Source organism: Coenobita brevimanus, chromosome 52, assembly GCF_032717465.1.
Source record: "Coenobita brevimanus isolate Jiangsu-jjx chromosome 52, ASM3271746v2, whole genome shotgun sequence".
In the NCBI taxonomy this organism is placed as follows: domain Eukaryota; kingdom Metazoa; phylum Arthropoda; class Malacostraca; order Decapoda; family Coenobitidae; genus Coenobita; species Coenobita brevimanus.
Window position 1 is genome coordinate 29009217 of NC_137005.1, and position 144179 is coordinate 29153395.

Genomic DNA, 144179 nt, shown 5'->3' on the forward strand with positions numbered 1-144179 from the left:
CTTGGGAAACACCAAAGACACACGAAGGGCTATATGAAGGCTGTTTTTATCTCATTCAGTACAAGAAGTTGATCTTAGATCGAAATTATCTGGTGATGGTAAAAGTAGTAGTAGCAGTAGTTTCAGTCCCAGGTTCATATAAACGCACGTAAACCCAGTGAGCTTCCGGTCAAAATTGCCCTTCAGATGCAGTCCATCATCTTGTTTAGGTATAAGGAAAGGACTACCGTAAGGGACATTAGCGTAACTGGGCAGTTCCGCTGTCCGGTCATATCGGTGGAACAACTTGAAGGCGTCCCTTTCAAATACTAGTGGAAGGAATAAAATCATGAAATGTCCGGCCACAACGCAGGTGCTGAAGTGTCCGAGCGAGCAAGGTTGTGTTTTGGACTTGTTCGGATTTATTTGGTTGTTTATTGAAAAAATACCTGATACCACTGGAATACACTTGTTTAATACCTTTAAAAATGTAAGATATGACATGGTTGGTCTAATAGCTGAGGGAAAAACTGAGTCCTTTGGCCTTAGCAGATGAGTTTTTTTTTTTTTTTTTTTCCTCTTTTCTGCTATTTTTGGACTGATTAGGAAAGACTCTGGTACCACTGGAACTAATACACTTTTCATGGCAGTTATAAACTGAGGTGGCATGCTACGATTTATTTAAAAATTTAGAATACACAACTTTGGTGATCCTCCAGAAGGGAAATTTTAGTCTCACCACATTTGCACTAGCTTGCTTCTCTCGCTCGAACAGTTCAAAACACACCCTTTACATACCTGAGGTGAAATTCTCAAAGATACTGACGACCAGATTCTGTCGTAACTTGGATTAATTTTTGCCAGAGGGACTAGAGACACGGGGATATTCTTAATTGCCTGTCCTTTCCCCTCCTGGAGAACAACGTAATCTCATGCTTCTTTCCTTGTCTTCCCCGAAAATCAGATTTGAGTTACGACATGTAATTGGTTGTAAGTACGTTTGGTAAAACAAACCGAATATAGGAACAAAGTCCAGTCATTTTAAGACACTCCAGTTATTATTACATTGATTGATTTCATTTTTTCAGTTCGATGACGTCGTGTATTTTGTTTTTTCCATTGGCAGACAATTTCATTAAAGTTGGGAAGGATCTGTATTAGTGAAAAAGATAAATAATTCTTTCAGTACGAGAACGGAATTTTCATTATACATTTCTTGTAAAGCTGTAAACGTGTTTCAAGAGCTGATGAGTTCCATGGGAAAAAACAACGCTGCTGAAAAACAGAATACTATATTGTTGTTGTTGTTGTTGTTGCTCTTGATGTTGTTATTATTATTATTATTATTATTATTATTAGGCATTTTCTCACCATTAAGGTACTTTCTGGACTCTAGAAGTTTGGTTAAGCCTTCTTTTAAGTCTCCAGAGAGCCAAATAACATCGTCAGTGTGTACAAAGAATTACATGTAAAAATATCACGGGATTCAGGGTGTTAAGGCCATAGCTAATCTCTCCGGTTCAAAAGGTCTCCTCCACAAGGATTTATAACATCTGTAGATTGTAAGACTACAAAATAGGCCATTAGTTTGAAAGTTTTAAGTCAAATCATATTTATTCAGAAGCAGTCAGAGCAGTCAAAGTCGTTTTTTGTCAGTTTTTATCAAGTTTGCTCACCTTTACTCCATACAATCCAAGTCAGGGACATTTAGGTTTAGTTATAGGATTTTTCCGACCAGTTAACCACTTCTAGTGGTGGCACCGATATTATCGAGCGCCTCAACACTCTGGTGATACGAATATCCTTCAATTACTTCCGTCTCCCGGGAAAAGAGGATAGTGGACTGAAGGAGGAGTGCACTTTAAGCCTGCATTCCACCGAAGTCACATTTCATATGTATCTGGTCATGATAACAAAAACACTCAGATTACTTTTTTTTTTTTAATTGTTGCTTCAACATGGTATTATTTCCATTAAGAAAGAAATTAAGTCAGCCCCTTCACATCCACTGCAGGTGTTGGGGAGGAGTGCCTTCACACACTGGGGCTGATATACCAGGACGGAGGACCTAGATGTTCAAACGTCCCTCAGCTTCCCCCAGTCTCCCAACTGGAGTGTGGTGGACTGCAACATTAGTTTCCTGTGGATCATTGGGCTAATGGCCAGATAAGACTGGGGTTTGTTACTACTGCTACTACTACAGCTACTACTACTGCTGCTGCTGCTACTTCTGATGCTACTACTGCAGCGACTTCTGCCGCTGCTGCTGTTGCCACATCTTCTACTGCTGCTGCTATTGCTGTCACTACCATCACCACCATTACTATTAGACTACTGTTTCTACTTCTGTTGCCACTGCTGCAGCTTGTGCTGCAACCACCACCACCACCACTACTACTACTACTACTACTACTACTACTACTACTACTACTATTACTATTATTACTATTACTATTACTACTACTACTATTTGTACTGTTGCTGCTGCTGTTGCCACAACTCTAATTAAAGATAATGAAGATATTTCTTTTAGACAATGATTTTTATTCTTCTTTTAATAGTATTTTTAGACAAATAAATCTGTTGACAAATTCACATTTTTATGTCTCTTTAAGTTAAACTGTTTACCAGATTATTGGCTCCCATCATGAAACCATAGTACTTCTTTTGGTTCAAAAATTTTAAAGGCTTTTGAAACTGCCTTTAGTAAAGCTCTTAAACGTATCAGCAATCTTCCAGTGTTTGCCGGCAGTCACATCACGGCAGCTCGGTGTGATCAGTTGCAGTTTAAGCACCACATTGCCTTGATACAAGCGAGATATTGTAAAAGATTGTTAAAGTTACAACACCTCATTAAAAACGATATTGCTTATATTATTTTTTTTTTATGCAGTACCTGATTGATCACTTTGGATATAAGTATAATGTTACTCCAATTCATGATGAGTTAGATAATTTGAGGTCAAGGGTTGAATGGATACAAAGGCATGAGGACAGGCACATTCCCTGTCTATTTTATGGCTATTAGATTTTATATTCTATGCTGGACCTTTTTTATTTTGTTATGGCTGCTACGAGTAGTTTTATAATTTATTTACACCTTTTTTATTTATTATTGATGTTAGCTTTTATGTCTAACCTAGGAATTTTTTAAATTACTTTTTTTTTTTTTAATGGCAGCTACTTTTTATTTCTTATGGTTGCGAGATTTATTTGTCATCCCCTAATGTTTTCAACTTAGGGACCATCACTGTATTTTAGAGTATAACGTGTATGTGCACTATGATGTCCTAAGGTCTTTATTGTTACATTTCTTATGATTTTTCATATAGTTGCCTATTATGTAATATATATATATATATATATATATATATATATATATATATATATATATATATATATATATATATATATATAGATATATAGATATATATATAGATAGATAGATAGATAGATAGATAGATTAGATATAGATATAGATATATATACTGCATTATGAAATAAAAGAATTTGGATTGAATTTGAATTGACTGCTATTACTACGGTACTACTAATATTACTACTACTACTACTGCTACAACTACTACTACTTATAATGCTGCTTGTTCTACTACTACTTTGTTGTTGCTGCTGCTGCTGCTCTTGCATTTACTACAGCTCAGTTAAATCAAGTCACGGTTATTTGAGGTGACTGAAGAACAGCTAGATTCATTAACCTTCTAGTCCGATGGTGATTTTTTTCACTTCATTTTTCTTATGTCCAAAAGATTTTATTTTTGTTTAAATTCATCCTCCCCCCCTCAAAAAAAAAAAAAAAATCCTGTTGTGCTTGATGGGTTAATGTAAGCCATGTCTAGAGTCTCCAGTATGGAAGTAAACCAGGTAAGAGCATCCAGGCCTGAGTGTACGTGATTAAAGTCTCAGTCACTTAGGAATTTCATTAGCTATCATGTCATTCTCCTTAGAGAAAGTCAAACACTCTTTTTCAATGTAAATTTCTTTGCTAGATATTTCACAAATGTTTTGACCATTTAACATTCATTTATCAGACCATGCAAAGAAGAAAAAAGAAGGAAGAGGAAGAGAGAAGAAAAGAGTAAGAGAAGAAACTGAAGAAAGACAAATGAAAAGAAAGAATATTAACAGAGTCTAAAACATCCCAACACAAACGGTTATAGAAAGAGCAGATAGAGAAATATATGACAGGGATTGTACCACGTCGAAACGGATGTACCAAAACTTAAATCTACTAGTAACGAGATGGGCATGGTCGGGGTGTCGCTGTGAGCCTTAAAAGTGATTGTGATTGGCTGGCGCAGATAGAGGGAGATTTTGATTGGTTGGACTAGATACAGGAGGCGGGTAAATGCCAGAGACGCCCAACAGGGGGCCTCGCTTCTCATAAAATATTAATAAAATTTTCTTCACTCCTTCCATCGGCATAGATGTAGATATTGATAGGCAGGTGTCCAAATAGATACATTAGACAGGTAGAGAGACAAACAGATAAACAGAAGTATGTCGCAGCGAGAGTTAAACCTGGTCGTCTCTCCCCACTCTACCAAGCAGAACGCTCGCTTCATTCAAGCCAGACTATGACGTCACTGAATAAGCAAAGCCCATTTGATGAAAAATATCGCGCACATTTTCTTTACTGTCTCAAACATACTTTGAGAGCTCAGCTGCCTGGAGATAAGAATTAAATTGCAAATGTACCACCAACATGAAAGCATATTTCGCGCGCAGTTTGGTGTTAATTATAGTAAAAAACAGTAGTGTCAGGTGCCGTGAGTTATATCAGTGTCATTTCAGGTATAATGAGGCCCATCACATCCATTTCAGTCGTTTGGCTATTTCAGATCCGTTTGGACATACTTAAATGCAGTCTGTCCAATCATGTTCAATTATTGCTGCAAAAGGACAACTTGATATGGAGGCAACAATTTAACTGGGAGTCTTTGTTTCCTATTTATACGAAAGTCCCTCAATTCATTCCCTATACCTCGAAAGGCAGGATGATGGACTGCAGGAGAATAGTGGCTTCAGCTTGAAGTCCATCAGATTAATATTTCATATGAGGCTGGGGCAACAACAAACATAGCAATAGGGGCAAATAGTCCCATGCAGAACTTTTCAATACATTTGAAGGCACTCCCATCCAGTCAGTCTCAGTGAGATATGTTTAGGTTCACAAAAGGTCATTTAGGTCCAAGTAGGTCCATTCCAGGCCTTCATATACTTCAAATCTCAGTGAGGTAATTTCATGTCTATTCAGAATTATTTATGTCTTGCTATGACTACTCAACTCGCAGCCCATCTCTCGTCGTGGCAAGACCTCCCGGTGGGACCAGCTCTCCACAGCAGCCGTACCAGCCGAGGGACTTTATGTCCTCGCCACCTGAGGGAGTGCCCTGGTCTCTCCACCAGGAGATCGAGGCTCCTCCGCCCTTGAATACCCGGCCGACGACCCTCTCTCCGCCACGATCTGGACTGAGGTTGTGCCCTTGTTGCCGACCAGGACTGGGCCTCCCCTCTGTGCTTCCACCTGCTGCTGCTGGAGAGTTAGGCGAGTATTTTTCGCCCTTTCCATCAGGGACATGGGGGTTGAGGGCAGCATCGGGGCGATTTCCACCTGAGCTCGTCGGCGCCTCCTCCATCGGCGCCGCGCTGTCTACCCGGCTCTCGTCCCGCCCTGCCCTCGTTTAGACCATCGTGCACGTGCAGCCGGCCTCACCATCTACCGTCACGCATCCCCCTGACTCGTCAATCATCGGGCAGCCGATCTCACCACCAACCATCTCACCTTCCCCTGCCTCTACTGCCTTTCCCTCGTTCGCCAGTTTGCCATCCCCGCTATGCTCTAATTCGAGAGCTTGATCCTGCATTTTTTTCCCTGATGGGCTCTTATGTTTGCCCGTGCCCCAACAAGTGTGGGGCGAATATTTCAACACAACACACATGACTACTCAGAACATTCCCATTCGATTCAAATAGTTCGATCAGACCAGGTACATTTACATTCGCTCAGTTCATCCTATATTCATTCTAAATATTCTACTTCATATAATTTATGTTCAGACCCAGTTGATGGATTCAAGACTGACTTAGATAATATAATTTAGTCTTCCCCATCCATCGTCTAAATACTCGTACATTGAAATATACTAGATCGATTCATGACAAAAAATATCTGCCATGCAGGTGGCTTGTTTCTTTAGATGATAGTTCGTATCCTTCAGGTCGGTCTAGATCCCTTTAGGTCGAGTTGATTGATTTAGATTTCTATAGATCGTTTCAAGTTTTGACTACGAAAATTTATGTCCCAGATTAGTCAAACTGTTGCAAAGACTTTTTAAAACTGTCGAATCACTTCTTTTTATCTATCTATCTATTGCCAGACGCCTCAATCCCGTTCGGGGTGGCCACAAACAAATCGCCTCCACGTCGCCCTGTCCCCAGCCATTTCACTGCCCTGCCCCCAACTTACACCGCCTCTCTCATATACCTCTCCACCCCATTCCTCCCTCTCATCCTTGGCCTCCCCCTCCCTCTCCCCCCTCCACCTCGCTCACATAAACTCTCTTCGTCAGTCTTTCACCCTCCATCCTCTCCACATGGAGAAACCACCTCAGTGTATTCCTCCTAACGCTTCCTATCACATCCACATCCATACCACAACACTCCTTTATATCCTCATTTGTCCGCCTGTTTCTCCATGTGACTCCACAGGCTCCTCTTAAATAACTCATTTCCACTGCTCTCACTCTTGACTTGTGCCCTTCCAACAACGTCCAAGCTTCACTTCCATACGTTAGAGTTGGTATCACAATACTGTCACGTAGTAACTTTTTCACTTCCATGCTCACTTCCCTGTTTCTTGTCACTGCTTTCAAGGAACCAGCAACCTTTCTTCCCTGCTGTACCCTTTCAAGCACTTCACCCTCCAAACCTCCATTCTTACCCAAGTACTTAAACGTACTCACATTTTCCAATTCCTCACCATCCAACCCCGCTGTACATTCACTGACTTCACCTCTCTCAAAGACTACCACTTTACTCTTCCCTACATTCACCTTTAGATTCCGTATCTTACACACTCTCCTAAACTCATCCACCAAGCCCCGCAGCTCACCTCCGTCTTCACTCAACAACACAGCATCATCTGCAAACAACAGTACAGTGAGTTTCCAAACACTACCCTCTCTCACCAGGGCCACCCCAACATCCACTACCCTACCTTGCACCTCTTTTATTACCCCATCCATGTACAGATTGAACAACCATGAAGACATGACACATCCCTGTTTCAACCCAACCTTCAAATAGAAAAATTCACTCAGTTCACCATCCACACGCACTGCAGCCTTAGCACTATCATACATACTCTTCACAGCATTCAACAACTTCCCATCTACTCCATATATTCTTAATACTTTCCACAATCTTTGTCCATCCACCCTGTCATATGCTTTCTCCAAATCCATGAAAGCCGCATACAATTTCTTTCCCTTCTCTAGAAACTTTTCCACTAAAGACCTAAGAATGAATATCTGATCTACACAACCTCTTCCCTTCCTAAAGCCTCCCTGTTCTTCTCCAATTAATTCCTCTGTTCTTTCTCTAACTCTATCAATACGTATCCTACCATACACTTTTCCTATTATACTAAGAAGACAAATGCCCCTAAGATTACCACACACTTCTTTTTCCCCTTTTCGTTTGTACAAGGGAATAATTATACCTGACTTCCAATCCTCGGGAACTCTTCCTTCCTCCCAGGCCGATCTGCATATCTTCCACATCCATTCTACTACTATCTCTCCCCCATGCTTACATTTCACCACACACTCCATTAATTCCTGGGGCTTTCCCCAATTTAACTTTCTTCATTGCTTCCACAACTTCTATCCTACTGATTTCTTCCTGTCTTCTCACCTCTCTCCTTCTCCCAGCCATTCCCCAGCCACTTATACTTGCATCACTTCCATCCTCTATGTTCAACAATTCCTTAAAGTGTTCTCTCCATCTGCTCACTTTTTCTCCCTTCTCCACTAGTAATCTACCATTTTTATCTTTCACTCCCCTGCTAACTTCACTTCCACCCTGTCTTACTCCCTTCACCTCTTTCCAGAACATTTTCTTCCGGTCCCTTCACTTTACACTCAAATTCCTTCCAAATTCCTCATCCACTCTCTTCTTACTAATCTTTTCACCTCTCTCTTCCTTTCTACATATAACTCTTCCGCCTCTCAACTTCATCCACGCCCCTATTATTAATCCATTCGTTGTAATCTTTCTTCTTCTGTGCCACAGCCTGTCTCACCTCTTTATTCCACCACACTGTTCCTTGCACCCCCCTCCGTCTTCTCTTCATCCCACACACCACATCACATGCTGCACATATTTCTTCTGTGAATATCCTGCACACACCTTCCACATCCCCCATCTGCTCCAATTCATATTTGCCCAATCATTCCTCCACTTCTGTCTTATATTCTGCCTTTTTCTCATCCTCTTGTAACCTTTCCACTCTCCTTGCAAATACTCCTTCTTCCCGTCCTTCCCTTCATCTATTACTCCATCTTATTTGTAACTTGATTCTGGCCACCACCAAGTAGTGGTCAGAAAGTCCACTCCCCCAGCCTCTGTAAACTCTTGCATCCATTACACATCTTTGCATCCTTTCATCCACACACATATAATCAATCATTGCCTTCCTTTCATTCAGTTCACCACCCACCCTTTTCATCACTCGCCATGTATACCTGTGGATCAGTTTGTGCCTGAAGATGGTATTGGCTATCATCAACCCCCTCCCAGCACAAATTTCCACTAATGCACTGCCATTATCATCTGTCTCAGCAGGCACACCCCACTCACCAACTATTCCATCCACCTTCACATTCCCTACTGTACCATTCATATCACCGATCAAAAACACTCTCTCATTCCTTCCAAACTTTTCCATGCACACTTCCACATTTGTCCAGAACTCTTCTCTCAATCTGCTTGCACGATCTTGTGTTGGCGCATACACGCACACACTCGCCCACATTTGTATTCCAACTTTCAATCTTACCCACACAATCTTTGACCCAACTGATCCATACTCTCTTATGTTCTTCTTCCATCTTTTACTCACAACTATACACACTCCTTCTTTTGCCCTCTCATTCTCACCTACTCCTGCACATATACCCCATCCATACTCCCATCCTCTCACACTCTCACCTCTCCATTTAGTTTCAGTTACTCCACATACATCAACTTTTGCATCCTCAAGCACCTGGACAATCTCTCTCTCTTTCACCTCATCATTCGCACCTCTTACATTCCACGTTCCGATTAACATGTCTTTTGTCCGGTCCTTGGTCGTCATCTTTTGGTCAGTCCTTGTCCGAGGCTCCTTGTTTGTCTTTTTAGTTAGTTGTTTTCTGGGGGAGGGGCACTCACTCTCCACTAACCCTTTTAGTCGCCTTGTACGAGAAGCAAGGTTACTTTATGGAATGAATTGGGTGGTCAAAGAACAGCAGGCTTGAGAGATTGGAATGATGGTACGGTCGATGATAATCCATTTTCTGATATTCGCCACTACATTAATCATCCATATCAGTACACGGGTTAAAGTACAAGTGCAGTTTTGACTCGTCTCTTGGGATTGCATGGGGGTATACTACAAGTAGGCAAGATGATCTGGATGGTAGTGGACAGCGGGTCATGGAATAGTAAGTACACTCTATGAATAAGAGCACTAAAGGTCAGCTGGTGGTGCAGGCGGCCGTGTTTACGATATGCACCATATCAGAGCACATATGAGTGGTGTAGGTGGTGAGGAGTAGTTCAAGATGAACTGGGTGGTAGTGGACGATAGGGCATACCAGGAAAAGTATAATGTAGTAAAGATTTGTATTGTACGTAGGCTGTTATGGTGTAAGTCAGAGGTGAGGGAAAGGGAAAAAATGGATGAGGTGGGATGGATGGGTTGCAATGGATGGAGGTGAAGGGACAGGGAGGGAAATAGTTAAAAAATCGAATTATTATTCTAGAAGGACAAGTTAACAAGTGCAACAGAGAAAGTAACAACAAAACGATGCATATTTATTTATTTTTTTTTTACAATGAGGATTGTCATAGTACTAAGAGTATTGCTGTCGTGAAAAGTGTGGGATCACTGGGGAGGGCCGTCAGTGTGAGTCGTCCTAGTCAGGGGCTGTCTTGACCTGGGCCAGGTTCACTAACAAGCATCAGATAAACACCCTCTGGTTAATTTGATTTTGATTTGCAGGAAGAATAGAAGGCATGAGAATGTCTGCACTCTACTTACCTTTTCATCTTATCAAAAATAGTAAATAACTTAGGATTAAATTCCTCTCAAAATGTAGGATTATTTTTGCTGCAAGAAGATGCAACATTGGAAAATTCTGCCTTTCCCTTATATTTTTTGCTAAAACACATCACAGGAATGTAAATCCGTGCTCTCATCTTATTACCAGCCATGAACTTTAAAGGGCAATGGGTTTTCCTTAGCCAACAAATTGGATTGCGTGAAGCCTGCCAACTGCGTGGGTTCTACTTGCCAATAGTATTTTATCGGATCGAAAAATGTCATAGAGTACGGTGTTGATTGGTGTATATAAGAGAACTGAAACTACAGTAATTACAGCTCATATTAACCCATTTGATCCGATGATGCATAGTTAATCTTTTTCATCTTCAGACGGTTGTACAACGTTCAAGAGAGGTTACTCGAATCTCAGGATGTAAGATATAGTTTTCATCAATCCTTTCTCGAAAAAAGACCCCAGTACAAAAAATACAGGGCTAACATAAAGTGTCTCCCTGATTTCAAATATTTATTATGCAAAAACTATGCTACACACACACACACACACACACACACACACACACATATATATATATATATATATATATATATATATATATATATATATATATATATATATATATATATATATATATATATATATGTAGGGTGTTCACAAAAACGCTCCCTGATTTCAGACAGGTATAACATGTAACTTTATTGTAATAATCTTTCACAGTTAGTAGCTTCAGATGCAGGATTTCATTCAGTTTCATATGGTATAGGGTAGCATTAAAGGCACTCAATGCCTGCTTGTCATCCACCACTACCTGCAACCCTGGAGGAGCTGAAAATTTCGATCACTGAAGCAGTCCGCATGATAACTCCAGATATGCTGCAGAGCGTCTGGACCGAACTGGACTATCGAATCGATGTTTGCCGAGCAACCAGAGGGGCGCACATTCAGTGCCTTTAATGCTACCCTATACCACATGAAACTGAATGAAATCCTGCATCTGAAGCTACTAACTGTGAAAGATTATTACAATAAAGTTACATGTTATACCTGTTTGAAATCAGGGAGTGTTTTTGTGGACACTGTGTATATATATATATATATATATATATATATATTACAAATTTTACCTTCATACAAAAAGTTTTCTTTTTTTACATTATTCGTGAATGAAGAAAGACAAAATGAATAAATCCCAAGCAAATAAGTGTGCTGTGAAATGCTGAAACATGGGGGAGAGATAGCAATACAGTGAATATGGAAGACGTGCAGATTGGCCTGGGAGGAAGGTAGAGTCCTGGAGAATTTGAAGTCGGGTATACTTATTCCCCAGTACAAAGGAAAAGCAGAAAAAAAGTGTGTGATAATCATAGGGGCATTTGTCTTCTTGGTGCAATAGGAAAAGTATATAGTAGGATACTTACTAACAGAGTTAGAGAAATACCAGAGGAATTAGATGAAGAACAGGGAAATTTCAGGAAGGAAAGAGGTCGTGTTGATCAAATATCCATCACAAGATCTTTAGTGAAAACGTTTCTGAAAAGAGAGAGAAATTGTATGCATTCATCGTGGATTTGGAGAAAGCATATAACAGAGTGGATAGACAAGTAATGTGGAAAATATTAAGAATATATGGAGTAGATGCGATGCTGTTGAAAGCTATGAAGAGTATGTATGAGGGTGCTAAGGCTGCAAAGCGTGTGGATGGTGAACTGAGTGAATTTTTCTGTCAGAATGTTGGATTGAAACAGGAATGTGTCATGTCTCCATGACTGTTCAGTCTGTATATGGATGGAGTAATAAATGAGATACAAGGTAAGGCAGTGGATGTTGGAGCGGCCCTAATGAGAGAGAGTAGCGTTTGGAATAGTCCTGTTCTTTTATTTGCAGATGATACTGTATTGTTAAGTGAGGACGAAGGGGAACTGCAAGGCTTGCTGAATGAGTCTGGAAGAGTGTGTACTATTCAGAATCTAAAAGTGAACTTAGGGAAGAGTAAAGTTATAGTCGTCGAGAGAAATGAATGCACTGAATGCACAGTGACGGATGATGAGGAAATGGAAAATGTGGATGCATTTAAGCACTTAGGTAGTGTAATGAGTAAGGAAGGAAGCTTTGAGGGTGAAGTGCTTGAAAGGGTACAACGGGGAAGAAAGGTTGCTGGTTCTTTGAAAGTAGCGATAAGAGATCTGGAAGTGAGCATGGAAGTAAAAATGCCGCTGCATGATATTATTGTGATACCAACTCTAACGTATGGAAGCGATGCATGGACCTTGTTGGAAGGACACAACTTCAGGAGCGAGAGAAGTGGAAATAAGTTATTTGAGAGGAGCACGTGGAGCTACATGAAGAGACGGAACGACAAATGAGGAAGTGAAGGAGCATTGTAGCGTGGATGTGAATGTGATAGAAAGTGTTAGGAGAAATACACTGAGGTGGTTTGGCCATGTGGTGAGAATGGAAAGCGAAAAACTAACGAGGAGAGTGTATGTGAGTGAGGTGGATGGGGAAGAGGGAGGGGGAGGCCGAGGATGAGATGGAGTGATGAAGTGGAGAGGTATATGAGAGAGGAGGGTAAGAGCTGGGAGGAGGGCAGCGAAATGGATGGAAGTGATTTGTTTGTGGCCACCCCTCACGGGATTAAGGCGTCTGACATTAGAGTGTACCAAATACGGAGAGGAAGTTTGAAAAGACTCTCCTTAGCCGTGGAAAATATTGTCCAAAGATGGCAATAAGGAAAAGTAGGTCCTCCTATTAAAGTGGTTAAGGAAGGCTGTGTGGTGGTCGATGTGGTGGAAAGCTTAAAAGAGGTACTTTGGAGTGGTCCGGCTATATGGGGTAAATGGAGAGTGAGGGCGTGAGAGAGTTAAAAGATCTGAGAGAGAGAGAGAGAGAGAGAGAGAGAGAGAGAGAGAGAGAGAGACAGAGAGAGACAGACAGACAGACAGACAGACAGACAGAGACAGACAGTCTCTATTGTAACAATGTGTTGATTCGTAGGGATTTACAAAGGTGTGAATGTTCTTTGTACTTGTTGTAGATGGCAGGAGAAAGATAAAGATGAGTCTGGGGTTTAATTGCAATTTATTTTCTTCAAAGGGAATATCTCAAAAGTGGTACTGAGGTGAGTTTCTAGGAAGTATCTCACAAGAGCAGTACTGAGATGAGAGCGGTTTTATACTAGCTAACCCCGCGCTCCCCTTCCTTCTCTCCTCGTCGTGCCTCAATTATTTTTTAAGCTCCTCTGCTCTTCTCTGTCATTTCCCCTGTATATGACTGGTTGTGTCACGTGTAAGGGCACGGGTGTGTGGAACCTTCCCGAGCCTGGGGAGTTTTCATCACTGTGCTGTGTGTGAAATTCCTAAGTGAGAATGTGCGTTGGTGTTTCCTCTAGCCCTCTCGCATAGGCACAACTTTCATCTAACCCCTAAATTACATATATACGTTACTAGCTATTATGTAGTGTGTTATGATATTTTACAGTTCCGAAAGAGAGAGAGAGAGAGAGAGAGAGAGAGAGAGAGAGAGAGAGAGAGAGAGAGAGAGAGAGAGAGTGGAGGTGCAAGGCAGAATATTAGAGAGAGGAAGTGGAAGGCAGAATATTCGAGAGAGGAGTGGTCTGAGGCAAGGAGGTAATTACTGGAAACCGTTTGTGCATCTAACTGCGGATGTTGCAACGCTGCCGTGTGATGAGAAATGGACGTTGCAGAGTCTGGTAGGGGAATTTAGTTAAGTATATGTGAGACGAAATGTAAAGGGAAAAAATAGTGTTGAAAGATAGGTGCAAAATTGAAAAAGAATATGGTAATGCATGTGTGAAAAGAGATGTAAAAATGCATGTAGAAAGTGAAGAATGCAAGCTCCCCAATCTGATACAGGGAATTTAGCAAAGTATATGACAGACGAAATGTAACAATTGATGCATGATGACGTAAAGGAAGAGTCATGGAATATGCAAAGACCAGTAGAGATATGTGCTGACGGCCGCGCGCGCATGCGTGCGTGTGTGTGTGTGTGCGCGTGTGTGTGTGTGTGTGTGTGTGTGTGTGTGTGTGTGTGTGTGTGTGTGTGTGTGTGTGTGTGTGTGTGTGTGTGTGTGTGTGTGTGTGTGTGTGTGTGTGTGTGTGTAATTTCACTTCGAAAGTTCGCTTCTATTTACAGGTATGCATTTCCCTGCTACGTGCCTGGTGACATGCAACACCCAGCTGATGATGTGTTGATCATCGGATTCTTGCACTGACTGGATGTATTCTGTTATTTGGACAACACGTTTGCTTATACTTGCTCTAATATATTAGAACATCATTTAGTTTAACCTAGTACAGAGCATGACTCATATAAAGATACTTTTTAGGTGTGACCAGTTGTTGCCAAGGGTGGCCAGCGTGGAGTGAGAAGGCAGACGTGTTGTCTCAAGCATTGACTCAGTGTGTGTGTGTGTGTGTGTGTGTGTGTGTGTGTGTGTGTGTGTGTGTGTGTGTGTGTGTGTGTGTGTGTGTGAAGCATAAAAGTTAATAAAGGAAAATGCAACGGAAGTTGCAAAGTCTGGTAGATCAATTTTGTAATGTAATGTGTTGGACGAAACACAAAGGGGAAAGTTGGCGAGTTAGGGAGGCTGGATGGCGAATTTAGTAGTGTAAATGTCAAATGAAATTTTTAAAAATAGGTGCAGAAGATGAGGAACGTAAGTTGCCACGTTTAATAACGGCGTATTAATCATGTTAAGTGTTTTTGCAAGATGAAATGTAAAATGCAGTAGCAATAGTTGCAACCTCAGGCCCATGTGTAAATGAATCCGATGGACAGCAAGCAAAAGTTACCTCTCTTCATCAGTCCACCATCCTCCTTTCGCGTGAAGGGAAGGAGGTAGGGGATGTTTACGTTAATGGGCAGCTCCATCACACAGTTACAACGGTACCACCAGCTGAAGGCGTCGCTCTACAACACGGTAATATCCTGCAGAATGTATAAACGAGGAATGGAAACTCGAAAATCTACTGGAGGAATCGTGTTACATATGTGAAAAACTACACCATGAAGAATGTAGGAGATGAAGGAAGGAAGCTTAAAAATTCTATCGTCACCTACGTCAAACTGTCCGAAGACAACAAGAAAACAAACAGGTCCTCGTATTCCAGGAATTAAGCAAAGTGGTGCGTTAGTCAATGTGGATGAAACCTTAAAAGAGAAATGCTATAGCGTGGTTCGTGCATATGGAGTAAATGGAGAGTGTGAGGGAATGTAAGAGTGAAAGTGCCAGTGTGTGTGTGTGTGTGTGTGTGTGTGTGTGTGTGTGTGTGTGTGTGTGTGTCCTTAGTGAGGTTGGAAGGAAAAGATGTAAACCAAGAACAACGTGGAAAGTGGGCGACTTTGTGGTGCATTGGCTTGCATATTCAACTCACACCTGTCAGATTCCAGGACTGATTCGCGAGCTGATTCGACTGGTGGACTTGGTTTGTTTTCTCCCAGGTTACTGCTCACCATGGAGTATATTTAATGATCTAGATGTAAATCGTCTGATGTGGATCGTATTCTAGAAGAAGACTGGTCTATCTGTCTATATATCTATTGCCAGACGTCTTTATCGTGTAAGAGGTGGCCACAAATAAATAACCTTCAAGTCGCTGTGTCCCCTGCCATTTCAATGCCCTGCTCTCAGCTCACACACCCCTCTCTCATTTACCTCTCCACTCCATCCATCCGTCTCTTTCTTGGCCTCCCCCTCGCTCTACCCCGCTCAACCTCACTCACACTCTCCTCGTTAGCCTCTCCCTCGCCATCCTTTCCACATGGCTCATTGTATTTTTACTATCGCTTTCTATCATCTTCCACATCCACACCACAACGTTCATTCATTTCCTCAATTTTCAGTCTGTATCTCCATTTAACTCCACATGCTCATCTCAGATAACTATTTCCATTGCTGTCACTCTTGGCTTGTGTCCTTCTAACAAGGTCCAAGCTTCACTTCCATACATTAGAGTTTGTATCACGATACTGTCATGCAGCGACTTCTTTACTTCCATGCTCACTTCCCGTTTTCTTATCATTGCTTTCAAAGAATCATCAACCTTCTTCCCTGTTGTATCCTTTCAAACACTTCATCCTTCAAACTCCCATCCTTGCTCATCACACTACGCAATTACTTAAATGCACTCACATTGCCCATTTCATCATCTAACTTCACTGAACATCCAGTGACTTCATCTCTCTCGAAGACCGTAACTTAACTTTTCCCTACATTCACCTCAAGATTATGCTTCTTACGCACTCTTCCAGACTCGTTCACCAAGCCTTGCAGTTCCAGTTCGTCATCACTTAACAACACCTTATCACCTGCAGACAACAGTACAGGGAATTTCCAAACGCTGCCCTCTCTCATTAGGGCAGCTTCAACATCCACTGCCCTACCTTGTATCTCTTTTATAACTCCACCCATTTACAGATTGAACAACCATGGAGATATGAAGCATCCCTGTTTCAATTCAACATTAAAACAATATTGCTTAGGAATATTGATTATCCGCCTTTATGTCCCGAAAGCAGTCCACAGGCATGCAAATAATACTCGTCATCATCGTTATAGTCATCATCATCATCATGGTCGTCATCATCAACATGTTCTCCTCCTCCTCCTCCTCCTCCTCCTTCTCCTTCTTGAAAGATAGAGTCAGGGACTTTACACTTTACGGAGTGGTCTTTTCAGGGACTTTTCTTTTTCTGTTTTTTAAATGTACCATTTCCATGAAAAGTTCTCAAGCATTTCCATTCTTGCTCTGGCGATGGAAGGTGTTACATGTAATATTCTTATGTCTATCTATCTATCTATTGCCAGACGCCTCAATCCCGTTTGGGGTAGCCACAAACAAATCGCTTCCAAGTCGCCCTGTCCCCCGCCATTTCACTGCCCTGCTCCCAACTCACACCCCTCTCTCTCATATACCTCTCCACCCCATCCCTCCATCTCATCCTCGGCCTCCCCCTCCCTCTTCCCCCCTCCACCTCACTCACATACACTCTCTTCGTCAGTCTTTCACCCTCCATCCTCTCCACATGGGCAAACCACCTCGGTGTGTTTCTCATAACGCTTCCTATCACATCCACATCCACACCACAACGCTCCTTTATATCTTCATTCGTCAGCCTGTCTCTCCACGTGACTCCACAGGCTCCTCTTAAATAACTCATTTCCACTGCCCTCACTCTTGACTTGTGTCCTTCCAGCAACGTCCAAGCTTCACTTCCGTACGTTAGAGTTGGTATCACAATACTGTCATGTAGTAACTTTTTCACTTCCATGCTCACTTCCCTGTTTCTTATCACTGTTTTCAAGGAACCAGCAACCTTTCTTCCCTGCTGTACCCTTTCAAGCACTTCACCCTCCAAACCTCCATCCTTACTCATCACACTACCCAAGTACTTAAACGTACTCACATTTTCCAATTCCTCACCATCCAACCTCGCTGTACATTCACTAACCTCACCTCTCTCAAAGACCATCACTTTACTCTTCCCTACATTCACCTTTAGATTCCGTTTCTTACACACTCTCCCAAACTCATCCACCAAGCCTTGCAGCTCCCCTTCGTCTTCACTCAACAACACAGTATCATCTGCAAACAACAGTACAGGGAGTTTCCAAACACTATCCTCTCTCACCAGGGCCACTCCAACATCCACTACCCTACCTTGTACCTCTTTTATTACCCCATCCATGTACAGATTGAACAACCATGGAGACATGACACATCCCTGTTTCAAACCAACTTTCAAAGAGAAAAATTCACTTAGTTCACCATCCACACGCACTGCAGCCTTCGCACCATCGTACATACTCTTCACAGCATTCAACAACTTCCCATCTACTCCATATATTCTTAACAATTTTACGGTGGCCAGATCCTTGTCTATTCCGACACAGAAATGGCCCCATCATTCTCCACAATAAGACGATAACTAAAATGTAAGTGACGATAATACAGTAGCTAGATGAGGGAGCTTCAGGGCCCTAATAAGGAACCTCGCTATAACTGCTAAAGTCTCTGGGATTGAACACATGTCCGAAGAACGTTACTGGGTGACAGATGGACAGACTCGTTCCTAAAGATGCTCCCCGATTTTTAAATCTAACCATCGTCCCCATCACAAAGAACCACAATGGTTATTCGTCTCTAAAAATAAACTGGGCTGTTCTTTCATTAATAACAATTTTTCACCATGTCTTCTCCTCCCACTTCATCCACCTGAAAAAATATCAGCTATAATAATAATAATAATAATAATAATAATAATAATAATAAGAAGAAGAAGAAGAAGAAGAAGAAGAAGACGAAGAAGAAACTTACTGAGAGGTCACATTGCCATAGAGTCTCAATTTTAACCTTGTCCGGTGACCTTGACTTTTGTTCGATCTGCACCATTATCTAATCAGTTCTTCCCATCTTCACACACAATATACATGCGACATGTTTGATTCAGCTCGGATTAGATATTAACGAAACACCGGTGTTTTGTTTATCACATCACTCCTGTGATGAATTTGCATGTTTTTTTCAGATGATTACTCCTAGCTGTACGAAAAGTATTCGTAAGCTTATATAAAGCGTCTGGTGAAGGCAGGAATATAATAGAATAATGCGTTATCGAACTGAGGGGGCTAAAATACATACAACCATGCATGTATGCATGGACTTAAACTAAGTCATAGTGCCTACACCCTCAGCGTCGCTTTAAAAGAAAATATTCAATGATTAAAAATCCAGTCTACCCTCCCACCTCATGAAAGGCAATGTATGGAACAACGAACACACACACCACACACACACACACACACACACACACACACACACACACACAGAATATTGTCAATGAACTCAGCAAAAACAGGCCACAAACCCTCTCATCCATCATTCAAGCCATGAAATGCGGCACATAAAACAAGCAAAAAGAAAATGACTGTTGCAGAGAAAAGAGATAATTTACAATTCTGGTACTCTTTGGTGGCATACAGCGTTCATTTATTGGTGGGTCTCCTACACGCAGTTCATTTAGACACCTCCAGATCATTGGAGGGTGTATTTGTCATTGTTTTTGTTGTCCCTTGGAAGAATGAGGTTTGCGGAATCTAGTCGCCGGAGTCTTTCTCTTCTGCTTAGATGCTGGATAGGGATGTCTTGACGTGAGAGCACGGAGATGACCGGCCAGTGGATCTGCAAGGTTACACAAACATCCCTCAATCCCCTTCCTGTCCTTCGAAAGAGATTGAGTAAGGAGAAAAAGTCTGAACTGCAGTCCACCGGGTTACCATTCAAATGAGCCTGAGACTGTAACTCTACTGCTGCTGCTGCTGCTGCTGCTGCTGCTGCCACTACTACTACTACTACTACTACTACTACTATTCTGTTTATTTCCATCACCACAATAACGTATTATTGTACTATAACTTATTCTCGTTTCTCGAAGAGGATATTAATTTTGGACTGATGTCTAGAAATGGAAATGTTAATGAAAGATATATCTAACCCTTCATTTCGAGAAGCATCCTTGAGATTAATGACATTTCTTGTCTGATCGCAGCAATAATATACTATAAAATACCGCACGTCATCTCACTGAATGTGAAAGAAAAATATGCAAACAAGACTCCGAGTCTCTGTCGCTGCTTCCTTGCGTCATTCCAAGCCTCCATTCAAGTATGTGCCCACTCTTTACACCACCATCCCACAGAAACTAGAGCCAAACTGTAATCGTACCACGCCAGCATCCTTTAGAAAACTGCCATATCCAACGCGGCTTTACACAGTTAGAGTAATCATCATCAGTTTGGCGAGAGATATTCCATAGTAAGATATAATTTTGCAGATGCGATGAAAGTAACTGTGTCAAAAAATTGTGTATATTTCATGATCCTAATCTTCTACACAGACTTTTCAGCTTAACTTTTCATAACCAAATTCAACATAAGGTAGCTTAACCTTCCGTAAAATAATCTAACCTAACCTACCAATACCAAACCCTATCAAACCGAATCTAAATAAAAATAGCCTGTCCTGCTCTAACCAAGCCAAATTTAACCAGTACCAACCATACCTAACCTGCCTAAGCTTGACGTAACTTAATCCCATTTAACCATAATCCCGTGAGAACTAATGGCACATACAAACTACCGTCTAACTGTTGTCGAGCTACGCCATTAACTGTGAGATAATTGCCACTTTAATTCGAATTTAGAGAATTACGACATACCAAATTAGTTTGATGAAAGATATTCAACAGACTGACAATGTAAAAAGTTTATGTAAATATTATCTCCATCGTTACCAACTTTCAAATTTACCTTACCTAACGAACTCTAAACTACTTAATCAACTCAACCTAACCCTATTCTAATACAGCTTACCTTCACCCAACCTCATCCGAAAAAGAAAAAAACAACTTAAGCTTACCCAACTCAACCTAACCTAACCTAACCTATCCCAACCCAACTGAACCCAGAGAGAGAGAGAGAGAGAGAGAGAGTAATCGAAATGTGTTAATGGAAACGCAGTAAAAAGTTTGAATTAACTTTATCATCATCATCATCATCATTATCATCATCATCAACCAAATCGTTTCCAGTCCTCTGCTGTCTGAACTCTTGTTTTTTATGCTGTTTCGACATTCACAGAGAAAGTGACGAACAAATCCCCATGATAACAGAGATCTGACTGGACTGCGCAAGAGGGACAAGGAAGGGAGACTGCACAATCCTCTCATGTCTCTTCTGCTTCTTATCATCATCATCATCATCACCGTCATCATCTACACCAATTTTCACTACCTAAGGATGGGGTAGTGCAATCCAGAGTGGAAGGAAAAACTTGACATAAGCACTAGCAACTGTGTGTCCAGATAATGGATCGCACTCTTATTCACTCACTATTCAAGCCCATGGAATGCTGACTCCACTTCACAAGCATAGTACTCGCAAATGGGCCACACTCGCATCCACCGACCATTCAAGCCCCTGGAACCCTGACTCCGTCCCACGGGTATAAGCATCCAAATCCATATTACCTCGACCAACATATTTCTACAAATTTCAGCTACGAGAGGCAATGGACTGCAACTATACGCTGCTCGCTTCAAATAATAATCAAACTGTAATCTCTCCGTTTTGGCTACTGAACTATAATTAGGCGGAAACTGCTATCTCTCAATCATGAATGTTATGCTATAAAAATATTATTAATAGTACAATTGTGCTAGGCACGAAGAAGTGCTGTATAAAATATGTTGTGCCACTGTATTTTACTTTTTTGTCACTGAGCCACAGGAAATACGCTGTAAAGCGACGAAAAATATCCGCCTACTTAAAATAAATGAAACGCAATTCTTTTCGACGCATGGACAAGAAATGACAACTGCCAAATTCTCTATTTTCATTGTCTCTTGTTCTTCCTTCAATAACAAATGATAGTTGGGAGAGAAAAGTTTAGTCTAAGTAATTTCGTGACATCTCAGCAGGAGCCAGTAAGCACCATACTGGTACCTAGGTAATACAGGCTACTGAAAACGAAAAGACGGCTCTAGCGTCTTCGATTCTCAGCAAAGTTGTATTAGGTCTCTGGTATTAGGTGAAATCAAGCGTTCAGTGTTTGTGATCTCTCTCTCTCTCTCTCTCTCTCTAACTGTCTTGGGGATGCAATAATAAAATACAAAATGCAAATGCAAAGCCGGTTCTGGGTAGACTACAAGTGATACAAGCGACCGCTTGGGGCCTCTTATCTCTGTAGGCGGCTTCCAATGAAAAATATATGAATAAATAAGTACGTTTTAATATATCAGAAATTATGTGTACATTAAAGATTTGTGGAATAGCTAAAATGAATGTGTCTGATACAGGCCTACCCCGGAACCAAGGTCACTGGAAAACAACGATGAACATTTGATTTGAATTATAAAGTGAAATAAGTTATAAATGGCGCCTGATTCCATAGTTTTAAACAATTTTGAAAACATACACTTTAAAATGTTTGTATCCAGTCAAATGTGTTTTGGGGTCAAAGTTATCGGATTCCCAAAAGGCTAGAACCGTCACTGTGCATATGTGAATGCTCGATATTATTTTAAACCTCCGCACCCTGATGACATAGTTTGTGTAATGTTCTACCTATCTCCAGGAGATTATAATAAACTTGAGAGAAACTTGTCGGACTGTAGATGTTACATGCAGGCCTCATTAATTCCCTCATTAACCGTGGCTCCTTGTCTGAATAAATCGTCTGGTAGTGCAAAGATTAATATGGAAAACATGGCATAGCTGTGAAAAGGTTAAAAAATAATACAGTTTAACTCTTTCAGCAGGGGAACGTTCCTCGTGGTGTTAGTTACAAGCGAAAGAGCAATGTTTACTCTCGGTTAACCTCGGAAATGAGAGGCCCGACCCGACCGTCACACTAAACAGAAACTAATAACTTTACTTCAGTGTGAAGTAGGGTTGAAATCCTTTCTGCATGTGACACATTCATTCAATAAATTTATTTTTTATCATCAAAAAACTTGCTCATAAAGGAATTAGGAACGCCTTGGAATCTCAAGTTTTCCAAGGGTGTATTCGGCTCTAATTGGTGAACGCCTCGATTACTAAATCAGATTTTAAGATTTCCTGTCATAACACTGTTTTGGGGGAGTGATTTGCTCTAGATATTAAATATCGGATATTCCGCCTATGATTTTATCTTGGAGGGAAATTGTGATTACATGGCGCTCACCGGCTCGTCACGCGTTCACAAAGCGCACTGAGCCGTTATGTTTGCTTCTGCCAGACAATTTCATTAAGCTTTGAAAAGAACCCTGCTTTTCAGGGGGGATAATGACGGCTATATCTTATTTATCTGGCTCAAAACTTTTATAATGAAAAGAAAAATAAATTACATGGAGATATCATTGTACTTAAATGGTTAAACTGAATAAAATCTGCGGTCAGTAGGAAGAGTAAAACACGAATTTCGTCATTATAGTGAAAGGACCTACCCCTGGGGGTAGGGGGGGGTTCAAGAATACTCCCCCAGTATCCCTGCTTGTCGTAAAAGGCGACTAAAAGGGTTGGCGGAGGGTTAGTGCCCCTCCCCGGAAAACAACTAACTAAAAAGACAAACAATAAGCCTCGGACAAGGACTGACCAAAAGATGACGACCAAGGACCGTACAAAGGACATGGTAATTGGAACATGGAATGTAAGGGGAGCGAATGATGAGGTGAAAGAGAGAGAGATTGTCCAAGTGCTTGAGGGTGCGAAAGTTGATGTATGCGGAATAACTGAAACTAAATGGAGAGGTGAGAGTGTGAGAGAATGGGAGTATGGTTGGGGTATATGTGCTGGAGTAGGTGAGAATGAGAGGGCAAAAGAAGGAGTATGTATAGTTGTGAGTAAAAGATGGAAGAAGAGCATAAGAGAGTATGGATCAGTTGAGTCAAGGATTGTGTGGGTAAGATTGAAAGTTGGAATACAAATGTGGGCGATTGTGTATGTGTATGTGCCAACGCAAGATCGTGCAAGCAGAGTGGTAGAAGAGTTCTGGACAAATGTGGAAGTGTGCATGGAAAAGTTTGGAAGGAATGAGAGAGTTTTTGATCGGTGATATGAATGGTAAAGTAGGGAATGTGAAGGTGGATGGAATAGTTGGTGAGTGGGGTGTGCCCGCTGAGATAGACGAGAATGGCAGTGCGTTAGTGGACATTTGTTCTGGGAGAGGGTTGGTGAGAGCCAATACCCTCTTCAGGCACAAAATGATCCACAGGTATACATGGCGAGTGATGAGAAGGGTGGGTGGTGAACTGAATGAAAGGAAGGCAATGATTGATTATGTGTGTGTGGATGAAAGAATGCAAAAATGTGTAATGGATGCAAGAGCTTATAGAGGTTGGGGGAGTGGACTTTCTGACCACTATTTGGTGGTGGCCAGAATCAAGATCCATTTAAGATGGAGAAATAGAAGAAGAGAAGGACTGGAGGAAGGAGTATTTGTAAGGAGAGTGGAAAGGTTACAAGAGGATGAGAAAAAGGCAGAGCATAAGAGAGAAGTGGAGGAATGATTGGGCAAATATGAATTGGAGCAGATAGGGGCGTGGAAGGTGTGTGCAGGATATTCACAGAAGAAATATGTGCAGCATGTGATGTGGTGTGTGGGATGAAGAGAAGACGGAGGGGTGTGCAAGAACAGCGTGGTGGAATGAAGAGGTGAGACAGGCTGTGGCACAAAAGAAGAAAGCATACAATGAATGGATGAGAAATAGGGGCATGGAAGAAGTTGAGAGGCGGAAGAGAGAGTTATATGTAGAAAGAAAGAGAGAGGTGAAAAGATTAGTAAGAGAGAGTAAGAAGAGAGTGCATGAGGAATTTGGAAGGAACTTGAGTGTAAAGTGGAGGGACTGTAAGAAAATGTTCTGGAAAGAGGTGAAAAGAGTAAGACAGGGTGGAAGTGAAGTTAGCAGGGGAGTGAAAGATAAAAATGGTAGATTACTAGTGGAGAAGGGAGAAAAAGTGAGAAAATGGGGAGAACACTTTAAGGAATTGTTGAACGTGGAGGATGGAAGTAATGCGAGTATAAGTGGCTGGGAAATGGCTGGGAGAAGGAGGAAGGTGAGAAGACAGGAAGAAATCAGTAGGATAGAAGTTGTGGAAGCAATGAAGAAAGATAAATTGGGGAAAGCCCCAGGAATTGATGGAGTGTGTGCTGAAATGCTGAAGCTTGGGGGAGAGATCGTAGTAGAATGAATGTGGAAAATGTGCAGATTGGCCTGGGAGGAAGGTAGAGTCCCGGAGGATTGGAAGTCAGGTATAATTATTCCCTTGTACAAAGGAAAAGGGGAAAAATAAGTGTGTGGTAAACACAGGGGCATTTGTCTTCTTAGTATATTAGGAAATGTGTATTGTAGGATACTTATTGACAGAGTTAGAGAAAGAACAGAGGAATAAGTTGGAGAAAGAACAGGGAGGCTTTAGGAAGGGAAGAGGTTGTGTAGATCAGATATTCATTCTTAGATCTTTAGTGGAAAAGTTTCTAGAGAAGGGAAAGAAGTTGCATGCGGCTTTCATGGATTTGGAGGAAGCATATGACAGGGTGGATAGACATGGATTGTGGAAAGTATTAAGAATATATGGAGTAGATGGGAAGTTGTTGAATGCTGTGAAGAGTATGTATGATGGTGCTAAGGCTGCAGTGCGTGTGGATGGTGAACTGAGTGAATTTTTCTCTTTGAAGGTTAGGTTGAAACAGCGATGTGTCATGTCTCCATGGTTGTTCAACCTGTACATGGATGGGGTAATAAAAGAGGTACAAGGTAGCGTAGTGGATGTTGGAGTGGCCCTGGTGAGAGAGGGTAGTGTTTGGAAACACCTTGTACTGTTGTTTGCAGATGATACTGTGTTGTTGAGTGAAGACGAAGGAGTGCTGCAAGGCTTGGTGGATGCGTGTGGGAGAGTGTGTAAGAAACGGAATCTAAAGGTGAATGTAGGGAAGAGTAAAGTGATGGTCTTTGAGAGAGGTGAAGTCAGTGAATGTAGAGCTAGGTTGGATGGTGAGGAATTGGAAAATATGAGTACGTTTAAGTACTTGGATAGTGTAATGAGTAAGAATGGAGGTTTGGAGGGTGAAGTGCTTGAAAGGGTACAGCGGGGAAGAAAGGTTGCTGGTTCCTTGAAAGCAGTGATAAGAAGCAGGGAAGTGGGCATGGAAGTGAAAAAGTTACTACATGACAGTATTGTGATACCAACTCTAACGTATGGAAGTGAAGCTTGGACGTTTCTGGAAGGACACAAGTCAAGAGTGAGAGCAGTGGATATTAGTTATTTAAGAGGAGCCTGTGGAGTCACATGGAGAGACAGACTGACAAATGAGGATATAAAGGAGCGTTGTGGTGTGGATGTGGATGTGATAGGAAGCGTTATGAGGAATACACTGAGGTGGTTTGGCCATGTGGAGAGGATGGTGGGTGAATGACTGACGAAGAGAGTGTATGAGAGTGGGGTGGAGGGGGGAAGAGGGAGGGGGAGGCCGAGGATGAGATGGAGGGATGGGGTAGAGAGGTATATGAGCGAGGGGGGTGTGAGTTGTGAGTGGGACAGTGAAATGGCGGGGGACAGGGCGACGTGGAGGAGATTTGTTTGTGGCCACCCCTTACGGGATTGAGGAGTCTGGCAATAGATAGATAGATAAACCATGAACTAACAGGCCGAAAAGAAATCGCTGAACTGGAGACATTACAGTACTTACGAAACCTCAGAACCTATTCAATCAAAGAAGATACAGGACATATTTTCATATGATCTTGTTACCACCAGACAATTTTGCTCATTCCTAAAAAGTCCTCTCGCACTGAAGAGTTAAAGCAGGCAATATGTAATGCTATACGCTCGGAAAATTTCATATAAGCTGAATAGTGTTATCTGCAGACAGCAAGGTAGAATAAAACGACAGTCACATTGAAAGGGTTATTTTGAATATGGTCGTCACTTAGAAGAACGAAATAAATAAATGTCGTCATCGCAGTGAAGAGCTTAATCAGTAACAAGCAAAACTAGAAAGCGCCCAGAGAACCCATACCTCTGCCAGTGTCATTGTCATTACAAGGATGGAGATCCGGATCCGTGAAAATAGGATCCGGATGTGGATCCAGATCAGCCCGCAAATTTAAGTAACTGTTTCTTGGTCCATGGTCCCTCTTTCCACAAAATTTCATTGATATTCATTGAGAACTTCAGGAGATACTGTGCAGGATACTCCAAAATGTAATCATTTCTTCCATGGCCCATGTCCTACCATTCCATAAAATTTCATCAAAATCCGTTCATAACTTTTTAATTAATCCTGCTAGAAGACAGACAGCCAAACAGACTGACTGACAGACAGACAGACAAACAAACAAACAATTAAATGCAGGATAATACATAACCTCCTTGGCCGAGGTAATAAATAGATGAAGAGATGCAATAAAGTTAACTAAGCCAATCATATAGCCTGTTGTTGTGGTGTCATGCTGACCACCTCCGCCAAGGAGGATATGTTGTACCCCGCGTTGGTTTGTTTGTCCTTTTGTCTGTCTATTAGCAGGATAACCCGAAAAGTTACGAACGGATTTTGATGATATTTTGTGGAAGGTTGGGCCATGGGCCAATGAACAAATGAATTAATTTTGGGACGGATTTGGATCCGGATCCGGATCCGGAGTATCCTTCACAATACCTCCAAAAGTTCTCAGTGAATTTCAATTAAATTTTGTGGAAAGGTGCACCATGGACCAGGATGGAATTGATTAAATTTGGGGGTGGATCCACTTCCAGATCCAGATCCTATATCCACGGATCCGGATCCGGGATTGTTCAAAAAGTACTGAACGGATTTTGATGAAATTTCTGGAAGTGTTGGCCATGGACCAGGGAAGAAATGATTAAATTTGGGGGCGGATGCGGATTCGGATCCTATGTCCACGGTTCCGGATCCGGATCCATTTTAATGGTAATGGCACTGGCGGAGGTTTGCGTTGTATGAGCGCTTTCTAGTTTGAAACCTTAACCTTTTGGCATGCAGGCTTAAGCTGCCCTTCAATAGTTCAGCATCCTCCTTTCATGGTAAAATAGTTAAGCCGTTGACAGACTTTGTATAACAAGACAGTTGAACCACCCGGGTATGTCAGTGCCACCACATGAAGGCGTCCCTTTCCAACAACACTAGAGGTGCCAACACGGTGTAAATGGAGAGATTTATGTAAGTAAATAATAGAAATTTTCGTCCGCGCCACTTGCAAGCTATTTATGGCAATTATTACCGTCTATCTTCCTATTTCTCCCATCTCTCTTGTCACTTATTGCTTTTCTTTCCTTTACAGGTGGCTTTACATTGAGTGACAAGCCAAATGGTTTCCTGTAAGCCAAGAAACCATTTACAACGCTGGGTGGTAACCATATAACCAAATCATACGTGCTCCCTACGTGTCAGCAAGTGGGTTGGTGGAGGGTTAGTGCCCCTCCCCGTAACACAAATAACTCAAAGTCAAATGGCCACCCCTTACGGGATTATGGCATCTGGCAATAGATAGATAGATAGATTACCGTCTCCTCGCCTTATTTAGGTTCTTTTCTTAACTCCCCAATATATACTTCATGTTATAGCCATGATAGGTGTTGAAGGGATCACCTTCACGATGCCTTCACGTGACGGTACCAATATAACACGGCCGTTTAGCTGTCCATTTATACAAACTTCTCCCATTCCCCTACCTATTCCCCAGTGGGAAGATTGTGGGTCATAAAGAGATAAATTCAACCTGCAGTCCACTGGGTTCACAACCAGACGAACCTTGGGATACTACTACTACTACTACATAGCTCTAGTTAGGATTGAGACCAAGAAACCAGGACGTAGAATTAAGGAGAAACACACACACACACACACACACACACACACACACACACACACACAATGAATAAATAAACTGCAGGTACATTAAACACAAAGACAGACATATAGACAGAGAGAGAGATAGACACATAGGGAGAGAGTGAGGAAGAGACGGGGGGGTAGGAAGGTTAATCACGAAGGAGAGAGTCGCTTAAGTCAGAAAAAGTAAAACACGCTCACCCACTTATCAGAGAACACTAAGGAGAGAGGGGCTGAGTCGATCAAAGCAATGGCAGGATAAAGGAGTCTCTCTCTCTCTCTCTCTCTCTCTCTCTCTTTCTCCACGCAACTCGGTGTTTTTTCTGCAACAGCAAAAACACCGCCATCATTACCACATTAGCAGCCGCCCACACCAAAACACGAGGGAAAAAAAAGGGGGTGGTATCTGGGTCATGCCATGATGAAGCGTGAGGGCAACAGGGCAGGCAATAGTTTGTTTACATCATGCGGTCGACTCTTCTAGGTGAGACAGGAGTATACTTTGCAACCTTTTCTCTATCGATGTATTTTGTTTATCTTGCTTTAACATTCTCAGGTATAACATTTGCATCACTTTATAATTAATAGTTAACATTAAACCATACAAGAGGTCGATGATATATATGTGGAAAATACATCATTAAAGAATAAATGTTGCCCAATACTTTCCCTTTAGCCTATAGCATTTCGTTTTGCCTATAACGCCGTAACATTCTTTTGTAAATCTGTATGCTCTGAATATCGACAAAGTTTCATCAACAACATACAAAGGATAATGAGATGTGCTGTGCAGATTAAAACACTAAGTCTCCAAGGCCATTTAGAATACAGCCCCCAAGCTCGACATATCAAACACGATTTAAAATCTTTATCTCTACCCTCCTACCCTCTTTAATACGAGTATAATACTTTTAAACCAGCCCTTAAGTAATTTCTAATGAAACAAGCGGTGCCAGGCACAACAAACTTCGCCCGACAGTAGTTATATTATTGCTGTTACATACTGACTCATTTTTGCATTTAGTTAAGTGTACATTTAGTCTATGGTAATGGCACAAATGTTTTCAATTACGCCCTCTGAAAATCCATGATCTTTCGTTTGACCTTTCAAGGTCACTCAATGCCAAAGGTCATGCTGCCAAATGAAAGTCCATATGAGACTTCCTATGCGATATCTTGGTAATAGTAAATATAGATCTCCAACGAGTTTTGAGTTATAGCCCCTTGAATATCTGTGACCTTGAGTTTGACCTTTCAAGGTCACTTAAGGTCAAAGGTCACGGTACCAATTAAAAACCTTTATAGGACTTCCTATATGTTGTTAAGAGTAAATATCTATCTTCAACCAGCTTCGAGTTACAGCCCCCTGAATATCCATGACCATGCGTTTGGCCTTTCACTCTCACTCAAGGTCAAAGGTCTTGGTGCCAAATAAAAGCCCATATTACGAGTTTCTGTATGTCCTTTATCGTAGATATCTCTATCTTCAACCTGTTTCAAGTTATAGCCTTCTGAATGTTCTTGACCTTGATATTGACCTTTCATGGTCACTCGATTATCTCCAAAATTTATTCACTTCCTTTTGGAATCAGAGCCCACATATCCGATAAGTTTCACGTAATTTCATTCAGCCGTTTTTTCGTGATGTTCCTAACAAACACACAAACAAACAAACTGGACCAAAAACAATACCTCGCGGACTCCGTCCAGGTGAGGAAATTAAATCTTTTGCCGAGACTGGCAAGTCAGCCCTAAGTATCACCACCTGGCCAAGATTAGACATTTTTTCGCGCGCCCAACCTGCCTGACACCCCAAAGAAAAACAGGACGTGCCTGTGGAAACAAATGGACCGCTATAAGAGACGGGATGGTTCATATATATATATATATATATATATATATATATATATATATATATATATATATATATAGGCTCAGTAATGCACCACTTCCCATACATTAACCATTTTCCCAATGTGTTCAACCTGTCTGAAGACTCCTACGAAAATCAGGAGATTATATGAAAGAGCATAACTAAATTCTACAACAGAGCGAAAAAAATTGCCAACTCGAATGTTCACCCTTACCAAGGAGATCAACTCTGGAAGTCAGTGCTAGTCACAAAGGAGTTCGGTGCACAACGACGAAAATCTTCTAGGTAATATAAACGAACTATAGTCTCCACTGTTTTGCTTGTCACATTTCTCACATTTATCTTCAGTTTAACTATAAATCGTTGGTAACTGTGCAAGTGAAAGCAAAGACATGTACCAGCCATTTTATACATATATTAAAAAAAAAAAAAGTCCTTTCATCTTAATTTGTCCCGTACTTTCGTCCTGGTGCACCGTATTTAACGTAGTTCCTTGTACACCTTATTTCACATCACTGAGCGGAAAAGACAACAGTACGGATCTGCACCCCTTCCATACCACCTCCTCGTGACTATTGCTGTTCTTGTATTAACCCCTACACCGCGGGCTTGTTTACCAATTACTTGCGTGTGCCGCGGGGTTATTTGGGCTCCGACAGACTCTCAAAAAATATTTGCCAAAAATCAGTTATTAGTCCTAGAATAATAAAATTACATATGCTTATGGCACATACCTTCAGCTTTCTCCTGGAATGATTGTTGAGCCTTCGTCGTTACCGTAGGACTTGTGGAGACCTCTGAAGTAGGGTAACAAAGTCTCCACTTTACACTTCCCAACAACCCGTAATATGATTACCACAGCCAGATACAAACACTATAAACACTATTCTACAATTTTCAAGTAGTTTGGGATCCATACTAAAAAAAAAAAAAAAACACTGTGAAAGCAATGGAAATTACGAGCGCGTCTGATCGTCGCACTGGCACTAGTTCGCTCATGGTAGTCTGTCATTTATTATTCATAAAACCCCTCACACTTTATATTTCTATTACTATATAACACTTATATATATCTACAGTCTTTATCCATAAGTTTCCTTCTGTAGTATTAGTTTATTGTCACTGTAGGGATTCAATTTCTTTCAGTAAAATACGTAGCATTCACTTTCTCGTCCTGTATACTGGCATTGAGAGTGAATGTCACTTTCATCTTCACTCTCATAACTCATAGCATTCAGACATGCTAGAGTGAAACTTTCACTTTCTTTACTCCTAGGGTATATACTCGTATTCTTATAATACTACTCATTTACATTTCTATTTACGTTCTCTATTTTATTTACGTTATTTACATTTCTATTTTATTTACAGTGTTATGCACTGTCACTTGAAATAACTTATAAAACTATTTTCCATTGTTCACGTATATTTACATTCATTACTTTCACTTGCTGTTTACACATTATTTACACATTATTTACAATTCCACTTGCACTGTTTTACTCAATAGAAAGATCGTAGTCACTCTTTTATCAATTGTCAGCCCTTTACCTCTTTCCACACGAGGTTTAGTAGGGGGTAAAGGTCACAGAGCCATTTGCATGAAAAAAGGCCTTGAAGTCAGCAAGATGAAACATACGTCCTCTCACTTCGGAAGATGAGACTACACTGATAACGCAGTTGCCAGGCCAGCTAGCCTAGAGGCCTGCTTTAGGGGTTATTCAGAGTTACCAATATTACTTCTTGAAACAGCTAAGTCTAGCACTGATATGATTGGCAGGAAATCTAGACAATACATTATAAATTTGGTAGTTCCAGGTGAATGTAAATATCATTTAGGGTTCTCCCTTCCCTCCTTACAGGTATATTTATTACGAAAATAGATTAGAGGCCTACTTAGGAGATATATAATCAGAGCTACCAATGTTATATCTTGAAACAGCTTTGTCTAGCACTGATATTATTGGCAGGAAATCTAGACAATACATTATAAATTAGGTAGTTCCAGGTGAATGTAAATATCACTTAGGGTTCTCCCTTCCCTCCTTACATGTATATTTATTACGAAAATAAATTATAGGGCATATTTCAAGGGGAAAAAAACAGCGAAAATTAGCGAACGAGTGCACGTGAGGTGTTGTCAGGTGATAATTAGCCAATTCCAGGTGTATGGCACTCTCACTTACCTTATTTCTTTCTTGTATATATTATTTGGTATAAGAATAGGACATAGGGCTTATTTCAATGGATGAAATCAGTGAAAAATTCCAGGGAAGATTTACTTAGCGTAGCACGGCCGGGCAGGCGAGAGGATAGGGTAATGGAGGGGGGGTAGGGAGGGGAGTCAAGAACGGAGAGAAATGGCTAAATTGTCAACAATGGATGGGAGTACAGATGAGATTAGGAGTGCTGACTAGTGTTGGACATTGGCAGTACCGATAGATGATACAAGCCCCCACTTGGAAGCCCGGGTGAATTCAAAATAACACAGAATCACAAAAGCGACGCCCCGCGGTATGATCCCTTGCTCCCAAGCGTCACGAAAGTGACGCCCCGCGGTCAAGGGGTTAATCTCTTATTGTAAAGACTGAAATGTTTCATTTCTATGCCAAGTTAGTAGAATTGGTAGGAAAGAAGTTTATAAATACACCCGGAAAACAAGTGATCCTGCCCGGAAAATAAACACGGTAGCGAGATGGCGCAGATTCTGTCTGTCTGGACTACTGAGGAAAATGTATTACTTTTTTATTTCAAGTATGCATGCTTGTGGTATGGAAAGTAGATTTAGTTTAAGGCATTTCTTGTTTCTTTAGTTACCCCTGCTGTTTGATAGTGCTTCAGTTTCTATTATTGTTGAATCAGTTATGGCTGTGTGTATTATCACCGTACAGTGATATTACTGATCCCATTATAGTCACCGCACAGTGAAAAGAACAATGGCTTTATTATCACCGGTCGGTGATCATATGTTTTTCGGTATTTTAACCGAGAATCTGAAATAATTTATGGTTACTTATCAATTGCCATCATAGGATGTTAAAAGGTATTTAATAAAAATACAGTTATTCTATATTAAAATCAAAAGGTATTTAATAAAAATACATTTATTACATATTAAAACCAAAAAGTATTTTATGAAAATACATTTATTCCATATTCCATACTGAATATTAGGCCACAGTAAGATTTAAACAGTACTAGTTTTAAAAAGTCTTAGTGGCAGTGGTATACAGAACATTACGTATCATTTGAATCACTACTAATTATCGCTTTCTTGCTTCCTTTTGTGGACTGCTTACTTGTTTTCCGTTTGACTCCAGCTTTAGCAACTTTAGAATGATTAAATCGTCCTAATACCTTTGACTCTTTAGGACGACACCTCATTTTTACCGTAGGAAGATGAGCATTCATTAACTGTAGTCGTTGTGAATCTGCTGTTGTGATTGGTGAAGCTGGTGTGTGTGACGTCGATGAAGCTGGTGTGTGTGACGTCGGTGAAGCTGGTGTGTGTGACAACGATGAAGCTGGTGTCTGTGACGTCGATGAAGCTGGTGTGTGTGACGTCGGTGAAGCTGGTGTGTGTGACGTCGATGAAGCTGGTGTGTGTGACGTCGGTGAAGCTGGTGTGTGTGACGTCGATGAAGCTGGTGTGTGTGACGTCGGTGAAGCTGGTGTGTGTGACAACGATGAAGCTGGTGTCTGTGACGTCGATGAAGCTGGTGTGTGTGACGTCGGTGAAGCTGGTGTGTGTGACGTCGGTGAAGCTGGTGTGTGTGACAACGATGAAGCTGGTGTGTGTGACGTCGATGAAGCTGGTGTATGTGACGTCGGTGAAGCTGGTGTGTGACAACGATGAAGCTGGTGTGCGTGACGTCGGTGAAGCTGATGTGTGTAACGTCGGTGAAGCTGATGTGCTTGACATCTGTGGACTAGCAGCATACTGCAAGTCATGTACTTACTATTATCAAACGTCCGGTACGGCCTGTGGACCCTCCAGGGAAACGTCGTCTGTGGCATTTTGGAGCTGCGGACTGGGAGGCCCTCAGGCAGTACTTCTTTGATTTTCCCTGGAATGATTATTGCTTCCGTGGCCGTGAGCCATCTGAGTGTGCCTTGCGCATTACGGAGGTTATTCTCTCGGGCATGGAAGCATACATTCCTTTCTCATATCCTTTGACTAACGCAAGAAAGCCTTGGTTTAATCACGCTTGTTCTAATGCTGTCCGCAACAAGGAGAAGGCCTACAAAAGGTACCGGAGCCAACCCACCCCTGAATCACATCATCTTTACGTTTCTGCCCGGAATCGTGCTAAGTCTGTTCTTCGCTCTATTAAAAATAATTTCATCCATACTAAATGCTCTCAACTCTCCAACTCGATTTCTTCCCGCTCCTTCTGGCACCTTGCCAAAAATCTTTCTAACAACTTTACCTCATCATCCTTCCCTCCTCTTTTCTACTCTGATGGTTCTGTAGCTATTTCTTCTACTGATAAAGCAGATCTCTTCGCACAGACTTTCTCCTCCAATTCCACCTTAGACGATTCTGGTGCTGTTCCTCCATCACTTCCCCCCTCTGACTTCCTCATGGTTGACATTAAAATTTCTTCAGTTGATGTATTTCCTTTTATCACTGGCCTCAGTACTAACAGGCATATGGGCCTGATGGAGTCCCTCCTGTTGTTCTCAAGAACTGTGCTTCTGTGCTTACACCCTGCCTAGGCAAACTATTTCGCCTTTGTCTGTCAACTTGTACCTTTCCTTCTTGCTGGAAGTTTGCTCTCATTCAGCCAGTCCCAAAGAAGGGTGACCACTCCCAACCCTCCAACTATCGTCCAATTGCTTTAACGTCCTGTATTTCAAAAGTTTTCGAGTCAATTCTTAGTAGAAAAATTTTAAGGCATCTTTCCTATCACAACCTTCTTTCCGATCGTCAGTATGGGTTCCGTCAGGGACGCTCCACTGGCGATCTTCTCACCTACCTTTCAGACTCCTGGTCATCCTCCTTTCGGGACTTTGGCGAAAGCTTTGCCATTGCACTTGACATCTCAAAGGCTTTCGATCGAGTCTGGCATAAATCTTTAATTTCCAAACTGCCCTCCTACGGTTTCTATCCTTCTATCTGTGCCTTCATCGCTAGCTTCCTTTCTGGTCGTTCTATAGCCGCTGTTGTAGACGGCCATCGTTCTTCTCCTAGATCTATCAACTGTGGTGTTCCTCAGGGCTCTGTCCTATCACCAACTCTCTTCCTTTTATTCATCAATGATCTTCTAAGCTGTACATCTAACCCTATCCACTCATACGCTGATGACTCCACCCTTCACCTTTCCATTCGGTTCCCGCAACGCCCATCTCAACAGTTACTTCAAGAAACAAGGGATGAGGCTATGGCACACCTAATGTCTGACTTGGCTCATATCTCTGACTGGGGTAAAAATAATATGGTTGTCTTTAATGCATCTAAGACTCAGTTCTTACACCTATCAACCCGGCAAAATCTTCCACAGGTATACCCACTAATGTTTAATAATATTCAGCTTAATCCTGCATCATCCTTGAACATGCTTGGGGTTTCATTTACTCGGGACTTATCTTGGAAAGATCATATTACATCTCTTGTAAAATCTGCTTCCAAGAGATTGGGTGTGCTAAGCCGACTCCGCTCTTTCTTTACCCCTGCACAATTGTTGACTCTATACAGGGGTTTTATCCGCCCCTGTGTGGAGTACAACTCTCATGTGTGGGGAGGCTCCCCACATACAGCTCTTCTCAATAGGGTGGAGGCAAAGGCTTTTCGTCTCATTAACTCTCCTCCTCTTACTGACTCCCTTCAACCTCTGTCTCTTCGCCGCACTGTTGCATCTTTATCTCTTTTCTATCGCTACTTTAATGGTCACTGCTCCTCTGAACTGTCTGCTTGCATTCCTCCACCTCTACGACGGGCGCGTAGCACCCGTCTGGCAGCAAACTCTCATCCCTTTTCTTTCCAACTCTCTAGTGCAAGAGTTAACCGTTACTCCCAGTCTTTCATTTATGCAACAGGTCAGCTCTGGAACTGTCTCCCTCTATCTGTATTTCCTGCTGCCTATGATCTCCAGTCTTTCAAACGTAGTGTGTCCAGGCATCTCAAAATGATCGGATCTTGAATTTGGCTCTCTGTTGTATTTTGTTTTTCTCTTGGAGGGAACTGTTACTGCGGGCTCATGGCCTTTGGTTCCTTCTTCCTCGCATAAAAAAAAAAAAAAAAAAAATCATTACCCTGTTCCCAGCAAGTAAGAATACGTTTCAGCATATCAAGTCGTGCTTTGTACACTTCAGTTCCACTATTAGTTAGCACTGCTGTGAGGCGCTGCATTGTCTCTTGACTCTCTCGGAATTTTTGGGCAGGGGTCATTGGACACTGGGGTCGTGTAATGTGCATGATGGAGGTCTTGGGTTCTAAAGCCACTGCAGGAATCAGTGTATTCCCCTTCCGCCATCGGGACTGCATGCTGATAGTTGAAACATCAATATTCTCTTGTCTTACAACGACAATAATGTGATTACATGGCAAGAAATGTTGACTATAAAAAGTGCATGAGCAGCTGAGTTCAGCACCAGATTCACCCTTTCTCATTACTTTTTGGTCAGTAGACCCTATTTTCACAACAAAGAGGCCAGGCGAATCTAATGTGATCGATAAAGAATCTGAGGGCTTGGATAACTTATGGTGTTTCATCATGAGTTTAACTGCATGTTCCGTGAACTGACTGTATAATTTGTTCAATAGAACATCATGAACTCCATATTCAACGGATGTACATGTCTGCAAAAACTGCTTGTAGGCTAGCTCATCATTTAAGATGGAATTATGAAGCATAATTTTACGTATGCACTCAGACATCGATGTAGTTGATGTTAGGAAGTGCTTTAGTTTACCGTTTTCTGCTTCAATGTGGTTGTTAGTGTCATTTCCAAATGTTAACTTAGCAGACCGTAGGTATGTGGCCCACATATCTTTACAGTTTATCCAGTTTGTACATATATATTGAAACATACTGGAATCTTGCTGTTGTAACACAGACAAGGTAGACCGAAGGGAATTTTCATTATGGGCAAAGACAAGTTGTTTCAGAGTACCAAAAATTTCGTTCTTTTTAGTGACAGGAAGCACAAGTTCAGAAACCTTTTTCTTGAAATATTTCAGGACATGAAATTTGCAAAGTAACAAGTCTGCTTTCGGAAGTAAGGCACGGACTGCTTGAATTTCGTTCTGGTCCTTGTCAGTCATAACTGTCTTGGTCTGGTTTACATTTTCCATCATCCTACAAAATGATGACATTACCTCCCGCATTATGTCTGCTGTTTCACTCCTTACAAATGCGTAAAAGACAGCCCTGCCACGACCTAGGTTGTCTTGGACAAGAATCATGTAGAGCGGATAATTATATCTGTTAATTTTGTAAGTTCCATCCATGAAAATTATTTCTGGATATTTACAGTACATGCTTATCATCTCATTAGTAGCAAATGCAATCATTTGGATGGCCCTACTTTCATCCACTGATATATCTGCCTTTCCTTTTCCTACATCCACAATTTCATCCACTATTTCCGTCAACTTACCGATGTCTGACATTCCATCCTCAATTTGCACTTTCCGCTTCAAATTTCGTACATCTTGCATGGTTACTGCCGTAGTGTACACATACGAATGAAACAGAGCCGTACTTCAGTTCGACAGGGATTTGCTGCTGACGACGCTTATTTTCACTGATAACGGAGCTAGAAGACTTCACTCGAAACACGGACCCTGTGTGATTCTGATATTTCTTGAAAAAGTAGTCAAATTCTACAAAAGAGTTAAACGTGTCAGTGGAGAAAATATCCCTGAAGACAGATGTTGTGTCTGTACCGGTACATGTGTCTGCCTGTATGTCGTCTTGCCCGTAGTCAGCAGATGAACTAGCTGGATATTCCTGTGGTTCTGCTGACGTGTGTAACTCCATGTCGTTTGGCTCATGGTTGGTAGGAGAAGGATAATCTGGAACTTCTGCGTAAGTGTCTTCCTCCATGTTGTCTTGCCTGGTAGGAGAAGGATAATCTGGATCTTCTGGGTAATTGTCTTTCTCCATGTTACCTTGGCTGAGGTCAGCAGGTCACTGATACTATCGAGTCGAACGCCAGACTATACTGCGGTGGCGGGAGTGGAGGCGACTGTTTACAAAACACGTCCCCGCACCTCCCTTCCTAATCCCCCTTCACTACCCTAATGTTGTAATAACTTGTCTGAGTGATAAACAAAGCTCCTGAAATCCCTTCCTCAATACTTCCCCTCCTTACCCTCTCACCACCTCCCTCCCTACTCCCCCTTCACTGGCCTCTAACTACTACCAGTGATAAACAAAGCTCCTGATATCCCTCCCTCCCAATCCCCCTTCACTACCCTCAGAACACTTAGCCAATGTCCGTACACCGTGATAAAACGTTACCAGCAATATCACCGCGCTGTGATAATAACGTCACCTGTATTATCACCGCGCTGTGATAATAACGTTACCTTTAATATCACTGTGCGGTGATAATAGTCACTCCCATCAGTTATCCTACAATATTTAAGTAGTGTTATTCTCTCTCTCTCTCTCTCTCTCTCTCTCTCTCTCTCTCTCTCTCTCATTGCTTTTATAAAGGTTATTTGCTTAAGCCTACCGCATACAAATACTGAATGCATATTTGGTCTCTCTCTCTCTCTCTCTCTCTCTCTCTCTCTCTGTGGAGGATTGTTTCCTAGGTGGACGCTGCGTTCACGTCTCTCAACTCAGTTAAGAAGGGTACCATAGTAGGCTGGACGTCACCCCATTATCTGATTAAATGTTTGCCATCCAGAGTTGTAAATGGTTTACTTGACTACAGAAAGCTATTAGGCTTGTAACTCGTGTAAAGCCACCTCCGAGTAAAGAGGAGAAATTTGAGGTGATAGGAAGGAAAGGGAGAAGTTAGAATAAAGGAGAACTGACGCATAAATTGAACGATAAAAGTGAAGGAAGAAATTGGCAGCAACCTGTCAAGTGAGTGGGTGATAATCTCCATCGCCTACCACCCTGGTAGAGGCCAGTATCAATATATCGAAACTGAAGATAAAATCATGTGGCATTACGTTCTATACTCTTGAGGAATGTGTTCGAAGTGCGGAGAAGGAACAGGACAAATAACAATGCGATTCCTAAGTGATGGTCCATATAAGATTTTGTTGATAACTGGGTAGAAGAGAGGGTACACAAATCAAAAGGAGGGAATGGATGTAAATAGACTTGTCGAAAGAGTACAAATGAGTTAGTCTGATAGTGAGAGGAGGCAGGATGGGCCTGAAAGAAGGTGGTTGGATATGGTAAATGGATGTCTGAGGATGAGTCATGGAAGCTGATGATGAGACAAGGGAATCGAAAGGGATCGGGTCGGATGGATAATGTATATTCGAAGGAAATGACAAGGGTTTGGCACTCCTTCAGTTATTAATCAAATGGTACATTATGCATATCTGTTAGAAAAAAAAAAGGTGTAAGGTTGGTTTGTGAGTGGGAGTCAAGATTGGAAGGACTTGAATGGTATAGCCTATGTTCTGATAATGTGGCCTATTTCATTGGCCATGTTTTTGATGCCTCTCCCACTTCGCACTTTCTCTTCCTCGTATTCTAGATCCTTCTTAATCCAACCATGAAGTGGGAAATAGGTCATATACTGAAAAGTGAAGACGTTGCTGACAGGGTCATAATTCTAAAAGGAAGATAAGAGGGGGGATACTGGAGAGGTTGTATCCTGATAAGTTTGCACTCGGATTCACTTTCTCTACCTTCTTTAAAAACACTCACTTGATTCACTGAATGTCTATTTGTTTGACCGTCTGTCACTGTGCCTCAAAACAGACAAAGTAAGTCTAAGACGGCAATACTCCAGAAACCGTAAATTGTAACTTCATTTTCTATCGAGCTTCGCCAATCTCTCTGTCTGTCTGTCTGTCTGTCTGTCTCTCTCTGTCTCTGTCTCTGTCTCTCTCTCTCTCTCTCTCTCTCTCTCTCTCTCTCTCTCTCTCTCTCTCTCTCTCTCTCTCTCTCTCTCTCTCTCTCATTTCAGTTGTCTACCCGTATTTTTATTAATTCATCAATCTATATAACCATCAAACCACCAGCCTTTGTATGTATCTGTCTAATTATCGTTGTTTCCGGTAAATGGCAAAAGACTGAATTATTATTCTGTGCGGCAACTGTCAAGAAACAATCTCTATGTCTGGATCTCTCTATCAACAATATGTATCCATCTAGCTCTCAATCCGCGCGGCACTTGGCACAACACACATAAGGCAGGCATACTCTCCAAAAGATGTTGCAGGTTTAGAAGTGTTGACCAGGGCCCCACTCCGCTTGATTACTCCACTGTAGCAACATTGTTTAACTTGCACCGCTAAATATCCAACACCACCATTATACGTAGCTGACATTGGTAGGCCAGTAGGAGTGTTTTGAATGCCCTTATATTACCCTTGCGTTATTAACTCTATTTTTGTAACTAAGAGGGATCATTGACACACTGAGTTAAGATGCACAGTCATTAGAGAAAGTCCGCCGACACTTCCTTTCGGGCTAAGGCAACGGAGGGGGTTCCATGGATTACTTGTAGGTGATAACATTGTGCATCGCAGAACAAAAGACTATGTGAAGGAAGAATACTCTGTCGTTCAGGTAGGGATGAGAAATACGAGGTGCTGCCCAAAAGTTCCCCAAATTTGACTAATGCATTTGGCAAACTTTTCCTAATGGCAGAACTTTGACTGGCTGAAAATTACCTTTATGTTGCTTATTTTTATGGTCAACTGTGATATCATAACATACATTGTGAGATCATACATTGTGAAACCAGATGAACTTTGGCTTGAAATTACAACTGTATTTCTTTGTCTTCTCTTTATGGACAACTGTGATACGCAAAAACAGGTAGAGAGAGTATGAACCGTGATTAAGCTGTCCTAACATTACCTTTGTGCCCATTTATGTCATCTTCCTGGCCAACTGCAGTACTGTAACATAGCTGTTGAGTTTAGGGGGTCAGGTTAATGGAACGCTTTTGCACCTCTATATCCATACTTTTATAGCCGACTGTCATATCGTAAAGGACCTCGTGCGACAGGGAGAAGTGCTTCGAATCCCTCGTTTGTGTATTCTCATCATGACCAACTCTAATATTGTAATTTACCTTGTAAAATCAAGACGATAATCTAAGTTTAACGTTTCTGCTTTCCCTGTTTCCTCATTTTTATCTCCAACTCTCATATCTTACTGATTCAGAAGAGCGTCTTTTGCTGACCTATATATACCATTGTGCTCCTTTCTCTCTTGTTTTATGCCCAACTCTCTTAATTTAAGTTTGTAACATACTCTTAACTTGTGAGATCAGACGATGGACCCTGAATCTCTAAGCACAGGGAATCTGTTCTCTGTATTTTTCTCTAAATGGCCAAATGTGCTACTGTAAGACAGGTTGTGAGATAGGATGATGGGATTTCACTAGTTTGAAAATACCCTTGCGTTCCTCTGTATTATGGTCTTGATAGTCATCTCTGATTTATTGCAGTAACATAGCATGTGGTATTAGAAAATGTGACCGATAAATTGTTTCTAGTCGTCAGTACCCTTCTTTAATTAGGCAACTCCCATATCATAAAGTAGCTTGTGAGATTAGGTTGTGCTTTAAATTAACGTCACCTTAAAATTACCTCTGTTCTAAGTCCCCTCCACTTTATGGGCAATTTGTGTCGTTATCTCACCATAACTTGTAGTATCAGACAGTGTGCAAAAATCAACATTGTGCTTCTTTATGTCATTTTTACATTGTAATACAGATGTGAGATTACAGGAGTACATTAGTATTCCTTTGTTATCTTTTGATTGCCAACCGTTTTAAGAATAACAGATAGACTTGAGTAGCCTATGACGTTGCTACTCCTTTGTCCTCTGACCTTCATGGCCAAGTCTCTTGTGCTGAAGGTTGCCACACCAGATGCTGAGTTTAACTGTTTTGATTCTATCTTCAGTTTCTAAGAATAGCAATCATATTTCACTACAACTTTGTGAGATCAGAGAATGTGTCCTACATATAATTACCCAGTGCTTCGTTATCATCACCCCTTGATTTTTATGACCAGCTCATATACCGTGCCGTAGCTTTGAGTCAGATGTTTAATTTAAGTTTAATGTTTCTGCTCCTGATTTCTTATTTTTTTCCATCAACTGATACCATACCATGGTGTCAATAGACGTAACCGTAGACGTAGATAGGCGCAGAGAGCTAGGGAGGTTGGTAGTATTAGCAAATAGTCGTGAGGCGTCATATGACGCAAACTTGTCACCAATGTCACAGGCCACTAGATGCCAGCATTATGTGGCCTTCATCTATTTTGTTATGGAGAGAGAAGATGCATTACCTTATATGGTTGACTGAAGAGATCCAGGAGGAAAGAGAATAAATGGCGTTGTAGGGAAACTTGAGGGAAGGCTGCCCCTGTCACACCTTCCACACTTGTATCGTAAGTGAAGTGATGAAATAGGCAGACTAGGGTCATTGGAGGTTTATTGTGAAACAATTGCTTGACTTAAAGTTAAGAGCTTGACGTGACCCATGTATGGTTAGTAGCAGTTTGTGCTTTGTAATACCATCCCACTCTCTCTCTCTAGCTCCTAGTCTCCTATCACCCTCCGGGGATCTCTCTCTCTGGTCCTCTCTCCTTCTCTCAGGCTCTCTGTTAATCTCTAACTCTCCTACCTGTGATTTCGGCCTTATATCCCCCTCTGACTCCTGGATAATGTGTGTGGGTGTACGTATGTGCGTGCGTGTATATCAGTCACGATTCTAGCACCTGATCAGAGGTTGTTTGGCATTACTGATTAGTCTAGGCTAGGGGATGTGTAGTTGTCTCTTCCTGGAGAACTTCAGACATAACTAAGTGTTTTACATATTGTTACCTATAGCTATATAGTTACAGTGTTACATATGACATAGTATATTAATCCGTATGCATCACTTGCTCACTCCAAGCTGTTGTGCCTACGATGTCTCAATATTTCAGTTATACAAAGTATATAGTAACATGGTACATTGATATGAACCTTTTCGCACATGGTAGATTTTGGTAAGTTTTCTGGCTCATGATTTTATTCCACTTCCCCCCTTCTCCGCCAGTCCCTTTGCGCACCTATGAAAATATATATTCTCACCTTATCTTTACCACCCAAACATTATATATATATATATATATATATATATATATATATATATATATATATATATATATATATATATATATATATATATATATTATATATACTGTATATATATATATTGTTACGGAACAGAGAAAGATAATGTACACTTTAAGTGAGACTACTAAAAATCACTACTGTCCCGTAAAGTTCCAGGTTCAAAACAAAAGAGTTAGGTAAAATTACAAGTTAAAGTTTAATGCTCAAACTAACAACAAAACATTCAGGACTCATAAGGATAATGTAATGGCAAAAAACAGGTTAAATATATGGTTAACTGCAATAGCCTCTATTAACACGAAATTAGCAAGAGTAAATTTATCTAAGTCAGCCCTAATAAAATGAAAATACACTGGGTAATGCTCAGTTAATTCAAGATAAATAATTACAGATACAAACTATTATTACCACTGGCTGACAAAATGAATTACAAAAAGTTTACTAGGCCTACAAATCAACACCTTATGCTATACAGTACAAGAACAAAATGCAATAACACTTATACTCAAATCACACAGCTGCTAGATGGTTGGAGACTTCCTGAGAAACTCACAATAATAATAACTGTATAGGGGAGGACAGAGATGTGAACAAAATGAGGAGCAGATCTAAGTGGCAATGATGCAGAGACTGAGCTCATTATATAGGGGCCAGCAGAGCTTGATACAACTTGTAAGAAGGACGCGCAAATGAAGCCATGGGGACAAAGAGCTGAAAATCCCGCACTGAACAACAGAAAGAACGACTTACTCTACTATAACGGTAGAAGGGGGGGACTGAGGCAGAACACGCTCGTGATCAAACAGGCAGCACACTGTACGTTAGAATTACACAAAGGATGATGAAATCATAGGCTATGTAACACCTCCCCACAAAGAAAAAAGAAATTTACAAAGGAAAATTCTTATTACTCTAAAACAATCTGTCTAAAGTCTAAATAAGCAATCTGCAATAACATTTTCTTTCCCCTTGACATGTTGTATGTCTAATGAATACTCCTGAAGAAGTAGACTCCATCTTGTCAACCTCTGATTTTTATCTTTAAACTTACTAAGGAATTTCAGTGGGTTATGATCGGTATAAATGACTATGGGGTCAAAACCAGAACACAAATAAAATGAAAAATGCTGTAAACCCAATATCAAGGCTAAAAGCTCTTTCTCAATAGTGGAGTAGTTCTTTTGAGGTGGAGTGAACTTCTTAAGGTAGTAAGATACAGGGTGTTCAGTCATAGGTACTTGCCAGTATCCCTTTAACAAATCAAACTTACTTATGTACCTAGCCTTTCCGATCTTGTCTATACAATCTTCCACGCGAGGGAGAGGGTAAGTGTCTGTTTTGGTTATCTGATTAACACGTCTGTAGTCGATGCAAAGCCGCTGTGACCCACCTGGCTTAGGGACCAGAGTGACAGGAGAACTCCACTCGCTCTGACAGGGCTCAATCATCTTGTGGTCCAACAGGTAGCCAAGCCCCTTCTCGATGAGAGGAACTTTCACTGGGTTCACACGGTAAGGAGGCAGTTTAATTGGCTTTGCGTCTCCAACATCGACATCATGCATCAACACAGTGGTTCTTCCTGGAGTGGCACGGAACACTTGCGGGTACTCCTGCAGTAATGCCGAAAACTCCTGCCTTTCCTCGGGAGGTAGATGAGAAAGCTTAGTCTGGAGATCATTCATGATATCAGGATTCTTCCCCAAACTATCACTCAGGCTCATACTGCATGGGAGAACTTCACTTGCAGACTCGGGTGGAACAGCTACAGTGCAGACTGGATTATTTTCGTCCCGCCTGTGATATAACTTTAGCATGTTGATGTGACAAAGTTGCTTGTTCTTTCTACGATCTGGTGTGGCGATGATATAGTTGACATCACTGAGTTTCTTCTCCACGAAATAAGGACCACTAAACTTGGCTTGAAGAGGTTGCCCATGCACCGGTAGCAGAATCAAAACCTGATCTCCTGGCTGAAAGTGGCGTAACCTGGACTTCTTATCATACCAAGTCTTCGTCTTCTCCTGAGCAGCTCCTAAATTCTCTCTCGCCAGCTGTAAAGCAGTGGACAGCCGTTCTTTGAACTTCATCACATACTCCAGCAGGTTGACGTCATCTTCCTCCGACAGCCAGCATTCCTTCAGTAGCTTAAGGGGTCCTCTTACTTCATGGCCAAACAGTAGTTCAAAAGGTGAGAAGCCCAGTGATTCATTTGGAGATTCTCTTGCAGCAAACACAACGAATGGAAGACCTTTATCCCAGTCTTTCTGATGTTCCAAACAGTATTTCTTGAGCATTGATTTGAGTGTTTGATGATATCTCTCCAACGCTCCTTGGGTCTGGGGATGGTAAGCTGAAGACGTGATCTGGGTGATGCCCAACTGTTTCAGAGACTGCTTGAAAACATTTGACATGAAATTACTTCCCCGGTCTGACTGTACCTCCTTGGGCAGACCAAACTTTGTGAAGAACCCCAGCATTTCCTTAACCACGTTCTTTGCTGAGATATTTCTAAGTGGAATGGCTTCAGGATAACGAGTAGCCATATCAATCAGGGTCAACACATAAGAAAATCCTGAAGAAGTCTTAGGAAGAGGGCCCACAATATCCACCAACACACGGGTGAATGGCGCCTCAAAAGGAGGAATGGGAACTAGAGGTGCAACCTTTTCGGTCTGATTACACTTCCCCACAACTTGACAGGTGTGACAAGACTTACAATACCAGGAAACATCCCTGAAGATACCTGGCCAGTAGAAGTGTTTCAAAACGCGTGCCACAGTCTTCCTCACTCCAAGGTGTCCTGCCAAACTGGAATCATGAGCCACTCTAATGATATCCTGCCTACAAACACGAGGGATGACGACTTGATGTACAACCTCCCATTCACAGTCGGCTGATGCTGTTGGGGGTCTCTACTTCTTCATAAGTACTCCTGACTTTATATAATAACAAGTAGAAGCACCGGCTGACTCTTCCTCACTGCAAGCAGAGTTAGCTAGACCTTTCAACTCAGGGTCAGCAACCTGCAACTCAACCAACTCTTGACAAGACAAATTATCAACACTGCGGGGTACTGCCTCATCTGGTGAGTGGTCCAAATTAGCAAGAAAAGTGTCAGCTAGGATAACATCATCATCATCATTATCCTCTAAATCACCAGTAACTTTAGACTTAGCCCTAGTGACAGCACATGCAGGGAACACATCAGGGACATCACAATCATGGGTCGCAGCCACTGGCTCACCAGACAACTGAGGAGCTGGACACACTTGACTTCCACCAATATCATTTCCAAGTAAGAAAGTTACACCTGACATTGGGAGTGTCTCAACCAACCCAACCATAACGGAACCATTAACAAAACCAGACTAAATTCACTCTGCACAGAGGGACAGAAAAGTAATTATTCCCTACACCTTGTAAGATTACAGTTTCATCAGAGGAATTAACATTAGAGCCTAGAACACTGGTCAGCATAAGGGATTGGCAAGCACCTGTATCACGATATATTTTAACTGATTTCCTGTCATTACTGTCCAGAGGACTGACAAAACCATCAGACAGGAAATTAGCACATGAACTCTTGAGACTGTCACCCACGTTACTGCTCAAAAGAGGAGCTTCATCATGAGAATTTAATTTACCCCTCAAAGCAGGTTCAGTTAACTCAGTTAAAGAATTCTGGGAACTCTCAAGAGTGGACACTAGACCAATTGACTGAATATTTAAAGACTCCTTTTTGTTCACATCACGTTGTCTCCTGAAACATTTCTCCGTAGTATGACTAAGCTTACTACAATAAGTACATTTACTTTTCTGAAATCTAGAGGTGAAGCTGGTATTTACTTCCTGAGAAACATCATCTTTATTCTCTTTCCTGTTACCTGTACTCTGAGTAGAGGCAACGTACTTACTCTCAGCTTTCCCTTTTTCTTTAGAATATCTCTTGTGAGTGAGGACATATTCATCAGCTAAAACTGCAGCATCAGACAAATTATCTATTCTTCTCTCATCAAGATATAGGCTTACATCTTTATAAATACACCTTTTCAAGTCCTCCAGCAAAATCATCTGCTTAAATTTACCAAAATCAGAATCCACATTCTTAGAATTTAACCACTGCTCTAACAGATCTTCTTTGATTTTTGCATACCCAACATGGGATTGCTTATCTTGCTTGTAAGTTGTCCTAAATTTTACTCTATAGGCTTCAGGAACGAGCTCATAGGCCTTAAGAATCAAGCTCTTAACTACATCATAATTATCAGATTGATCCTGAGGCAAAGATGCATAAGTTACTTGAGCTTTACCGGTGAGAACAGTTTGAAGGAGTACTGGCCAATACTCCTTGGGCCAATTAAAACCTGTAGCTACCCTCTCAAACAACTGGAAATACTTAGTTAAATCAGATTCATTAAAAGGAGGGACAGGTTTAACATTTTTAGCCACATCAAAATCATCAGAGCTAGATCATCCAGTTCCACATTGTTTCATGCGATACTCATGGTCTGCCTGAATTCTAGCAAGTTCAACTTGTGCCTCAACCTCATTAGAATGGGCCTGAAATTCAGCCTCCTTAACACAAGCCTCCTTAGCCTGAGACTCAGCCTCCTTAGCACGTGCTTGAAATTCAGCTTCCTTCACACGAGCCTCCTGCAGGGCTAGCTGTAACTTAGCTAATTCAATCTGCGTTTGCTCATTTGGAGGAGTTACATTAAACAAGCTTTCATTAATCATGTCAACAATTTGATCTTTAGAATGATGAGAGCGAACAGCAATTCCCAGTTGTTGAGCAACAAGCTTAAGTTCATTCTTTGTTCTGTTTTCTACATCACACACTGTTTGCACATTTGACAAAAAATCTTTGGCTTCATCAAGTGTAGTAATAGTAGACATCATGAATAAGTAACAGTCACAAAATATCAAGCAATATCCTTATGATAATATCCTGAATATCCTGATGAGAGGTCGCCAAATTTATGTTACGGAACAGAGAAAGATAATGTACACTTTAAGTGAGACTACTAAAAATCACTACTGTCCCGTAAAGTTCCAGGTTCAAAACAAAAGAGTTAGGTAAAATTACAAATTAAAGTTTAATGCTCAAACTAACAACAAAACATTCAGGACTCATAAGGATAATGTAATGGCAAAAAACAGGTTAAATATATGGTTAACTGCAATAGCCTCTATTAACACGAAATTAGCAAGAGTAAATTTATCTAAGTCAGCCCTAATAAAATGAAAATACACTGGGTAATGCTCAGTTAATTCAAGATAAATAATTACAGATACAAACTATTATTACCACTGGCTGACAAAATGAATTACAAAAAGTTTACTAGGCCTACAAATCAACACCTTATGCTATACAGTACAAGAACAAAATGCAATAACACTTATACTCAAATCACACAGCTGCTAGATGGTTGGAGACTTCCTGAGAAACTCACAATAATAATAACTGTATAGGGGAGGACAGAGATGTGAACAAAATGAGGAGCAGATCTAAGTGGCAATGATGCAGAGACTGAGCTCATTATATAGGGGCCAGCAGAGCTTGATACAACTTGTAAGAAGGACGCGCAAATGAAGCCATGGGGACAAAGAGCTGAAAATCCCGCACTGAACAACAGAAAGAACGACTTACTCTACTATAACGGTAGAAGGGGGGGACTGAGGCAGAACACGCTCGTGATCAAACAGGCAGCACACTGTACATTAGAATTACACAAAGGATGATGAAATCATAGGCTATGTAACTATATATATATATATATATATATATATATATATATATATATATATATATATATATATATATATAGATATATATATATATATATATATATATATATATATATATTGCCATAAAAACTACATCATTTATTCACTGATGTTTGTTCTAGCCGATAAGAAAAAAAAAGAATACAGAAAAGTACGAGTAGAAGAATATTAGGCCGGTGTGAATAATCATTCCGGAACGTCAATCTTACTTCCCATCATCATAGCTCGAATATTTTCCATCATACGTCTGATTGTTATTTACATGTTTGAAAAAAGACTTTCATCTGTTTTGTAAAAAATTTTGCGGTTTTTTTATACGATTTTTAGTTTTCGAGAAAATAACTAAAAACTAAAAGCAATTACCTACAGGGAACTGATTTTTTGTTCACGGCACTCTAGTGAAGAAGTTTTCTTGCAGTTGTTATGTTTTTATTCTGTCAGATTATGTAGAATTTTATGAGCCTTCTGATGGTATCTTCAGATTTTTCATGCGCGTCATTGTTTCGTGTAAATTGCACAAAACTACTGGGTACCCATGCACGTGCTGCGCTTCCATCGTGCTCCCACAGTAATTGTTATATTCTCGCATAAGTAACAACGATTTTTGCTCAAAGGTTTCATATTTATTTTTCATATACATGCGTAGAATTTCATGCACATTATCATGGTTCTTTCAGGAAATCGATACATCCAATACTTTCCGAGTAAATGGACGACAAAGGTAGAATACTCCTCCTAGTGTGCTGCATGTTTTGCCCTCAAACGAGATAAAACACTCTCTTCCCCCGCCTGTACCTAAAAATTATGCTCCCAGACGCTGTTTTTTTTTTTTTTTTTTATGTCATGTACAGGTTTAGAAATTTATATGCTTTCTCATGATGTTTTCCAAACGTCAATGCGACTAATACATTCTGAGTACCTGGATGATAAAGAACAGTATACCTCCTAGTGCGCTGTCAAGGAAAACACTATTAATGAGAGTATCAGCAGTTCTGAACTTGATAATGATGACAGTGCGCATAATGTTCACTATTTACAATAGTAGTGCAGGAAAACATGGACATAGGCTAAGTATAGTGTGGACTTGTGTATTAACAATACTCCAGTAACTATGAAAGTAGACACTGCAGCTGACTTTTCTATAATGAGTAGAGATACATATGAGAGGTTATTTGCACATGTTCCTTTGGAGGACTCAGAGGTTAGGTTGAAGACCTATATTGGTGGGATTTTGGACACAGAAGGGAAGCTGGAGTGTGGGGTCAAGTCAAAAAATCAGAACTTAAAGTTGCCATTAATTGTAGCTATTATGTGGATAGACCAGTTTTGTTAGGCAAGAACTGGTTGTGTGAGCCTAAGATGGATTGGAAGGAGATATTTAGTATTAAGACATGTAACACTGTTCCTGACCTTGAGTAACTGCTTGAACAATATACGTGGTTATTTGATGAGGGACAGGGAGCTATAAAGGGGCTTTGAGGTTCATGTCACTGTTGACAAAGGTGTTACACCCATATATGTTAAGGCTAGACCCGTTCCTTATGCTTTGAAAGGTGAGGTGGAGAATGAATTAGACAGACTTGTGAGTGAGGGAGTTCTTGAGAAAACTGCCAAAAGCAGTTGGGCTGCTCCTATAGTATTTGTACCTAAAGCTGATAAATCGGTTAGAATATGTGTTGATTATAAAGTTACCATCAAACTGTTGAGGATGAGAAATATCCCTTACCCATCTCTCAAGATTTGTTTGCTGCACTGGCACGTGGAATCATTTTCACAAAGTTAGACTTGTCCCAGGCATATGCTCAAGTCAGTGTTGAGGCTGAAAGTCAACAGTACCTCACCATCAACACTCATAAAGGACTGTATAAATTCAAAAGGTTACTTTATGGGATGAAAAGTGCACCGAAGGTGTTTCTGTGCATCACGGACAAAATTCTTGTGGGTCTTCCAAATGTACTATATTTTCAGGATGATGTCATTGTTGACAGTGACTCCCAAAATCATGTTATAACCCTAGCTACAGTATTTGAATGACTGGTGGCTCACAATGCTCATTTTTAGCTAAAGAAGTAACCTACCTTGGATACAAGGTGAATGCAGAAGGGCTGAAACCAGTTGAAGATAAAGTAAGAGACAGTAAATTTACCTGCACCAAAAAATGTCAGTGAATTGAAAGCCTTCTTGGGAATTATTCCTTAAGGGACTTTCATCAGTTTTGGCCCCTTTGCACGAACTGTTAAAGAAAGGTATCCCTTGGAAATGGAACAGTGTAATCCAGAACTCATTTGAGGATTGTAATGCTGCTTTGTCTAGTACCGATGTTTTGGTCCATTATGATACTTGTAGAACACTAAATCTTGCTTGTGATGTCTCAGGCTATGGGTTAGGTGCTGTCATGAATCATGTCATAGATAACGGTGAAGAAAGACCCATTGCATATGCCTCCAGAACACTTACAGAAAGTGAGAAAAACTATGCTCAGATAGAGAAAGAGGCTTTGTCTATTATACTTGGAGTAAAGAAATTTCACCAGTATTTATATGGTAGGAAATTTGTCTTAGTAACTGATCACAAACCTCTTTTGGCAATATTGGGTCCTAAATCACCTGTCCCTACACTTGCTGCAGCAAGAATGCAGAGATGGCCTGTGATATTGTCTGCATATGACTATGAAATACAGTACAAACGTTCTGAGGATCATGCTAATGCTGATGCTTTGTCCAAATTGCCTTGCATGGATCAAATGATGGAATAGAGCCTAAGGTTTATGCTGTAACCATGGTAACAGAAGATTTTCCAGTCACTTCCAGAATGATTGCTCATGAGACCAAGAAAGATGTTGTGTTGGGAAGAGTCCTTGAGCATACACTAAATGGATGGCCAGAGATCTGTCCATCCTCAGACATTCAAACATTTCGTTTAAGATGTGAATTATCTGTAGAAATTGGGGGTGTGCTGTGCGGTATGAGAGTGTTAATTCCACCATGTTTTAGAGGGCACCTTTTGAATGAACTGCATTTTGAATACCCAGGTATATGTGCTATGATACCTTTGGCCAGAAGTTTTGTGTGGTGGCCTAAACTGGATGATAAAATAGAAAGAATGGTACGGGAGTGCTCTGTATGTCAGAATGCTAGCCCCTTCGTACACGATGACGCGTTTGTTGTCATTAGGGTGTGGCAGCGCCCATACACATTGATGCTTTTGTCGTCATTAAAGTATAAAAGCTTTCGTCAGAGGAAAAGTTTTTTGGCCGATCGGCGTCATTTTTGGAAGCATCATAGCTTCCCTTCTTCTCGTCAAAAGTAATGAGTTGGCAGCTGTGGGTCCCGATACCAGCAAGAGAACGGACAGGTTATTCAGTACCAAATGAGCTGTGAGTAAGGAAGGTACTGTGGGGTTCTGTCCCTTTAAATATCCACTCTTACCTCTGTTCCGGCCGTGCAACATACTTCACTATACCAGTTGTGCTTGTGTCTAGTGTTTGGGCACAGTTGTGATTAGATTTGGTGTTTGCAATAGGAAATTTGGTGTTTATGAAGCATTCCTGGTCGTTCTCAGCCGATGGCCTGACGAAGATTGTGCTACTGTTTCTAATCAACTACACTGCCTCGACCCTGCACCAAATGTAAGTATTCAGCTATAAAACATAGTGACAGTAAATCATGTGAATATAGTGTGGATATCCAGTGTACAAAGAATTGGTGAGACGTGCAGTAGCTTAGAGGAAGACAGGAAACCGCCCTACAGTCACAACACTGCTTTGGTACACTGTAATTTTTTTCATTTTTCTCGAATACTGTGAGGCCTAGGATCACCGTTTGGTCTCAAATGAAAGCCAATGAAATTCTGCATAGGATGATAAAATAAAAACATAGCAGTGATGAGAAACGTTTTTCACTAGAGCTCTCCGAATAAAAAAATCTGTTGTCTGTTGGAAAACGGGTTTTACTTTTTCACTTATTACTCGAACACCATAGCTTGTATCACAGTGAGACCTCCGGCATTCGAAAGCTAATAAAGTTCTCTTTCCAAAGATGTATAACATGTAGAGATTGATTAGTAAATATTCGACTTATGATGTTGGGAAGTGAGATGTATGCTCCTGAATGTTTATTTACACGGCCGTAATGTACGTATAGTGTTTTTTTTTTGTGTGTGTTTTTTTTTGCTTATCATGTAGAACAAACATCGACAAATAGGTATATGTGGGCTTGGTGGCAAAATAATATGTTTGGGTGGTGAAAATTAGCCAAGAATACACATTCTTGGAGCAGGCGTGGGAGGGAGGGGAGAAAAGCCAGCGCGTCATGTCCCATTATTAACTTATCCGCACGCGAAAGGGCTAGGAATATACCACCCAGTACACCTTTGAGAGCTTGGAAATGGCCTACCTGCCCCTTTCAAAGAGTACACATTGGCTTCTGTGATAAGGGAACAGACAAGTTTTGGTATTGACTGACAGTCATTCAGAGTGGATTGATGTTAAACACATGTACAGTACCAATGCTTGTAGCACCACTGATAAATTAAAGTTAATATTTGCTGAACATGGATTACCTGAGGAGGTAGTGTCAGACAATGGACCTCCGTTTCATTCATCAGAGTTTAAAAACTTCATGAGGCTCAATGATATAAAACATGTACTGACCCCACCCTATCATCCTGCCTCTAATGGTGCTACCGAGAGGTCAGTTAGAATTGTAAAGGAAGTGCTGTATAAGCAAGTAATTCAAGGAACAGTCTGAAAATCAATGAAACACATACTAGCAAATTTCTTACTCAGATACAGAACTACCCCACATAGTGTGACAGGATGTACTCCCTCAGAATTAATGATGAATAGACAATTGAGAACAAGATTAAGTTTAGTCAAGCCAAGTCTGCTTGCAGTTGTAGAAAGGAAACAAGACAAACAAAAGATGCATCATGACAAAAGTTCCCATGAAAGAGTGTTCAAGGTAAATGATAGGGTGAAGATTAGGAACATGACTAAAGGTTTTGGTATTGCACATGACAAATGGATAACTGGTGTTATTTGAGGAAGTATGTGGAGATAGGACATATTTGGTAATGTGTGGTAATTCAGTAAGATATGTTCATGTTGATCACATCTTTCATGCACATGATGAGATGAATGTGGCAGCAGAACCTGATGATCTTGATACAGCTGTGGATGATTGTCAAGGTCTATCTATCTATCTATTGCCAGACGCCTCAATCCCGTTCGGGGTGGCCACAAACAAATCGCCTCCAAGTCGCCCTGTCCCCCGCCATTTTACTGCCCTGCTCCCAACTCACACTCCCCTCTCTCATATACCTCTCCACCCCATCCCTCCATCTCATCCTCGGCCTCCCCCTCCCTCTCCCCCCCTCCACCTCACTCACATACACTCTCTTCGTCATTCTTTCACCCCCCATCCTCTCCACATGGCCAAACCACCTCAGTGTATTCCTCCTAACGCTTCCTAACACATCCACACCCACACCACAACGCTTCTTTATATCCTCATTTGTCAGCCTGTCTCTCCATGTGACTTCACAGGCTCCTCTTAAATAACTCATTTCCACTGCTCTCACTCTTGGCTTGTGCCCTTCCAGCAACGTTCAAGCTTCACTTTCATACGTTAGAGTTGGGATCACAATACTGTCATGTAATAACTTTTTCACTTCCATGCTCGCTTCGCTGTTTTTTATCACTGTTTTCAAGGAACCAGCAACCTTTCTTCCCTGCTGTACCCTTTCAAGCACTTCACCCTCCAAACCTCCATCCTTACTCATCACACTAACCAAGTACTTAAATATACTCGCATTTTCCAATTCCTCACCATCCAACCTCGCTGTACATTCACTGACTTCACCTCTCTCAAAGACCATCAGTTTACTTTTCCCTACATTCACCTTTAGATTCCGTTTCTTACACACTCTCCCAAACTCATCCACCAAGCCTTGCAGCTCCCCTTCGTCTTCACTCAACAACACAGTATCATCTGCAAACAACAGTACAGGGAGTTTTCAAACACTACCCTCTCTCACCAGGGCCACACAACATCCACTACCCTACCTTGTACCTCTTTTATTACCCCATCCATGTACAGATTGAACAACCATGGAGACATGGCACATCCCTGTTTCAACCCAACCTTCAAAGAGAAAATTTCACTTAGTTCACCATCCACACGCACTGCAGCCTTAGCACCATCATACATACACTTCACAGCATTCAACATCTTCCCATCTACTCCATATATTCTTAATACTTTCCACAATCCTTGTCTATCCACCCTGTCATATGCTTTCTCCAAGTCCATGAAGCTGCATACAACTTCTTTCCCTTCTCTAGAAACTTTTCCATTAAAGATCTAAGAATGAATATCTGATCTACACAACCTCTTCCCTTCCTAAAGCCTCCATGTTCTTCTCCAACTAATTCCTCTGTTGTTTCCCCAACTCTGTCAATAGTTATCCTACCATACACTTTTCCTATTATACTAAGAAGACAAATGCCGCTATGATTACCACACACTTCTTTTTCCCCTTTTCCTTTGTACAAGGGAATAATTATACCAGACTTCCAATCCTCCGGGACTCTACCTTCCTCCCAGGCCAATCTGCACATTTTTCACATCCATTCTACTACTATCTCTCCCCCATGCTTCAACATTTCACCACACACTTCATCAATTCCTGGGGCTTTCCGCAATTTAACTTTCTTCATTGCTTCCACAACTTCTATCCTACTGATTTCTTTCTGTCTTTTCACCTCCCTCCTTCTCCCAGCCATTCCCCAACCATTTATACTCGCATCACTTCCATCCTCTACGTTCAACAATTCCTTAAAGTGTTCTTTCCATCTGCTCACTTTTTCTCCCTTCTCCACAAGTAATCTACCATTTTTATCTTTCATCCCCCTGCTAACTTCACTTCCATCCTGTCTTACTCTCTCTCTTCACCTCATTCCAGAACATTTTCTTACAGTCCCTCCACTTTACACTCAAATTCCTTCCAAATTCCTCATCCACTTTCTTCTTACTCTCTCTTACTAATCTTTTTACCTCTCTTTCTTTCTACATATAACTCTCTCTTCCGCCACTGAACTTCTTCCACACCCCTATTTCTCATCCATTCATTGTATGCTTTCTTCTTTTGTGCCATAGCCGGTCTCACCTCTTCATTCCGCCACGCTGTTCCTTGCACCCCCCTCTGTCTTCTCTTCATCCCACACACCACATCACATGCTGCACATGTTTCTTCTTTGAATATCCTGCACACACCTTCCACGTCCCCCATCTGCTCCAATTCATATTTGCCCAATCGTTCCTCCACTTCTCTCTTATATTCTGCCTTTTTCTCATCCTCTTGTAACCTCTCCACTCTCCTTGCAAATACTCCTTCTTCCCGTCCTTCCCTTCTTCTATTACTCCATCTTATTTGCATCTTGATTTTGGCCACCACCAAATAGTGGTCAGAAAGTCCACTCCCCCAACCTCTATAAGGTCTTGCATCCATTACACATCTTCGCATCCTTTCAACCACACACACATAATCAATCATTGCCTTCCTTTCATTCATTTCACCACCCACCCATCTCATCACTCGCCATGTATACCTGTGGATCATTTTGTGCCTGAAGAGGGTATTGGCTATCACCAACCTCCTCGCAGCACAAATGTCCAATAACGCACTGCCATTCTCATGAAGGTCATGAGGTCAAAGATGATGTTCTTCTGTATCCACTCACTGCGTCAGCTGACTGCCGTGGAGATGTGGCTGTCACAGATCAGTCACAGAGAAGAAGTAAAACACCTACAAAACTTGATGGAGGGAATGTTCTTAGAAGATCAGAGTTAGGAAGCCTGTAATAAAATTAGACCTTTGATTATCTGAGTCGAGAACTGGCCTTTCAAATTTATTGGTTAGGAAGTTATGTTCTTGTGTTCTGTTCTCTCTCGTGTCAAATGTAGAGCTGTAAATTTTGTTCTTTAATTGGTAGCAACCAATATATATATATATATATATATATATATATATATATATATATATATATATATATATATATATATATATATATATATATATATATATATATATATATATATATATATATATATATATATATATATATATATATATATATATATAAATATATATATATTAAAGCTGATTGTCTCTACTTTATCCTAAAACTTTTTAGTAAAGGTACTATTGTTTTTCCCCCCCCCAAAAAAAAATCGACATATTAGCATACAATGCTGCTACGTTTATGCATAAACTAGTACTGCTGGCCAATAGCTAGTGAGTTCCTTTATGTTGTAAGATGAAGGTGAATGTCTGTAGAGTGGTTGATTATGAATTTGCCTGGTTATTATCATAAAAAGTAAGTTTTATAAATTTTTCAAAAAAATTATCAATACACAGCATTTTTTTTTTTCACCTGGTCCTCGTTGTTCTGTGTTTTATGTGAACAATAAACATTTTACATCTATTAAATGCTATGACAAACAAAATAACACCAATAATACTAGGAATAATGATGTTTTACATTAATAATCTTATTAATGAATACAGTGGTTGTGCTTGATCAAGGGTGGCGATGTAAACCCAATGTTATTTCTGTGAGTTTTCGCCCTTATGTCTTGGGTTATACATCACATCCACCAAGTCCACATGAAAGTACGTACTCTGAGGGATGGTGGGATAGAATTATCTCAATTTTCGACAAGGTGGTGCATGAGTATACTCTTAATGAATACAGTGGTTGCGCTTGATCAAGGGTGGCGATATAAACCCAATGTTATTTCTATGGGTTTTCGCCCTTATGTCTTGGGTCATACATCACATCCACCAAGTCCACATGAAAGTACGTACTCTGAGGGATGGTGGGATAGCATTATCTCAATTTTCGACAAGGTGGTGCATGAGTATACTCTTGCACGCGGGGCCTCATATATATATATATATATATATATATATATATATATATATATATATATATATATATATATATATATATATATATATATCACCAGCACCAGCAGCAGCCGTTTCAGTATCCACTGCAGGACCGGCCTATCCCAACTGAAGTCGGGACAATACAGCCAATGTATCTCTACCAAGTGGCTTAGGCTGTCTGGTAGAGATTGTATGTAGGGTGAGAAGTGCTTTTAAGTGTAATTGTAGTGTTTGACTGGCTTTGGATGTGTATGTAGTCGTGAACCAAGTGTAATCGGCCCGTGCAAGCCGACTGGGTGCAAGCATACTTTTACAGTAAGTGACACTGGTTCAACCACAGCACCCCTTGTGTCCGCCAATGCAGTACGTGGCCGGGTGAACACTCCCAAAGTTTATTACCCTGGTGGGGTGCGAACCCTGGCCTACCCGTGTACGAAATGCACACTCTACCACTATACCACAGAGGCTCCTTTTATATATATATATATATATATATATATATATATATATATATATATATATATATATATATATATATATATATATATATAAAGTTTATACTTTAGTGCCTTGATTAATTATGTTTATTGATTATGCTGTTTTTACCAAGGATATGTTTAGGCTTGTTAAGTCAATAATGTTGTTCGTGGTAAGCAAAACGAACAGAGAGAGAATAGAGCCTCCTGAGAGCAAGTGTGTTTGTGGCTTCCCTCCCTGCATCAAATGCCTAAGGATCTCACAGGAATGTGCCTGGATCTGTCCTTAATCCCATCGGCATCCTTTTAGACTGATAATTACACTGTGTAAAAAACTTAAACCAATTTTTTGTTTATGTTGGTTTTTACTCTATTTCTGATCAATGTTAATGTGTAGATTCCGATTATGTTATTTGTTTTTGTGTAAATGTAGTTACGGGATTTATGAACAACATACTGTACAGTATGTATTGTACAAGGACAGGAACTGCAACTTGGTACCATTTCGAGAGTGTTGAGAATGTCAAAGAATTTATCTATTTCTGGGTGTATATTATGAAAATGTGCAAACAGTAACATCACAAGGAATGCAGGGCACACAGTATCTAGAAATGCACTTTCTTGACTTTCTTTTGTAGCTCTGATGACAATCACGCAACAATCCCCAAAGGTAATTGCCCATAACCTCGTTCCACTGCTCTGATATCAGGTTTTCACCGGCAGACTGTACTGGTGGAAGCGTTCACCATGCTCCTCGCTGACTGCATTGAAGTTGCTTTTGAAGAAATCAAGGTGGGAATGCAGATAGTGCAATTTAACCCTTTCGCACGTGGATAAGTTAATAAGTTTTCTGTGCCATGATACATCGGCTTTTCTCCCCTTCCCCCCAACTGCTGTGTGCTCGAAAAAGTGTATTCTCGGCTTATTTTCACCACCCAAACTTATTTATTTTGCCACAAAACCCACTTAATCCTATTCGTCGATGTTTGTTCTACATGATAAGCAAAAACAAATGAAACACTATTCGTACATTAGGGCTGTGTGAATAAAAACATTCAGGAGCATACATCTCACTTCCTAACATCAGAAGTCGAATGTTTACCAATCAATCTCTACATTTTATACATCATTGGAAAGAGAATTTTATTAGCTTTCGAATGCCGGAGGTCCCAGTTTGATAAGAGGTATGGTGTTCGAGTAATAAATGAAAAAGTAAAACCCATTTCCGACAGACAACAGATTTTTTATTCGAGGAGCTCTAGCGGAAAACTTTTCTCGCCACTGTTATCTATTTATTTTATCATCCTATGCAGAATTTCATTGGCTTTCATTTGAGACCACAACGGTGATCCTAGGCCTCATATTTTTCGATAAAAATGCAAAAAACTACGGTGTACCCATGCCATGTTGTGACTGTGGGGCAGTATCCTGCCTTCCTCTAAGCCACTACATGTCTTTCATCAATTCTTTGTACACTAGATATGCACACTATATTCACATGATTCACTGTCACTATTTTTTATAGTTGAATACTCACATTTGGTGCAGGGTAGAGGCAGTGTAGTTGATTAGAAACAGTAGCACAATCTTTGTTTGGCCAATGGCTGATAATGACCAGGAATGCTTCACAAACACCAAATTTCCTATTACAAACACCAAATCTAATCACAACCTGCCCAGACACTATACACAAGCACTACTGGTATAGTGAAATATGTTGCACGGCAGGAAGGGGGTAAGAGTGGAAATTTAAAGGGACAACCCGCACGGTACCTCCTCCACTCACAGCTCATTTGGTACTGAATAACCTGTCTGCTCTGTAGCTGGTATCGGGACACACAGTTGCCAACTCATTACTTTTGACGAGGAGCAGGGAAGCTATGACGCCTCTAAAAATGACGCCAATCGGCCAAAAACTTTTTCTCTGACGAAAGTTTTTATGCTTTAATGACGACAAAAGCATCAATGTGTATGGGCGCGCCACACCCTAATGATGACAAACACGTCATCGTGTATGAAGTTGTTAAATGACATTCTGAATCCAAGCCGGTGGAATGTGCTGATCAGGTCATTGATGAGATGTGCAGAATCTGGTCTCCTCTGGTTGCTAAGAAAACCTTCCACAACCTCTCTTAAAGCATTCCAAGCACGCTCTCCATTACCAGTCATTTTACCCTGGAGTTCATGACTTGCAACCATTCTTTGAACTTGCTTCTCGGTGAAAATGCCAACCGTCCCCTTTCCCATGCTTAACTTGGGAAACACTGATCGAGTATGCAGAAATGCATCACATCCTTGTCGATGGCTTTGACGAATTGTTTCACAAAACCAAGTTTTATGTGTGGCAGCAGCAGCAGTACCTTCTCTCTGGAGATCAGTGGAGCTCTCAGAACGTTGCATGAACCTGGTGTGAGACTCTCTCTGAGAGGCCAGACTTTACTCACGAAATGTTCTGCATTGCCACCTCCCTCCCACAGTCATAAAAAAAGCATGAGTACTTCTTATAACCACCTTGCATTCCAAGTAGGAACGAAATAATTTTGAAATCCCCACAAGCCTCCCAATTGTGATCTGAGTACTTGATCTTTGTTAGACAACTCTTCACATTCTCATAGCCTTCTTTCATTCCACAGAATGTACAACTGGAATTGATGGGAGTTCATTGTCATTATGCAGAAGTACAGATTTTAGGCTCTTCATGGAACTGTCTATGAAGAGTCGCCATTCTGAGGCCTTGTAATCCACTCCCATGGCTTGGAACAAACCCCTAACACCAAAACAATAACACAACTAGGTTTCTTCATAAAATTTGAAGAAGGATGCAAACCTGCTGTGGTCATTCCTGTAACTCAACATGCAACTGGGATCCAATAAGTTCCATTCAGTTAGATGTGATGCCAGCAGCTCAGCATTGGACTTGGTGAGTCCTACATCTCGGACTTAGTCATCCAGTTCTTGCTGACTGGGAAAGCGTGGAGTGTCTCTGGAACATTCTCCAACATACGATTCATCATCACTTTCCCTTTCATCATCAATGATGTCCTCATGGTCAGAGACAACTTCCATGTCTGCAGGAGGGACAAGAATTGCCAGCTCATCACTGTGATGCACCGGAGAGATCGAAGAAGGCAAATTTGGATATACGAGGTTCTTTCTGCCCTTAACGCTCTTCACACCATTTACATCAACCATGCAAAAATATCAATCGTCGTGGTGATTTGGAGGCTCTCACCACACTCTCGGAACTGCGAATGGCATCTTCTTTCTTGCTTCTTGTAGTCAAGCTTCAAGCACAGAGTGACAGCTACCACAAGTGTAGTGTAGAGCCCAATCCTTATCTTGATCACCCATCGCCACGCCAAAGTATGCATTGTATGCATGAGCAAATTTGGTATCAAGGTGGATTTTGCATTTGATCATCTTTTGGTCCACTATATTCTCCACATACATAACAAAATATTTTGGCTGACAACTTGCAAGAACGTCTACTGGTTATTCTCATCAATAGAAACACCTTTAGGAACAGCTCAAAAACACATCAACCAGCCAAACTGGCAACGTGAGACTAGCTCATCGAATGAACTGACTCGATCCGTGTTGCATGACGCAATAATGGTCATATCAGCGACATCTGCAAGGGCACTGTGGTGTGTGTGTGTGTGTGTGTGTGTGTGTGTGTGTGTGTGTGTGTGTGTGTGTGTGTGTGTGGTAAGCGATACATGAGCAATCACACTGGTGCGTGGTAACAAGACTGGAAATAAACAATTGCCAATTGTTGACAAAAACCTAGAGATAGACAAACAAAACATACATCAATGGAATCAGTGTGGAAAGCTGAGTCTAACAAAACCCAAAAAAACTGAGTAAACAAATTCTTTGTTACACAGTGTAATGCCCACTATTTGTCGACAAAGCAGTGTATTTGCATAATTCGTCATCTTTCTGAATTTGGTAATATCCACTAAGCAGATCTATTGTGGAAAATACATTATTTTCTGGCCCACTATTTTGCAAGCCTTCGTTAAAAAATGGCATAGGAAACCGGTCTGGGATTGTGTGTTGGTTTAATTTGCGGTAATCAACGACTGCCCTCATTTCACCGTTATGCATGGGCACAAAAAACAGTGGTGCGTTCCATGGTGACTGATGATTCAGTATACTCATTTTTAACATATCATCAATAAGTTGATTTGCTAGGGTACGTTGTGAGTGTGTTACCCTATATGTTAGTACATATATTGGTTGTGTGTCCTGGAGTACATTAATCTTGTGTTTAATCAGGTTAGTACAACCCAATTTCTTATCAGGTAATGTGACTGTCTGTCGGTGTCTTTGTAATAAAAAATCTAGTACCGGTAGATCATTTTCCACATCAAAATTTCTTGGGTGTTTCAAATTCTCCTTTACACACTCTCTGCCAGTCGATTTTATCTTGATATTCCATTTACTGTTACGTCACATATAGGAGCTGGACAAGTCTCTAAATTGCATATACAAGTCCCTTTCTTGATCTGCACTTCTCCATTCATCTGATTAATTAACAACACATGAGTTTGCCCATTGTTATTTATTCGACATAGGGCATTTTCCACAGGACTCCTTTCACTTTACAAAATTCTTATAAGACAATAACAGTACACTTCTTCTGTTTACTCTTGATCGAGACTTTCGTGTATAATTTACGTGGAATAACTACTGATTTTCGCATATGATTTAGGTGGAATAACTACTCCCACATTGTAATACAGATAGTGAGATTAGTCGAGTACATTGGTACTCCTCTATTATCTCTTGATTGCCAACCATTTTAAGATTAACAGTTGGACTTGAGTAGCCTATAACACTGCCACATCTTTGTCGTCAGACCTTCATGGCCAAGTCTCTTGTCACACCAGAAGATGAGTTTAACTAACTGTCCTGATTCTGCCTTCAGTTTTTAAGAACAGCTACCATATCCCAGCAGAAGTTTGTGAGAGAACCGAGGATGTATCCCATACTTACCCAGTGCTTTGTTATCCCCACCCTTTTATTTTTATGACCAGCTTATATACCGTGCCGTAGCTTTGAGTCACAAGAGAAGAATAATTTTTCTGCTTCTGTTGTCTTGTTTTTTCCATCAACTGATACCGTATCAGAGCTTATGAGTTCGTTATATGGACACTGATTTATTTAGTATAACTTTTCTGCTCCACTGTCTCCCAAGGTTTGAGGGAAACATTCATATGTATCACAGATTGATGGTTCACTAGTTGTCCTGTAGTGTAAAAAATACCCTAGTTCTCCTTATACTACTTACGTTTATGGCCAGCTCTCATAGGACAACATAGTTTTAGAGATGAAAACATGGATTCTGGTTTTTATTGGTACATTTGTTGTGATCCTTTGTCCTCATATTTCACTGGCAACTCCGACATCAAAACAGAGCTTGTCATATCAGAAGATGTGCACAGAGATACCTATAATGACCCTATTCGGTCCTCGGCATCATTATCTTTATGGCTATCTGTGACACCACACGCACATTGGCCTGATTCTTTACTAGCTTAACAGCCTCCTCTTATACTCACTTCACATTATGGTATTGGGAAATCTTGTGTAAGATGGCACAGAGGTACAACACTGCAATATGAGTATGTATGACATATATGTAATTAATTCGACTATATATTCGGACTTAATCTTTTCATTATCTTCATAATGTATACACGCCGACACCATTCGCATGTATGGGGCAGACACTTGAGGAAAAAGGAAGATAAGGAACGCTTATCCACATGTAGGTCAGACACACGTAACTGAGCCAAACACTTCGACTGGAGCTGTGCAGTGTGGGCTGATCGGCCAGTTATCGTTTTATGTTAATTATGAGAGTTAGAGAGGGTACAGAGGGAGTGATTAGTGATGAGCAGTGTGGCTTTAGGAGAGGGAGGGGATGCGTTGATCAGGTGTTTGCTGTGAGACAAGTGTGTGAAAAGTATTTAGCGAAAGGCAAGGATGTGTTTTGGGCATTTATGGATTTAGAGAAAGCGTATGATAGAATTGATAGGGAGGCTTTGTGGACTGTTTTAAGATTGTATGGACTTGATGGTAGGTTACTAAAAGGGGTGAAAAGTTTTTATGTAAATAGTAGAGCATGTGTAAGAGTGGGAAATGCTGTGAGTGATTGGTTTCCCGTGAGAGTGGGGCTGCGACAGGGATGTGTGATGTCACCTTGGTTGTTTAATATTTACATGGATGGTGTTGTAAGGGAGGTGAATGCAAGAGTTTTAGGTGGTCTGAGTCTGGTAAATGTTGATGGTGGAGATTGGAATCTGAAGCAGCTGCTGTTTGCAGATGATACTGCACTGGTGACTGATTCAGAGGAGAGATTGAGACAGTTGGTAGAGGAGTTTGGAAGGGTGTGTGAAAGGAGGAATTTGAAAGTAAATGAGAATAAGAGTAAAGTGATGAAGTGTACGAGGTTGATAGATGGTAGGGGGATGAATATAGTTTTGAATGGTGAGTTGCTTGAGGAGGTAGATTGTTTTAAATATCTAGGGTCACATGTTGCTGTGGATGGAAGAATAGATGCAGAAGTGAAGTTTAGAATAAATGAAGTAGGAAAGGTGCTGGGAGGAATGAAAAAAGTGTTTAAATGTCGTTCGCTTAGAATGGATGTAAAGAGAAGGCTGTATGAGGGTGTTGTGGTACCGACTGCATTATATGGGGCTGAAACATGGAATATGGGTGTAGCAGAGAGGAAAAGTTTGAATGTAATGGAGATGAGGTGTCTGAGGAGTATGTGTGGAGTGACGCATATGGATCGGGTGCGAAATGATGAAGTGCGAAGGAGAACTGGAGTTGTTCAGGAGATGGCTGGTAGAGTTGAGCAGAGGGTGTTGCGATGGTTTGGGCATATGGAGAGAATGGATAATGAGCGATTGGTGAAAAAGATAACTAGATCTGATGTGAGAGGTGTAAGGCTGAGAGGAAGACCACGAATAGGATGGATGGATAGTGTGAAGAGAGCGCTGGATGTGAGAGGGATGTCTGTCGAGCAAGGAAGAGTGGCTGTGCGTGACAGAAATAAATGGAGAGAAATTGTGAATAAATAAGTGATGACGCAGCCCTGAGGGGATATTCTTCCGCATTTGGTCTGATCAGCTAGTCAGCTCAGGTGCGGGTAAGGGGATGGGTATGTTATGATGTGGCAGGGGTAAACCAGCTCTGCTGTCGGGCCCTGCTGCGGATGTCACTGATTGCATTGTGCAGTTGACCCTTGTGCGGTGTGGTGCGGTGAGGATCTGTCCGTTCTCCCCTTTGGGGCTAAGATGTGAATGAATGTGTTTAAATGGATGAGTAAATGGAGAGTGTGTCGTCCTGTCTCGGCTACCTCCCTTTCCTTGGGGGAAGCAGCCTAGGTATATAGATAGATAGATGTCATCGATGACTAAGTATAGCCAGAGAGGTTCAGTAGTGTGAATTGGGCTGGACTATACAAATAACCTAACTTTATGATGAGCTCCAAGGACACTCGTACCAGCCTCATTCTTTGCCACCCGGAAAACTTGTTACTCCTTCACTCCCCTCATGTTATGGGAAGATGATGTGCCACCATTCTCCCCCACCTCACCCCTCATCCTCTCTATATCCCCTAGTACACCTCGAAATAATAGTGCATATCATGTCTGTCTTATTAGATCAAGTTGCAAAACTCATGGCATGGGGTGACCTAGTTCTCATGGACTTAATCTGGTGGAAGGCATGATGAGGAGCTGATGACATTATTTCTATCTGTCTCTTTATCTGTCTATCTATCTGTCTATCTATTTATCAATAGATAGATAGATAGATATAATCATGGAATGGCACAGGTTCAAAATGGCGTCCTGTCTTATGGGGTATAGGACCTTTTGCCAGAAATGGTCGCAAAACCCAGTTCTAAGCTTATGAACTAAAAGACCTTTGCTATTCGAGTGCAAAAATTCTCGCTGCGTCTTGCAAACCTTCGTGGGAGTCGCAAAATCGAACCGCAAAAATATCGATTTTGTTCTTTTTCTTTTTCTCTTTCTTCTTCATCAGTCATGTCTTCAAAACAAAAAGGCGTACGCGAGCGTATGAAACATCCAAACGCTGCTTGTCAAGTGTAGATGTTTCTTTTCATGTTTGGAAAAGTATTCAGGCTATAGTTCGCGAGTTACGGCCTGAAAACCGCATCGCGGTCACCGGTAAATATGCCATTTTACGCAATATTGGACAGCGACAGCTCACCTACAATTAAAGAACGTACCAAAACACTTCTTTTCATGGGAAGGCACCCTCGTTTTAGTATTTCCGTATGTTGTGTATGTAACAATCCAAATTTAGCTCTTGCTTTATGCATAATTATCTCTGTCTATCTATATACCTAGGCTGCTTCCCCCAAGGAAAGGGAGGTAGCCGAGACAGGACGACACACTCCCCATTTACTCATCCATTCAAACACATTCATTCGCATCTTAGCCCAAAAGGGGAGAAGGGACAGATCCTCACCGCACCACACCGCACAAGGGTCAACTGTGCAGTGCAATCAGTGACATCCGCAGCAGGGCCCGACAGCAGAGCTGGTTTACCCCTGCCACATCATAATAGACCCATCCCCTTACTCGCACCTGACCTTACTAGCTGATCAGACAAAATACGGGAGAATATCCCCTCAGGGCTGCGTCATCATTTATTCATTCACAATTTCTCTCCATTTATTTCTGTCACACACAGCCACTCTTCCTTGCTCAACAGACGTCTCTCTCACATCCAGCGCTCTCTTCACATTGTCCATCCAGCCTTTTCGTGGTCTCCCTCTCAGCCTTACACCTCTCACATCAGATCTAGTTATCTTTTTCACCAATCGCTCATTATCCATTCTCTCCATATGCCCAAACCATCGCAACACCCTCTGCTCAACTCTATCAGCCATCTCCCGAACAACTCCAGTTCTCCTTCGCACTTCATCATTTCGCACTCGATCCATACGCGTCACTCCCCACATACTCCTCAGACACCTCATCTCCATTACATTCAAACTTTTCCTCTCTGCTACACCCATATTCCATGTTTCAGCCCCATATAACGCAGTCGGTACCACAACACCCTCATACAGCCTTTTCTTTCCATCCATTCTATGCGAACGACATCTAAACACCTTTTTCATTCCTCCCAGCACCTTTCCTACTTCATTCATTCTAAACTTCACTTCTGCATCTATTCTTCCATCCACAGCAACATGTGACCCTAAATATTTAAAACACTCTACCTCCTCAAGCAACTCACCATTCAAAACTATAATCATCCCCATACCATCTACCAACCTCGTACACTTCATCACTTTACTCTTATTCTCATTTATTTTCAATTTCCTCCTTTTACACACCCTTCCAAACTCCTCTACCAACTCTCTCAATCTCTCCTCTGAATCAGCCACCAGTGCAGTATCATTTGCAAACAGCAGCTGCGTCAGATTCCATAATTATACTCCAACAAAAAGGTCATCAACAAGAAACCAAAAATTTTCCTCTAAAGTGATTGTTAAGGGGTAGGAATGGCAAAAGTGCACGTATATGAGATAAAAAACACAGAAACGAAAGCATTCCATCAGCTACAAACACTGGGGATAAGGTGTGGAATATAGTAATGGGAATAGGTCTCCAAATCTGCAAAGGGAAAAATCTCTGAGATAAGAGATGAAAAAAACACAGCAACAAGGCAGGATTCAGGATGGGTGGAGATTTGGAGACCTATACCCATTACTACATTCCACCAGCCACCAGCTACAAGATTGTGGTTAAAGTGTGGAATGTAGTAAAGGGTATAGGTCTCCAAATCTCCTCCCATCCTGAATGCTATCTTGATTCCGTGCATTTTTCACCACTTATCTCAGCACTTTTGCCCCTTGGAGGTTTGGAGATCTATACCCATTACTACATTCCACACCTTAGCCACAAACATGTATTTGTAGCCTGTGGAATGCTATTCTTTCTGTGTTTTTTTCATCTCTTATATGTGCACTTTTGCCATTCCTACTTCTTAACAATTATTTTAGAAGAAAATTTTTGTTTTCTTGTATCTATCTATCTATCTATCTATCTATCTATCTATCTATCTATCTATCTATATATATATATATATATATATATATATATATATATATATATATATATATATATATATATATATATATATATATATATATATATGGTTTTCGCCACGAAATATCCACCATTGATATACTCAATCTCCTGACTCACACCATTCATCAGTCAATTGAGTATCCCTTCATATTTCTAAAGCTTTTGACAGAGTGCTGCACTGTTCCCTGCTTTCCAAACTCCTTTGCTATGGACTAAAGTCTCTCTTCTTATTATTTCCTCATATCACAGCAACAGAAGGATAAGAGTAAAAGCAGATGATGTGTATCCCAATTTCAGTTCGGTTAATATCGGCTTGCCACTAGGATCAATTTTGGCTCCAAACCTATTCTTAATTCATATTAAGTATCTCTTATCTGTCACGCATAACCCCACTCATTTTATTCAGATGACTCAACACTTCACAGTTCATTCACACTTGAACACCTATTCACAAAGTTTTAAATCTCCAACTCAGAATTCAGTACAGCAATCTCCACAAATCAAGACTTATATAGGACCACTGAATTTGGACAAAATAACCTTGTCTCATTCAATGCTAGTAAAGCCCAATACGTACAGCTTACTAACAGACAGATATTGCTAGATTCCTATATTACATTCAGTGCTACTAATATTCTTATCTGCAAAAGTATTGAAATTCTCGATGTTTCACTTAACAATGCCCTCAGCTGGACCTCTCATGTCAGATCATTTGCTAAAACCTCCTCAAAGAAACTTGGACATTTGTATGTAGTTTGTAGCTTCTTCACTGACGAACACATAGCTATAGTATATAAGAGTCATGTGCACTCGCAGCTGGAATATGCTCTCCTTTGTGGAATGCATGTGGCGACGTTGCACTAAAGCAACTAGACAAAACTCAGAACAAAACTGTTACAATTATTGATAACCCTGCTATTACAAAAAAACTACCTTACCTACAGGTAAGAGGAACGTTGCCTCCCTTGCATTATATTACAGATACTTTTATGGCAAATGCTCAGACGAAATTCCATCCATTGTGCCACCTTTCCATATATATATATATATATATATATATATATATATATATATATATATATATATATATATATATATATATATATATATATATATATATCTATATATATATATATATTCACTCTCATCTTAAATGTCGGGACCAACTGCCTAGCCCCGGGCTCCTACGCTCCTCATTGGGCCATGTAGGATTGGATGATGGATGGATGGATGGAGAGAGAGAGAGAGAGAGAGAGAGAGAGAGAGAGAGAGAGAGAGAGAGAGAGATCATTTACGAATAAACAGAATAAATACACGGTTAAGTAGGTAGGCAAATAGGTAAAGCGGTATACAGATATTCAGATAAATAGACAGAGAGACAGAGAAATTAACTGATAGACATATATAATCGAACACAGATAAACAAATAGATAGATAGATACTGTGTGTGTGTGTGTGTGTGTGTGTGTGTGTGTGTGTGTGTGTGTGTGTGTGTGTGTGTGTGCACGCGCTCTCCTGTTATTAACTTTATATTTTGCTCCTCACCAATCACAGTTTCTTTTTCCCAAACTCTTTCCTTTATTCACTGTCTCATCTTTGCCTTACTTTCTTTTTTTCTCTTATCTGGTCCTAACGTCTCTGCTTTCTTGTCTACCCTCTGGTTTTCTTCTTCCTTATTCAACCTCTTTTTCTCTAAATAATAATGTTTCTCACTTGCTTAAGGCGTCTGTCCCTAATCTTTTTAATCTCCTTCCACTATTTTTGAGCCTTATATTTTACTTTGTTCTTATCCTACTTCCCCTTCTTTTTCCTTTCCTTTGTTCCACATATATCTTCTTTTTCTTGTTATTCTGCTTTTGTCTCTCCTTACAATTATCGCATTTCTCATTCGTTTACCTTTACTTTATTTTGTTATGAATCTACTCTTCCCTTCCTAGTCTTCTTCCTCTACTTTTTTTTTCCATTTTATCCCAATTCCCTTACTTCTCTCTTGTCTTTTCTTCTATGCTTAATCTGTTCTTCTCTTCCTATCCGTCTTCGTTTTCTTTTACTTCTTCCAAATATACTGTATTATCATGTGTCCTTTCGTTTTGTCTGCTTCTATCCTATATCCCTTTAATCTGCTTTTTTTTTTCTTTTGCCATTTTACAATATATTTTTCCCATTCTTCCTTCGTATTTCCTTCTATGTTCATCCTATTATTCCTTCTGTTCATGAGCCTTATTTTTTGCACTATTGTTACACAACTCTATATCCCTTACGTCTTAATATTTTCTACTTCCCATCCATTTGTCTTTTTTTTACTGCTATGAGTTTACACTATTATTCTTTTTCTAGTTCGTCCTTTTACCCACAATTTCTTCTTCATTTTTCTATTGCTCTATTTTTGCTATATTCTTGCTTTCCCTTCTGCCATTTATTTCGCCCTATTATTACCGCATTCTGCTGTTTCCTTCCCTTCTCCCTGTATTACTCTATGTTATTTATTGTAATTATATACTATTATTTTTCCTCTCTTCTTTTGCTTCTTATCCAATTTTTCTCTAGTCCCTTCTCCTTTTATAACTGTCCAGTTAAAAGAACCAAACTCCCGTTAACTCATTATTCAAGCTAACGAAATAATGAATAAATCAGATAGGTAAAAACAATTCCGTACTTAACTCCACACTCAACTGTCTGAAAGTGTCAATCCGACGACTGTCAGGTTATAATGGAGTGCCAAGTCCCTGGCATACACTCCTCGGCGCAAATTTATCCAGCCAGCTACATCGTTTCTCATTTCCATTACCTGGTTCGCTTCTATTCCCCTCGATCTCACACACTGTCTATCTATCTATCTATCTATTGCCAGACACCTCAATCACGTAAGGGGTGGCCACAGACAAATCGCCTTCATGCCGCCCTGTCCCGCGCCATTTCACTGCCCTCCCCCCAGCTCACACCCCCCTCTCTCATAATACCTCTCCACCCCATCCATCCATCTCATCTCGGCCTACCCCTCCCTCTTTCCCCTTGCATCTCACTCATACACTCTTCTCTCGCTCTCCATCCATTCCACATGGCCAAACCACCTCAGTGTAATTCTCCTGACGCTTTCTATTACATCCACATCCACACCACAACATTCCTTCGCTTCCTTATTTGTCAGTCTGTCTCTCCATGTAACTCCAAATGCTCCTTTCAAATAATCCATTTCCTCTGCTCTCACTCTTGGCTTGTGTCCTACTAACAAGGTCCAAGCTTCACTTCCATACGTTAGAGTTGGTATCACAATACTATGATGCCGCAACTTTTTGTCTTCCATCCCCTTATTCTCTATTTCTTATCACTCCATTCCAAGAACCAGCCTTCTTCCTTGTTGCACCCATTCGAGCACTTCATCCTCCAAACTCCCATCCGTACTTATCACAGCACCCAAGTACTTAAACGCACTCACATGTTCAAAATCCTCATCATCCAACCTCACTCTACATTCAGTGGCTTCATTTTTCTCGAAGATCATAACTTTACTGTTTCCTACATTCACCTTTAGATTCCGCTTCTTACACACTCTCTCAAACTCATTCACTAAGCCTTGCAGTTCCCCTTCGTCTTCACTTAACAACACCGTATCATCTCACAAACTCATTTCCCATATTTATCCACCTTCTTCGACGCCTATCACGTCTCCTCCCACCTTCAGATTCTCTCAGATATGCATTTTTCACCACTAAATTCACATCCATTCTTTCCACATCCTCATACCATCTAAGCACACCCTCGTCAGCTCTGATATCCACAGACTTACTTACTCCCCTTCTTTCAAGAATGTTATTTATTCCTTATACTGTCCAATTTTGGCACTCCACACAAATTCCACAGCAGTCCCATTTCCACTGCTCTGACTCTTGACTTCTCATTTTCATGCCACACTATAGTCACACACCCGCGCATTAAAGAAGGCTCTAAAACTCATTCATGCAAGTCTGTTGCAGTTGTTTATCAGGACCTTCATAGCACCAGTCACTTAACTTCCCAGTTTCACTCTATTTTCCACTTCTTTTTCACATTTACCCCTGTTTTCTGTTACTACAGCCAGGTACTTTAACTCTCTCACCGAGTCCAGTATCTCTCCAGTCACTGTAACATCGCATTGGGAATCACTTTCTTTCTCAACATCCACCACTTTACTCTCTTCTATATTTTCCTTCAAGGCACAAAGCTCACAGTCGTCTACAAATCTCTGTACCAGTCTACCAAGCTCTTATCCGAATTTGCAACCAAAACTACATCATCTGTATACAAACAGATTTGAAATACTCCATCATTCACTGTTCATTACAAGTGCCACCGTTCTTTCCATTACTCGTGTTTTTACCTTTCTCATAACACCACCCACATGAATACTGAACAACCATTGGGATATAACACAACGTTGTCTCACGCCAACACTTTAGATGTCCACGTACCCTTTCGAAAGCTTCACTAGTTCGTAAAATCTCTGAAGGCGCTAAACAGCTTGTCATCTACAACAAACATTCGCCAGCCTTCCACGATCTTTCTCTGTTTACACTGTCGTACTCTTTCTTCAAGACTTATGAATGCTACAAATACTTTTAATTTTCTCTCAAGCCTTCTCTACAATCTATTTCGTGTGAAATATTTGATCCACACATCCTCTACCATTCCTAAAACTATATTTTTCGTCACTCACCACGCATTCTGATATTTCCCTTAAATTATAGTAATTCTTCCATATACTTTTCCTACAACACTGCAGTGGCTTATGCCGCTATAATATTTGCATTCACTACCTCACCTTTTTCTTTCTCTTGTACATGGGTACAGTCACTGCTCTTTTCTACTTTGCTAGTACAATTTCACTCATCGACGTCTTCTTACATATCTCAAACACTTCATTCCACTCTCCAGTACATTTGCTCATCTCAGCATTCGCCTCATCAACCCTTGTTGCATTTCCATTCTTCAGCCGCTTCACAACATTCTTCTCTTCTGCAATTGTTACTTTTCTAGGCCCTACATTCCTTCTCTTCATATCGTTAAAACATACCATGTCTACAGCAGCACAGTTCTTTTCATTCGAATTCATCAGCCTTTCGAGATTCTCTTTCCATTTACTTTTTACTTCACTTCCTCTGGTTAGAATTCTTTCAGGTTCATCCCGCACGTTTTCCCACTTTTTCCCACTTTCTCTTCTACCGAAAAATGCGACCAAACATAAATACCCCTGACAACCATTAAAATACATGGAAATTTACGTACTGAAAAACCTGAAAAGAATATTTATCAATATATCCCACTCTTCCTATTTTTTTTTCACTCAGCCCCCATCCTATTTTCCCCATTCCTTTCTTTTCCCTCCTCCCTGGCTCTGTCTAAACCATTCAGCTCGAACACTTCATTAGGTGCTTAATCATGTTGTTACGAGACGCTTTTATTCAGACTCATCTTTTCTCTACATCCATCCAATTATTTTGCAGTTTCCCTCTTCACTTCCATTCCCTTTTTCTTTCCTTATCCTCATCAGCCTGACTTCATAAGTTATACAATATTCGCTGCTCTTAAAGGACGATGCCATTCACTTTAGGAGAGTACCGTAGCCTGGTCGTGATGAAGTTAATGCAAGCTTCAACTAACACCAGTCAAAAATGTCTTGCTTGAGCTAATTACAAGTCTGTAATACGTCGCTGTAGTGAAGTGGTTAATCGGTTATATTTTCCCTTTCTTCTCCTATTGTCTTTTGTCTTTATGATTTCCTATCTAGTACAAGGTAACATCTAGTACATAACCCTCATAACAAGGAGAGAGAGAGAGAGAGAGAGAGAGAGAGAGGGAATGTGTGTTCTTACCTAATGGTTCTTACCTAATTGTATCTTTACAGGAATGAGTCAAGCTCGTACTGTCCCGTGTCTTAAACCATATTCATCGTACATATCCTTAAATTTGTGAATTATTTTGGTACACACTATTTCATTTGGTAGTGTATTCCATTGATCAATTGCTCTGTTTGGGAAACTGAATTTCCTTACGTCTTTATCACCTCTCTTCTTATGCAGTTTTTTGCAGTGTCCTCTTGCTGATGCTTCTCCATATGTTAAGTAATCATTTATGTCTATTTTCTCCTTCCCTGATATGCACTTATATAGCATTATCATGTCACCTCTTTTCCTTCTCTCCTGTAGTGTTGGTAGATTCAGTTTATTTAGTCTTTCTTCGTAGCTTAGGTCCCTTAAGCTTGGTATCCATCTTGTAGCGGCCCTTTGAACTTTTTCAATCTTGTCTATGTGCTTTTTGAGATGAGGACTCCGGACTACTGATGCATATTCCAGGGTTGGTCTAATGAATGATGTTATTATCCTTTTTAGCATGTCTTCATTTATGTATGTGAATGCTATTCTCATATTTGCAAGCAGTGTATACATGTTCCGTACCTTCTCGCTGATGTGGTCAGCCGGAGATACGAAGTAGTCTGTTATTGATAATCACACCTAGGTCTTTCTCTCTTTCTGATGTGTATAGGGTTTTATTTCCTAACTTATAATCCCAATCAGGTCTTTTTCCACTTTTACCAAACTTGATTACATGACACTTGTCCACATTGAATTCCATTTGCCATGTACTACTCCATTCATGAAGTTTATTTAATTCTTCTTGTAGCTCTTTACAAGAGTCTGTGTTAGTAATTCTCCTTTGTATTTTTGCATCATCTGCAAACATATTCAGATAGCTCTCATTTCCAGTGTTACTGTGTGTGTGTGTGTGTGTGTGTGTGTGTGTGTGTGTGTGTGTGTGTGTGTGTGTGTGTGTGTGTGTGTGTGTGTGTGTGTGTGTGTGTGTTAGGAGGTAGGTAGACTGCATGAATGGAGGATGGAGAGGATGGAGGTTGGGTGAATGAAATGGGACTAAGGGGAGGGATGTTGAACAGGGTGTGAGTAGGAGGAGGTGGAGGAATGAGAGTCTTGGGAACTGAGACGGAGGCGAAAGCGGGATAACTGACATGAGAACATTCTGGAGAGAGAGAGAGAGAGAGAGAGAGAGAGAGAGAGAGAGAGAGACGGTAATAAGTACAGGGAGAAGAAAGGAAGAGAAAGGGGAAGATCAGTAAGCATGAAGGCAGGGCAGGGAGAGAGGGAATGGAAAAGAAATGAAGGAGAGTACAAGGAAGAAAGAATGAGAGGTGAACTGGGAGAAGGCAACGTGAAGGAAGGTCCCTGAACTAAGGGCAGGGGTTTGTAGATCCTTGCCAAAGAGACAAAAAACCTCCCGTGGTGAAAGCACGTAGGAAATTTGTTATTTCTCGAACATTAGAACAGCGTAGAGCATGAGTTATCCTGCTCCACTTTGAGTTAGCCCTTCAAAGAATTCGACTTACAAGGGGGCTGAAATTCGCTGCTGTAGAAGAGGAAATCCCTCAAGATTGACGTAGAAGACAAAGGGAACAAGAAGCTCGAGGTTGGATGAACTTCGTTGATTCATGGATAGACGATTCTGAATGAGATTGGAAGACTTCTTGCACAATTTGTTGGTATCCATTTCGAGGACTGGCAAACATTCATGCAGTCTGAGCCACGCATAGCCCAGCCCCAGCCCACCACAAAAAGAGACCATATAACAGCCACAAGAGCCACTGAATCGGCCATAAGCAACGAATGTTGAATCATCCATCAGACTCTAATCCCTCAGTGAGACTTGTCACAGTTTCATACTGTGTTTTCAGCATGATATCGGCGTGCAGCAGTAGACAAAATGTCTCCAGATCACAGTTGTCCCTATCCCACTTTACCCTAGTATTTAACTTGGAGGTGGAAGTGTTGAGTATGACATCTTTCCACGTGGCTTCCTTGTGGCATATCTACCAATCCCGGGGCGCTGGTATCCAACACAGTGGTTGTTCCAGGTGTTGATATGTGTGATGGAGCTGGTACAAATACTGGTCGGAAGTTGACAGGTTAGTTGGCATACTACAGTTTATGATGAACCATGACCCGCACTTGGCACAGCCAACAGGAGAGTGGGAGAGTGCAGTGTGGGCCGGGCAAGTGACATGTCCTACAAGGCAAAATCAGGAGTCAGGGCCGTTTCTAGGCATATTTGGACTAGGTGGTCGCCTAGTACCCCTACTGCTAATAGGGGGCCCCCTAGTCATATGCAAGGTCTAGTTATTTTCCATCTTAGACTTGGCCCGAGGGGTAAAATAGAGTTTCTTCCTCCTTCAGCAAGATAGTCACGTTTTTCCTTTCTATTTTCTCGATCGCAAACATTATAAATAAATAAATAATAAATAAAAATTGTAAACCCTGAAAAGATATAAGGAAAAATCTTTGATGAAAAGGGGTCCTGATGCACGGGACGTTATCTCCGAGCTTGCATCGAACATAACCACAGTGACCCTAACAGTGAACTTGGCGAATTATTAACGAAACTTGGTATTCATTTGTTGGTCTGGCAACTCGTAACTGGCGCTCCACTTTCACCTACATGTTGTGGAGGAAATACCAAAGTACATTTTTGTCGTTTAAGAGCCTAGATCTGGCTTCTTGCATGTTAAAGTAACAGAGAGAAAATCAAAATGAAGAGACATAATCAAACAGGAGTTTGAAAAATGAAAAGGATGAAAATAGAGAAGGAAGTGATTTCCAGTACCACAAGTGAGATCTAGCTGTATATTCCTGTGCAGAGTGCCAAACATGGGGTCTTTAGTTTATGGCATATATATATATATATATATATATATATATATATATATATATATATATATATATATATATATATATATATATATATATATATATATATTAATAGAATGGCATTTGAAAAATATATTAACATTTACTTTATCATTAGTTTCCTAATTTTACATTTTTTTTTTAATGCTAGGAAGTAGGAACCAAAGGCCACGAGCTTGCAATAATCATTCCCTCCAAGAGAAAAACAAAATACAAGAGAGAGCCAAATTCAAGTTCCTATCATTTCGAGATGCCTGGACACACTGCGTTTAAAAGACTGGAGACCATAGCTAACAGGAAATACAGAGGGAGACAGTTCCAGAGTTCACCCATTGTATAAATGAAGGACTGGGAGTAACTGTTAACGCCTGCATTAGAGAATTGGACAGAAGAGGGATGAGAGTTTGCTGCTAGACGGGTGCAACGCGCCCGTCGTAGAGGTGGAGGAATCCAAGCAGACAGTTCAGAGGAACAGTGACCATTGAAGTAGCGATAGAAAAGAGATAAAGATTCAACAGTGTGGCGAAGAGACAGAGGTTGAAGGGAGGCAGTAAGAAGAGGAGAGTTAATGAGACGAAAAAGCCTTTGACTCCATTCTGTTGAGAAGACCTGTATGTGGGGAGCCTCCCCACACATGAGATGTTGTGCTCCACACAGGGGCGGATAAAACCCGTGTATAAAGTCAACAGTTGTGCAGGGGTAAAGAAGGAACGGTGACGGCTTAGCACACCCAATCTCATAGAAGCAGATTTTACAAGAGATGTAATATGATCTTTTCAAGACAAGTCCCGAGTGAATGAAACCCCAAACATATTCAAGGATGATGCAGGATTAAGCTGAATATTATTAAACATTAGTGGGTACTCCTGTGGAAGATTCTGTCGGGTTGATAGGTATAAGAACTGAGTCTTTGATGCATTAAAAACAAGATTATTTTTACCCCAGTCAGAGATACGAGCCAAATCAGACATTAGGTGTGTCATAGTCTCATCCCTTGTTTGTTGAAGTAACTGCTGAGATGGACGTTGCAGGAACAGAATGGAAAGGTGAAGGGTGGAGTCATCAGCATATGAGTGGATAGAGTTAGATGTACAGCTTAGAAGGTCATTGATGAATAAAAGGAAGAGAGTGGGTGATAGGACAGAGTCCTGAGGAACATGAAATTGACAGTCTAATTTGACCAGAGCCTGTATGGACTAGAAGACAAGAGAAAGATTTTCACGAACGGTGTGGGTCGGCTTGTCGTTAGGCACCCTGTCTGTGCGCCGTTCAAGCATGTACAGTAGGTAGGCACGAGATCTTGTATGTAACATAAAAATTTGAAAAAAGAAATTATTGATATATTAAAACCTTGTGTGATCTTATTTGTCAGGAACATTACTGAAATATTTGAAAAAGCCATCAGCATCCTTGGAAAAGCATGATGAGCATCATAAAACGAAAGTGGGACCATCTATTTTGCATCCTCAGACACCAGAGGCAGAAGAAGTAGAGCCTGAGGAACCAACATGTGACATATCTGTTCAGCTTCAAACACCACACACAAGCATTTCTAATGTGCAACAAGGACCAAGATCTGCTCCACTGCTTGATCCGTATGACTGGCCAATTTCCCTGTCAGATGCCTTAAAGACAGACCTGGTATCCCGTGAGCCATTTCAGATCAGTCCAGATTTCACATTCCCTACAACAGAGGATGGCAGTAGCTTTCATCACCATTACATGTGCAGAACATTAATTACTGAGGAGGAAATAAAGAGCAGTTGGCTACTGTACTCTTCATTGATTCTACTGCAAGTTGTATTCAAGAAAGACATACAAACTAATTTCAGGTGTACGTTCAGACTGGAAAAACATTGGCTTTCTTCTCAACGGCCATGAAAATAGTTCAGAACGTATAGATACTTTGGTAAAATGGAAGGATTTGGAACTTTTTTTATTTTTATTTTTTTATGCGGGGAAGAAGGAACCAAAGGCCATGAGCCCGCAGTAACAGTTCCCTCCAAGAGAAAAACAAAATACAATAGAGAGCCAAATTCAAGATCCGATCATTTTGAGATGCCTGGACACACTGCATTTGAAAGACTGGAGATCATAGGCAGCAGGAAATACAGACAGAGGGAGACAGTTCCAGAGCTGACCTGTTGCATAAATGAAAGACTGGGAGTAACGGTTAACTCTTGCATTAGAGAGTTGGACAGAAAAGGGATGAGAGTTTGCTGCTAGACTGGTGTTACGCGCCCGTCATAGAGGTGGAGGAATGCAAGCAGACAGTTCAGAGGAGCAGTGACCATTAAAGTAGCGAGAGAAAAGAGATAAAGATGCAACAGTGCGAAGAAGAGACATAGGTTGAAGGGAGTAAGTAAGAGGAGGAGAGTTAATGAGACGAAAAGTCTTTGACTCCACCCTATTGAGAAGAGCTGTATGTGGGGAGCCTCCCCACACATGAGAGTTGTACTCCACACAGGGGCGGATAAAACCCCTGTACAGAGTCAACAATTGTGCAGGGGCAAAGAAAGAGCAGAGTCGGCCTAGCACACCCAATCACTTGGAAGCAGATTTTACAAGAGATGTAATATGATCTTTCCAAGATATAAGTCCCGAGTAAATGAAACCCCAAGCAAGTTCAAGGATGATGCAGGATTAAGCTGAATATTATTAAACATTAGTGGGTATACCTGTGGAAGATTTTGTCGGGTTGATAGGTGTAAGAACTGAGTCTTAGATGCATTAAAAACAACCATATTATTTTTACCCCAGTCAGAGATACGAGCCAAGTCAGACATTAGGTGTGCCATAGCCTCATCCCTCATTTGTTGAAGTAACTGTTGAGATGGGCGTTGCGGGAACCCAATGGAAAGGTGAAGGGTGGAGTCATCAGTGTATGAGTGGATAGGGTTAGATGTACAGCTTAGAAGATCATTGATGAATAAAAGGAAGAGAGTTGGTGATAGGACAGAGCCCTGAGGAACACCACTGTTGATAGATCTAGGAGAAGAACGATGGCCGTCTACAACAGCAGCTATAGAACGACCAGAAAGGAAGCTAGCGATGAAGGCACAGTTAGAAGGATAGAAACTGTAGGAGGGCAGTTTGGAAATTAAAGATTTATGCCAGACTCGATCGAAAGCCTTTGAGATGTCAAGTGCAATGGCAAAGCTTTCGCCAAAGTCCCGAAAGGAGGATGACCAGGAGTCTGAAAGGTAGGTGAGAAGATCGCCAGTGGAGCGTCCCTGACAGAACCCATACTGACGATCAGAAAGAAGGTTGGGATAGGAAAGATGCCTTAAAATTTTTCTATTGAGAATTGACTCGAAAACTTTTGAAATACAGGACGTTAAAGCAATTGGACGATAGTTGGAGGGTTGGGAGTGGTCACCCTTCTTTGGGACTGGCTGAATGAGAGCAAACTTCCAGCAAGAAGGAAAGGTACAAGTTGACAGACAAAGGCGAAAGAGTTTGCCTAGGCAGGGTGTAAGCACAGAAGCACAGTTCTTGAGAACAACAGGAGGGACCCCATCAGGCCCATATGCCTTGTTAGTACTGAGGCCAGTGATGGCAGAAAATACATCAACTGAAGAAATTTTAATGTCAGCCATGAGGAAGTCAGAGGGGGGAAGTGATGGAGGAACAGCACCAGAATCATCTAGGGTGGAATTGGAGGAGAAAGTCTGTGCGAAGAGATCTGCTTTACCAGTAGAAGAAATAGCTACAGAACCATCAGAGTAGAAAAGAGGAGGGAAGGATGATGAGGTAAAGTTGTTAGAAAGATTTTTGGCAAGGTGCCAGAAGGAGCGGGAAGAATTCGAGTTGGAGAGTTGAGAGCATTTAGTATGGATTAAATTATTTTTAGTAGAGCGAAGAACAGACTTAGCACGATTCATGGCAGAAACGTAAAGATGATGTGATTCAGGGGTGGGTTGGCTCCGGTACCTTTTGTAGGCCCTCTCCTTGTTGCGGACAGCATTAGAACAAGTGTGATTAAACCAAGGCTTTCTTGCGTTAGTCAAAGGATATGAGAAAGGAATGTATGCTTCCATGCCCGAGAGAATAACCTCCGTGATGCGCATTCACACTCAGATGGCTCCCGGCCATGGAAGCAATAATCATTCCAGGGAAAATCAAAGAAGTACTGCCTGAGGGCCTCCCAGTCCGCGGCTCCAAAATGCCACAGACGACGTTTCCCTGGAGGGTCCACAGGCCGTACTGGAGTGATAGGACAGGTTAAGGTAATAAGGTTGTGATCGGAGGAGCCCAACGGAGAGAAAAGATTAACAGAGTAAACAGAAGGATTAGTTGTGAGGAAGAGGTCAAGTATGTTGGAGCTCTCTCCAAGGCGGTCAGGGATACGGGTAGGGTGCTGTACAAGCTGCTCTAGGTCATTAAGGATAGAAAAGATGTAGGCTTGTTCACCAGGTGGATCCGTGAAAGGAGAGGAGAGCCAAAGGTGGTGGTGAACATTGAAATCTCCTAGAATGGAGATTTCAGAGAAAGGAGAAATGGATAGAATGTGTTCCATTGTAGAAGTAAGATAGTCGAAGAATTTTTGATAGTCAGTAGAATTAGGGGATAAGTAAACAGCACAGATATATTTAGTCGAGAATGACAGGAAAGCCGAAGCCAGAGTGAAGAGAATTCAGAAGAATCGAGTTCAGGAACACGAGAGCAAGATAAGTCGTTTCGTATATATAAACAACAGCCACCTTTGGCTTTGAAATGAGTATAGAGAAAGTAGGAGGATACAGAAAAGGGTTTGCTATCAGTTGCCTCAGACAGCTGAGTCTCCGTTAGAAAAAGAAGGTGAGGTTTAGAGGAGGAGAGGTGGTGCTCAACAGAGCGAAAGTTAGAGGAAAGGCCGCGAATGTTGCAGAAATGAAGAAGAGAGTCAGACAGTGGTTCCAGGCACCTCGAGTCGTCATCGGGAGAGGGGCGGATGGTGGGGGCATTTATGGCCCCCCCCCCCCCTGGGGACTCCGAGGTTGATAAAGAGACGCCATTTTTGTTGAATTTTGAATAGGAAGTGTAGTGTGTACTGTGCATGTAGTTTGGTGTAGATAGTTAGAGAAATTTGTACTGGAGAGCATGCTGGCCTACTCTCTGTGTAACTGAGACACTGAAAAAGTTCAGCAAAGGGGGATGGTCAGGAACTAGTCCTGAGGGCTGATGAAACGGGAGCTCCAGCACTCCCTGTCATCAGCTTTCCATCCACCTCGGGAGTACTGCCCTGCTCGACTAGTGCTACAGGCTATGGTTAAGGACTGGGAAAACCACTGACCAAACTTAAATGTCATTAGTTGGAGTAGAGCGATGGCGCTGGCGAGATGTAATTAAATGTCTTGTAAGTATTACCAACTCACTGGCATAACGGAACCTTGTTTTCAGAGGGTTTTCATCTGCATAATTATAATCAAGGCCATGATTGCTTTTTCAATGAGCCTGAACTGCTTTAATAAATCTGATCCTGTGATGGAACAACATCTCAACAGATTAGAAAGTGGCAATATAGTCATTCAAGTTACCTAAGAAACAGCATTCAAAATGAGTTCATTGGGTCCATTAGCGGGATGGTCTTGGATACAGTTGTGGCATACATAAAACAAGTTAAATATTATTCACTCATTTTATATTGCATTCCAGACATAAGCCAACAAGAACAGATGTCAGTTATCATCAGGACTGTTAAAATGGGTGAAGTACTAGAAATAAAATACTACTTCTTGGGAATCTTGAGGCTTCAGAGAGTACAGGGTTGAGTTTATCAGGTCTTATTCTACAGAGACTTGCAGAAGTGAATCAGAAATAAAAATACTTTTTTGGCTTTCTTGAGGCTTCAGAGAGTATAATGTGGGGCTTATTAGGTCTGATTCTGGAGAGACTTGCAGAAATGAATACTTTAATGACTGCAGAAGTCGGTCAGATGACAATCGGGCAAACATGAAGGGCAAAAACAAAGGTGTTCAGGTAAGGTTACTTGAGAAGAACTGTCGAATACTCTGTGTTCCATGTGGTTCTTACACTCTGAATCTTGTAGTGGCTGATGCATTTCAAGCTTCAACAGATGCCATCAGTTTCTTTGGATTCGTTCAAATATTTTACAACTTTTTTTCCAGCATCTACACAGAGATAGCAGATTCTACAGATGCATGTGATCATAAAACTGAATCCTTGGAGGGATACCAGGTGGAAGAGCAGGATTAAGAGCATCGAGACTGTGCGATCGCAATGTCACAACATTAGAGAGGGTCTTTGAGATGTGAGAAACAATGCCGCAGATGCCACAGTCAGGACTGAAGAACAAGCACTCGCAGAGGAGGTAGGGTGTTATTGCCTTCAAATTTGCATGGTAGTATGGTATGACATTCTTCATGTCATTAACTATGGGAGCAACTTTTGCAGCCTCCCACAATGCGGTTTGTTTTGGCAGTAAACTTCCTCACATAAGAAAACGACTCTCTAGCCACGTAGAGAAATACAGATTCTGTTGCAGCACAAGTTGTAGCTAAGGACACATGTGAGGATATGAATGTGGTAGCTGTGCTGAAGGAGAAGAGGCTGAGATACACACACACACACACACACACACACACACACACACACACACACACACACACACACACACACAAATAACAATTTGCTTATGAAGCTCCAGATGATGCATTTACAAATGCAATGAAGAGGCCGGAATTAAGAGTTTTCAGTGTGTTGGTGGATTCTGCCATGGGATCAATAAATGAGAAATTCAGATTTTTAGATGATGTGAGGGACAAATTTGTGGTTCTTCTAAACATCACCACACGAAGCAAGGAAGTCTTATTCAACAAGTGTGAATAGCTCTACAAGGTCTTGAGCTTTGGAGTTAACTCTGACACTGACAGAGGAGAAATAGCCTTTGAAATTCAGAACTTGCCGGCTTTGCCTACACAAAACATGACTTCATTAGAGCTTCTCTCTTATTCATCATAAGAAAGTGGAGGAATTATATCCTAATCTCTGGAGTGCGGTTAGAAATTCCTGCACTCTACCTGTGACAGTAGCCTCAAATGAGAGATGCTTTCCAGGTTTAACTTGATTAAGAACTACGTCAGATCATCAGTGGTGCAGAATCACTTGAGTGGTCTTGGCATCCTATGCATCAATCAGGATGTTGGCAGGGAGATTTCCTATGACAATGTTATCGATAAATTTGCCCTGATGAAATCTAGGAAGCAGAAATTTTGAGTACATGTCCATATACTAGAATATATTTATTGTGCTTTGATTTGTGTTTTTGTATTTTGTGTTGTGTTCCATTGTGTTTGTTTGGAAGTTTAACCTTACATTACTATTATTTTATTCTCGGTCATATATTCTGTGTAATGGATACACTGATTCACAGGAGTTTTATGATGTTATTTTTTTTTCCAGATAATACATATTTATTTGATTTGGATATCAGTTGATATATTTCATTTGTTACATACTTCTTATTACAGTATGTAGTAACACAACATTTTCTTTGCGAGTGCAGTGGACTGGGTTTCGGTATTCCAAGGCAAGAGTGCCTAGGGCCCCCTTAAAGGCTATAAAAAGCCCTGCCTGGAGTCGTGCTTAAGGAAGGAGTATAGGGTGTTTGTCAATGGCCTCAATGGAGAACATTTTCTCTACAGAGATGAGAGGACAGAAGGAACACGATACAAAGAAACCACTTTAATATCTGCTGCCCTTATAGAGGGATGGCCCATCTGTCAAGTGGATTCTTTAGGTCTGTTATGGCCCGATGGGAACTTGGAGGTGGGCGTCTTTGCCTTGGAAGAGTGGAGCACATGACTGAAATTCATCACCTTATGTGAAGTGGGATGCTGAAACTAGTAGCCATGTGTCCACCGTGGAAGGAAATTCACTTTGACAGTATGTGAAATTTGCTGTGGTAAAAGTAAAAGCTTGGTCAAGCCGGTGTTGAAAACACCTGAAAAATAGAGGGCAAAGCTACAAGAATTTTCCCACTTGCATAGGACAATAGAAAAACACAAGTGAGGGTGACGATCACCTATGAAATTTGCTAGCTTAAAGGTAGGAGAGACGAGACGCGCTGAGGCCTGGGTTGATGACAGCACAGCCTTACCTTAATAAAATAAGAAACGGTAAATTATTTAGGTACGGCAGCAGTGAAGCTGTCCTTTGCCCAGCGGAAATTCCTGGGAAACACCAAGACCCAGGGAAGCAACTGACCACTGACTCAGCAACAGCCAAGAGACCTAGCAGCCTCCTCAAGTCTTGTCTTCTACTCGCTCAATCCACTCCGTACTCTACCCCTAACGAGTTCCTGTCCAGTCTCTTCTGCTGTAGGTACAACAGAAGGGACGAGAGAAGATGAAATGATGATGGTGAGGAAAGGAGAAAAATGAGGGGAAATGAGGCTAGGCAGTTTTTTTTTTTTTTATGCGAATAAGAAGGAACCAAAGGCCAGGAGACCGCAAACAATTCCTTCCAAGAAAAAAACAAAAAAACAAAATTGAGCCAACTTTAAGATCTGTTCATTTCGAGATGCCTGGACACAATGCGTTTGAAAGACTGGAGATCATAGGAAGTAGGAAATATAGACAGAGGGAGACAGTTCCAGAGATGACCCGTTGCATAAATGAAGGACTGGGAGTAACGGTTAACTCTTGCAGTACAGAGTTGGACAGAAAAGGGATGAGAGTTTGTTGCTAGACTGGTGCTAAGCGCCCGTCTTAGAGCTGGAGGAATGCAAGCAGACAGTTCAGAGGGCAGTGACCAAGGAAGTAGCGGTAGAAAAGAGATAAAGATGCAACAGTGCAGTGAAGAGACAAATGTTGAAGGGAGCCAGTAAGAGAAGGAGAGTTAATGAGACGAAAAGCCTTTGACTCCACCCTACTGAGAAGAGCTGTATGTGGGGAGCCTCCCCACACATGAGAGTTGTACTCTACACAGGGGCGAATAAAACCCACGTATAAAGTCAACAACTGTGCAGGGGAAAAGAAGGTACGGAGTCGGCTTAGCACTCCTAATCTCTTGGAAGTAGATTTTACAAGAAATGTAATATGATCTTTCCAAGATAAATCCCGAGTGAATGAAAAACAAGCATGTTCAAGGATGATGCAGGCTTGAGCTGGATATTATTAAACATTAGTGGGTACTCCTGTGGCATATGAGAGGAGATAACGTAACAACCAAGAATAAAACAGGTAACAGGAAAATGTTCTCATAAACTTATATACCGGTAGTCTCGGCAGAGAGAAGAATGAGAAAACAGGAATACAAAAAAACCACTTCGGCCAGCCATTTGCACACATGAACAACAACCCCCTCCTCCCCTCTGCTCCACCACCACCCCTGCTGTCTGCAGTGTGCAGGCAGAGTGGGACGCAAGGGGAGAAATATGGAGTGGGTGGCACCCGTGTCTCTGCAGCCAGACAGGGAGAGAACAGGGCCTACAAATGTGTGCATTGAGAAGTAGAGCAATTTATAGGAGAAGCCCAAAGGAGAAACGGAAAGGAGTGAGAAAGCTACTGTTGGGAACACCATAAAGGTATCACTGGCACAAGATGTCCACATTAACGAAGCACACAAAAGTGTTCCTTGATAAACTACACCCTCCTCCTCCCTCCCCCCAAAAGCAAACAGTAGTACTGAATCCTGTGTCCCGGCAGTGTCTCAGGATCTCAGGCATTCACTGGATGGTACGAATGACAAGTTACCCCCGTGGAGAGACCTCACCACAAGTACTGTATATTCTCTGCCCCTATCTAGTGTTGACTAGGGCTTTATACTCATCAGTTTAGGAGGCTTTATACTGTAGCATCCCTTCCTTAATCAGATATCATGCTTATTACACCTATATATTCTCTCGTATGTTATGATCTTATACGGACGCATAATGAATAATTTCCATGAAAATATTAGCGTAAAATTACGGGGAAAAAAAATATCGATCTATGCTCTATGATGAATAGCGCGGCACTGAACGATGAATCTCGCTATCATGCAATGCTATCTCAAGAGTCCAACACATTTTCTGAATGTGTAAATTATTTCACACTTTTTGACAAAAGTGTTGATTAGTTTTGCCGTTCACAATTGTATCATATGTAGAAATAAATAAGAAATAATTGCTAGTGAATATTCTCGACCTATAAGAAAACGGACTCTAAAAATTTTCCTGCCTTGCAGTTGTGAAAAATTTCCTTTCCTATACGGTAATTGCTAGTACTAGGGAAAACTGAAACTTTTGCTGTGTAGCCGTACGCTATTTTTGTGGCACCAATAATGGCCTTTACATACTTCAAAGCCCTGATTTTTCCAGGAATAAAGTACACTTAGTTGGAAGGGAGAGGGAAGAGGAGCAAGACAAGAGATTAAAGAAAAAAAGATGCAGAAGAAGGAGGGGGAGAAGGAAGTATGAAAGAAAGGACGGAAAAAGAGAGGCCGGTCTAACAGAGGGAAAGCAGACGAAAGGAGAGTACCAGAGGGTACAGAGAAAAGAAAAGGGAAAGGAGTGAAGAGTGAAGTTAGGCAGAAAGAGGGAGGGGCTGAAGTGAGAAAAGGGAGAGGGAGAAAAAGTAGCCAAGACGAGGGAATGAAGGGAAATAAAAGATAAATTGAGAGAGAGAGAGAGAGAGAGAGAGATTAAGGGAGTGCAGTGAAGAAAGAGGGAGAAAGAAATGAAGGGAGTGAGGAAGAATGAATTGGGGAGAGATAGAAAAAGAAAGGAATTGACAAGAGAAAGGAACAAGAGTGATAAACAAGAGGAAGGAGTAAGTAAGGAAGAGAAAGTAAAGGAGAGAGAGAGAGAGGGGGGGGAGGAGGGCTTGATGAAGAGGGGGTGAAGGCAAGGGCATGAAGGAAAGGCAGAGAATGAGAGAGAAGGAAGGATAGAGAAGGAGTGAGGGAGAAGGAACGAAAGGGAAGAACTGGGACGGAAGGTGGGGAAGACAGAAGAAGGAAAAAAAGTTTCTTTCTCTCTCTCTCTCTCTCTCTCTCTCTGCAGTACAACGAAATCAATATATTTAACTCGACTGTGAGCCTTAAGAAATTATTTTATCAAGGCCAGAATCAAAACATTTAATTTACTGATTGGCTTATTGACTTTCTTATATATGGCTGATCATGAGTAGTGGAGATTCAGATTTTTTTTTCTTTGCTCCCTAACATTCAACCTGCCTAGTATGGTTGCACTTGACCAGTGTAGATTCACCGATCACTCGGAAACGCATGTTCGTTTGTTTTTTAAGTTACGGCAATTTGGTGGTTCGTCAAAGTGAACACTTAAATGGAAGTAGCTACTAATTCGACAATATTATTAACTCCGTCATCAATATCATCGTCATCATCATCATCATCATCATCATCATCATCAATAACAACAACAGTAGCAGCAGCATCTATCATTATCATCTTCATCATATTCATACACCAATATCAGCAACTGTAGCAGCAGCATCTATCATTATCATCATCATATTGATTCTGTATATCATTAGCATCTCTAATTATCCTCATTATCATCGTCAAGCTAATCCTATTTCCAACTTTCAGCAATGGGGTGGGAATGAACCAGAGAAAGAAAGGACAAGAACACAAAATTAGAACTAACACCAGAGTTCCCAGAGAAAATGGGCCATACACCTCCACTCAGTACTGAAAACATGGACATTCTCGGCTCCACCCTACAGGCGAAATCATATACATTAGCGTTTAAGGATGTAGTTTTGTGACAAGCACTCCAGTTTATGTGTGGTTAAGGCGTCGCTTCTAATTACAGGACCATTTGTTACAGCGTGTCTCACAGTCCGAACAGATGCTCTTGTTGCTGTGTACCAGTGGTCCTTGAGTGGGACTGAATGTTAGAATCCTCATTCAACACCGAACGCTTTAACCCATTAGACACCTAGGGCTATCCAAGCTAACGTACAGTCAGGGTCAATAATTCTTTTATGTTATACGGATTCCGAGAAGTATCCCCATGGAACAGTACTAGAAAGACGTCCTGTACCGAAGGAGATTAAATATAGTCTTTGTAATACTTCACCACCACACGTATATATCTCTTCATCTGTATAACATCGTCCTGGGATACCAAGAAAAACGTTGTACAAAAATACTTTCTAGTGAACTGTGTGTAGAGGATAGTGTTTGTAAGAATGAAATCGCTTAGAGTTGCTGTTACAATGCATAAGAGACATGCGCACTTTAGCAATGAAGACAATTTAAAATTGTCATTAAAGTCTCAGAGTACACAGTCCGTAATTTTTATTCTATTCTCTCTACTTTCAGCCAATGATACTCAACTTAGGAAAGATCTCTACCAGCGAAGGAGTTAATGAAGATTATACTTCCTTCAGTTCGAAAAATCTCCCCAAAACAGAGCAAAATCGTCTCGAGGAAGCAAAATCTCTTCACTACGATGATGTACTTTTCTTGTTGATGCTTGTCTATGAGCGACAGTGTTCAACTTATAAATGGATTCAGGTACTAAAAGAATTATGAAGGCTGTGCTGTATCTACTTCACTTCGTAAACCTCTCCTATGTTGAATAGAAGATGACCTTCCTGGTAGAAATGTGTCTCCTGAGATGAATAGATCGTCTATAAATAGCAAAAATATAGTATAAAGGACGCCTTGAAATTTACGTGGCTAAAGCGCCCGTGTCTTTAAGTTTGAGGAATTATAACGAAAGAGTAAGTCCTTCGAAACAGCCCAAGGAGCCGTATCGAACCGGCCCATGTCTTTTCAAAAGACTAGACAGTAACACACGAAGCAAAAGAAATTGCCTCCGGAAGGCGAGCGCCCTCTCTCTCTCTCTCTCTCTCTCATGTGACTATTTGTTCCTCCTCTCACGTCCCCCCTCCCCCCACTCTTTCTCCGCACGTCTTTCATTTTCTTTTTTTCGTTCTCTCTGTCTGTCTGTCTGTCTATCTGTCTGTCTGTCTGTCTGACTGTCTGTCTGTCTGTCTGTCTCTGTCTCTCTCTCTGTATCTGTCTCTGTCTCTCTCTCTCTCTCTCTCTCTCTCTCTCATTACATATATGTTTTTTTTTTTTTTTGCCTGATTCCCAAGCATCATTATCTTTCCCTCTTTTTTTTAGGACAGGAAGGCAAGTCAGTGTGGTGCTGGGGGATGAGTGAACGGGGAACTGGGCGAGGTGGGTCGATGGAGTAGGTGGGGGAAGTGAGTCGATGGAGTGGGTGGATTAGGTGGGTCAGTGGAGTGGGCTGGGGGGGGGGCCATCGGTGGAGTGAATGGATGGATGAGTGAGGTGGTGGGTGGGGTAAGTAAAGAGGATGAGTTGGTTGGGTGGGAGAAGTGGGTGTGTGGGCTGGATTGCAGTGGGCCAGTGAGTGCGGTTGGTGGGTGGGCGGATCGGTGGTTTGGACGGGTGGGGTAGGTGAGCAGGCAGGCTGGGCGGGTGGGTGGGTAGCAGGAAAATTGGTCATAGTAGGAACAGGCTTATATAAGAAAATAGGTCAATGGGAAACGTGTACCTGGGGAAATGAGCTCAAATGGGAAAATGGGTTTAATCCGTGAAAAAGATTCGTAGGGAAGTCGGTCCATTGGGATAAGCAGAGCCATGTTCGGACCTGGTGTTTCCCCTTAGAGGGAATGTAGATCCATGAGTGAAAATATATCCATTGGGAAATTGCGTCCAGCGGGGAAAATAGGTCCCCAAACAAGGTAAGTCCAAGATGGTGAGAAAGTCCATGGGTGTACATGAAAAAAATTATGTCTATAGGGAAAATATGTAAATGTGGGAATATTAGCTCAGGAGGGAACATAGATCCATTAGGGAGTATCAGCTTAGAGGGGAATATACGTCCATGGGGGAAAGTAGGTACTTTTATTTTTATGCAAGAAAGAAGAACCAAAGGCCAGGAGCCCGCAAACCGTTCCTTCCAAGAAAAAAACAAAAACAACACAAAAGAGAGCCAAATTCAAGATCCGTTCACTTCGAGATGCCAGGACACACTGCGTTTGAAAGACTGGAGATCATAGGAAGTAAGAAATACAGACAGAGGGAGACAGTTGCAGAGTTGACCTGTTACATACATGAAGGACTGTGAGTAACGGTGAATTCTCGCATTAGACAGTTGGATTGAAAAGGGATGAGAATTTGTTGCTAGACTGGTGCTACGCGCCTGTCGCAGAGGTGGAGGGATGCAAGCAAATAGTTCAGAGGAGCAGTGACCAATGAAGTAGTGTTAGAATGAGATAAAGATGCAACAGTGTGGCAACAAGACAGAGGTTGAAGGAAGCCAGTAAGAGGAGGAGAGTTAACGAGATGAAAAGCCCTTGACTCCACCCTATTGAGAAGAGCTGTATGTGGGGAGCCTCCCTACACATGGGAGTTGTACTCTACACAGGGGCGAATAAAACCCGTGTATAAAGTCAACAACCGTGCAGGGATAAAGAAAGTATGGAGTTGGCTTAGCACACTTAATCTCTTGGAAGCAGATTTTACAAGAGATGTAATGCGATCTTTCCAAGATAAGTCCTGAGTAAATGAAACCCTAAGCATATTCAAGGATAATGCAGGATTGAGCTGGATATTCCTGTGGAAGATTTTGTCGAGTTGATAGGTGTAAAAACTGAGTCTTTGATGCATTAATAATAACAAGATACGAGCCAAGTCAGACATTAAGTGTGCCATAGCCTCATCCTTTGTTTGTTGAAGTAATTGCTGAGATGGACAATGCAGGAGGCGAATGGAAAGGTGAACGGTCGAATAATCAGCGTACAAGTGCATAGGGTGAGATGTACAGCTTAGAAGATCATTGATGAATAAAAGGAAGACAGTTGGTGATAGGACAGAGCCCTGAGGAACACCACTGTTGACAGATCTAGAAGAAAAACGATGGCCATCTACAACAGCGGCTATAGAACGACCAGAAAGGAAGCTATTGATGAAGGCACAGATAGAAGGATAGAAACCGTAAGAGGGCAGTTTGGAAATTAAAGATTCTGCCAGACTTGATCGAAAGCCTTTGAGATGTCAAGTGCAATGGCGAAGCTTGCGCCAAAGTCCGAAAGGAGGATGACCTCGAGTCTGAAAGGTAGGTGAGAAGATCGCCAGTGCAGTGTCCCTGACAGAACCCTTACTGACGTTCAGAAAGGAGGTTGTGATAGGAAAGATATGTTAAAATTTTTCTGTTAAGAATAGACTCGAAAACTTTTGAGATACATGATATTAAGGCAATTGGACGATAGTTAGAAGGTTGAGAATGGTCACCCTTCTTTGAGACTGGCTGAATGAGAGCAAACCTCCAGCAAGAAGGAATGGTACAAGTTGACAGGTAAAAGTGAATGAGTTTACCTAGGCAAGGTGTAAGCACAGAAGCACAGTTCTTGAGGACAACAGGAGGGACTCCATCAGGCCCATATGCCTTGTTAGTATTGAGGCCAGTAATGGCAGAAAATATATCAGCTGAAAAAATTTTAATGTCAGCCATGAGCAAGTCAGAGGGGGGAAGTGATGGAGGAAAAGCACCGGAACCATCTAAGGTGGAACTGGAGGAGAAAGTCTGAGTGAAGAGATCTGCTTTGTCAGCAGAAGAAATAGCTACAGAGCCATCAGAGTAGAAAAGAGGGGGGAAGGTTGATGAGGTAAAGTTGTTAGAAAGGTTTTAGGCAAGGTGCCAGAAGGAGCAGGAAGAATTCGGGTTGGAGAATTGAGAGCATTTAGTACGGATGAAATTATTTTTAGCAGAGCAAAGAACGGACTTAGCACGATTCCAGAGAGGAAAAAAAAAGTGTGATTCAGGGGTGGGTTGGCTCCAGTACCTTTTATAGGCCCTCTCCTTGTTGCGGACAGCATTAGAACAAGAGTGATTAAACTAAGGCTTTCTTGCATTAGTCAGAGGAGATGAGAAAGGAATGTATGCTTCCATGCCCAAGAGAATTACCTCCATAATACGCAAGGCACAATCAGATGGCTCCCTGCCATGGAAACATTAATCATTCCAGGGAAAATCAGAAGTATTGCCTGAGGGTCTCCATCTCCCAATCCTCAGCTCCCAAGTTCCACAGTCAACATTTCTTTGGAGGGTCCACAGGCCGTACCGGAGCAATTTGACAGATTAAGGTAATAAGATTGTGATCAGAGGAGCCCAGAGAAAAGGAAAGATTAACTGTGTAAGCAGGATTAGTTGTATGGAAGAGGTCAAGTATGTTGGAGCTCTCTCCAAGACGGTCAGGGATACGGGTAGGGTTCTGTACAAGCTGCTCTAGGTCGTTAAGGATAGAAAAGATGTAGGCTTGTTCACCAGGTGAATCAGTGAAAGGAGTGGAGAGCCAAAGGTGGTGGTGAACATTGAAATCTCCTAGAATGGAGATTTCAGAGAAATGAGAAATGGATAGAATGTGTTCCATCGTAGAATTAAGGTAGTCGAAGAATTATTCATAGTCAGCAGAATTAGGGGATAAGTAAACAGTGCAGATATATTTAGTTAGAGAATGTCATGGGATGGATACGTCAATGGGGTTAAATAGGTTGATGTGGAAAATATCTCCACGTGAAAAAACAGATCTACTCATGAAAATGGTTTCAATGGAAAAACAAAATCCATTGGAAAACAAGGTCAGTGGGAATGATAGGTCCATGGAGAAAAATAAACCCACTTGGAAAATATCTCTGAGCGAAAATACGTCAACTAGTCAGAAAAAAAAAAATGTTCAAGAAGGAAAGCAGGTACATAGGGGGAGGCGGTGGCTGAATCGGTAGAGAGGCGGCCTGCAGTCCTGATGGACCCAGGTTCAAATCCCGGCTGGGGCAGGGAACAGTTTAAGGATTTGAATTTCATAGAAGCAGACTTTCCTGATCTACCAGATGACCCGCCGACATGTCATAAAAGTACCCCCGCTAATACCAATACACCAGTCCTGTATGAGACAGCCCTAGCATGTATTGAATATGGACGGTGGGTGTTAGCGCCGAAGTGGTGACATGTGGAGGTGTAGGAGGACTACTGGGCCTTGGGATAGGCTACTGCCCCCGAGATATAGGCCCTGAAGCCTTTGCCCAGAGTTGGACACATAAAAAAAAAAAAAAAATAGATTCAAGGAAGGAAACAGATCCATGGCGGAAAATTTGTCAGTGCAGTAATAGGCCCCTGAGGCAAATAGGTGATTGGGGGTTGACACCTGAGGGTGTAACCAGATATGGGTCTACAGTATGCGCTAGGTTCTACTTAAAAGCAGCTATGCCCCCCCCCCTCTGTGTGTGTGTGTGTGTGTGTGTGTGTGTGTGTGTGTGTGTGTGTGTGTTAACTTGCAATTCATTCTGGTATGGAGCTTGTAGGAGGGTGGAAGGCTTGATGAATAAGTAGGTGGGTGGAGCTGGTAGTGTGGAATGAATGGGTAGGTGGGGTTGGCATTGTGGGTGAATGGGTGGGTGAGGATAGTGAAGTTGTTGAGTGGGTGCGTGTGTGATTGAATGGTACTGGCAGGGTGGGTGGTTGGGTGGATGATTGATTACATGGGGTTGGCATGATGGGTAAGTGGGGTGGGCTGGTGGGCAAAGTGAGTAATGTGGGCAGGGTGGATGAGAGAGCAAGTTGGATGAGCTGGGCGGTAAGAGGGAGAGGGGAATGTTTGCTTCCAAGAGACAAGACAGGAGGTGGACTTATATTCACCTCCTGATGCCACAGACGTTGAAACTATGGGACGATTTATTAATATATGCCCCTTGATAAAACCCCTTTACTCTATTTCCTATTCTTTTTCGTTATTTAGGAAAATACTTTCATATTTTATTGTTTCTATTTTTTTCATAATTTTTGCCGGGGATTTCGAGTGACCGTTTTATTTCTTTTTTCTTTAACTTGGATCTTTTCAGCATGATTTTCTTTTCATTCTTTTCAGTCCCACATTAATGACTTAATACTAGCTGGTATGAATTTATTCATACCAAGTCAACAGTTCACTACAAGATCGAACTCTCCAAATCTGTTTGATAGCAATTGTGCCAGAGCAACGGCCCAAAAGCCATTAGCGTATAATTCTTACTTAAGATCAAAAACATGTGAATTACTCTGTCAATTCGAAATTGCTAGATACCATGCAAAGGCAGTAATAAATCTCGCCGAATTAAACTTTCTTCAAACCCGAGCATCAAAACAACTTAACAGTCTTAATGACAATAGAATATTCTGGTCAACGCTCAGTTCTTCCAATTATAACTTTAACAAGTCATCACCCATTCTTCCATTAAAATTTTCAGATGGTAACATTGCAAATGACACGCGTGGTAACGCGAATATCCTTGCCAATTCCCTTGCCAGAAATTCTACCTTAGAGGATATCAGTCAAAACATTCCTGTACTAGAACTTGACTCTCCCGAAACTGTTCCACTTAAAATACAGACTAGATTGGTAAAATCCATCCTAGACAATTAACCAACCAACGAAGCTCCAGGCCCCGGTGGAATTCCTTCAATTGTTTTGAAAAAACACTTCCCAGAACTTGCCTCTGTTCTCGCTAAATTATCAAACTATGCATACCTATTTTCTTCATTTCCTAATTCATGGAAAGTAACCAATATCCACCCAGTTCCAGAGCAGGGGAGTTCCTTTGACCCCTCTGATTACAAACCAACAGCCATCACGTCTTCTCTTGGTAAAGTATTTGAACCGGTAATTAACAAGCACATAGTTAAACACATTGAATCCAACAATTTAATTAGTAATAAACAACATGGTTTTTGCCACGAAAGATCCACCACTGATATACTCAGTCCCCTGACTCACCTCATCCATCAGTCAATTGACCAACATGGAGAAACTCATGCAGTAGCCCTTCATATTTCTAAAGGTTTCGACAGAGTGTGACACCGTTCCCTGCTATCCAAACTCCCTTGCTATAGACTAATGTCCTTTGTTCCTCTGATTTCCTCATATCTCAGCAACAGAAAAATAAGAGTAAAAGTAGATTATGTATATTCCAATCTCCACTCAATAAATGCTGGCGTGCCACAAGGATCAGTTTTGGTGTCAACCCTATTCCTAGTTCATATTAATGATCTCTTATCTGTCACCCACAATCCCATCCATTCATATGCAGATGACTCAACACTTCACAGTTCATTCCCACTCAAACACACATTCATAAAGTTTAATATTTTTTTAAATCTCAACTCAGTGCTGCTATCCTTATAAATCAAGACTTATCTAAGATCACTAAATGGGGACAAAATAGCCTTGTCTCATTTAATGCTAATAAAATCAAATATATATATATCATTTTTCTGATTGGCAGATATTGCCAGATTCGTATATTGCCTTCAATGCTACAGATATTACCACCTCCAAAAGTATTGAAATTCTCAGTGTTTCACTTATCAGTGCCCTCAGGTGGACTTCTCATGTCAGATCTCTTGCTATAACCGTCTCAGAGAAACTTGGATTACAGTACTGAGTCCGTACATCTTCACTGACGAGCGGTGGCTGAATCAGTAGAGAGGTGGCCTGCAGTCACCCAGATTCGAATCCCAGCTGGGGCTGGGAACGGTTTATGGACTTGAATTTCATAAAAAGCAGATGTTACTGATGTACCAGAAGACCCGCCAAAATGTCGCGAAAATATCCCCGCTAATGCCAATACACCAGTCCTGTATGCCACAGCCCTAGCATGTATTCAATAGGGACTGTGAGTGTTAGCTCCGAAGTGGTGACATGTAGAGGTGTATGGTTTGTAGGAGGACTACTGGGCCTTGGGAGCGGCTGTGAAGCCTTTGACCAGAGTTGGACTCATTAAAAATATATATATACATATGAGTCATGTGCGCTCTCAGCTAGATTTTTGCTCACTCGTGTGGAATGGATGTGGAGAGGTTGCACTGGAACAACTAGACAAAATTCAGAACAAAGCTGTTGGAACTATTAATAACCCTGCTATTTCAAATAAACTACATCCCCCACAAGCAAGAAGGAATGTTGTCTCCTTTGCATTATTTTACAGATACCCTTATGGCAAATACTCAGACGAAGTTTTGTCCATTGTGCCACCTCCCCATGCCGGCCCTCGTGCTCCGTGGGCATCTGGTAGCACTCATTACTGGAATGTCACACAGCCATATTGAAGAACTTCCACCTATCAGAATTCCTTCATTCCCCGAACTGCACCTTTTTGGAACTCTCTTCCTCTGAGTTGTTTTCCCCCAGACTTAAGCCTACAGCTGTTCAAGTCCAACTGTTACAGATTTTTAAAAAATGAATGATGTACCAGCTGGTGTAGACTCCACTGAAAATCCACAACTGGACACTAAGTTCCCACGGCTGAGTCTCTGCTGCCACAGTTGCCACCGAGAATGGTGGTGATAAGCCTGTGAGTCAGGAGTAAGGTAGCGTGCAGGTGAATCAGAAGAAAACTGGAGCAGATGTGTTTCTCTCTCTTTATTATGCCACAGAATAAAGATACAGCTGCGACAAATAACAGAGCAACGGAGTAGAGCGTCCCCCTCTAGCGAATGCTAAGAGTGATCTGATCTGCCTCTCTACCACCCTGGGAACCAAGCATAGGTCAGCATATTTAGAGATGCCATATCTCTCAGACACAGACAGATATGTACATGAATAGGCGTGAATTACAGCTCTACCATGCAAATCATACATCTCAATAAGGAAGTATTAATTGCATAAGGTGTATTAACACACACACACACACACACACACACACACACACACACATATATATATATATATATATATATATATATATATATAATCCCCAAGATTTAAACATATGCATACTTTACATCCTTCTATCACCCTCTTTCATCCTCTCTATTTACGTCCGAAAATGCTAGCCTTTGCACGTCTGGGCTGTCATCTTGTTCCCACCCCACACTCCCAGTGAAATTGTATTTGGATATTCATCTCATTACTATATTACATACTCTTCAGTCACGACTAAACATCCCTGTATGTAATATGTAAAAATAGTGTGAGACTTAACTCAACGTGGAAATGATGTCAGCACCAAAACAATGAAGGACTCAAGTAATCTGGTGTATGGAAGGATTTTTCCTATTTTTTCCCACCTCTGTTCTGTTATTATTTAAAAAAATCTCCATGCTGTTTTGGGATTATTGTGTCCTTTATTTTGTTTATTTTTATCATAATATATTTTTTCATGTGTTTGCCTCTTCATTTTTTGTTTATGTTCTGGTTTTTACTGTTCACTTTGTCTTCTAATATACTATAGCAATAGCCGTGTGTGTGTGTGTGTGTGTGTGTGTGTGTGTGTGTGTGTTTTGGACAGCTGAAACTACACATTCAAATCGCACCAAAATTGGCACAAAAATCGCAAAAAATTCGCTGATGTGAAAAAACTTGGTGCCATCACTTGGTAAGCTGCTGTACTCACGCAGTTGCAAGCGCTGGTTCGAATCCCCGCAATATTTAATCATCCCTACGTCAAGTGGGGTTGGTGGAGGAATTAGTGCCCCTCCCTGTAAAACAGTTAACTCTAAGCCCTTGGCCACCCCGTTTGGGATACATGGTGTCTGGCAATGAATGAATGAATGAATGAACGATCAAATTTGGGCCAAAAAACGCTGCTCCCGGCGCCCAGTCTGTTGCCGTGGCCGAGTGATTAATATCTCAGACCTGCGTGCGGACAATTTGGGTTCCATTCCCGAAGCTGCAAATAACACAATTAGTTGATTAGTCGCAAAAAATCCAAATGACAACGTTAGACTAGAACAGCACATAAATGGACCATCACGGGCCCTTCGATGTCGCCTTGATGGCTGATATTGACAATGTTAGACTAGAACAGCACATAAACCTGACTTGGATTACCTGAAATGATCGCAACACGCGCGTGAAACGCGAGGAAACGAGTGAGAAGCGGGAGGAAATGAGTGCGAAGCACGTGAAAGTGAGTGCACAGCGCGAGAGCCCTTTGCAGGGGCAAGTGCGAGAGGGCCCGAAGGGCCCATGAGCACTTGTTACCAGCTATACTCTTTCCTGTTTGATGTTTCCTTGTTTTTTTTTTCTTTTTTTTGAAGGCAGGAAGTGTTTTCATAGTTGTTTTGTTTTGTTTTTGAGTTTCCTGTAGGCCTATATGTTTTACTGGTATGTGACGATGAACTTTGTCCTGTTATTTGCTGTCATGTTGCTTTCAGGTGACTCTACACCAGAAAACAGTTTATGTCGTTGATTAATAAACATATGACTATATGAAACAGGGTGATCTAGTGGGTTAAGGAGCTCCAATCAAATAAAGTCCATTAGAGTTTACATCCAAGAGATAGGTGGATTTTATTCCTCACATAATGCCACTCAGGTGTGAGTGAAACTGATCACCCTTCCCTAAATGACGGGATCGGACAGCCTAGCCCATGTCAGTAAGTGTAACTGATGTAGCGTAAACATCTTTTCTTTATCTTTTTTTTTTTTTCATCCTTTATGGCATCCTTTCGGGGATTGTTTCTTTTAAATTATTTGGCATGTTCCATTTCCTTTTTTTTTTTTTTTTTTTCATGTGTTTTCACCTGCGCCTAGGAGTTTATGTTATACCCTGCAATGGTTTGTTTGTCTTTCTGTCTATCTATCTATCTGCCTGTCTGTCTGATTGATTGCAGGATTACTCAGAAAGTTATGAACGGATTTTGGTGAAATTTTGTGGAAGGGTGGGCCATGGGCCACGGAATAAATTATAAAATTTTTGGCTGGATCTGGTTCCTGATCCTGAGTATCCCACACAATGTCTTCAAATGTTGTCAATGAATTTCAAAGAATTTTTGTGGAAATGTGGGCCATGGACCAAGAAAGAATTGATTAAATTTTAGAGCAGATCCGCATCAAGATCCTATATCCACGGACCCGGATCCGGGATTACTCAAAAAGTAATGAAAAAGTTTTAATGAAATTTTGTGGAAGGGTGGGCCATGGGCCAAGGAAGAATTTATTAAAGTTTGGAGCAGATTCGGATCCGGATCCGGATCCGGAGTATCTATCTATCTATCTATATACCTAGGCTGCTTCCCCCAAGGAAAGGGAGGTAGCCGAGACAGGACGACACACTCCCCATTTACTCATCCATTCAAACACATTCATTTGCATCTTAGCCCCAAAGGGGAGAACGGACAGATCCTCATCACACCACACCGCACAAGGGTCAACTGCGCAATGCAATCAGTGACATCCGCAGCAGGGCCCGACAGCAGAACTGGTTTACCCCTGCCACATCATAACAGACCCATCCCCTTACCCGCACCTGACCTGACTAGCTGATCAGACCAAATGTGGAAGAATATCCCCTCAGGGCTGCATCATCACTTATTCATTCACAACTTCTCTCCATTTATTTCTGTCACGCACAGCCACTCTTCCTTGCTCAACAGACATCCCTCTTGCATCCAGCACTCTCTTCACACTGTCCATCCATCCTATTCGTGGTCTTCCTCTTAGCCTTACACCTCCCACATCAGATCTAGTTATCTTTTTCACCAATCGCTCATTATCCAGTCTCTCCACATGCCCAAACCATGGCAACACCCTCTGCTCAACTCTACCAACCATCTCCCGAACAACTCCAGTTCTCTTACGCACTTCATCATTTTGCACCTGATCCATACGCGTCACTCCACACATACTCCTCAGACACCTCATCTCCATTACATTCAAACTTTTCCTCTCTGCTACACCCATATTCCATGTTTCAGCCCCATATAACGCAGTCGGTACCACAACACCCTCATACAGCCTTCTCTTTACATCCATTCTAAGCGAACGACATTTAAACACTTTTTTCATTCCTCCCAGCACCTTTCCTACTTCATTTATTATAAACTTCACTTCTGCATCTATTCTTCCATCCACAGCAACATGTGACCCTAGATATTTAAAACAATCTACCTCCTCAAGCAACTCACCATTCAAAACTATATTCATCCCCCTACCATCTATCAACCTCGTACACTTCATCACTTTACTGTTATTCTCATTTACTTTCAATTTCCTCCTTTCACACACCCTTCCAAACTCCTCTACCAACTGTCTCAATCTCTCCTCTGAATCAGTCACCAGTGCAGTATCATCTGCAAACAGCAGCTGCTTCAGATTCCACTCTCCACCATCAACATTCACCAGACTCAGACCTCCACCTAAAACTCTTGCATTCACCTCCATTACAACACCATCCATGTAAATATTAAACAACCAAGGCGACATCACACATCCCTGTCGCAGCCCCACTCTCACGGGAAACCAATCACTCACAGCATTTCCCACTCTTACACACGCTCTACTATTTACATAAAAACTTTTCACCTCTTTTAGTAACCTACCATCAAGTCCATACAATCTTAAAACAGTCCACAAAGCCTCCCTATCAATTCTATCATACGCTTTCTCTAAATCCATAAATGCCCAAAACACATCCTTGCCTTTCGCTAAATACTTTTCACACACTTGTCTCACAGCAAACACCTGATCAACGCATCCCCTCCCTCTCCTAAAGCCACATTGCTCATCACCAGTCACTCCCTCTGTACCCTCTCTAACTCTCATAATTAACACTCTACCATACACCTTACCTACAACACTGAACAGACTTATACCCCTAAAGCTAGTACATTCATACTTATCACCCTTGCCTTTATACAACGGGACCACACAAGCACTTGCCCAGTCAATTGGCACCATACCTTTCTCAAAGCACACATTCAACAATCTTACCAACCAGTCAACAATAGTCACTCCACCACCCTTCAGGCATTCCACAGCACACCCATCCATACCTGCAGTTTTTCCTATTTTCATCTCCTTTACTGCCTTCTCCACTTCCTCCTTCGTGATGAAAGAATCATTCAACTCTCCTAACACATTTATTCCTTGCACCCTTCCATCTGCCACAATCTCAGCCACGCTTTCCTCCTCTACATTTAACAAACTTTCAAAATACTCTGCCCATCTCTTCCGTCTCAATTAACATCCTTCCATCCTCTGCTTTTACTCGTTCTTCCTTCCCAGACTCTCCCTTTCGCACCCTTTTCACCTCCTTCCAAAACATTTTCTTATTCTGTTGAAAATTCTCTGTCAGCCGCCTACCCCACCTCTTATCTGCTGCCACTTTAGCATCACGCACAGCCCTTCTCGCTCTATTCCTCTTTTCCTTATACCTTTCATATGACATCTCATCCTTCCTCTACAGCCACACTTCATATGCACGTCTCTTCTCAGCCACAGCCATACTTACTTCCTCGCACCACCATTCACTTCCTTTTCTTACACCACCACCCACACGTCTCACACCACACACCTCTTCTGCATGCCCCGCCACAGCACTCTTAAACAACTGCCATTCCTCCTCCACACTGCCATTTTCCCGATCTTTCACTGCGTTCCACTCATCTTTCAATTTCTCCTGATACTCTATCTTTTTCTCTCTTTTATCCAGCTCACTCACTTTCAAAACCTCCCTGCCACACCTAACCTTCCTAGCTCTCACCCATCTCTTACCTACTATTAACTTTCCCTCCACCAGGTAGTGGTCAGACATACCTCCACCCTCCCCTCTCAGAATTCTCACATCCAACAATCTTCCTATTACATTCCTAGACACAACCACATAGTCCATCAATGCTCTATCAACAACCCTTCCACCCTCCTGTCTCACCCATGTATACTTATAAATATCTTTCTTCTCAAACAGCGTATTCCCAATCACCATCTCTCGCTCAACACATCGCTATCATTCGTTCCCCATTTTCATTTCTTCCAGGCACACCATGCATACCAACTACGCCTTCAACTGCTACATTTCCCACTCTAGCATTCAGATCTCCCATCATTACCACATTCACATTCGCTCCAAAACTCTGCAGACACTCATCAACATCATTCCAGAAAGACTCCCTCTCTTGTTCATCCCTTTCACTACCAGGCCCATATGTACTCACAAACACCCACAACTCACGTTCAAATTTCGCTTTCACCCACATCAGTCTCGATGACACCTCCTTCCATTCAATCACACATTTCTGTACTTCCGGACTCACTAACAAGGCCACACCTTCTCTTGCCCTTCCTCTATCAACACCTGACAATCTTCCATTCACACTTCCAAACATAGATTCCCCCTTCCCTTTCATCTTCGTTTCACTCAGAGCTAACACATCCAACTTTCTTCTCACAAACATTCTCCCAATCTCCTCCCTTTTAGCCTCAATCGTACTACATCCACTCACATTCATAGGCCCAATCTTCAGGGTACGGGGATAACTCCATCCCCCATCCCTTTCTCTGGCCTGTCTCTTTTTAGGAACTAAATAACAGAGGAAGGGGTCCCTAGTCCCCTCACCCCGCCCCTTTTAGTCGCCTTTCACGACACGCAGGGAATACGGTGGCAGTATTCTTCCTAACACAACCTGGCCGCAGAGTAGTAGTACCACCCCATAGTGCGGCCAGGTTGTTTACCCCCCGCCACAGGGGAGTATACCGCATAATGACTCCAAAACTTCCCAAATGAATTTCAAAGAGATTTTGTGGAAAGTGAGGCCATGGACCAAGAAAGAACTGATAAAATTTGAGGGAGGATACAGATCCGGATTCGGATCCTTTTTTCATGGCAATGACGTTGGCAGAGATGTACGCTAACTGAATGCTTTCTAGCCTTATTTCTGTTTCCTTATTGGTGGGGATTTCTTGTCTAAATAGTTCCTGTTTTATTTTTGTAATTCCTTCTGTAATTAAAGTCTCCTGCATTTCCTTTTACGGTTTATCTTTGTTTTTCTAGCCATTTTGGGAGAACTTTACATTTTTTTTTTTTTTTTTTTTTTTTTTTTTTTACAGACTTCAAAGACAAGGGAACGGAATATTTAAAATATGAGTTATACAAACGCCTGAAGAAAGGGTCATATATAATGGATCTAAACATACACACACACACACACACACACACACACACACACACACACACACACGTCATAAAATGAGTCAGATGTGGCAACACAAATCCGTAGGATTTACAGCCTTTGTGAGGAAGCCGAGTTCTGGGGATATACTTTTGTTATGGAGACCATCCTGGATCCTTGACGAATGCTTGCAGCATTTTTCATTTTCGGATGTGCTTACATCACTCATAACAGTAGGAAAAAGGATTAAGATGATGCTGATGATGAGGGCGAAGAAGACCTCAGGAAATTGATGAACTGACTCTCTCATAGTCGGGACAGCTCTAGATTTCTTTTTCTACTATAGACAGCACTAAACAGTTTTATTAGCTGGTCATAAGGACTTGGGAGTGTTAGAATTCTCACTTTTAAGCCTCTCATGGCAGGAACATGTCTAGTATTATACTCCAGGTAAAGGAATATGATTCCATTCAGACTTTAGTGTCATTACAACCCTAAAAGTTAGTGAATGACAAAAATACTAAAACCATTGTTTTTTAATAGGAGTGTAGTATAGTATTTCAGACATTTCGTGTGTGTTTTGGTCTTACTAATACCGGACAATTTCATTTAGCTTAAGAGTGGGTCCAAATAGTAAAGGGGTTACTGAAGGCGCTGGTGTAGTTAAGTACACCATCACACTGAACGGGCGATTAAAGGATATATTAATAAAAAGAAAGCACAAAGTCGCAAATACAAAGAACGAAGAGAGTGGCCATTAGGGGGAAAGAACAACGTTTAATGTTTTCAGTCTTTGTAATTTTTGTACTAGATCGTGAATATAGGAGGAAGTGACACGTGAGGGTCGGGGAAGGGAAAGCTTCACGGGAGAAGGACAGGGGTGGCGGAGGGAGAGGATGTGGAGTGAAAGAGTGGAGGAGGGAAGAGCTAGACAGAATGGGGAAGAGGAATGGACGGGGTGGATGAGTGGGGGTGGAAGGAAGGACGGGGAAGGATGGCTGTAGGTAAGGGAATGGGTTATAGGAAAAGAGGGAAAGAGAGGGATCAAGGAGAGTGAGGGAGTGAATGGAGGTGGGAGAGGGGAAGAAGGAGGTAGGAGGTGTGGGATGGAAGGAATTAAAGAGAGCAGAAAAGTTCAAAGGAACAACCACAAAGGTAAACAAACATCATGGGATCCACTGATCTATATTTCGTTCAGACACAGTGACGTCCTGTCCTAGTATATTCTTGCTACTTCCTGACGACTTTATTCAACAGAGAAAAGACTTAGTACCTAGGAGGTTAACACTCAGGCTTCCATTACCCACTCTTGGATAAATAATTTGTCTGACTTCAACTGGAACAGAAAAGGCTCCTGATACTCTCCCGATCCTGACAAGGATTATGCCACAATACTAACACTCTCATACTTGTATGGCACACTTAACTGAATAAAATACCGTTTAATGTTTGCAGGAACACACTGTTAGAGTTCTCCCGTAACTGAATTCCAGATTTTTTTTTTTTAATGAAAGGGAGAAGAAACCAGAGGCCAGGGGCTGCAAATTGCTCCCTCCAAGAAAAAACAAAAACAAAATAACAGAGAGTCACAAGATCAAATAAATTCTAGATGTATGGACACACTGCGTTTGAAAGACTGGAGATCGTAGTCAGTAGGAAAAACAGAAAGAGGGAAACAGTTCCAGGGTTGACCTGTTGCATCCATGAAGGACTGTGAGCAGCGGTTAACTCTTGCATTAGAGAGTTAGACAGAAAAAGGATGAGAGTTTGTTGCTAGACGGGTGCTACGTGCCCGCGATAGTGGTGGAGGGATGCAAGCAGACAGTTCAGAGAACCAGCGACCATTGTAGTAGCAAGAAAAAAAAAAAAAGGTGCAAAAGTTCGCCCAAGAAACAGAGGTTGAAGGGAGCCATTAAGAGGAGGAGAGTTAATGAGACGAAAAGCCTTTGACTCCAGCCTGTTGAGATGAGCTGTGTGTGGGGAGCCTCCCCACACATGAGAGTTGTACTCAACACAAGGGCGAATAAAACCCATATATACTGTAAAGTCAACAACTGTGCAGAGGTAAAGAATGTACGGAGGTGGGTTAGCATGCCGAATCTCTTGGAAGCAGATTTTACAAAAGAGGCAATTTGTTTTTTCCGAGATAAATCCGAGAGAATGAAACCTCAAATATGTTTAAAGATGATGTTGGAATGAGCTGGATATTGTTTAAAATTAGAGGGTATTTCTGTGGAAGACTTTGTTGGGTTGATAGAAGAAAGAACTGAGTTTTTGATGCATTAAAAACAAGATTATTTTTACCTCCGTTTCGAAAAATCTCTCCTGAGCTGTATGACATCACCCTGTAAAAGCAGGACTTAATATAAATGACGTCCTCGGGCTAAATGGAAAACGAAGCTATATTCTGTTCCAGGGTAGAATCTAACATTGGTATATATCTGTTTTGTGAGAGGCAGGAGTAAGGGATTGATACGTGAGGATGAGACGAATTTAGGTTCAGAGAGGAACTAAAGAGAAAAATTAAGTGGAGGTAAGGAAGGCAAGAGAGAATGAGAGCCAAGGAAAAGTTATGATAAAGGGAAAAAAAGAAAAGGGAGAAGAGGAGGAGGCAAGGCAAAAAAGAAGAGGGACACAACGAAGAAATGAAATCGAAAATTATTGAAAAATAAATGGCAAGGGAAAGGAGGAAAAGAGAGAAAAAAGAGAGGGGAAATAGGAAGATGCATGGAGCAAAGAGGACAATAAAGATTAAGCTCGAGAGAGAAGAAATATATATATATATATATATATATATATATATATATATATATATATATATATATATATATATATATATACATATATATATATATATATATATATATATATATATATATATATATATATATATATATATATATATATATATATAAAGAACCAGAAGACAATGGAAAAAGAGAGAAACGATAAGGAGAAAATGAGAAGGATAGTATGTGGGAAATGAAGAGGAGAAGGGGAAAGGAGACATGAAAAATAATGAGACCTGAATGGAAAAAGGGGGAAGAGGAGAAGAAGAAAAAGATTAGAGACAGGAGGCGGCAAGGTGTAATGAAGGAAGGGGAGAGGGGGGGAGGAAAAAATTAAGAGGGGAAAGGACAAGAAATGAAGAAGGGGAGAGGAAGAAAAATGAAGGAAAGGTGAAAGGATAAGAAATAAAGATGGGAAGGTAATTGGTGTAGGGACACAAGTCAAAGGATGTAATTAAAAGTGGGGAGGTGACGCGTGTGTGCGACAGGGGAAGGCGGCAGGGAAGGGGGGGAGGGAGGAAGGTTTAGGAGGGGAAAGAGAGAGAGGAGGTAAATGTAGGAGAGAGCAAGGAGTAAGGGAAAGAATGAAAGATGTGGAAGGGAGTGGGAGATGAGAGTAAGGGGTAAGAGAGAAAAGAAAAGGGAGGTGAAACGAGGGGAAAGAGAGAGGGTAACATGGAAAGGGAGAGAGAACGTATACGACAGTAGCATGAAAAAGGTATATAGCGGACGAACAGAAGGAAAGGGACAGGTATACAGAGACCAGAAACAGAAAAGGAGGGAAGGAGGGAGTGCAAAGGAAAGCAAACAGCAACAGACCTGTTGGTCTTTTAGTGACTGTGTGGTATAGGGAAGGTTATAACTAACAAAACTAATCAATCAAATATAGACAAAGATAGAAATGCAGGAAGTCTCTCCCCCCACGCCAACCAAACCCTCCAGCCATAGCGGCAGGACATAATAATGATAAGGACCACCATGCAGCATAGAAAAACTGTCAATGAAATTTTATGGGAATGAGGGAAGGGAAATTTTAGGCTACACCATCTACCTGAAAGGGACAGTAACATTAAGTCTGCAACATTTACTGAATTTGTTCAGCAGTTGTATCTTCCAGACTCTGAAAAAGTAATAAGTAACTTCCCCTACAGAAGTGTGTTATTCAGGACTGAACATACTTAGCTGGGGTCAGATGATAGATACTTATCCAAACGATTTTTAAAGGCTAGTACTGTATCATAGTTTACTACTTTTGAGAGCAGTTTGTTCTATATATTTACAGCTCTGTTGCAGTAAAAATGCTTACCTTCATGTGATTGGGATGAGGGAGGAGAATTAAAAGGAACGTGGATTGGAAAAGGAGAAAACAAGAAAAAGACTGGAAAGTATAAAGAAGAACAAGGGAGAGCAAACAGCAACAAACCTATTAGTCCCTTCGAGAGTGCATTCTGCATGATATGTTATAACTAACAAAACTTGCTATGACTCGAATACAAGGATAACAGATCATGAAGAGAAGGAAAGATAGAGCGATAAAAATAGGCAGGAGATGGGCTGGTCAGATTATCACAACAATAATCCGTATCATAACACCAGTCATCTATCATCATCAATAATCGCCTAGAGTCAGCACAAAAAATATTATTAACTTACAAGGGTTGCCATGCCACCCCCTTATGTAATGACCCAATTATCGAACGTGTTGGTTTTAACTTCGTCTGCACAAACCGGGGCTCAGTTGTGGTGAAGGTGAATGTTTGTATCTGTGTGTTTGTGTAGGTGTTTGTTCGCTTGTGCTGGGGTGTTCTGTTTACAATGTGCTGATGTGTGCTGGGAGGCATGCTATGCAGTTTTAAGTGTGTGTGTGTGTGTGTGTGTGTGTGTGTGTGTGTGTGTGTGTGTGTGTTACGTCAGTATATACCGCTAGACCTCTTGAGTTTTACAGTCCTAACGTAGTTGGTTTGTTTTCATTTGATCTAACTGGTGCTCTCTCACAGCTGATAAGTCACTGTTGCGTGAAACTTGATTTACTATTATTAAGGGGTTAGAATGAGTCTCTTTTGTTACTAGCTAAGTCGTCTCACCAATTTAACTACACTTGGACGTCAACCAACCTGAGAGGTGTTTGATATCTTTTTCAGGTTAGAGTTAATACGCTATAGATAATACTGACTTTAGTGGAAATTAATTACTTATATAAAGCACTGTAATTAAAAGTTCACTGAAACACGTTTCAGTAATTAGGTGAGCGAGCGGGAGAGAGAGAGAGAGAGAGAGAGAGAGAGAGAGAGAGAGAGATGAAGGAAAGGGGGAAATAGAGTAGCTTTATTTCCCTTTTTTTTTCTCTCTCTCTCTGCCCAGGAGGTTATGTTTTACCCTGCATTGGTTTGTCTGTCTGCCTGTCTGTCTGTCTGTTAGCAGGATTAATATGAACGGATTTTGATGAAATTTTTTGGAAGGTTGAGATAAGGACCAAGGAATACATGATTTATATTTTGGGCTGGATCCGGACACGGCTCCAGAGTATCCCCCATAATATCTCCAAAAGTTCTCAGTGAATATCAATGAAATTTTGTGGAAAGGTGCGCCGTAGGCTAAGAAAGAATTAATTAAATTTTGGGGCGGATCCGGATCCAGACCCTATATACATGCATCTGGTTCCGGGATTACTCAAAAAGTTATCAGCGGAATTTGATGAAATTTTGTGGAAGGGTGGGCCATGGGCCAATGAAAAAACTATTAAATTTGGGGGGGGAGGATCTGGATCCGTAACTGGAGTATCCCACACATTATCTTCGAAAGTTCTAGACGAATTTCAGTTATATTTTGTGGAAAGGTGAGCAATGGACCAAGAGAAAAAAAATATAAAATTTAAAGGCGGATCCCGATCTTTTATCCACGGATCCGAATCCGGCGAACGCGGTCTCTGAGAACTTTCCAGTTCTTATCAGTTGATTACTCAGCTTAGGAGAATAACCTATAAAGGAAGGGATTAATGGAGGTCATATCTAACCTTTTAACTTCGAAAAGTCTCTCTTGATATGATTCAGTAGGAGATAACAAGAGTTTGCAACAGTAGAGGGTCCTCGGGTTGAAGGAGTTAAGGTAGGGAGAGAAGAAAACGGAAAGGAGAAAGGGAAATGGTAGAAACACAAAACAACGAAGAAGGGAGGGAGTACAGGATGGACTGTGAGAAGAGAGAGGACAACACAGAAGGAAAGAAGAAGCAAAGAATGGGGAAAGTAGCTTAACCCCATCAGCCAGAGGAAGTCTTTTGTAAAGGATGCTCCATATATTTGATTCTGTTCAACTCCATCGGGCGATTATTTGTGTGTTGCGTGGACGGCCCAGTCAGCCTTACTAATGTCTATTTTGCACCAGTTTTAATTCCCTACTCCCACTGCCACACCCATTATCACACCTGTAGACTGATCCGTCCACACGACACATGAGATACCACCAGCTAAGTTTCTAGTGGTGCGCTATTTACGGACCGCCATGTAGGCAATTATCCTCATCCTATCTCCAGATGGTTTTATTCAACTTATTAGAGACTTTTGAGTTGGAGACTTATGACACTTCCGACCTTTGACAATTCTTTCAGTATGAAAGATCCTGATGCTGTAGGTAACGCCTTCGCTTAAGTGGTACCGATATAACCAAGCGGTTCCGCTGCCGGCTTTACAAACGTCGATCAACTTCCCTATCACCTGAAAAGAAAAATGGTGGAATGCAGAAGGGAAACTCGAGCTTGAAAGGCTCCGGTTTACGTCCAGATGAGCCTGTGACGACGAACACCACCTCCACCATTACCACCATCACCACAACAACAAAAACTTGTCGTTGTTGTCCCTAGTTCATCAGAAACGTGAACCCGGAGGACTGCTAGCTGAAGTTGCCCTTCTGCAGTCGACCATCCTCCTTTCGCTGGATAGGGAGGGAGTTAAGGGATGTTTACATAATCGGGCAGTGGAGTAGCCCAGTTATATCGGTGACACAGCGTGAAGGCATCCCTCTCTAACAACTGACGAATCGTACTAAGCTGAATTAGATAGTGTGAATGCAGCAATAAGAAACTGAACTAAGACGTCATCGTAGTGAAAGAGTTTTGTGAACGAGGGGAAAGGATATGAAAAAGGACAAAAGCGAACACACAGCAACCGCCCTATTGTTGTTTTACAGACCCATCGTTATTGGAAAGACTGTTATTGTTGCTGCCGCGTGTTGTTGATGATGATGATGACGATGATGATGGTCTCGTTGGATGATAATAATGATAATGACAATAATAATGATAATAATGATATTGATAATGATATTGACGACGACGGCGACGACGACGACGACGAAATGTCGTTGTTGTAGAATATGGATATATAATGTTAATGACATTGATAATTATAATGATGATGACAATGATGACTGAGACGACGATGTCGGAGGTGTTGTTTTTGCTGCTGCTGTTGTTGTTGTTGTTGTTGTTGTGGTGGTGGTGGTGGCGGTGGTGGTTCTGTACTTCATCTGGACGTGAGCCCAGTGAACTGTAGCGTTAAGTGTCTCTTTTGCGGTCCATTACTTTCCTTTCAGGTGACAGAGGTCTTAAGGACGTTTGTTTAACCGTGCCACCGCGTGAAAGCGTCCCTTCCCGGCACTTCGATAAAGCTATGACATCGAAGTAAAAGTACACTCATAGTGAAATTGTACTTGTGCAAATACAAAGATTTCACACCGCCTTCGACACACGTTTGAGGGATGGAGAGGGTCCAAGTCTGACTAGATCTGTTGCATCTTCTCATTTAATAAAGTTTCAGCATGTGAAAATAATTTCATCTGTTCGAACAATTCAAAACAAACAACTACAGACTTATAACTATTATGTCTTTTCTGTAAATCTAAGGTGAGAAAACCCATGGAAGAAGGCTCTCCCCCACCCTCCACTCCCTCTAGTGAAGATTGCCTGAAAAAGCGAAAGGACCAAAACGCGGTATTGAAAAACTGTTGTGGAAAACATAGGGGAGGAAACGGAGGGGGAATAGCCTGAAGATGGGCAGGAAAGGGATTAGGGAGGGATGGAGGAGAAAAGAGGAGGGAAAGAGAGGAAAGGAAGAAAGAGGGAGGCAGGAGTGGAAGCAAGAATGGAGGAAAGTACAAAACGGTAAGATGAAGGTGAAAGTAAAAGAGAGAGCAAGAAAGCAGATGAAAGACGAAAGAGGAACGCAGAAAGGGAAGAAAGGAAGATGAGAGGGAGGAAAGGGTTGGGAAACAGTGGGAAAGACGAATAGCAGAGACAGAAAGTGAAGAAGGAAGAGGAAGAGAGAGAGAGAGAGAGAGAGAGAGAGAGAGGGGGGGGGGACAGGAGAGAAGGAAGGGAGGGGAGGTTATGAGGAGGAATACAGGAGACATAGGAGGGAGAAAGGAGAAGACAGTAAAGACCAAGGAAGAGGGAGATAGGAAGGAAGGAAGCGAAGAAAAGAGGGAGAGAAGGAAGGAAGTAAGGATGGAAGAGGGAAGGAGAAAGATGAAGCGAAGGAGAGAAAGCTGAGAGGAAGAGAGAAAGCCGAGGAAGGATACGAGAGAAAAAGATAAAGAGAGAAGACGGAAGGAAGTGAGAGGATAGAAGGAAGTGGAAAATAAGAGGCAGAAACAGAAATCGCTAGAAAGGAAACAGGAAAATGGAGGGGAAAAGGGGTGAGTTCGTGGTTAAGGAGGTTTAAAGGAGAGAGGAAAATAAAAGGCAAAATGAAGGGGAAAGGAGGGCAAAAATTAAAGATGAAGAAAGTGAGAAGTGATTAAAGACGAGAGGCAAAAATATGCAGAATAGGAAGGGAAGGAGAAGAAAAGAGACAGAGAAAGAATGGAAAGAGGAAAAGGAGATAGAAAGGAGAAGGTATAGGAGAGAGGGAAGAAAGTAAAGGAGAGAGAGGAAACAAGGGGAAGGAGAGAGGGAAGAGAGGGAAGGAAAGAGGGGGAAGTTGATAAAGGAGAGGGTGGTACGAGTTGGGGTGTTGTCAACCATGCATGCTATCAGCGTTCTTGTAATGCCAAGAATTTACTTGCCATCTCATAAAGCCCCCCTCATATCCTTGTCCCTGTTTCTCCTGTTTACCTCTGCCATCCTTCTCTCTCCCATCTATATCTCCCTTCTCCTGCCTATAATCCCTACCTTCCCCTATTCTGCCACGCTTATGTCCCCTCCTCCCCTTTTATCCCTTCCGTTAACACACATCACTTCCTCCTGCTACAAATCCCATCTACCCCTACTTCCCCTGCTACACATTTTCCCTCCCCCTCCTTCCCCTGCTACACATCCCCCCTCTCCTTCCTTTTGCTGTCACATATTCACCTCTCCTCTGCCTCCCCTACCACACACCCCTCTTCACCTACCTCCTCTCTTCCCTCCCATTATGGCCTTCCTACCACAAGTCCCCCTCCCTACCCAACAACACATCCCTTTCTATCCCTGCCTCCCTTTTTACATATCCCTACTCCTCTTCCATTCCCAGGAACATATCACCTTTCTCCTTATCCCTCGCCATCCCTTCCCATACTCTCTTCCGCTCTGTTCGCCACCCACCTCCAACACACACCCCTCCCCCCTCCCTTGCTCAGGTCCCTGTTCCCCTCCCCTTTCCCACCTCCACCTCCTCTCTCCAATCCCACGTACTTTTCCCTTCCTCTGCTCCCCACCATTCCGTTCCACAGTCGAACCTCCCTCCCCTCCACGTCGTAATTGGGTTATGCATTTTGACACCACCACTGATACATAGAAATGCACACACACACACACACACACACACACACACACACACACACACACACACACACACACACACACACACACACACACACACACACACACACACACACACGAGTACTTTCTTGTATTTCTGCATGTCTCTGACGTATTCTTATTCCTCCCATCGTCAGAACACATACTTTCGTTCTCATCGATATGAAATTGTGATATATGTCCTCTCTCTCTCTCTCACACACACACACACACACACACACACACACACACACACACATACACACACACACACACACACACACACACACACACACACACACACACACACTCGACTCCGGTCTTTAATAGTGTTAGATGAAACATACTGTATGTTCTCCACACTTCGTATAAGACACACCATCCTACTCAAAGACAGCACATCCTAACCTGCCCTAACCTAACTCATCCTATCCTAACCAGACCTAAACTAAGTCATCCTATCTTAACCAAACCTAACCTAACTCATCCTATCCTAACCAAACCTATCCTAACTCATCCAATCCTAACTAAACCTAACCGAACTTATCCTATCCTAACCAAACCTAACCTAACTCATCCTATCCTAACTAAACCTAACCGAACTTATCCTATCCTAACCAAACCTTTGTTAACTCATCCTATCCTAACCAAACCTAACCTAACTCGTCCTATCCTGCCCAAACCTAACCTTGCCTCTGCTCTTTTAAATTATTTTTTCGTAACCTATCTTAACCAATTCTTACCTAACTTGAGTTAGCATAGCAAATCCATACTACTCTACTCTATCCAACCCTTACCTAAACTAGCCTAAGTAAAGATCTTCTAACGTACCCACTCCTAATCCATCCTACTCTGTCCCAGTTTAAGCTAACGTAAAATAGTACATCCTAATCCAACGTAACGTATCCTGTTACCTAACCTGACATAGCTCAGTGATTCCCAACGTCATATTGTCTCTCACCATTTTTCCAACCATATTCTCACTACTGTACCCCTGACACTACGTCTAAAGCGAAGTACTCTGAACTGAGGAGTTGACAGTAACCATTGCTGCGGGAAGAAAGGGTAAAGTATTATTTCTGATAATAGTAATTCCATTTTTAGTCAAATGATTATGAACTCTTATATAATATTCTGAGAAACTTTGGGGGATACGAAGACTGTCAGTTCTGTGTTCCGAGGATCACTGCTCACTGTCTTGCTGTTTATCGTAATGAAGTGGATGCGCTACAGTATATTTTCACATTACAACCACTGCGTTGTTATTTCCTGTTAAAACTGTGTGAGTAAAAACCTGATGACATTAGCGTCACCTGTTTTTTTTTTTCTTTTTTGTCTTTTGATAAAGTTGAACCGTGTGGAGAGAATGGAAGAAGAGGGCTAGACGAGGATGAGATTGTGGGATCATGGATGGAGAGATATATGAGGGAAGATGATGTGAGCTGGACAAAGTGCAGCTTGATGGTGGAGGGCTGGGTGGCATTTAGGCAATTGGCTTGTGGGTAACCCCATCCCATACTAAGAGGTCTAGCTATACGAGCAGAAAGATAGATAGCTATAAGTATTAAGATAGACTAGTATACTTGCAATAATATTGCTTAGTTCATTGCGTAAAAGTATAACCTTCATGACTTCTTGGCCTGCAGTTCGAGAAATAACCTATGCAGTTTTTAAACAAGAAAGGGAAAAATTTATATATTTCTCGGTATCTGGAGTTGCGAATGCACAGCAAATTTATTCCTTAGTTAAGAGTGCTCTACCATTAATCGCTAAAGAAACGTTTATCAGTCTTATGCCCTACAACTTTAACTCTCAAGAGAAAACGTACTTTCCTTCGTGTGTGTGTGTGTGTGTGTGTGTGTGTGTGTGTGTATATATATATATATATATATATATATATATATATATATATATATATATATATATATATATATATATACTGTATATGAAATGTGTAACATGAGAATAATGAACACATTCTTTCACAAAAGAACAGGGAGGAAATGAACCTGGAGAAGCCCAAATGGAGAAACAAGGAATGAAATCGACTTCGTTATAGCAGATAAGAATGACACGATCACGAATGTCACAGTTATCAACTAGTAAATATCGGAAGTGACCATAGAATAGTGGGTTGCACAGCCAGATTTAGTTTCAAAAGTGAAAGAAAGAAGATGATTAAAGATACAAAGATATGCCCAATAAAGGTAAACGAAAAGAAAGCAGCCTTTTAGTTGGAAATAAAGAATAGATTTCAGGCCCTAAGTAATGCTGAATGTGACATTGATCAGCTAAATGACAGACTAACAAAAGTGCAAAGAGAAGCAATGGAGGCAGTAGGAAAACCTAATACAACCAAAACCAAGAAGAATTCAGAAAAGACACTCGAGCTTATGAAAAAACGAAAGGAAATGAAAGTAAAAATATAGATGAAATAGAACGAGTGGAATTAAATAAGCTTATTAACAAAAGACAAAGAGAAGAAAAAAGAAAGAGAAACATGGATCAGATCAAACTAACCATCAAAAAAGTCTGAAACAGGTCCGAAGTAAAATGGCACTAGGAAAGCAACAGATTACATCACTGAAAGACAAAAACGGCGAAGTCATTAAATGCAGGGATAAGATGTTGAAGAGAGTTGATGAATTCTACGAAGAACTGTATGCATCAAAGACAATAGTACCAACAGCTAACTCTGCAGTTGACACAAGTGAAATACTTTACGTAACGCCAGACGAAGTGAATATTTCTCTTAAAAATATGAAGAGGGAAAGCTCCGGGAGAAGATGGTAAAGTAGCAGATTTACTGTTGGATGCAGTAGAAGTACAAAATAGGCTTGTTCACTTATTTACTCAGCGTATAAAAAAGAAAATTTCCAAAACATGGTGTAATGCAAGTTATTTTACTTTACAAAAAAGGTGACTCAAAAGATCTTAGTAACTATTGACCCATTAGCTTATTATCGGTCATTAACGAACTCTTCACTAAAGTCCTTACAAACAGAATAACTACAAATCTGGAGGAAAACCAACCTCATGAACAGGCAGGATTCCGAAGCGGGTATTCGACTACTGATCATCTACACACAATGAATCAGCTAAATGAGAAAACTACAGAATATAATAAACCACTGTGCTTAGGTTTTGCTGATTACGAAAAGGCTTTCGACTCAGTGGGGCACATAGCAATTATAAATTCATTGCGATAACAAGGAGTGAATGAGGACATTGTAAAATTGCTCAAAAACATATATAACAAGGGAACTGCCTCATTTAAAATTACATAAGGACTCCGAAAAAATTAATATTGAGAAGGTCGTGCGTCAGGGAGATACATATTCACCAAAATTATTAACAGCATGCCTAGAAAGTATTTTCAGAAGGCTAGACTGGGAAAACAAAGGAGTGAACATAGATGTAGAAAAGCTAAACCATTTAAGATTTGCAGATGACATTGTCCTAATCTCAGAAACAGCAGAGACACTGCAAGAAATGTTAAATGACCTGAACAGAGAAAGTCTGAAAGTAGGACTGAAGATCACCTGGAGTAAAACTAATGTTTAATCGACAAACACCAAAGAGTGTTATCAGAATAAGCAGAGAAATTCTTGAAGAAGTTGAGGAGTACAAATACTTGGAACAAATACTAAAATTACCGAAAGGTCATGATAGCGAAATAAAAAGACACATTACAGTTGGATGGAAACCTTTCGGTAGGCATAGAGGCATTATGAAAAGTAGCTTGCCAATTTGTATGAAACAAAAACTATGTATAATTCCAGCTATGAGGTAAGGTTGTGAGACCTGGAAACTGACAAAATCGATAAAAAATATATTAATCCGTTCTCAGAGGGCAATGGACAGGTCAGTGTTGGGAATATCTTTAAGAGACAGGAAAAGATCAACTTGGGTGAGAGAGCAGACTAAAATCAAAGGTATTATAGAAGTTATACAAGAACAGAAATGGAGGTAGGCAGGCCATGTAGAAAGAATCAGGGATAACCAATGGAGCAAGAGGTTCACTGACTGGACACCAAGAGACTGTAAGCGTAGCAGAAATAGGCCAGACAGGAGGTGGAGAGATGAGATAGAGAAATTTCCAAGGAAAACGTGGTAAAGATTGGCTCAGTTAACCTTGGATCCAATGTTCTCACACTCGAATCAGTTCACCCTTGGCTGGTCCCCAACCCCTCCAAAAAGTTTGCTCAGAAACAAATAACAACTGCGTAGTGGGACATGACATTTGACCTTTTCTCTGACCTTAATCAGTGACCAAAAGTTCACACATCTGAATCACTTGATCACTGGCTAATCATTAGTTCTTCCATGTAGCTTAGCTGAAACTGAAACAAAACTGTGTGAGTTGACCTAGCTCTGTGACATTGGCTTTTGTCCTACTGTTCTCAAAATCAAAGCAACTACACATTGGCTGACCGTCAGTCTTTCCACCAAGTTTCATCCAAATCGGATCAAAATTAAGTTATAATGTTTTCACACACACACACACACACAAAATAACAACAACAACAACAACAAAGTGGTAAAATACACTCTTTCTCTATGTGCGCGGGATTAAAAAGTTTACACTATTCCCATCGACCTTTTCAAGGTGTTGCATGGATCCTTTGGAGTCCATAAACCGGCTTGAAACCACTGGCCTAATCTAACAAAACATAATATAACCTAAAAAGAGTTATAAACTAACATAGTCAACATAAATATACCTACTGTACCCCTCCCCTAATTAATTCAGTCTATCCCCCCCTATGGCGGGGGGGACACAACCTGGCTGCACTATGGGGTGGTACTACTACTCTGCGGCCAGGTTGTGTTAGGAAGAATACTGCCACCGTATTCCCTGCGTGTCGTAAAAGGCGACTAAAAGGGGCGGGGTGAGGGGACTAGGGACCCCCTCCTCTGTTTTTTAGTTCCTAAAAAGAGATAGGCCGGAGAAAGGGATGGGGGATGGAGTTATCCCCGTACCCTGAAGATTGGGTCTATGAATGTGCGTGGATGTAGTACAATTGAGGCTAAAAGGGAGGAGATTGGGAGAATGTTTGTGAGAAGAAAGTTGGATGTGTTAGCTTTGAGTGAAACCAAGATGAAAGGGAAGGGGGAATCTATGTTTGGAAGTGTGAATGGAAGATTGTCAGGTGTTGATAGAGGAAGGGCAAGAGAAGGTGTGGCCTTGTTAGTGAGTCCGGAAGTACAGCAGTGTGTGATTGAATGGAAGGAGGTGTCATCAAGACTGATGTGGGTGAAAGCGAAATTTGAACGTGAGTTGTGGGTGTTTGTGAGTGCATATGGGCCTGGTAGTGAAAGGGATGAACAAGAGAGGGAGTCTTTCTGGAATGATGTTGATGAGTGTCTGCAGAGTTTTGGAGCGAATGTGAATGTGGTAATGATGGGAGATCTGAATGCTAGAGTGGGAAATGTAGCAGTTGAAGGCGTAGTTGGTATGCATGGTGTGCCTGGAAGAAATGAAAATGGGGAACGAATGATAGCGATGTGTGTTGAGCGAGAGATGGTGATTGGGAATACACTGTTTGAGAAGAAAGATATTTATAAGTATACATGGGTGAGACAGGAGGGTGGAAGGGTTGTTGATAGAGCAATGATGGACTATGTGGTTGTGTCTAGGAATGTAATAGGAAGATTGTTGGATGTGAGAGTTCTGAGAGGGGAGGGTGGAGGTATGTCTGACCACTACCTGGTGGAGGGAAAGTTAAGAGTAGGTAAGAGATGGGTGAGAGCTAGGAGGGTTAGGTGTGGCAGGGAGGTTTTGAAAGTGAGTGAGTTGGATAAAAGAGAGAAAAAGATAGAGTATCAGGAGAAATTGAAAGATGAGTGGAACGCAGTGAAAGATCGGGAAAATGGCAGCGTGGAGGAGGAATGGCAGTTGTTTAAGAATGCTGTGGTGGGGCATGCAGAAGAGGTGTGTGGTGTGAGACGTGTGGTTGGTGGTGTAAGAAAAGGAAGTGAATGGTGGTGTGAGGAAGTAAGTATGGCTGTGGCTGAGAAGAGACGTGCATATGAAGTGTGGCTGCAGAGGAAGGATGAGATGTCATATGAAAGGTATAAGGAAAAGAGGAATAGAGCGAGAAGGGCTGTGCGTGATGCTAAAGTGGCAGCAGATGAGAGGTGGGGTAGGCGGCTGACAGAGAATTTTCAACAGAATAAGAAAATGTTTTGGAAGGAGGTGAAAAGGGTGTGAAAGGGAGAGTCTGGGAAGGAAGAACGAGTAAAAGCAGAGGATGGAAGGATGTTAATTGAGATGGATGCAGTAAGGAAGAGATGGGCAGAGTATTTTGAAAGATTGTTAAATGTAGAGGAGGAAAGGGTGGCTGAGATTGTGGCGGATAGAAGGGTGCAAGGAATAAATGTGTTGGGAGAGTTGAATGATTCTTTGATCACGAAAGAGGAAGTGGAGAAGGCAGTAAAGGAGATGAAAACAGGGAAAGCTGCAGGTATGGATGGGTGTGCTGTGGAATGCCTGAAGGGTGGTGGAGTGACTATTGTTGATTGGTTAGTAAGATTGTTGAATGTGTGTTTTGAGAAAGGTATGGTGCCAATTGACTGGGCAAGTGCTTGTGTGGTCCCGTTGTATAAAGGCAAGGGTGATAAGTATGAATGTACTAGCTTTAGGGGTATAAGTCTGTTGAGTGTTGTAGGTAAAGTGTATGGTAGAGTGTTAATTATGAGAGTTAGAGAGGGTACAGAGGGAGTGATTAGTGATGAGCAGTGTGGCTTTAGGAGAGGGAGGGGATGCGTTGATCAGGTGTTTGCTGTGAGACAAGTGTGTGAAAAGTATTTAGCGAAAGGCAAGGATGTGTTTTGAGCATTTATGGATTTAGAGAAAGCGTATAATAGAATTGATAGGGAGGCTTTGTGGACTGTTTTAAGATTGTATGGACTTGATGGTAGGTTACTAAAAGGGGTGAAAAGTTTTTATGTAAATAGTAGAGCGTGTGTAAGAGTGGGAAATGCTGTGAGTGATTGGTTTCCCGTGAGAGTGGGGCTGCGACAGGGATGTGTGATGTCGCCTTGGTTGTTTAATATTTACATGGATGGTGTTGTAAGGGAGGTGAATGCAAGAGTTTTAGGTGGTCTGAGTCTGGTAAATGTTGATGGCGGAGAGTGGAATCTGAAGCAGCTGCTGTTTGCAGATGATACTGCACCGGTGACCGATTCAGAGGAGAGATTGAGACAGTTGGTAGAGGAGTTTGGAAGGGTGTGTGAAAGGAGGAAATTGAAAGTAAATGAGAATAAGAGTAAAGTGATGAAGTGTACGAGGTTGATAGATGGTAGGGGGATGAATATAGTTTTGAATGGTGAGTTGCTTGAGGAGGTAGATTGTTTTAAAATCTAGGGTCACATGTTGCTGTGGATGGAAGAATAGATGCAGAAGTGAAGTTTAGAATAAATGAAGTAGGAAAGGTGCTGGGAGGAATGAAAAAAGTGTTTAAATGTCGTTCGCTTAGAATGGATGTAAAGAGAAGGCTGTATGAGGGTGCTGTGGTACCAACTGCATTATATGGGGCTGAAACATGGAATATGGGTGTAGCAGAGAGGAAAAGTTTGAATGTAATGAAGATGAGATGTCTGAGGAGTATGTGTGGAATGACGCTTATGGATCGAGTGCGAAATGATGAAGTGCGAAGGAGAACTGGAGTTGTTCGCGAGATGGCTGGTAGAGTTGAGCAGAGAGTGTTGCAATGGTTTGGGCATATGGAAAGAATGGATAATGAGCGATTGGTGAAAAAGATAACTAGATCTGATGTGAGAGGTGTAAGGCTGAGAGGAAGACCACGAATAGGATACATGGACAGTGTGAAGAGAGCCTGGATGCGAGAGGGATGTCTGTTGAGCAAGGAAGAGTGGCTGTGCGTGACAGAAATAAATGGAGAGAAATTGTGAATGAATAAGTGATGACGCAGCCCTGAGGGGATATTCTCCCGCATTTGGTCTGATCAGCTAGTCAGGTCAGGTGTGGGTAAGGGGATGGGTCTGTTATGATGTGGCAGGGGTAAACCAGTTCTGCTGTCGGGCCCTGCTGCGGATGTCACTGATTGCATTGCGCAGTTGACCCTTGTGCGGTGTGATGTGGTGAGGATCTGTCCGTTCCCCCCTTTGGAGCTAAGATGCGAATGAATGTGTTTGAATGGATGAGTAGATGGAGAGTGAGTTGTTCTGTCTCGGTTACCTCCCTTTCCTTGGGGGAAGCAGCCTAGGTATATAGATAGATAGATAGATAGATCCCAACTCAGTGTGACTTAAATTTTCCTGTTCCACTCTGCTAAACCCAGTTTAACTCGCCCTGTCCCGATCGATTTTCCACCACTGACTCCGCTCAAATCCCGACCAATTTGGGGGAAAAAAAAAATGTTTGGCTCAAACCTCCACTTTTGGTGAGAAACATCGAAAATTCATAGAGAAATCGCTCACCTGAGGTTTAAAATACTCGATACAGGTAGCAGTACTCTTTACCTTACTGGGTTTTCTATCAGGCTGGCTCCAAAGAAAACGAATTCTATGGGAGGGTAACTATTCCACACCACTCATAAACGGTATTTATTTATTTATTTGTTACGAATTTATATGTAGTATGAGACTATATTGGTTTTCACACAGTAAATATAGGCAATTTAAGCATTGTTTCACTCACCAAACACATCAACATACCTGACCTTTTTTGGCAACATTACCTGATCATCATTTCTGACTGTTTCTTCCTCTAATGTTAGGTAAACTTTGTTCTCCAAATTATCATCAACTGGGGAATCACTCTGGCCCTGAATGTCTTTATTGGCCAGGTCACTGGTAACAGGTGAATTGCCAAAATAATGGCATGCAGGGGGGGGGAGGTCATGCAGGGTAAGCCATTGTCCCTGCCTGGCATCTTGTAGAGAAGGGTGTCCCGTGTATATGTACCAAAAATCACAAGCGAAAATTGAAAATTCTGCAAATTATGAACCTTGCAATTGTGCGACGTACTGGTACGTCGATGGGTCTAACTCTGACAAAACGTTGCGACGTACTAATATGTCGATGGGATGCCTCGGTTTAATTTATCTTACCCCAGCCTAACCTTAGCAAACGTAGTCTCTAGCCTAGCCTAGTGTAGGACAACCTAACCTGTCAAACTTAGTGTAAACTAAAGTAACTTGACCTAACCTAACCAAACCTTATTCAGTCCAGGACAACCTAACCTAACCTCACCTCATCGCACCACCACTAGCTGAGGAATAAGATAATTCCACCAGCGTCCATAACAGCTCTACACCAACCTAATCCAAAATACTCCAGCAGTTCTGAGCCACGCTTATTTAACTTTATCAAAATTAACCAAACACATCCCAACTCTTTGTGTGTGTCCGACCCATGGTGCAGACGTAGCAGACCCTTTCTGAGGCCCAGCAGTCCTTCTGCATGCCATACACTGCCACATAATACTATTGCGGTCCAAATATCCACAGTCCAAAATGAATATTTGCCAGATCCGTCCCCTGCTGGACTAGTGTGATAATATTAATGGAGGTGTTCTTATGGAAGCCAAGTTGGTGGCTTCTGTGGAAGATAGTAAAGTATGTTTAAATGACAAACAAATCACCAAATTTACACACACACACACACACACACACATGCGTGCATGCGTAGGTCGAAATTTCTTCTTGTCCTGTGACCTTGACGGTTGACTGATTGTTCTCAAAATTGAATCATTTCTTTTTACCTTACCTTTAACCTGTTACCAAATTTTATTCTAGCTTGGATAAAAACTGTTCAAGGTAATTTTCTGGGTCGTCGTTTTACCCAGCCTTGTGACCGTATCTTCTGACCCATTGTTCTAAAAAAAAAAAAAAAAAAAAAAGTTTCATTACTGGTTGACCTTGAACTCTTCACCAAGTTTTGCCATATTTGGATATAAACTGCAAGGGCTTCTATGGTAAACACACACACACACACACACACACACACAAGCACGCGACGCTCAGAAGATAATACCTTTTTCTCCGTAACCTCGTGTGTAAATAACGGACCGATAAACATGCATGAAAAGGCATACTGAAATGAAGAAATAATTGCAAGATAGATAAGTATGTACAGTAGATGGGTACACAAGTAATACTAAAACAAATATATGTCAGAATGGTAGATAGACAGACATACACAGAGACATAGATAGTAGAAGGATAGATAGGAAAATAGATATAAACATATAGACAGATAAAAGATAGATATTTAGATACAACACAAACAGAACGATATACATACATAAATACATATACTCGTATAACCTATTTCCAAGCACAACCTCATAATCCTAGCTCTCTCTCTCTCTCTCTCTCTCTCTCTTCTTCTTCTTCTTCTTCTTCTTCTTCTTCACTGAGCTAAATTTTTATCTCTCTGCTGTAATATGCCAAAATGCTTTGTTGCCGCTTTTCTCATCCTCTCTGTCCGCCTTTCTCCTTGATAACCTCTTTTTTTTACGCTTCTTTTTTTTCGTCTGGCTTTTGTGTCCTTTATTTCTCTCCTTTATGTTATTTTTTCTCTCTCTTTCAATTCTTCCTCCTTGTTTGTTGGTCAATCTACATTTGTCTTCGATTTTAACTATTTTTTATGTCTTGTCAGCTACTTATCTGTTTGTGTGCCTGTCTGTCTGCCTGTTTGTCTCCATATGTTTTTGTCTTTGTCTACTCTTCTCTATATGTCTGCCTGTTTGTGTAGCTGGATCTGTCTATCCGTCTATCTTTTTTTTTTACCCTGGTTGCTTCTGTCGCGTTCTTTATTTGTCTGTAAATTGGTTCTTCTGTTTGTAACTGCCACTCACGCCCTTTCACTCTTTCCTAATCCCTTCTCCATCGTCTGTAAATGTTTTCTTCTCTATGTCTCATGCTTTTCTTGCCTACTCTTTGATCCTCTTCTTTACAGTGTCCTTAATTAAAACTTCCCACACTCGTTGTGGCAGTAATTAATCTTGTCAATATTATCTTTATTCTTGCATAATATAAAACTGCGATATTTCAAAGGTGATTTGGCCTAGAGCCTTCAAACTTGGTCAGCTTAGTTGGACAGAGGTCTGCTTCTTTTGGTCAAATATAGTGGCAATCCGTCATCTGGATCTCCGGATATTATCCGGAATACGGAAAAGTGAGGCAGCCAACTCTATCTTAAGAACCGCTTAAGTTAGAAAGTAGAAATTTTACTACAATACAGCCTTGATGCAGAAAGGAGTATGGTTCTTATCGGTTGATTATTCTCTGAGATTATCTGGGGTCAAAAATTGGAACTTTTCTGGATATTTCAGATGTCATCTGATTTCCCACGAAAGAAAAAAGCTAGAGCCAACAAACATAATGCTTTTATTGACCTTGATGACCTAAGGCGACATGAACATATGGCTGACCTTGACCTTGAAGTCAAGGTCACAGCTGCTTTAAGGTGGATGCCATGTGGAAAGGAATATGGATGCAATCGGTTTATTCTCTGGGATCGCCCGGTGTCATTAACCTCTTAGCTCCCAGAGTTCCTGTGTAAGGAATTTTGCTGGAAAGGTGCTAGGCGTACTGCCCTCCACCTGTCGGCCCATAGTCGCGAAGCTGAAAGGTCCCTACCCCGAGTTTCTCTTCTTTATTCAATTTTGAAAATGCCCACTTCCATCCCATATTGAGGACACATGGTACAGAGGGGTAAATTGGAACTTTTCCAGGTACTCAGGCTGTCACCCTGTTTTCCATGAAGGATTAGAACTAGAACTATCAAACTTGGTAGACCTGTAGACTATGATTACCTAAGGTGACATGCACAAGATCAGTGATTTTGGCTCAAGGTCACTTTACAGCTCAGCATCTACTGGGGCTTTAGGGTTAAGCAGTGGCTGTGGGAAGCTTTTGTTGATCAGAATTGTCCTTAGACAATTTTCTCATTTCCTCCTGTTTTCTTCGTCCCATGCTTCTTGCTCGTCCATTCATTTTATGTTTGTTTTCATGTGTGCATCTCTATATTTCATTTGTCTGTCTCTTAGTTCTCCGTTTGTTTGTTTGTCTTTACGGCTCTCTGTATGTCGCCCATATCTGTCTGTCAAGTTTCTTCTCTCGAACAGATGACTGTTTGCCTTCAGGTTTTTGTATCTGTCTAGTTGTTTATATGCTTGAGTCTAGTACTCTCTCCCTCTTTCACACACACACACACACACACACATACACACACACACACACACACACACACACACTTCCACACTGTGATGTGTCCTCCAAGTTCACTATTTTTCCCTCTCTTTTGCCGTCCCTCTTTTAACACTAATTTCCCGTCCCCCCTTTTTTTTTCGCATCCTGGCTGCCTAGTTTGCCCTCTTCTGGTGCTGGACAGGGACGTCTTCAAGTGCTAGCGCAGATACGACCAGACGGTAGAGATGCTCAGTTATACCAGTAAAATGCGCTTTGTGAGCGCATTACGAACGAGCGAGCGTTTGTACACAAGCCTATCATCTTGACTTCATCTTGGGGTAAACTTTCAACATTTCTGATGAGGTAGATGAACGATAACAGAAGGAAGATTTAGCTAAAATATTTACTCTCTCTCTCTCTCTCTCTCTCTCTCCCTCTCTCTCTCTCTCACACACACACACACACACACACACACACACACACACACACACACAACAAACACACACACACATATAGATATATATATATATATATATATATATATATATATATATATACTGTATATACAGTAGTCCTTTGAAGACCTGGACGCTCAAGACCCAGACACCCCACGTCCCGGACATTTTGGGCTTGGGATCTAGGACTTCAAAAATGGCCAAAAAACGTCAAAAAGCAAAGGAAAAAAAACTATATGTGTTCATCTCTACGCTAAATTTGCCGTTCAATTCCAAGCAGCTGTGTTTTGGTGCATAGCTCCGACGACGTCAGCTAGGGCACCCCTGCATCCTCCCCGTTTCCCGCCTACCTACCCACGCTTGTTGCCATGGCTGCCCACGTCCTCGCTTTTATGAATAAACAGTGAATAAATTGGAATTCCTCGCCACTAGACCACATGGGAATTTACAGTGTTGTTCAGATTTAAGAAATTAGAATTCAGGATGCAGAGGATTAAGTGGAGAGTGCAACACTGGCATGTTGCAACTGGCGTGGTGCAAGTAAGAACAGAATGTGTAGTCTTAAACAATTATAATTCACAGTGCAAAGGATTAAGTGCAGCACTAATCTGGATTACTGTACATGCTTCAAGTACACCTTCACCACTGTCAGGGCCATAGAAGAGGCAAGTTAATCTTCACAATGGCCACAGACTTGTCGTAAGTACCCTGTACACTGCTAAATATTTTCCTTTCTCATTTCTAATTTCTCATTCTCTGGTCTCTTTATGGTTTCTCTCCCATATTTTTGTGAATAGGGTCTTAAATAGGTGCTGTGTATGTCTGGTAGGGAGTTATTTAGGTGGCTTTCAAAGTTAGGTTAGGTTGGGGTCTATAACTTCCTGTCCAGGGGCATTTTTTACAAGTCTTGGACAAGGCCAAGTCCCGAACGTGGCTTGGGCTCTATTACGTAAGATCTTGGAGGGATTACTGTGTGTGTATATATATATATATATATATATATATGTGTGTGTGTGTGTGTGTGTGTGTGTGTGTAAGCTCACAGGCATGCACTCAACATTAAAAACTGAAAAACAACTCATACCTCGCATGTTTCACTTCCATAATACTTTAAATTGATTTCATAGTGGACAATGTCAATTAAAGCCCTTGGTACATTCCCTTTGAAAGCTGGGTTTAAAAGGGCTCTTTGGTCTCGTGAGTAACAATATAGCTAAAAACAAAATTTACTGAATGTATCTACTACCTGATGAAAGAATCTCATCTTTATATCATTCTCGCTTATCCCCTTACCCATGGGGATGGCTGGACCGCGCTGTGCCCCTCCCACAGGGATAGCAGTCCTCTAAATACTTGATAAATTAGCTACTTCCAGGTAGATGGAAGTAGCACTTATCCATTTCCTTTTTTTACATATATTTTTTAGTATGAGAATAGATCATAAGGATATTTCAATGGGTAATGAACATGGAAAATTAGCAACCAAGTACATGTGGGGTGTTGTCAGGTGATAAATTAGCTACTTCATGGCCAGTGGCAGTATCAATTACCCTTATCTCTTTTCTAAATATATTTTTTAGTATGAGAACAGGGCATAGTGCACATTTCAATGAAAATGAGAATGGAAAAAAAACGGCAGGGAGTTGCATTGTGCGGCTTGGCTATAGCTATGTGGGGGAGGGGGTAAGGGAGGGGAGGTGGGGAGGTGAGGCAAACACAGAAAAATGGCTAAATTGGTAACACTGGATGCGAGTACTAGCGGAATTAGCAGCGCTGCCTATAGCTACACACTGGCAGTACTAATAGCTGATACAAGACCACACTTGAAAGCCCAGGCGACTTTAAAAAATCCCTAAATCACAAAAGTGATGCCTAGCGGTATGGTACTTATGTAACGAGCGTCATGAATGTGACAGCCTGCGGGTTAGGGGTTAAAGACCACCTTCGGTGGCCTTTCTACTCAATGTCAAAAGGCCAGAAATGAGTCAGATCTCACGGACTGGTGGCACGCTTGGACTGGATTTTGTTTTATTCTTCATGTTAGAGCATTTTAACCCCTTAACCGCGGGGCATCACTTTCGTGATGCTCGGCCACAATGGATCATACCGCAGGGCGTCACTTTTGTGATTCTGTGTTATTTTGAATTATCGCGGGCTCTCAAGTGGTGGCTTGTATCATCTATCAGTACTGCCAATGTCCAACACTAGTCAGCACTCCAAATCTCATCTGTACTCCCATCCATTGTTGACATTTTAGCGATTTTACCCCCTTCATGACTCCCCTCCCTACCTGCCCTCAATTACCCTGACCTCTCACCTCCAAAACCGTGCTGCGCTACACAAATTTCCCCCGGATTTTTCCACAGATTTCATCCATTGAAATAAGCCCTATGCCCTATACTTATACCAAATAATATGTACCAAAAAAAAATCAGGTAAGTGATAGTGTTATACACCAGGAATTGGCTAATTATCACCTGACAACACCTCACATGCATTCATTCGCTACATTACCATGGTAATTTCCCCTTTGAATTATGCCTTGTAATCGATGTCTGTAATAAAAATATATATCAGAAAGGAAGGGAGAAGCCTAAGTGACATTTACATTCACCTGGAACTACCTATTTCTTTATGTATTGCCGAGATTTTCTACCTATAAAAAATTAGCATATAAGTTAGCAGCAATCAGCCTCAGTGTCATTGTCAACCCTTCCCTTCTCAGATAAGCCGCGGCATTTAGTTCCCTGTCCTCCGCTGTAGTGAAACCATGTCGCACTCGCGCCCCGCCATTCCTGCCGCTTCTGCACCCATTGTAAAGGGTCCCGTGACCTCTACCCTTAAGAAAAGTAGTGAGGGAAGCAGGAAAGGCCTTAGTGACTCTGCAGTGGCACGTGAACTTGCAGAATTGTCCATGGTGATGATGGACAGTGATTTTGACGATTCGGGTGAATCGTGTGATGAGCCGGGTGAGGTTATCGAGCCAGAAACTGCTACAACGAGTGCTTCAGTGTCGGAAGTAATCGCTAGCTCCAAAGGAAAGGAGCCGTTAGTGCAGCAAGGCAAGGAATTTGGGAAGGGAGTGAAAAGGCGGCGTGTTAGCCCCAGAACAATGCCCCCGCATGACCCAGCCCGCCATGAGTCCCGAGTGCATTCACCTCCCCGTTCCCCAAGCCCACTTCACTCATTTCTTCCTCATCATCGGCTGAGTTATCTCCGGAGTCTTCGTCGTCGGAGTCACCACCAGCATCAACAGTGAAGGCAGGCCGTAGAGGAAGAGGTAAATCAAGGACTGTGAAAAGTAGTGTTGTTAGTAGGGTAAGGGCTGCTAGTGCTGTACGACAACCCAGGGTCAGTGCGAGTGACCTTGAACGAGATAAATCTGCCTCACAGCCAACCTCCACCACCACCACCACCACCCGCCCTACACCGCCACGACAGGGAATCCTGGACGCCTTTGCGTGGACGGAAGGGTCAGATTTTGTGCCTGAAAATTTAGTATTTGATGAGAGCTCCTCAGGAGTTCAGCCTGCCTTCACTATTGACGAAAATGCTTAGTAATGTGGACTACCTTTTGGCCTTCCTAGATGACGAAGTCATGCAGCACATATGTGATGAGATCAACAGGTATGAATCACAACGTACTGCAAGTGGTACAGGTGCAGCCAAGATGCAACAGTGGTCCATGCTGGGAGTGCAGGAGCTGTATGTGTTCTTTGCCCTCATGTTTCTCATGCCACACTCCAAGAAGCATGAGTTGGAAGAATACTGGTCCATGGAACCCTTACTACCCTCACCCACCTTCAGTAAGTACATGGCCAGAGATCGCTTCTGGAACATCATGGGAAACATGCACTTTGCCGACAATGATGAACCTTCCCAAACCGACCCACTCTGGAAGATCCGGGAGATTCTGAGCAGAATGAAGGATAAGTTTATGTCATTCTTCCACCCCTTTCAGAAGGATGTCATTGACGAATCCTTGGTTTTGTTCAGAGGACGTCTTCGGTTTGTTCAGTACATTCCAAGCAAACGCCATCGCTTTGGAATTAAGTTCTTTGTACTGTACGACTGTAAGATGGGGTACATCCTTGACTTCGTCATTTATTCAGCCAGCACTGTCAATCTGGATAAAACACACCCCCTTGGCTTCTCAGGCTGTGTAGTGAAAGTGCTCCTAGAAAAGTATTTTGGTGGGAATCATGTGCTGTATACAGACAACTACTATACAGCACCGAAACTTGCCAAATACCTTTCTGAGCTCGGCATTGGCTCCTGCAGCACTGTGAAAAGTAATTGTGCCCACTTCCCCAAATTCACAGACGCAGGAACCTCGCAGCGAGGAGACGTGCACCTACGCAAGTCTGAAAAGATGCTGGCAATACGGTGGCATGAAAAGAGGGTCGTGCACATGCTAACCACCGTACATAAGGGGGAGATGACAGACAGTGGGAAGGTCGACCGTAGGACAGGCGAACCTGTGATGAAACCTGATGCTGTGTTGGACTACAATATCAACATGCGGCTAGTGGACAAATCCGACATGATGATTGGTGAGATCGACTGCCTCAGGAAGAATACTAGGTGGTACAGGAAAGTTTTTCTGCATCTCATAGATATGACGATGCTGAACGCCTTCATCCTGTACAAGATGAAGGTCAAGCCACCCAAGTTCTTCTCCCTGAGGTTGTTGGCCGGGACTTGTGTCCAGCAGCTGCTGGAAAGATATGGTAGGGTGACAGCAGCAACTCCAAGGCGCCATCCAGTAACACTTCCCAACCGACTTGAGCAGAGGGCGTATATGGATCGGCACAGACTTGAGCTTATGCCTGCCACAGGGAAAAGGAAGGCTGCGATTCGCAGGTGTCAGGTATGTGCACATACCACCCGCCGCACACCTGAGCACAAACGCACCTCTTGGCAGTGCGCTGAGTGCCAGGTTCCCCTCTGTGTTACCTGCTTCTTCGATTACCACAGCCAGAAGCAGTTCTAACAGTGCAAGTGTGAAAGCAGAATAATTTGGAAATAATGTGTAAATAATGTGTAAATAGCAAGTGAAAGCAATGGATGTTCATTACATATGATTGAACAGTGTATTATAGTTTTATCTTACTGAAAGTGACAGTGAATAACATAGTGTAAGTAAAATAGAAGGGTAAATATTGAAAATAGAATAGAAAATGTAAATAGTAATGTAAGTAATTAGTAATATAAGAATATGAGTACAAATAATTTATGTTATAACAGTGAAAGAGAATCCGTGGCTCTCTACGTAATTTACTGAATGAAAAATTGAATGACTTCAGTGACAATAAACTAATACTACTGAAGGAAACTTATGGAGAAAGACTCCAGATATATATAAGTGTGATATAGTAATAGAAATATAAAGTGTGAGGGGTTTTATGAATAATAAATGACAGAGTACCAAGAGCGAATTAGAGCAAGTGCGATGATCAGATGTGCTCGTAATTTCCATTGCTTTCACAGTGGGTTTTTTTTGGAGTATGGATCCAAAACTACTTGAAAATCATAGAGTAGTGTTTATAGTGTTTATATCTGGCTGTGGTAATCATATTACGGGTTGTCGGGAAGTGTAAAGTGGAGACTTCGTTACCCAACTTCAGAGGTCTCCACAAGTCCTACGGTAACCGACGAAGGCTCAACAAACATTCCAGGAGAAAGCTGAAGGTATGTGCCATAAGCATAAGTTATTTTAATATTCTAGGACTAATAACTGATTTTTGGCAAATATTTTTTGAGAGTCTGTCAGAGCCCGAATAACCTCGCGGGACACGCAAAACATTGGTAAACATGTCTGCGGTGTAGGGGTTAATGTACCATGCTATATGAAAAATTTCACTACGTTGCACAGTTTTGAGTATACCCTCAAAGAAAGTGATCAGCTTAAAGGCCGCCAAAGCCACTCGATGTCAGAAGGCCAGAAATGAGTCATAACTCGGGAACTGGTGGCCTGATTGAACTGTAAATTGTTTAATTCTTCATGTTAGAACACTTTAAGTGGTACCTCGTTCTAACAGAAATTGCGTTACAATGCTCCATTTTTTCTGTGTTATGGTCACAAATGGACAAACCAACAAACCCACAATCAAAAAGAAATCGGATCATTGTAATATAGGTAGCAGAATAGTTATTAGCCTCTGAAAACCATTGTGGTTGGGCCATGTCATGCCAGGCCGACTATTTCTCAGCTGAACATAAACATCACTTAGCTACGTTTGTTTGCTTCGCTTGATGTGCTAGCTCACTTGTAAACAACGTCCCTCAATCCACCCTTGGCCCCCAAACAGAGGATGGGGAACTGTAGAGGGGCAACGTTGTCCTGCAGTCCACTGCGTTATGGGTCGGTCAGATGAGCCTGAGGTTTTATTAACACCAACCTCACCTCCACAAGCACCACCACGACCATAAACAACAAGTACTACCACTAACATTACTACTACTACTACTACTTTTATTTTTAATCACCTCCATCCATTGGGGAATTATATTGTGAAGATCAAAACCAACGTTCCTAATACAGTTCACCATTTGGAGTTGTAATATGAAGGTTAACACTAACCCTTATATTACAATCCGTTGGCCCCAAGCACGCCAACGGCTGTGGTTACCAACCATCTACTATTACTATTATTATTTTATTTTATATTTACTGATATTACAGTGTAAATAGAGACATTAAACTATTGGAGTCGCTGGTCTATGCGACTCTCGATCACTGTAGCTTCGTAATCCATACCCACCAGAGAGACAGGCCTGAGGGCTGATGATCTTGTGCCCCTGAGACATAGCAGAGCAGACCTCACGAGGGAGAATGACAGTCAACATCTCATCCAGGCCATAACAGAACTCTGCGGTTGACGTTTCTTCTCAGAAAGAACCTCTGCCAGTCTCGAATAGAATCTCACAGCCTCTGGACCCATCCCACCTGATGTTGTGAACACAAGGGGAGTGAATCGACTGTGGTCCACATATTGGATCCTTTCTTGATAATTTCTATTTTTTTCTTGTTCATACCTCTTGTGTGCAGCTTCGAGAGACAGTTCACGATGACATGCTGCCATGGGATCGAATATCCTGATGTTGAAGAATGCCCTCTGCCCACGTGTCCAGAAACCTCGAGCACTGACATCCACTCTTGCATCATTTGATGTGTTTGCTGTTCTGTGGGTGAAGTACTCGCCGTCCAGGGGTAGCAGAGCTGGCTCAATCGTGACATCATGGCATATTTCCTGCAGCATTTTGGCAGTGAGGTCACGTACTTCATCGTGTCGGATGCAAACAAAGCCTCCCTTCATGTATACCATTGCATGGTCTGCATCAAAGGCAGTGCCACAGGCACAGTGTTAAGGTAGGTTCTTTATTGGCCACCCATATCTCAAGGCTATGGCGTCAATAAATTCTTGTTTGTTGAAGTGGAAGCCTTTTGCCTTGAGAGGCAGGGTTGTGAGCCACATCGATGCCCCAACCTCCTGTGCAATTTCAACTCTTTTGCACTGGTCTGGTGTTAGATGTTTGATTATGTGCTGCAGCTGGTCTTTTTGTCTTGCTTCACGCTCCTTGTTTATCTGTGTCTTTATGTCTTTCTGCCTTTGGTGGTCAATTTCATTCATCTCAACCTGAGCACAGATCTTCTGTGACAAAGATTCAGTGAGCCTGAGTGAATTTCTGTGTTCATAGCTTGCCATGGCTACTGGATTTATAATGCCAAGGCCTCCCATCCTGGGTGGTAGTGCTAGAAGGTCCCTCTCTTCTGGTGTGGGGATGTGGCCATTGGTTAGAGATGGGAGGAATGAATCCCTGATAGCATCCTCCAGTGGTTGTAGCAGCAACTCGATGTCTGGTATGGTTCTCATCATGAAGGTCCACTTGTGCATTACACCATAGGTAAATGCACTGTATGCTGCATGGAGTTCTGTTTTTACGTGGCTGGATAGTGTATGAAGTTCTTCTACCCATGTCTTTACCTTATCACTCACATATTTGTCTTTGAATTCCTTAGTTCCAATCACAGCCCCTAGATGCCTCTGACCTTCCTTGGTTACTATCACGTTTGTACTTCTAAATGCTTCTTGTGCATCTTGATAGTAAGCTGATTTCACAATCAAGATGGACTTACTTGCATTAGGGTAGTAAACTATTTCAGGGCCATGAGATGTTACAAGGTCCCACCATTTCCTCACATCCTCAATCTTGCCAGCACCCATGAGATCATCTGCATAGGCTACCTATTTAACACTGGTGGCCTCGTATTTGATCTGTTGTTGCAGCACTGTCATCGCCAGGATGTACATAGCCATGGTAATGGGGTCCCGCTGGGTAGTTCCTTCTGTGTGTCACGAATCAATTCGCGACATTTCCCTTTTGTGAGAAGCCACGAACTATTAGTGGAAAACTCACTGTGTATCGCTCAGCTAACTGTTTCTCCCTCCATTTCGGAGTATACTTTTCAAAACATTCGTCACTTTCAAAAGTGACAGATTTAATGCACGTCACTAAGTGCTCTACTGAGCGATACAATTGTTTCTTTATCGTTCGCCTCTGCTTGCCTAAACCGTTAGCCACGCCCTCTTCCGGTGGCTTGTGCGTCCTGCCCATACAATGCATTTGAATTCAGTCTAGTGTTTGCTGTGACGGAGACAGGACCTGTGCAGCAGTGCGAGAGGTCAGCTAGTACCCAAACTCCACTTACAGTTTCTCCAAGCTCCCACCTTTAATTCTCCAGCTTTGGGTGATACACCGCATTCATTGACTAGTATTTCCTTTTTGTATTTTGTAGTCATAAGAGTTTAGTTAAGGTGTTTTTTCCTAGGCGTAAGGATTTAGCTATTGCGTGAGTGAGTGCGTCTCATTAATTTGATTTGAATTGTAAGGTTAAATTTGTTTTTTTGTAATCAATAAATTTAACAGTTCCTTTCTTGAGCTCAGTGTAAAGTAAAATCTTGTTTCATTTCTCCAAATTAAGCTTATTTTCCATATAGCTCCTAGTTTGCATAAACGTTTGCTTTCATAACTGGTACTTAGACCAGTCTTGTTGTATTAACTTAAAATCTGTTGTGCCAGATAGGAGTTAAAGCATCAGCAAGAGCCTGATATTATTATTAGTATTAGTTATTTATTGTCAGGGGTGAAGTAACTTTCTCCAGAGGCTAACAGTACAGTAATTCAGCAATTGTGAGTAATTAGTCTCTGCAGTGTACTGTTGAGAAAGTTTTTAAATTCTCGTTCTTAGAGAATCGTTGCACGATTTAGCAAGACAATCATTGTTCCTGCTCTTTAATATTATTGAATATTAATATCAATTTAAATAACATTTAACCATTTATATCCCAAAATTACCGTGATATTATAAAAACCCCGTGACAATTGGCGACCTCGCCAGGATATTAACTCCTAGCTATAAAGCTATTCACGAGATAGTGCTCACTCGTTCATATTTAGGAATTTATCATTAAAGTTTATAGGCACAAGCTTACTGGTTTTTACCGTTAATTTAGCAAGTGAATTTTTGCTTTATTAATCAATAGAGTACTTAACTCTAGTTTATTCTTGGTAACGCCAGACGATTTTATTCGCTCCTGGGTAGCCGCCGTACCCATTGTGTTAATTGTTGAGTTCTCAGTTATTTGCATTTTTGATTTATTCTTTGCCAGGTAACTGGATAAGACTGGTCACCACTAGCTTGTGTCTGTACTCTTTACTTGTGTTTATTAGTATTCGTCGCTAAGCAGTCAGTACTCAATTTCGGTTTTGCTTAATAAATTAGCGCCATGGCTACTACTGTATTTTTACAGGAAGCCAAAGAAATGGGTGTTTCGGACCCAACCGAAATTAAAGAGTATATACTCTCACGGCATAATCAGGAGCAGCAGCGCGAGAATGATGCCCGTGAAGAGCGTAAGATTCAGCGCGAATATGAGCGAGAACAGCGTGAGGAACGTGAAAGAGAGCATGCATATGAACAAGAGCAGCGTGAGAAAGAGCGTGAATACGAGCGTGAACGACATGAACGTGAGCGAGAACAACGCGAATACGAGCGTGCTGAACGTGAGGCACGAGAAAAACATGAACTTGAAGTGCTGAAGCTCCAGCGAGATTCCTTGGCTTCAGACACGTCTGGTGCAGTTGGTCCAAGCTCCACGAGCGTTCTCCCTGCACATGTCCTGGCGACCCCACACATCAAGCTTCCTTCATACAAGGAAAGCGAGCGAATCGAGCCGTACATAGCTCGTTTTGAGGACATGGCAGACATGTATCAACTGGATGAGGCAGCTAAGCGGCTTCAGTTTCTTAGCCTATTTGAGGGCCCTGCCCTCGATATTCTCCACAGAATTCGTGGAGACAATCTCACATACGAGATGATGAAAGCTGCACTCATTAAGGCGTATGGTCTCACAGTAGACGACGCCAAAGTTCAGTTCATGCGAGCTCGTCTCCAAGACAAGGAGACAGCTGTTCAGTTCCTTGATCGTCTCGCAGCTTACTTAAATGAGTGGATGGAGAAAGATGAAACTCCTTCCACGCGTGAGGGGATAATTGACCTTATGCTGCGTACACAGCTAGAGAGGTCGTGGCCTGCTGAGCTCATAGCACAGCTTAAGATCTGCCAGGTGAAAGATGCCAGCCAAATGGCAGAGAAGGCTGACGTATTCTTTACTGCATACGGGTATCAAGCTCGGAAGCAAAACACCTGGAGCAGAAAGGATACTGCCAAGTCTGGGAAGCCGTCTCAGACTGAATCCCAGCACCAAGGCCGTTCTCAGAGTAATGGCCAAGGTCCAAAACTGCAGTGGAAGGACCAGGGGCAAAACACTCAGAAACCTGAGTGGAAGAGGTACAACAAGTACCCTAACCAACAGCAGTATCAGCCACGCAACCGACCGTCGGGACAAAGTTTTTCACCACCAGCTCAAAAGAGGCAGGAAGCGAATGCAGCCTTCATTCCTCAGCAGCAGCACGGTGGTCACGTCCCTACCAGTGTGGGTACTTCCCCACAGTTCACTAGTCCCACAGTGACAGTGAACCCCCCTCCACAGATGGCCAATGTTCCATCTTCCCAATATAACCCTCAAGGCACAATGTTCGCCGCATCAGTTCAGCAGCCTCATGAGTGGCTAGCTGCTTCCTCCACAGGCCCTCCCACAGGTGACAGTACCTTCCTTGTTCAGCAAGGGTTTGTGGGAGACATTCCTGTGAAGGTCCTGAGAGACAATGGTTCCTCAGGTTGCTCTGTTAAGCAGAGTTTAGTTCGGCCTGAGCAGTATACAGGTCGACAGATCCATGCAAAGCTTATTGATGGATCAGTGAGATTGTTCCCTGAGGCATGTATCCAGGTGGCATCTCCATTTTATACTGGTACGACACTTGCAGTTGTCATGCCAGAGCCTCTATTTGACTTTATAGTAGGCAATATTAATGGAGTCAAGGATAGTTGCTCCGATGACGCTACTCAGACTTCGGCTGCTGCGGTAACACGAGCCACGGCTGAGGCTCCAGACTGTGTCACCCCAGTGATCATTGAATCGCCGCAAGATCTGATGTGTAGTCAACTTGTTGTGCAAGAACAACATTCTGACCCGACACTTGCTGCCGTGCGGAACAAACAAAAGGGTCGAGTGATAAAGTATTCACGGGGAGGTCGAGCCAAGTTCCTTCGTAAACAAGGACGGCTCTACCGTGAGTCACGAACACCCGAGGGCGAGGTTCGACTGCAGTTTGTCGTCCCCGCCAAATACCGCCAAGCAGTGTTAGAATGGGGTCATTGTTCAGCCTCGGGAGGTCACATGGGCAAAAAGAAGACCCAGGGCCGTATCCAAGCTGACTTTTTCTGGCCAGGGATGGGACGGGACATAGTTTATTTTGTCCGTTCCTGCAGTGTGTGTCAAAGTAACACCACTAATCAGAGACATGTCCTTCCTGTGCCATTTGTAACCACACCTGTAATCTCTGAGTCAGTTGAGAGAGGGTAGTGGTGAAGTGGGTGCAGACCTGACGTCTCGCCCATTGGCCCCACAGGACACAGTATGTCCAGGGCCTGTACATGCATATTATGTACCGTAAGTTAAGGGGGAAGTTGAGAGGCGACTTGAGGCTATGGAAGACCTGAGTTTGCATAAGGATTCTCAGCTTCCCGGTACTAATATAAGTACTGTAGGTTAAGGGGGAAGTGAGAATTCCGCAGAGGCGACTTGAGGCTATGGAAGACCCAAGTTTGCACAAGGATTCTCAGCTTCCCAGTACTAATATATGTACCGTAGGTAAAGGGGGAAGTTCGAGAGAGAACTCCGCAGAGGCGACTTGAGGCTATGGAAGACCCAAGTTTGCACAAGGATTCTCAGCTCCCCGATACTAATATAAGTACTGTAGGTTAAGGGGGAAGTTCGAGAGAGAACTCTGCAGAGGTGACTTGAGGCTATGGAAGACCCAAGTTTGCACAAGGATTCTCAGCTTCCCGATACTAATATAAGTACTGTAGGTTAAGGGGGAAGTTCGAGAGAGAACTCCGCAGAGGCGACTTGAGGCTATGGAAGACCCAAGTTTGCACAAGGATTCTCAGCTTCCCGGTACTAATATAAGTATTGTACTGTAGGTTAAGGCACAGGTTGAGGACCCGTGTGCAGTTCGAGGCTATGGAAGACCCGAGTTTGCACAAGGATTCTCAACTTGCCGACCATAATCGTGTGCTATAATTAATGGCGACCTCGAATGTATGTCGTAGCACTGACTGCTAGGCAGAAAGAGTAATTGTTACATGATAAAATTTTGTCTCATTGACACTTTTGATGCTCCACCTCATTTGGTTTTGCAGGTTCAGCAATGGGTGTAGCAGTTTTGCTGTGCAGACCAGCTGATCGTCTGCCGCACGCTGCCGCCTCTTCTCCTCTGCCTTCGTCGTCGCCATATTATTATTTACTGTGCCATTTTACATGTAGGTACAGTTACACTACAACTGTCACACCTACACCGTGTATTACATACACCACGCTACACAACAATTAGTTGTCAGTGTAAATGTGGCGAATTTTCGCTCAGTTTGACCTGAGTACAGGATTTTCACCGTCGTCACGGAGTTTTTCCCTCAAGCTTGCTTCTATTAACGTAAATACGAGGTTTTTTCGCTCACTGGCGACTGTGACTTTCTCCTGTAGCAGGATAGCACACACACACCACAGTGTGAATCTTGTGCGAATGACTTAGGATGTGTACATATATATATATATATCCACAAATTTTTTCCCATAAGGAAAAAATTTAACTTTGTAAGGGCGTAATGTCACGAATCAATTCGCGACATTTCCCTTTTGTGAGAAGCCACGAACTATTAGTGGAAAACTCACTGTGTATTGCTCAGCTAACTGTTTCTCCCTCCATTTCGGAGTATACTTTTCAAAACATTTGTCACTTTCAACAGTGACAGATTTAATGCACGTCACTAAGTGCTCTACTGAGCGATACAATTGTTTCTTTATCGTTCGCCTCTGCTTGCCTAAACCGTTAGCCACGCCCTCTTCCGGTGGCTTGTGCGTCCTGCCCATACAATGCATTTGAATTCAGTCTAGTGTTTGCTGTGACGGAGACAGAACCTGTGCAGCAGTGCGAGAGGTCAGCCAGTACCCAAACTCCACTTACAGTTTCTCCAAGCTCCCACCTTTAGTTCTCCAGCTTTGGGTGATACACCGCATTCATTGACTAGTATTTCCTTTTTGTATTTTGTAGTCATAAGAGTTTAGTTAAGGTGTTTTTTCCTAGGCGTAAGTATTTAGCTATTGCGTGAGTGAGTGAGTGCGTCTCATTAATTTGATTTGAATTGTAACGTTAAATTTATTTTTTTGTAATCAATAAATTTAACAGTTCCTTTCTTGAGCTCAGTGTAAAGTAAAATCTTGTTTCATTTCTCCAAATTAAGCTTATTTTCCATATAGCTCCTAGCTTGCATAAACATTTGCTTTCATAACTGGTACTTAGACCAGTCTTGTTGTATTAACTTAAAATCCGTTGTGCCAGATAGGAGTTAAAGCATCAGCAAGAGCCTGATATTATTATTAGTATTAGTTATTTATTGTCAGGGGTGAAGTAACTTTCTCCAGAGGCTAACAGTACAGTAATTCAGCAATTGTGAGTAATTAGTCTCTGCTGTGTACTGTTGAGAAAGTTTTTAAATTCTCGTTCTTAGAGAATCGTTGCACGATTTAGCAAGACAATCATTGTTCCTGCTCTTTAATATTATTGAATATTAATATCAATTTAAATAACATTTAACCATTTATATCCCAAAATTACCGTGATATTATAAAAACCCCGTGACACTGTGGACTGGATTACATCGACATTGAGCTGCTGTCTTACCCACAATGTAGAGGTCTGCTGGTTCTTTGTAGGTGTTTTCCACATACTGGGCAAATGCTGGGCATTTAACCTTGATATTGTGCAGCATTGCCTCCCGGTTGATGGAATTAAATGCATTTGAGGCATCAACTAATAATACTGCCTGACAGTCTTCTTCCCCATATACTTTCCTTATGGAGTGTACTGCTGCCTCACCTCCTGCCTGCTGGCCTGCACACACCTAGAGGTTGCCAACTGCCTGCTTCACATCATCTTTCAACACCTCCATGATGCATTTTCCTATAATCCGTCTTAAAACTTCACCCACCCCAATGGGCCTGCATCCAGGATTATTATCAAGGAGGATTAGTCTGCAAGCCGTCAGTGCTTCGATGTTACTGCACTGACTTGAAGTCAGCTTCCTCGCCCGTGAGGCAATGGTGTTACATAGGTCTGTTGCTGCCTCCCCAAACTTGATGTTACTGAGGATTATTCACCAAGATTTTGCATCCAAGCCTGACGGTCCTGCCCCTCCCTGTGTGTGCATTGCCTTCCGCCACACCATATCTCCAGTTATCCTGTCATATATGATGGGACTGGGAGGAGTGTAGTTGCCGTCAAGTTTTGACTGGGCACTTGCTTGTCGTGCAGTCGGGTGTTTTTCTTTTAGTTGTTGCATTGTTTCACATGTCAGGTCAAGTACTCCGTTTGGTGATTCAGCTGACAGGGATCTTGTTGCCATCGAGACCTTCCCCTGTCTCATCTTGCTGCCAAAAATCCTTGCATTATCGTTGGTATTCTGATTTCTTCTGCCTCGGTTGTTTATTCTCATCTGCAAGGCCCTTGCTTCCTCAAGTAGGTTGTCGATTTCACCTCTTTTCCATGTTTCAACCCGCCTTTGGATGGCCTTAATATTTTCTGCAATGCTAGCTCTTGGGCGGGTCTTGTTGAGGAAGAGATGTGGTATTAGTGCAAGGACTTTAAGAGACAGTGAGGCAATGGGTGTGTTATTGTTATAGTTGGCTATCAGGCGAGTGATTTCCTTGATCATGTCAGTTGTAGCATTGCAATTAGGAGGTTCTAAAAGGTTACTTGAGGACCATCCAACTATTTCATTATATGTGGCGTTCACCCAGGTTACTGCATTTTCTCGGGATTAGCCCATCCAGTATGTGGGATGACCTTCTCGCACAGACCTTTGAGGCTGTTCTGCTTCCTCGTTATTTGTGTCACTACCGTTCTGAGGACGTATAATACCTGGATGAATCCCTCTTTCATGCACTCCTCTATGGTGGTCTTCATCCTGAGTTTCATTTCTATTATAAACTTCCTGATGTTCCTCACTCCCAGCTTCACTACTATTCACTTCCCCATGGTGATTTAACCAACCCAGCGCTTCCATATCTCTCGCATCTTGGCGTCCATCCCTATCCCTCGCTTCACCACGGGATCTTTCACCACCACGCATGTCCGTGTGATCGTGCATATTGTCAGTGACCGCCCCATCAATTTCCATGTCACCAATCTGTCGCCTGCCATGGTGGAAGCGGTCAAGTGCCGCTTCTGGTGGGCTGTGATTCCCTAACACATTCATACAGAAAGGTGCCATCCTACAGTATGTACACGGTGACCTGTTTGTTGCACATGAGCACCTGATACACTTATGCTGCCTACTGGAGCACTGTCAACAATACTGTGGCGTGGCCATGGTGTTAAAGTTTTTATACTGTGGTACAGTATTAATGATAATAATTATGGCTATTTTTTGTAGTACTTTTAAATGAAAAGTAAATATAATGTTACTAGAACTACAGTTTTACTATACGAATTTTAAATTTAGATTTGATATATATGAAGAATGTGCTTGTTTTACTTCTATTTTTGTAGATAATATGATTAAGTTATGAAGCACTTTGCTCGTTTTTCTCTAGTTTTGCATATCAGTTAATATCTAATTGTTCTGTCTTATACTAATAATCGACTGAACTGATAATGTTATGTATTTTAAGTTTGATATGAAGTGAAACAACGCTTCTTTGTTCAAGGGTTAAGTAGGTGGCCAATAGGCGTGGTGCAATAATGTGGAGCCTTGTTTATTGGTAATGGGTCTTCAGGCGTTACGTTGTAGGGGTGAGGGTGGTGTGTGGCGTAGCGGCAATGTGTGTGTGTGTGTGTGTGTGTGTGTGTGTGTGTGTGTGTGTGTGTGTGTGTGTGTGTGTGTGTGTGTGTGTAGTTTAGTGATATTGGGTCTTCGGACGCTATGGTATAGGGGTGAGTGTGGTGTGGTGTGTGGTGTTGGGACAGTGTGTGTGCGTGTGTGTGTGCTGGTGTTGTGACATGTGATGTGTGATGTGAGGTTGTGGTGTGTTGTGGGGGTAAGATAGAGGCACCTTGGTTTACAATGACACATTGTCATTAACAAGGTTTGTTTAGTATTTCTTTTGAATACAAAAGAGAATTTTGAGAGGGTTGAGTAAGTAGTTCTAGTTTGTAATTTTATGAAGTTTACATTAGTCCTATTATATAGGCATTATATTAAAAATACTCTTATTACTATTGTATTTAATAATAATAGTGTATTTAAAACTAAGGTACTATGTTTAAATTTATTTAATTGTTATTTAATTGAAGTTATATACTACTACTACTACTACTACTACTACTACTACAATATGAAAACCTATTACTCTGCAGCTGCCACTACTTCTGCCACTACTACTACAACTCCTACTACTACTACTTCTTGTTCTTGTTCTTCTACAATTGCTCCAGTTGTTGTTGCTGCCGTCCTGCTTGTATTAGTACATCTAGAGTACTATACT